This window comes from Melanaphis sacchari, unplaced genomic scaffold, assembly GCF_002803265.2.
Source record: "Melanaphis sacchari strain LSU unplaced genomic scaffold, SCAv2.0 Contig24_pilon_pilon, whole genome shotgun sequence".
NCBI lineage: Eukaryota > Metazoa > Arthropoda > Insecta > Hemiptera > Aphididae > Melanaphis > Melanaphis sacchari.
This window is the reverse complement of record NW_020271125.1, coordinates 2,497,404-2,641,582: the sequence shown is the minus strand read 5'-3', so window position 1 is coordinate 2,641,582 and position 144,179 is coordinate 2,497,404. Positions and strand designations below refer to the sequence as shown.

At 26.9% G+C, this 144,179-nt stretch overlaps 5 protein-coding genes across 8 annotated transcripts in view; 3 read left to right on the top strand and 2 right to left on the bottom strand.

Moving 5' to 3' along the window:
- LOC112595033 (protein ALP1-like) overlaps positions 1-241 on the top strand; it is a 3,509-nt gene extending 3,268 nt beyond the window's left edge. The window contains exon 3 of the mRNA XM_025340103.1: positions 1-241. This exon is cut by the window's left edge and continues 678 nt beyond it. Within this exon, the coding sequence (XP_025195888.1) occupies positions 1-214 (214 nt within the window). The 3' untranslated portion in view covers positions 215-241.
- A 34,016-nt stretch (positions 242-34,257) lies between these two features.
- On the bottom strand, positions 34,258-92,637 carry LOC112595074 (ABC transporter G family member 20). Of its 3 annotated transcripts, none has more exons than XM_025340167.1 (16): positions 92,582-92,637; positions 49,827-50,135; positions 47,399-47,558; positions 41,137-41,291; positions 40,953-41,060; positions 40,763-40,856; positions 40,498-40,668; positions 40,113-40,360; positions 39,631-39,838; positions 39,383-39,560; positions 39,166-39,281; positions 39,003-39,073; positions 38,849-38,937; positions 38,062-38,238; positions 37,915-38,001; positions 34,258-34,948 (listed from the first exon to the last, which is right to left on the bottom strand). In XM_025340167.1, exons 2-16 carry the CDS (start codon positions 50,096-50,098, stop codon positions 34,734-34,736), a joined length of 2,349 nt encoding a protein of 782 aa, XP_025195952.1. In that variant the 5' UTR covers positions 50,099-50,135; positions 92,582-92,637; the 3' UTR covers positions 34,258-34,733. The 3 variants fall into 3 exon arrangements, with proteins under 3 accessions (XP_025195952.1, XP_025195950.1, XP_025195951.1); XM_025340165.1 differs by lacking the exon at positions 92,582-92,637 and adding an exon at positions 77,574-77,941; XM_025340166.1 differs by lacking the exon at positions 92,582-92,637 and adding an exon at positions 57,581-57,924.
- Positions 92,638-129,930: 37,293 nt separating this feature from the next.
- On the bottom strand, positions 129,931-138,414 carry LOC112595018 (melanotransferrin). The gene is made up of 16 exons (XM_025340089.1): positions 138,256-138,414; positions 137,987-138,106; positions 137,412-137,572; positions 136,063-136,195; positions 135,839-135,981; positions 135,653-135,770; positions 134,995-135,174; positions 134,719-134,882; positions 134,330-134,506; positions 132,608-132,772; positions 132,454-132,542; positions 132,208-132,374; positions 131,871-132,137; positions 131,655-131,798; positions 130,517-130,688; positions 129,931-130,459 (listed from the first exon to the last, which is right to left on the bottom strand). The coding sequence occupies exons 2-16, from the start codon at positions 138,057-138,059 to the stop codon at positions 130,231-130,233; spliced, it is 2,382 nt and encodes a 793-aa protein (XP_025195874.1). The 5' UTR covers positions 138,060-138,106; positions 138,256-138,414; the 3' UTR covers positions 129,931-130,230.
- A 274-nt stretch (positions 138,415-138,688) lies between these two features.
- On the top strand, positions 138,689-143,105 carry LOC112594967 (28S ribosomal protein S18c, mitochondrial). 2 transcript variants are annotated; one of them, XM_025340015.1, is made up of 5 exons: positions 138,689-138,781; positions 138,884-138,942; positions 141,932-142,074; positions 142,225-142,435; positions 142,946-143,105. In XM_025340015.1, exons 2-5 carry the CDS (start codon positions 138,900-138,902, stop codon positions 143,035-143,037), a joined length of 489 nt encoding a protein of 162 aa, XP_025195800.1. In that variant the 5' UTR covers positions 138,689-138,781; positions 138,884-138,899; the 3' UTR covers positions 143,038-143,105. The 2 variants fall into 2 exon arrangements, with proteins under 2 accessions (XP_025195800.1, XP_025195801.1); XM_025340016.1 differs by having other exon boundaries at positions 138,695-138,781; positions 138,889-138,942.
- On the top strand, positions 138,748-140,219 carry LOC112594966 (mitochondrial GTPase 1). Its single transcript, XM_025340013.1, has 3 exons — positions 138,748-138,781; positions 138,884-138,942; positions 139,187-140,219. Exon 3 carries the CDS (start codon positions 139,240-139,242, stop codon positions 140,182-140,184), a length of 945 nt encoding a protein of 314 aa, XP_025195798.1. The 5' UTR covers positions 138,748-138,781; positions 138,884-138,942; positions 139,187-139,239; the 3' UTR covers positions 140,185-140,219.
- Positions 143,106-144,179: the final 1,074 nt, after the last annotated feature.

The window sequence follows — 144,179 nt, the reverse complement described above, 5'->3', positions numbered from 1 at the left end:
AGATATAGTTAAATGTTGTTGCGTCTTACATAACTTTGTACGCGATCGAGATGGCTTTATTTATGATGATACCCTAACGATCAATGGCCTAGAAGATTTCAGTGACATTGAAAACATAACTACAAACAGAAATCAAAATCGATATCGTGAGGCGTTGTCAAACTATTTTATGAGTAACGAAGGGCAGTTATCTTGGCAGATGGATAAAATATAGTTGATAGATACCTAACAAAAGTTTTTAATTTTGTATGAGTTATAAATCTAATAAGATAATGTATAAATTATAAATTATAAAAGTTATTGATAATAATACAAATATACACTCATATAATATCATAATAAATAACAGTATTCATCAAATCATATTATTTTTTTTTCAAATAGGTACATACTACATAGTTTTAATTTCATTACTATGCAATAAATTGTTAAATAATATTTAAGAAATTCATTTGAAATATTGTACTTTATATTATACTTCATTTTTAATTAGCCAACAGGAAATAAAATGTGAACAAAATTGAAAATACTTACAAATTAATTTTTGTTGCGCTTCATTTTCTTTATTAAAATTTGATAGTAATGACAAAGCAATTTCAAACCAGGCTGAATTTTTTTTGTTTTTGTCTTTGTAATCTTCATTTGAAGTATCCCATAATAACGGCCGTTTTTGGACTTCATTAATTAGAAGTTCACTATCAATATTAACCATATTGATTTTTTAGGATTTTTTTTATAGTTGAAACTTATTATAATTTTTGAATTTGAATTTTGAACAAATTTAACACAACACGCTTCAAAACCAACAAAATGTTATTATACGTCTGGATAATTGTGCGTCTATATGGCCATTCAAGTTCAAGACAATACATTTCTACAACGTGCGTATACATGTTTCGACGTGCGTTGTAGCATAATACGCAAAGGAAAAAATTGACGTCCATTCATTCGCACGTACGTTTTGACGCACGTTGTTAGTGTGGCCCTATCTATAAATATCAATATAATTCTACAACGGACGTCAAAATTAACGTGCGTTACGACGTACATTATGCGCTCGTGTGGCCCCAGCCTTATAAAACATACTACTTTTGACAAGTTTTGAACATTTAAGTCTATAGACACTGGGTTTGTTTATACACGATAAAAGTACTTCGACAAGAAAGTTATTAAGTTTGTGGTCTGTGATTGATGTTGTAAACATTATTGAAACTTGGTATCGACTTGTATGAGCATCTGTTTGATGTTTACAATTTTTTATTAGAGGAGTCAAGCATTTAGGTTACGAATGATACATTTCTAGTAGTCTTGTACTTCACTAAAATTTACGTCTAAAATACAAGATGATTTAATGACTAATAATTAATGATTTAGTGTTGAAGAGATTAAGATATATCAATATGCGTATTACATAATTGATAAGAAATACTTAACAAATATAACATTTTTGCCGTGAATATATTGTATATTATAATTTTAAGCGTTTTTTGAAGATACAACTCACACTATCAATACTAAACTCTCCTCATAATATACGGAAAAAAATAGACAACAAATATAACGTCACGTATATACGATTTCAGCTTAATACATGTTTAAAACCACAAAAGTAATAGGTAACTTGTTAATTTTGAATTTATGTCTTGTTCATTTTAACGCAATTATAGTTTGTTAATAACCTTATTATATTTTGAAGCATTAAAATAATATATAAAAACGTCATCAATTTTTTACTAAAAAAATAATAATAGTTTAAATTCTATTTAAAATCATAATTATAATTAAGTACTATACATATAGTTATAGAAATTCGGTATTAAAACAATAGTTTTATCATAACATAGTTATAAAAATAGTGTTTGCTGTTTACATAGTTATTATCGCAAATTAACAGCACAAGGTCAAACAAACAGGATGTTCAGGATATATCCTACAAAACACAACTAACATAGACATTGGGGTTTATTTCGGAAAATGACTCAGATTGCGTTTCGTAAATTGTCTCAAGGGTTCGTTCGGTCTTGGATTATGGGCTAACGATTTGGAATCTGTCCAGTTAAGTCTTATAGACAAAATTGACAAGGATGCTTTTTGCATTTTAAGCCAAAAAGGGATATTCTCGACGTTAAAGTAGTTAAGTTAAAACTAAATAATCAAAAAAAAACAAAATTACTGTGTATACGAACCATTACGGCGTTAAACTATTTCGTGGAAGACTGATATAATATATATTATATTTTTCTTTTGAAAACAAAATCTTAAAATAATTGAACAATTTAATAATAGTCTAACAATAATAACATTAGTCGATCAATATTTCAACAGATTTTTGATTAAATTATTTTTATAACTGTGCAATATTATATACATTAGTTATAAACTCATAATCCTATGTTTAAAATTTATGTATCGAAAAGTGATTACTTAAAATCAATTTTAATTCATTTAGACAAATTTAAACACTAGTGCTAACCTAGGGTTGCATGAATGGTTGATTAATTTAATGGTTTCAATAAAATTTAATGGACCAATCACGGGCAACTAAATCATATTTGATGGACCATTAGTTTACTGTTGGTTTATTAAATGCTTAGTGATTGTTCACGCAATCCGGCATAGGTAAAATCAATTCAAACGTATTAATTATTGAATATTTAAAGTGTTGATATTAGAAAGTGTATTTTCGTTTACTAATAAATTATTAATATGTGTAAGTATAATGTATGCACAAAAATATATTATCTAATATACAAAATAATGTAAATTTTAACAAAAATATATCATGCCGATTTGAAAAAATATGTGTTTTTTTCATATGACTTAATACTTGTAAATGTTAGTTTAATTAATATTATATCCTCCTTAAAATATTGTAACAATAATACAGTTCAATTAATAGAGCATGAAAAATTTCATGACAAACAATTGAGTGCAATACATATAATATAGGCATATATATACAAATAATTTTTAACCGAAATAAATTGACAAAAATCTTCTTAAATACATACCTATAACAAAACACCTACATTTGCATTTATTAAATATAAGATCTTAAAATTGTATAATCTGCACTTACGATGTGTTTATGCAATAAATAATATAACTTAGAAAAAATATGCGACTGTATACAAATCTATTTTTACTATAGAAATCAAGAATATTTATTTATTTATTTATTTATTTATTATTATTATTATTATTTTTTTTTTTTTTTGACAATTATAATTTTTGCTTCACGGCGAATATTATAGTGACAAACTGTAATTCAATTTACTTTGAGTTTACGTACCAACAGTCTTTATTTTTGCCGTTGATGTTATTAACCGCAGTAATCTATAATCTTAGTTTGGTATAACAATATCAAAAGTCTCTGGTTTTCACTAAAAACATAAACAAAATGTCGAGTTTCATTAATTCATGTCACATTTTGCTAGACTGCCAGACTCTATATATATATATATCGTTAATTTCTTGAACACCATAAATAAATTTATATATATATAATATTATGTCTATTATTTTACTTAAGATAATTTTTGTGATAGTTAGTTAGTAATAAAATACATATAAACATAATTTATCATACCAGTAAAAACCTTTCGTATGTTACAGTATTGATTGGGTTTCCAGCCTGTAGGTGCAAAAAATAGTCAATATTGTTTCTCTTGTCAAATTTCTGTTGACTTTCGTTTTGATTTTGTAAATAAAAAAATCACAAGCATATTGCAAAACTACGCAGTTTTTAGGATCCCAATGGAAGTTCATACGCATAACATTTGTCCAGTCGATCTTCTACTGATTTACATATTAATAATACTGTGCTGAGTTTCATCTGCGCTGTTTCTCAAGCACGATAACATTAACATTTCAACGAGATGATTTATTTTAGTCGTAGAATACGATATAGGTAATCGAGAAATAAACATTTCATTGCACAGTATAATAAGGAAGAAATAAAATATTACAAGGAACAGTGAATTAGTGTAGCCGTAATAGATTTCATTAGACTCTTGTAACGGTACATTAAATATATATATTAAAACTGTTTTTACTGAAAAGCAAATAAGTCGGATAATTCATTCAAAATTATTTTTTAACGTTAATTTTTAATTAAATTGTCCAATCTGTATGAATGTCGTCAGATAGATTTATCAGTACGACTTCTAAAAAAATTAAAAATTAAATAATTTACTTTTAAGAACTCTAAATTACGTTGTGGTACTCAAAAAGATAATTATATTTAATTGTACCTGGTTACATTTTCAGATAATAATGTTATATCACATAGGATAATAGTTCATGTCAATATAATATAATATAATAATATATTATGTTACACAAGACAATCAAATTGGCTTGGAGCCATTTCAAGGAACAATTTCAATTACAGAAACAGAAGTAATTTTACTGCCATTGCCATGTATATATAAATATATTATTTGCAAGCACATTTTGATATATTTAGTGTAATTTAGAACGTTTTGAAAGTCCAATTACACCAAGAAAACTATTCATTTAAATAGTTTTTATGCTAATATAAAATAATATAGCGAAATAATAGTTGATGGATTGAGTATTGAATTTAAGAACACGATGTATATCTAATAGGGTCTAGAACATGATATATTTTGCTGTCTCTATTAACGATTTAATAGATTTAATGCCAAATTAATTTTTATAAACATTTGGTTTGAGTTGTATAAAATCCAATAAAATAAGTTTAAATTTACTTTTTAATTTTCGTAGATATAATATCTAAAAGTTAAAAAAAAAAAACACTGACGCAACGTCAAATATGACGTAATTAATTTAGCTCAATTGAGCAATTGTTCAATGAATTTATATTTTTGTATTTTTGTATAAACCCACTTTGAAGTGTGTAGGTACCTATTTTTTTTCTTATTGCTATCACGTAATGACAATAGAAATGTAAAAAATATTCTCGGTATGATTCATTTTTTTTTTTTCGATAGGTAGTTATTTTATAGGTATTAGTTTATTTTTAGAATATGTTTTTGATGTTTTTTTAACAGTTTCTTATTTTGGTAAATTTTATTAAAATTATTAAAACAATTTTATTTTAAGTTTTTTAAATCCTTGTAAGTCATCAAGTTTGACAAGATTTAGGCTCTTTAAGTTAACTTTCAAGTGTCAACATAAAGTTTATATTCAACATTCCAATCTAGCAATAGAACTAAAATATTAAGTTAATTTTTCGAAGGCTAAAATATAAGTAACGTAATTCAAGATTGAGTTCTAAAAATATAAAATTTATTAGTAAAAGATCAATGAAAATAACGTATAATAATTGAATAAAGTACATTTCAATTTTTAAAAACACTGTTTTTGTGTATTATGCTAAAAATATTCGATTGCTAGATTTTGTAAATTTAGATTATAGATAAACTGCGTCTCAACCGCGACCGTCTTTAGCTAGTCTCTAATCAATTTTTAAGTTTTAATAAATAAAATTATTAAGGACAATATTTATGATATCTTAATACTGTTTAAACGTACATAAAGCAATATTTTAAATATTAAATTATTTTAAAATATCCTGTGACTATTGTGGTTTTTCAACTTAAATTTAATACTCAATTGAAATCTCTAATTTGAATGATATTCCTAAAACATTTCAATCCGGTAGATACTTGATGAACGGACACTAAATCTGTCGTCATGTACTGCGCATAATTCAAATAAATACGTCTGTCGTCCTTTCACGTGCAATTAATAATATGTTTTATCTGTCAGTAATATATTATTATAATCATTATAAAAATGTATAAATGACACGATGGTAAGACAATATCGTCTATAAATTCCCAAGAAGAGAAAGTAAAACGTCAATATCACATGTGCATTCTCAAACATGTGTCACCATCTTACTATAAACATATTATCGTAGAATTTTTTCTATGAAATAAACATAATGGTAAGTTTGCAGAAGGTCATTCTTAGATTTTGTAGAGGAAAATAAATATCATACTCTATAATGTATTATATCGTTTTGCAACTGGGTGTTTATATTTTGTAAGATGTATGAAAATCATATTCATATCCACAATAAATTATGTACCACAGGGATCTTTGTCGTGCTTGAAGGAGAGAGAGAGGAGAACTTGATAAGAAAAGTCAATAATACATTAAGTTTTTATAATTTTTGCATGTCTGTACAAAAAAAAAATTTTATTTTTATTTTTCATTAATTCCATAACTGATGTATTTTTTTTTTTTAATATGTGTTTAAGTCGGTTAGCAATAGTAACATCTCAAAACGGTTAAAAATCAATTGAAAAAAGTTGTCTTACTAGACATACACATTTTTCCATTAATAATATTTACATTGGATAATATGTTCCATGTAATTAAAAACAATTTTTCCCAAATACGATTTTAACGTAACTAATGGTACCATTTTTTAATTTTAATCAAACCTCAATATAGGTATAATATATCATTTTTTAATTTAAATTACCGAATTGTAAATTTTGATTGGTCGAGTAATCTATATTATTTGATGTGTTATTTTGTTAGTATATAATGCGTTTTTGCTCATTGCTTCATAACCCAAGATAATTCAGTATTTGTATTTATTAGTTAGTTTTGGAAAAATATCTTTTAGTAAGTGAACAGAAACTTTACTGCTAAATACTACAATACAGTATAGACACTGTATTCTGTTCACTTTTTGAAATATTTGAATTATATTACACATTTTCTTTGTATAATTAATAACTGTAAAAATAGTATTGTTTTTTAAATTAATAAGCGATTTAAAAATAGAACTAGATTGGAATTTTTTTTGTTGATGAAGTATTTTACTTGATCTTGTCAAGGCATAGCATATTAAATAAATTAGTTGTTTTTTTTTTTGTGTGTTTATTTTATTATCCAACATTAAAAACAATTTGTTGGAAATTTTTTAATTTTAAATCCATTTATAATTTAAGGAATATTCAACTAAGTGTCAACTAATAAATTCTGCTTTCAAAGTGTATATTACATATGACACGTTTAACTTCCATATCTTCTCTTTGATACAAAATTTATAATTTCTAACTCAACTATTTTATATACCTACGCAACAAAACCGGAATGATTAATTAGTATATATTTACCCTTTTAATAACACAGCCGTTACAAAATAATATATTACAAGCCGTTTTAAGGGGCTCTACTGAATATTATTATCTAATAACCATGGTAGATATGACTCTCTTGTGTTAAACATGTATTTAACTCTTTTTATACTAAGATAATTCACTCAGTAATCAATAAAAATATTTTCTATCCAAATTTCCAGAGTGGAGCAATACAATTATTAGACTTACGATAATAATAAATCATTTTTGTTGAAATTTGAACGTAGTTAAAATTATTTAATAACGTTGTACCTATGTGCTTTATTGCTCTCGATCATAAATTATTTAGATGATATTAAAATGAATAAATTGTTTTAATTTTTGCTAACAAGACATAAGAACTACTCATTATAGATTTTTTTTAAATTTTTATCTTAATTGATTTCAAACTAAATATAATAGGGAATATCATAAAATAATCTAAATTATTCCTAACTCCAATTAATAGTTAACAGTTATATTCAAAAATAAGAGTGTAAAATAGAATTTTTGTTTTGGAATTGTCAATTGACTTGTATTCTTTAAATATTGCATAGAGCATAATTATTACGAGTATAACACATCAATATCGTATAAGGTAGTACTTATATGTGTACGTTTAAATATTTTGTATGAACTAAACAGTTAGTTAAAATTGTATGTATGCCAACAACTTCTCAATAGCTTTTTTGAACATGACTACCACTAAATAATATGTACTTATATGCTCAACATTATCATTACTGTTCGACACGGACAATTAATCTTACTCTGACCATGAGTTTCCATGTTAGGTGTTTTTGTAAACAAAGTAAAGGTCATTTTTTTTGTAGATCGAAAACTATCTATCTAAAACTATTCGAATGACGATATTTTTTGGGTTTTTTTTTTATTATTATTATTTCCGTGTAATAGAAAATTGAACGTTCATATGTTCTATGATAATTCTAAATAACAACCAGACATTGCATTATTTTTTTATAGTTAATTCAACGCAAGAAAAAAATGTATGAATCATATACTCAATGGGTAGTAAAACATTGAATAATTCAAACCATGTACTATAATTTGCATTTTTACACAGTCATGGTTCATGGTGAAGATCAAATCTTCAATAAGTAAGTTGTATTTCAAGGCAAATTAAAAAGAGCAATATAATACTTAATGATTTGGATTGTAACTATATTATATTCCTATGGATAAAAAACAAATAAACAACATGTTTACATGTTAAAATATTGATGGTGAAGAATAATTAAAAGTCGTCATCATATTTTTGTTAATAACACAAATGCAATGGTTAATAAATAACTCTTTTATTATTTTATTCTTGGCCGTTTATGAAGTATTTAATAACGAGTTAACCAGACAAATATTGTGTATTCCTTAGCACAGATTATCGTAATGATAATAAATTATTGTATTTAAATTGCAATGATGATTTTAGTGTACATAATTTGGTTATTTATTCTTAATTACTGTCAACGTTTCATGTATAATAATTAAAACAATAATAACTATATTCATTAAAAAAAAAATAATAATAAAAAAAATATGCAATTGTACGATTATATTAGCAGATAGTAGACTATGATTACACAATATGCTAATATAATATAAAAATGATTACACACATTATAAAATTATTTTATTTTTTCGGAGGGCTAATATCAGTATTTATTTTCATTTTTATTAAAAGTAAAAATTGTATCAGTTTTTCAAAAATATGCTTAAAAATAATTGAATAATAATTATTCTATAAATAATTATTATTTATCATTTATTTTTTAAAAATAAATAATAGTATTGAAATACAATTGTAGAAGAAATGCATTTTTAATCAAGGTGATGGTAGAAAATATAAATCGTAGTATTTAGTGACTTTTTAGTCACAGGTAATCAACTATTTGATGCACAGAGATGTTTCATTGTTTCCGTGAAAAATGGACTTGATAAAATTAATTTTATATACTTTATATCAATGAATTTGGTCTTTAAATAAATTCAAGTGGGATTAGTTAACTATAGATCTAGGGATTTATGTCTTGACATTTTTAATATCTGTTAACTATTTCTTTCTACTACCAACACAATTAATGTGTTTAAATAACCAATGCTGTCTAAATTTGTACTTAATAGCCTATATGATATATATTTTTTTAATATTTTTAAATGCATTTATGACTAATTAAGTATGGATAGGATTGTGTATTACATTTTAAACATCTTAATAAAGTCTAGATATTTTTAATTACTTAAAAAAAAAATTAAAAATCCTATGCATAACTTAAAGATGTTCTAAATATTATGGAAATAACACTGTGTATAGAAAATGATAATTTGAGATGTAGTGATATATTTCAAGTTTTCATAGAGCAAGAAAAACATTTTTTCAAGCTATACTTGAAAATCTAAAATCAGTAAAATTTGATCTTCAATCGTTCGCAAATCAAATTTAAAAGTTTTCGCAAAACTTATTTTTTGATTAATTTTTAACAAAACTTGAAAGAAATCTATAATTCATTTTTAAATTTTAAGACATGAAATTTAAAACTAAATAAATTTTCATTTAAAAATAAATATAACGTAGTATAGATGTTATTTTTCATTCTCAACAAAAAATGAAATCAATATTTTTGAAAACTAATTTTTACAAAAACTTTCTGATTTTCCATAATTGTTCTTTGTTTTTCTTAACCATTTTGAAAATACTATAGAATTTTGAACCTTTCTTCTCCTCTCAAGTACTTCAAATTCATCCTAAAAGTTTGAAGTATCTACATTTTTCTAAAAAGCTAAAGATGACACAAATAATAAACATATGTCATCGTAAAGTAAATATATTTTTCTGCTATGTACTAAAGAATCATAATTTATGATGAAAATTATGAGCTTATAAGCCAATCAACGATTTGATAAGTTTTAAATGAAACATTTTTGATGTAATAGCAATTCGCATCATGAAAACTACATTAGCATATTATTATTATAAAGTTTTTTGAGATATTTTTTTAATTATATTATATTAATCAAAGATAATTATTATAGTATTTATCTGAATGAGATATTGGGTTTTCAATGTCAATTACATTTATCCTTATTTATTTGATAATTCATTTATCATTCCGTAGTTTTGAAATTATATTACCAAAGGTAACTAGATAAACGCAAATATGTTGAAAAAAATAAAACAAGTAACGCTGACAAAGGATGACAAATAATAAAATAATTCGTGTTAAGTGATTTCTCCGATACAACTAACACTGGTAATAATAGTTAAATTTATTTAAATGTCAAATGTTTAAAAAATATAGTTTTTTAACAGTCCTTAACAATAAAAACACAACATTAGGTAAATTATGTATTAGACCATAATAATTTGCTGGTGATAAATGTTGAGCTCTCCAACTCACATTTTAAATTTTAGTTAATGACAGGATACCCATCATACAACTTTCAAGTATTTGAAAACAGGGTTTTCATTATCTGTGTGCTATATTTTATTTGAATAAAGAATATAATAATTTTGGTATAATTAATTGATAAATAATAAATCATTATTTTGTTGAAAATTATATAAATAAATTATTCTATATAATATATTTTAAAGCTTACCTTATATTCCTTTAGGTTTTTAGCCACTATCCAATTCATTCCAAAAAAAAAATCAATAAATTAATATCGGCATTATTTTTTGAAAGTCTTATCGAAAAATGGATTTAAAAAAATTAATACAGTGGGAATATTTAAGAATAACGAATATAAAAATAAAATATTTTGAATTAGAATAGTCACAATAAATAATAATAATAATAAATACCATTAAACGAATAATTAAGATTTATTAAATTTGTTTGCTCAGTAGAAAAACATAATGTAAAATAAACATTATATACTTTTAGCACATCCAATTTTAATAAAACTTTTTATACTTATCTTATATTTATGAAATATCTTTTTTACAAGCACTAATTTTAAATTTTAAATACACTATAGTTATATAAATAAAATGGATATGTTAACTATAGTTCATTATTTTATAGGAAATTGTATACAACAGTATTACAATTGGCTCAAGGGATTACTATAGTTGATATTCTATCACCAACTCCCTAGTTGTAGAGATATTCTCATCAATAATATGCATATTAATAAGTAATTAACATAATTCAAGTAATATTTTAAATAATTATGATAAAAAGAATCATTATATTTATTATTTAAAAAGTTAATTAGCGCTCATTTTAAACATTTTAAACGATCACCGATTAAACAATAAACTGTATTTATTATTCATGTAAATGGTTTCTTTCTATATCTATTTTTGGGCATTTAGGTAGATTGTTATCTGGATAATTATTTGAGTATATAAAATGTGCATATTCCTACAATAACATGTATTAAAGTTAATTTTTAAATACAATTTGAATAATTTTAATTAACATATTATTATTTTTGAAAATCATTCGAATAATTATGTTCCTATGAGAATAACATACAAAAATTTAAAAAAAATTGCATTCAAAATAATTTTATTTTAATAATTTTTTAATTAACATTTGATTTTAATAAAGTGCATTACTCTGGTTATTGATAAAATATATTGTTCAAATAAAATAAAATATATAAAAATAATATATTGAAATACTAGTATGGTTATTGTACATACTTGAAACTATTTTAGTATTATCAAATTACAAATAAATATGAAGAATTATTAACATTGTTTTGAAATGTATGAAATGAGCAAATATATAAATATTTTTTTTTTCATTTTTATCGTAATATTATAAAAACAGGTCAAGAGGTTAATATAAAATCGAACAAAAACACTTTTCAAATAAAATTGCATATGCAATTCTCTAGAAAGAGTTGTATTTCGTCTATCCATTTCGGAATAAGAAATATTCAAATATGTATGGAAATGAATCGAACACAGAACAAACAGAAAATATTTTTTTTGTTTCAAAATGCACAAGAACATTTTTGACTGACAAAAATGCATACATTGAGGATATTTGAATCACAACATAAATGCTTTACATGACGTTCAAAGCAACGCAGTTGTACTTTACAAAGACATGCTTATTAAAAAAAAAGATATTTATTAAATATTGAAAGAACAGAATTTGAAATGTTGTATAACAATAGATAATAAGTTAAACCAGATTGAAAAGATTACGTACAAAATATTGTCGGTGATTTATTTCAACCTATTTTAAATCTAAATTAATTGTATTACAGAAATGAGTACAATATCATTAAAAAATATTAATTTATTTATATAAATGAGAAATTTAATGATAACAAATTTATAAAAAATGTAAATAATGTACTATGGAATTATTTCAGAGAAAGTGTTTTCAAAACCTTTTTTAGTTCTGTATTTCTATTTAATTAATTGTGTTTAGTCAATTTAATAAATTTACAGAGATTAAGCACTTTAACAACTTAAAAAAAAACAACGTAAATGGCATAAAATGAATCAAATATTAAGTTAACCTAAATATATAACATTATTATTAGAAACATTAAATGATAAAAAATAAATTTAATCTTTAAATTATTCATAATTTAATAAATACTCACTTTATAAGTAAGTACCATTTTTAGTTTCAAAGCTTGAACAGAATAGTTATTGTGTCAGACACTAATCGTAATTGTTAATACAATAATAAAAGTATTCACGTTTATGATAGCGAATAATGAAAATTTCGGACGGCCAAATATAATATTTAAAAATAATATGTGTAATGCCTTAAATGTTGACAAGTGGTGTGTAGAATTATATTTGTATAAGGAGCGCATTTTTGCTTTAAAATAGTTTAGCTTTTGACATTATTTATAAACTTGAAGCTAAAACCATTTAAATCTAATAAAAATTTCCATTTTTTTTTTTTTTTTTTTACTTAGGAGCTGGATAGCAATTAAGAAAATCGAATAAGGACATTTGAATAATTATCGTTATTTCACTGATTCTGTACAAACAGTCTATGTACCGGATGAAAAACTGTTATAAATGTTTAAAATAAAATTTTTCTTCTCTAAAACCAATTTTAACCTAACGCACAACATTTAATAACTATCCACCGCAGATATCTTGTCAGGTCACTTCAGCGACTTAACCCTGTACTAAAGCTTGCCTGAGAATGTGGCTTGTTCGATCAATACTGCTTATTTGCTACGGTCACCTGTCCGATTTCTGCATTTCTTGAAAGCCGTTTCTTGCTTATAGTTAATATTCAGCGTTCCAATCTTAAGTTCCATGCTTTAAAAAACAGGAAATTGTAAGCAGATGGTATTATTGTGATACGTCAAAATTGATAAATTACCATTGCTGTTCTCCGGATGTAAACAAATAAACTAAACCGTATACGAAATGGCAAAAGTCTTAAGAACACACGAATGAATCTAGAATTTAAATTTTTAAAGTGTGTATTTTGTTTCGAATTATGTTTCCTATACAGATTCATAAATTTGGTTTGTAGCATACTTTACAATACGGTTGATATTAATTTCGCTCAATTTTCAACGATCCGTTATTTCAATATTATACCGATATTATGTACCTTCATTTCCATACATTACCTTATATCATACATAATACATGTATACATACTAAAACAAGCAAACAAACAAACATAACATTATTATAATATATTAATAATTGGTTTTCCTGTATAACATTACGATATAGGTTTTCCGTGTCTCCTCTCGCATATTCTCTTAACGCCTTCGTTTACTTTATGATTAGCATTTCTCATTTCTCATTGCGTTGTCTCAGTATATTGCGTAATCAAGAAGTTGAACAGATTTAAATGTTCTCTATTGACATCTAATCTCCATTGCATTGTTCTATACACATAAAATATTAATTATTATATTGAATATACGATAAGATCTGACACCTACGATATTCTTATTGTATCAAGGGTTGACGAATTTACTATATTTATCACTATCATATTATAACGCATGTCGTTTTACATAACACTATTGTCAAACGTACATGAATAACATAATAATAAAATAAACAATATGTGTATACTCTGCATGCATCCCACTAAAAATTTATTATTATAGCAATTATAAAAATCGTCATCATTATGTATAGTAATAATAATAATTATGATAAAGTAACAAGTATTAAATGAAAAAAATTTAATTCGAATTATTAAATAAGTTAAATGAACCCGATAACATTGAGTTGTAATAGTTACTAAGCAATATATAAACTATAAAAGTCTTAATTTTGACATTAAAAAAAAAAATAATAATAATAATAATAATATGCCTAAATAACTTAATTTTGAAGCAAAAATTTTGCAAAAGAAACATGAGCTCTCACTACATAACTACACCAATATGGATTATTTAAGATATCTCGACCACTCTTTGTAATTAATAATGTACATTTAAATACTTCTTGTTTTATTTTACTTATGCTTACTTACTTGAAACATTTTTAATGTATTTTAACAGACTATAATATACTTACCATACAAGACCATACAAGATATTTAGAACATTGACAACACTATCATTTTTTTTTTAAATTACGTGTATAAAATATAATAGTTTACTGTAATAATTATTATTATAAGATACATTGAAAAAATGAATTCACAATAGAGATGTACTTAAACTGCCTATCCAAGACGCCGTTCATCATATATCGTATTATTATTATTATTATTATTGTTATTGCATTAATATAAAAAATATAATAAACATAGTACTTTATATCATGTTTAATATTTTTAAAACACGAGAATAATATCTTAGTTAAGTTTTTTTGAATAGTAATTTGTAGTAAATACTATAACAGTATTAATATTATTTAAATAGAATATTATTTTTTTAAAGGACCATTGTATTTCGATTGAGAATTGAGAACACATTATATTTTAAGCGTAATGTCTATAACATTACAAAAACAGATAATTTATCATTATTTGTTATACGTCAAAATAGATAATCGTTACCACATTTAATTTCATATTCACCCGGGCCATAAGCTACTAAAATCGTTCCACGGTTGTCGGGGGTCACGTGCGTACGGACTTTGTGCGATGGACGTTTTCGACCCTACGATAACCATCCTCCACAAATACGCCCCTGCTAATATTGTACACCTTAGTTGCATCCCACATCCATTCTGACCTGACTAAAAGATGACGTGTGTGTACAACACAAGTTTCATGAGATTGAGTGAAAAGGTGTGTGGTGGTGAAAATTTCGTCACTGTTCTCTGAAAAACTTTTGGCAACAAGTAATATAGAACACCACGTACATAAAACAACAAGCGTTCATCCCAGTGAACACAAAAAATCCTAATCTTTACAGATTTTAACAATAACTGTTATGATGTTCTATTTTAATAGATAATAATATTTTATCGTGTAGTTTTGTTTAATAATTCTTCTCACACTGCTAGCAATAACAACAAAACTATTTTAGTAATTAAATTTGATCGGGAGAAAATCACGCATTTAAATAATATTCTATACCTATCATATTTATGCTGTATTGCGCTTGTATTTAATGTATTTAAGTATGTCGTATGTATTTAGAGACAAAGAAGTTATCAGAATATAATCATGTAGATCATTTGGTGTTACGAATACGTATAGAACTAATTATTGTAATCAATTTGTTTGGTAAACAAATTAAATGAGTCATCTTAAATAAAAAGATAATAATTGTCTTTAATCATTTAAACGTCAAGTTTTTAAAATATTTAGTGAGTAATGAGTTTATTTTAAAATTATTAATAGTTACAACATTTTAAATGAGTGTGAAATGTCCATTACCCGCACAGTTCAACTGAAAAAAAATAGTTTTTAAAAAAGATAAATATTATATATTTAATAAAACAACAACTAATATTTTTTAAATATACATTTATTAAATGTTATTACCATGACTCGCATATTAAGACTTAAGTATATTTAATAAATACTATTTTATTTTACAAAATAAAGTATTTTATTAAAATAATAATAATAATAATAATAATTTAATTGTGTTATTTACGTTATATCTGAAGTTGCTCAAATAATTCAGAAGTAATTATTTTATTTATTTCAATTTAGCATATAAAATTTGAACTAGAAATTTATTAAATAAAAAAAAAAAAAAAAAGTTATATAGAATAGTTTTTGACAAACGAAATTTGGCTATAAATAGGTATCAGAGTTTTTCTTATCATCATTTTTTCCCATCACCATAAAGCTTAATAACTTATTAGCAGCGTTTAAACTTTAAAGAATATTCATACATTTTTTAGTATTTATTGAATTATTGAAAAACTAGATTAAATGTTAGTCGAATGGATAATGTTATACGCATAGTATCAATGCACTGATGTTGTAAAGCTATAGGTTTAAATTTAAAGTCTATATTATTGATACACCTACACTGTATATTTAATATATTATACATGCGTATATATCGCCTACCTTTATTTTGTTTATAACTTCGTGTAATGAATAGTTATGGCAAATAGAAAACAACATTGCATCATTACAAAGTCTCAAAACCCGAGGAAATTACAGACACATTTCTTTGTATGGTTATTTTCATCAAATTTACCGCCCTCGAGTAATTCAACTTAATTGAACCACACGTGTTTACTAAAACAGTATTTTCTTGTAATATTATATTATATAATATTGTTATTTTTATTGTGTTTGATGACCTTGGATACACAATAATGTTTGGGCTGATTTTGTACGCAGATGAATGAGCTTTATAACGTAGTATACGTGTATTAAAATTGATTTACCAAGCATTCCAATTTAAATGTTTTCTTTTAAGTTTAAATTTATTAATTTAGTTGTATTATAAGTATTATACGAGTTGATAACCTAATATAGTATGGATCGGAGAGCAAAGAAAAAAGATGAAAGAATGTATTTTATTCAAATTCTAAATTTTAAATATTTTAAATGTACTTATTTAAGGTTCATATTTTTAAGTATTTAAAGTTTTATATAATTTAAGAAGCATCTGGAAAATTTTATGGTGACTTTAACGGTTTAGAAATGTATAGTTTCTTTAAAAACACTTGATCATAACAAATATTAGTTTCAATAATATATCTCATTTTTATTTTGTTTTTTAATTTTTTTAAAGATTATTGTTTTTAGTATAGTTATACAATATATAAATCAGAAATTATTTGTTTAAATTTAAATTTGAATATATCAACATGTTCAGAATAATTATTTATATAACAATATTTTAAATAATTTATAATATTAAAGTTAGTTGTTGTTTTAAATAATGAAGTTTGTATAAATGTATAATCACAAGAGAATTCTCAAACTGTATAAAAAGTTTGACTGTTTAAAAATAAGTATTTAAAAATATCATAGATAAAAAGTGAGTAAAGTCAACGTTAAAGAAAAAAATAGTTATTATCATTTTTGGTGAATCAAATATATATATATATTTAAAACTTATATACCAGGTGAGACATTTTTTTTTCAATTTTTTAATTTATACCTGTATATTCAATGCTATATTATGACCTCCATTGAGACTCAGTAATGAGTATCAATTAAAATGTCACGATAGTTTTATATTTATAACAACTGTATAATATATATATATATATATATATATATATATATATATTACGTAGGGAATTCAATTTAACCTAACAAAATTTAATTTAGTTCACAGCTTAATCGATAACGAAATGTTTACTACTCACAGAAACAATAAAATCACCTAAAAATATTGTTCGTATAACAATTATTGATTCATACTTGTGTAATTACGTATTTAAATATTTAATACACACAATGCATATGTAGGTTATGTATAATATTATGCATAAAAAGTTGTTGTCTATAAAAAATTATATTTTTATGTTCAGTATAAATTATACTACTTTTTGATCAATTTAATAATAATTTAAAAACGCAACGTATTTTAAAAATTATATACGATATGTAAAATCCGTTAATATATAATTGGAGAATGTAGGTACTCGTAAAATGTTAATATATTTTATTTACTACAATTATATATTTTCTGTGATCTTCCATAGACGATGATGAATTTAATTTTTGACTGACACATAAACCATTTTACATGTCATTCAAGCGCCTATACATTTATGATATTGTTGTCACCACAAAATTGTATTGTATTGTATTATACCTATGTAACTATTGTTACAAGGAAAATATATTTTAACTAAATAATTAAAATTTATAAAATACAACATCATCTTTTGTTGAATAGTGTATGAAATTTAGAATCAATTGCGATTACATTGCCATATAATTATTTCTAATGTTAAATAACAATAGTAATAATGATAGCAATATTGTTTTATGTAAAACTTAATCAGGCTAATGAACTTTTCATAGAAAAACGTATAATATTTTATTTAAAATTACAACATCATGTAGTACATGTGTAGACAATATATAAAGGTATATTGTTTATAACTTTCTTGATTTATATAGGAAACATGTATTGGTGAACAATGCTTGAAGGTATAAAAGAAAAACTAATATAAAAATGTGGCCGTATTCAATTAATCTATTGTAGAAATAAATATTGTTATGAGATGTGTTGTATTTTTTTTATTTATTTTTTTTTTTTCAAAGTAATCCACCGACATTTTATCACATTTTTTGTTTTTTCTCAATTTTTTATATATTTTTCATTATTCAACAAATAATAGTTATGAAAAGTAAATTGTTATAAATTATAGATAAAAATGTCAACAATTTTACCTCGGCATATTTATATTATACTAGAATTTAAATACCCATGGTATTTAAAATATATAATTTAATTTATTTTAATCGATATTATTATTATTTTTTAATGTATCCAAGTGAATTATCAGAGAAAAATGGCTTTTATATTGATGGAAAAAAGAATTTTTTTTTTTTTATCTTGCTGATTCAATCAAATATTTTTTTTCTCTTTATTGCGCTCAAGTATTAAATACTATTTCATTGGGTTCTACTCAGAATATTATCTTTTGAATTTGAAGTGTCAACAAAAACTTAAACCCATCTGAAGCTAAACATTGAAAATCAATCACCCGTCCAAATTAAATGTTTCAACCAGCTAAATTTGTTTGAAATAAGACAAATACAGTATTCATAATTTAAATTATTGAATTGAGCAAAGTCCAGTAACAGTTTTTTAACTACAATCTATAAAGAAAAACCAAATAGCTTTTATACAGTATGAATAATTGTTATCGATTTTATTTTTGTACATAAATCAGATATTAAATAGAGATTTTTAAGCAACAAAATTGAGTACCTATATGCATTTTCTATCCAATTTGAGTATAGAATAGTTGCCTATTTATATTTTGAAAGCACTTCATGTGTGTTCATATAAGCTCTATTTAAAAAAATTATTTGAATTTTTTTATGCAAATTTAAGAAAATTTTATGTAGGATTTTGTATTAAATTTTCATGAATTTTAATCTAGCAAATAATTTTTTATCGATATTCATAGAAAAACAATTTTAAATAGATTTTAAAGAATCAAAATATTTTTAAAATTATACGATGTATAGAAAATGATACTATAAATATTTAGTAGGAATTTTAAGTACCTACTTGATAAGTTACCGTAGATACGATTATTCATTTTTATATTACAACGAAATATTAAGTATCGTTTGAAAAAAATAATATTTTACGGGTGAATACATAATTTCGTAAAAATATGAACTTCAAAATTTGTAAAAATCTTATTTAATTTTCCAGTATTCGATTTTTTCAATTTTATCAAAAACTGGTTTAGCATACAAATTCCTGTTAATTTATTTTTTTTTTTTTATGATTTTTTAAAATAAAAAAATGGTAATTTTTTCCTTTAATACTCCAAAAAACCAACTTCATCTAACTTTTTTTCAGACACCATCACTGAATTTTAAAATCAAATAAGTTATGACTCTTATGGGTTATAATAAACTAATATTAGATTAAAGTTCCCGTTAATTATACAGTCTTTTTTTAAGACCATAGTATACAAAAAATATCTATTTTCTTACTTTTGAAAACTTGATTATGTTATGAACTTGGTAAATAAATATCATTCTATACAAATAAATAAAGTTATCGTAGTATCTATAGACACAATATTTTGATATGATGTAGTCACAAATACATTATATTATGTTTTACACAACACATACATTTAGGTCAAATAATATGTTATTATAATGGATTAAATAAATCTAATCTGTAGTTATACCTACATGAAATAAAATGTATTCACTTCTCCTTGCCCTAACAACGGAGATTTCCCAAGTTAACCACGATGGCATGTTATTAGTTATTACTATTAAAGGTATTTTATAACAATAATTAGAATAATATTATTCACTTAATATGCTTACAGTGCAACCGATTAGTTAGCTGTTGTTACTTATATGGATGTCGTGCGTTGGAAAAAAACATTATATGTTAGTCATTAGGAACAAGATACTATATTTGACCGATATGGAACATGGGTGCAAAAAACGACCCGAAATGTAATACAGTAATCTCAAAATCTTAGATAAAGAAAATCAATACTATACGACGTGATAGAGTAAGTTGGCGAATTTAGATTAGAAAAAAAATGCTCTTATACATTTTAACTGTTGAGATTAAGATGAAAAGTAAAAAGAGAAACATAAATAACGTATCTAAAAAGTTACGTAATAAAATCAGAGAGTGAGAGTAAAAATAGTCTAAGAGTGTATTAAATAACGTGTAAAATAATTTTCTTGAAAAAAAAATTTTGAATGAAAAAACGTAATTGTTGATTTCCATTTAAACATTTTAAACATTTTCGGAGTTTCAAGTAAATTTGAAGTTATTACTTTCACACAGAGTAACTATTGAGTACATTTAAAAACAATTTCTTCAAAATACTATCTATTAACTTTATCATTGAAATAAATACAACATGATATTATGAAATATTTTTAAGAGCTCCTGTTTTTACCGCGAAGTTTCACAAAAAAAGCAAAATATTTATTTGTCGGTTATTTGTTAAGAAAATAAAATAAGTTATTGTGTTGAGAATTATGGTGTGACAAAGGTAGCCAATCAAAACGCTACTTTAGATTTTCAATATATTTTTGTTGGAAAACACATCCCACCAACTACTAAGTAATTTCTCAAGCTATTTTGATTTGTTTAAATTATTGTTTTGGGTTTCTATCTTTCATCATATTAATTGAAAATCATTGTTTTGTCTTTTGCGTTTATACAATATATTTTGTATAATTTTTACAGATGTATAGATAATAATGTAAATTTACTGTTAAATTTGTAAATTAAATTAAATAACTAAATACATACTAAAATTGGAAAAAATTTAACTGTTATATTTTTTTTTATTTTATTAGATAAATATAATCAATAACTATAAATTGATAGAATTAAAAATAACTATTCGTGTTATTGACAATGATATTATTACAAAACTAATGAAAAACAAATTACGCGTCTATTGACTTAGTGTTTTTTGACTAATACGCACGGATAATTGTATTAATAAAAAAATCTCAAATTTTAAATAAATAAATGCGTTATGTTCAATATATAAATATAAAATATATGCTTTTATTTATGTAAGTAGTATTTGTATTCTTTATTATAGTTAATTGAAATAAATTTTAATAAGTATAAGAAAAAAATAGAAAATGAGAAAATAAAATATGATCAAATTTATTATCTGGTATCATTAAATAAAAACTATATTTCTTTGTTTTTTATATCTAAATCATTATGTAATAGTACCATGGTAATATTTATTAAATTATAAGATAATATCATTTCCACGAATAGTCAAGTACTTCATCTTACCCTCTCCCTAATGGTTTCCTAAGTCAATAAGAATAATATTATTTAAACTTTATGTTGATCAGTAGTATACTGACAGTAGGGAAGTTTAGATATTTATCTCAATCTACCGAATAATATATTTGTGTTTAAAATGTTGATATAATAACGATTGTTTAATCAATTTTTTTTATCATAATTATTATTTACGGTAACCTTCCTTTCCTCCAAAAAAATAAATAAATAATAAACGAATTCTACATACACCACTTACGCTGATAAGTGATAAGTATTCGAATAATTCTCTTAAGAAGCTTAACTATCATACGGTATTGAAATACTCATATTTCAAGTCACAAAGTTCGTAACACCCGTCTAATATATGACGTAACTTTACATTATTTTAAATGTTTAATGATTTATGCTGTGTAATATATTATTATTTTGTTCTTGCAAATTGGAGCGTGTTCAGAACTTTGTATACTTGCCGAAAACTTTAAACATCCGAACAGTGAAATAACTTGAAATGTCCGAAACAAACATTCTGACCGTTATCAGTAATTGAAATGTGTTGATTGTCCCTATTATAATTTATACTTGAAGTCAGTATATAGGTATATCATCTACCCACATTATACATTTAGAATAATTTATTTAAAATGGGAAGTGGATTAATTTTACATATTTTTACGTTTTTTTTCTTGTATTACGACGCTGGTCCAAAACAGATTGGGAGAAAGCGACGAAAAACCCAAATTACGGTATTTCTGCACATTTTTCGGTTACTCGTAGTGGTTATTTAATGCACGATAAAATTCAAACATATTTTCAGCGTGTCATTAAAATGCAATTTAACCACCACGGGCACGCTCACTTAATGGTCTGTCGAGATGAAACCGTGTAATAAATTACGTTTTCCGTGATATATAAAGGTATACACAACCACACGTTGCATAAAAATCCTATGGTGGATTTAATGCGATATGACTGACAAAGGAACGTGGTATATAAGATGATCAAAGGTCTGAAGGCTTTTTACGAAACATAACATTATATTAGCGTTTCAAATAACACGTTAAAACAGTTATGGTTCTCTGTAAGTTTTTCAAAGTCAAAACTTTTCTTCGTTGTGTAAAATAAAATTAGTATCTGCAGAGATTAAAAAAAAAAAAATAAAAATAAAAGTAATTTTAAAGTACTTAACGTGAAATATACGACGTGCCGAGTTGAATACGTACATTTTAAACGGGATTGTTAGTAGAGGAAAGTGTAGGGTGCCGAGTAAGGGCAGTGAGTGTGTTTGTGTGGAGAGACAAGAAGGCCGGAAGTTTGCACATACCCGGAAAATACTTTCAGAGTTGAATAAATGGGTTCGTTATTTAGCACGCATGCGGTACACTCATCTCACGCGACGCGTTCCCAGTCATGGAAATCATATTTTATTTTTTAACATTTTTCATTTTTGTTCGTATTAGTACGTTTATTTTTACACGGAAAATTATTCGCTTTGGACTTCCATATAATTACATTTGCACGGCAATTTCGTATAGTTTTCACAGTAAGTAAGTATGTATAAGTTATAATAAAATTGTTTCAAATATCACCCTTTATCTCACTCTCGATGTTTGACAGCACGCGATTATGGTGAAAATTATTTTCGGCATTTTAACGTGACCGGGTGGTTGCATTTGTGATGTACATGAATCGTACAATACAACGATATTGTAATTTTTCAATACTAAAACAAAAACTATGGTACACATTACCCAACTGGTAGCGTAGACAATATTTCGTATATATAATGGCATAGTTTTAATATGATAATATACAGAGTTTTTCTTTTAACATTCATTAATTGAAAAACATTTTTGGAAAAAAAATTTAATATTTTCTTATCGGTGTTGTATTATGAGCATCTACTCACTTTTTAATTTCCTATCTCGAAGCTAAGTATGGGAGATTGAAATAATAATAATTGAGACGAGTAGAACATTGTAGGATTTTGTGAAGTACCACTGTGACATTCCACTTCTACTAATACCACAACTAATAAATTATAATATGTACTCATTAAATTACCAATTTATATATATATATATATATATATATATATATATAATAGCATTAAAATTCTTAGAAAATATTTTATTTTTAGTAATATTGAATTAAAAGATTAAAAAAAAAAAAAAAATAGAAACAAGAAATAAAATTTAAATTGTTTTTTTCTCGTTAATTAAAAAATTATAAATATTAAATTTAAATAATATCAATACTTTTTGAAAGAATAGATGCCTACTGTTAAGATAATCACCCAGTATAATTATGATAATAATTATTACCAATGCTTGCGTGTGATGCAAAATTGATTTGTTGTACTGGTATGTATTATATATAAAAGCGTCTAAACGATAACAATTTATCATCTTTTTTCGACACCTGTAGAGTGGTCTATTAGACTGAGCGCCAAGCGTATAGATACTTATTTATGTATATATATAATAACGTTACCTACCTGCCTCTAATATACGAAAATATGATTTCATCGGGTTTCGAGGCCGTTCGTTTTCACCTCAGTTTTCTTTCTCTTTGCTTTTCATTAATCTTCGTTATTGTCGACGGATCGTGCAAAATATCCGATATTTTGTAATATCTCATTTGCGCCGCACGCCATTGATGTGCTTGTCATCATTTAGTTAACGTATAAAATTGTTGTCATGATTTCATACAAAAATATACAGATTATTATAGTATCCATTACACAAAGTTTTACGCTGGGTCTATTTTGGTAAAGGTGAGAGGATATTAACTAAATATAAATGTCATTTTTCTTAGCTTAATTATTTTTTTTCTCGCTTTAACCATTGTCAGTGGGGAAATATGTCATACGTGTAAACATTACTAACTCACTGTTTATATTGTTTATATACAGACATTAATAATACTGAATTGGTCTGAGAATGTACACCAAGTCTACCACTTCAATCCCTTAGACAAATATAAGATTAAAAATAAATACTCAAATAATATTTGCGTCGGGAGTTTTCCAGGCTTAATTCACAAAATCAGCAAGCCTAGAGACTCATTTGATAGTCTTTTTCACGATAAAATGACACACACACACCCACATCTACTGGCCTAAAGACTCATTCTGCTTAAACATATATGTGAAAAGGAAGAGCTCAGTTGGCCAAAGTGAATTTCCGTCAAATGGCTCTTGTTTCGTTAACTGTCCTCTCTCGTCTTACTTCTTGCTACCTACGTCACGTGTCCTATACCGTGACATAGATAGACGTGCATTGCGATGATAAGTGGCAGAGAGTTGATTATGTCTACAACGGTCGTTTTCACAAAAAGGTAACTTAAGCATTTTTAACTAATATTTATTTGTTTATTCAATGTACCTTTATACAATTATCTTAAATCATAAAAATAATATTCCTCAGTTTAATAATTTAGTTCACACTTATTTTGTTAATTTCTTTTAATTTACCCAACCACTAAAGGTATAGTTTGCAAGATAAGAATAAAAAATAAAATACTGGATATAATATGTAAACTATAGAACATAAGTAATAAGAATGGCTTAAACAAAGTCCTCGGGTGCCCGAAGGTACAATCATATTTCACAATTTGATGAGGAACCGATTGAGATGAGAAAAATACTGTCGAGTAAATAACACAGAAATAGCTGGTAACGCACTAACGAAAAATAAACTCTTCAAATTAGGTACCTATTGTATTGTGATTTGTGACAATAATATTCGGGAAATTGGTATTGAATACCGATGTACAACTAAGTTAATGGAAACATATTTTATACTGTTTGGTTTAGTGTCACGATTGATCTTAAAATGTATTACAAAGAGACAAGGTTAACACTTCTTTTGTATTTTCACGTTATAACATTGGATAAAATCGATGTATTGGACTTAACACAGCCGTTCACAAGTTACATAATATGTTTCCATTATCATTTAAATATATTTGTAATTATTCACATAATTTCGTTAGATCGCAACGTAGCACAACATTATTTATTTAGTTTTGCTTTCCGTTTGTCCTCGTCTGGCTATATTTATATTTTTCTTGTCCTCTTATTGCTTATTTAATAAAAATTAAAATTGAATTTTTAAACATGATCAAAAAAAAAATAATGCTTGAATTATTATAATGGAACAATTATATAAAAACAAGAACTTGAAAAAAAAATGTTGACAAACACTCTTATAGTAATATATAATTTATAGTATTTACTTTAATGCAGTAATATAGTGTACGCACATTATGAAATATAAATAAAACGTCTACGAAAAAGATAATCTATTCGATCAGTGGAGTATTAAATAATTGACTGTTGATCATAATGCGCGTTTAATCACTGAAACCTGGAACCAAATCATTTCATTTAATTCGCATCGATATGAATATTTTCGTAAACACATATTTCATCAGATCGTTTTAATTTTAATATTGTTATATAGAATACCGATGTCATCCCAAAACCAGCATGATCGGATTTTAAAAGAGAATTTAATTTATTTTAAACAAATAGTGATAGGGAAAGAGAGTATAATATTGTCATAAACGTGAACTCGTTTTGATTATAAAATACTATTACGTATCATCTAAGATATACAAATAGATTCATGCATACAATTAATAAAATTTAGACAATTTTAAAATATCGTTTTTTCTTTTTATTTCTTCGAGAAGAAGTTATTGTATTATTATTCTTATACACCAATCTATTTTAGACACTTGTTTTAGTAATTAAATCGTGCACCATAATTATTATAGCTAAATTTTGTCAACGCTTTAAATAAAAATATTAAGTTTACTTTGTGATTTCTTAGATTCTAAGCGAAGCGACTTTTTCTTTTTTTTATGGATAAATTCAAGTCGAGTTGTCGATAAAATGCATTGATTTACAAAAATGTGAATAATTTTAAATATAAAATATCAAAAGTCAAACTTCAAAACTCCTAGTATCTATTTTCATAATAAACAAACAAAATTTTGTGGAAAAACATACATTTTTACGCAAATCTAATTTTCAACAAAATCAATTTTGGTTTTTGATGTAACTCGAAACAAAAAAAAAAAAAAATCATAGGTGCCTTATTTTTTTTATAAGCCTTTAAAGTTAGAATTTTAACAGAATTCATAAATAATCGTGAAAATAAATACATTTTTTTTTTTTTATGTTAGTAGTTAAGAATAAAATTTAAAAAAATTAATAGTACAAGGTTCTTTATAAATGTTCAACCTATTAACTATAGTAAAAAAAAAATTATCAGAGAAGCTAATAAACTATTTATGATCATTTTAATTTTGAATGATTACAACATTCGAAATTCCCTTGTAAAATAATTATATCTATTCAAACAATTTTTGATATTTGAAATTTTCACCAAATGTTTAGACAAAGTTACTTATTTACAGGATAAATAACATATACTAATTATTTTACTATACGCAATTACATTTTTTAAAGATGTTATTAAACGTTGTGCAGTGTAAGTTGATATAATATAATATATGTACATATTTTTAAATTAATTAAATATTTATGATATAATAAATGCCATATTTTCGAGAAAAATTATATTGTTTTACTAAAATACTAAAAGTAAAATAAATTATTTTAAGAGTTATATCGCACAAACATACACTTTTGGTTGTACATATAGGCTGATAGATTGTTTCCATTTAGAATCATCTTTTGTAAAGGTACAATGATAATAATACTCGTTTCATAAAATTCAAATTTATCATCCTTATAATAGTGAACCATTCGACTAGACATCAAAGCATAAATTATACAGCAGAGCGGTATCTACAAACTTACCTAGTTTTATTGAAAAAAAAAATCAATATGCTGATAATATAAACTTGACTCCTAAAATTCAGGAATTAAATTATGAGTCATTCTACACATTAAAAATATTGTTTATAAAATTATTAAAAAGTTATACCAACAAGTAAAAATAATTGATACATAGATATGTATAATATTTTTTATTAGTTCACTTTATAGGTATAATACCTTCGAAACTCCGAGGAAAAAAATTAAACACAATAACTGTTCTACGAGTATTTGCTTATTATGAATTTATATATGGCTAAACATTAAACCATAAATACATGATTAATGTTTATAGTTAAAGTTTATAGTCATAAACTTTGATACTTTTCGCTAGTCATAATCAAATTGCAATACTGAGAAAACTGAACATGTATACAATATAAACATAAAACGTATTTTTTTGATAAAAACCAATGTTAAATAAATTATATATATTTATACAATAATTATTATAATATATATATATATATACCTTTTATACCACAAGATTGTGTAATCATACGGAAACATAAATACATAAATTACACATATAAAAAAAAAAATGTTTTTTCCAAACCGCGTATTTATGTTAATTTGTTCGTAGGTCAAATCATGTACGATTACCCCATAAAGCCACAGACTTTATAATATTTATGATGTATATGCGAATAATATTGAATCTATGTAATAATAACGATAAAATATGACCTGTGTGAATGATCAACGAACGAATCAATACGAAGAGCAAAATGTCATCGTTTTATTTTTGTACTAATAACTCGCATTTGACCACCACGTACTATATGATATATACGTATATATTATGTGTATCAGTAAAGCAGTGATAGAAATATCACGTTTTTCGTTTGTACTATATTATAGTATGGCTCCGGCTTAAAAAGTGATGGAGAAATATATTGTGTACACTTTATGTATATAATAATATACCACAGTTCAATACTAATATATAATATAAATGTCTTCAAACTTTTTAGGCGGTGGACCACCATTTAATTATTAAAAGTCGCAATGAGTAATAACTTATAATAAATGATTAAAAATGTTTTAAAAAATACAATATGCTGCGTTCAAAATATTATATTCGTGGGCCTCAAATAAGAACAAAACGGACCGCGGGACGCTGAAGACCATCGCGCTATATTATAGAATATAGTGATCAAATTTGTAAATCACGATATTATATTATTATGTTTTGTACATGTACAATAAATTAAACAATATATATATTAAAATGAAACAACTGTAATTCATCATAAACATTACAAATAATATTATACGATAGGTGTCGTCTATTGATCAACATTTAGCAATTAATGCTGTCTTAATTGTACAACTAACACGCTCTAAAATATTTTAGATTTTATCCCACACACATAGATTTTGACATTTAGTACTGATTTTTCTTTGATTTGTTTTATACGGGAAAAATTTCGTCTTAAAGTGTTTGTGTCTATTAACTATTAATTTACTAATGTTGACTTTTTTATGTTTATTTGAATAACAAAAATATATAGGTAACTATTATTTTATTTTATTAAATAAATTTGTAAAATTAAAGACTTTATATATATATATATATATAATCACCCGACTTGGCCCGTTTAAATTGTTTTAATTGTATTTTAATGGACTGATGGTTACAACTATGAATTTCTAATTTTGTATTTTATCCGTTTTAACATAGTCATAGTTACATTAGGTTATGCGTCAATCTACTAACACAATACTTTTCAAGTCATTTATCTGTTTTTCCTCTTCTATTAATTATACAGAAAGAGTTATTGCTACGACAAAAAAGTGCTTCCATATTAATGTATAGATTTTAATCTTTTTTTTTTTTTTATAAAAAATTGTTTCATAAATAAACGTCGCACAACGAAACAGTGATTTCCGGTTTGTTGTCAAAGGCGTTCATTGTAGTGGGATAGCATGAAGGGTGATCGGAGACCTATCTCTTAGCAACGCTTTGCAGGTCCACGTTGTCGTGCTTCTCACTGTCAGTTTTTTCGTCTAGCGGCAGTAAAATATCAGAAGACCAATAATAAAATATAATGTTAAGATCGTAGATATTTTTCTTGCTAATGTCAATTTTTAGATCAGCGTGGTGGCCCCAGGGAGGTAGTTGTGTGGGTAACGAGATTATTATAATAGATAAGTAAAACCACCCTCAGACTAACAATTGATCAGGGTTTGTCGTTATGTAGGGGAAAGATTGTTAATTATATCGAGATGACTGGAGTACCACATGTAAAATATATAACATGTTAATTATTTTATTTATGTTTATTATTAATTGTTCTAATAGCTAAATGTCACCAAAAATTTGACTCCTTAATTAAGTAATCCAATATTATTTCTATCCTCTATCTTTCATATACTTATTATACTTAATTTTACAGATTGTATATTTCGTATAAAAATAAAAAATTGGCAATTTTTATAGATTTAATTGAAATACATTTCAACTCGCTTTTACTGTTTTTTTAACAATTTAAATCATTAGGTATGTTCATATTTTTAGAAACATGTACATCAGCAGAGACAGCAGTAGATAATATTATAGAAAATAACATTTGTAATCAATTAAGTATTAAATCTGATCAAACATATAAAGGAAAATAATAGCAGTGAATACAACAAAACGTACATGTCATAATGATTAGTTATTATTAGATAAAAAAATAAAAATAGTAACAAAATAAAAAAGCGTAGGTGTTCTCAGAAGTCTGACGTAGGTGTATAGCGTGTAATATAATTGTATTATTTTATTGACTTACATCACTTTTAAGACTGCTTGATACTATCAATGTTATACAATATACGTGATACATGTAATGTGATCTATTTATATGTCTACACTCATTGTGTAAAAGATTCTTAACTTTTTTTAAAAACATTACTTTTTACGAAATTTGATTTTATTGTAAAATAATATTTTACAATTTGATATTGTATTTAATCAAAACAGTGAAAAATTGAAACAATAACAACAATAATGAAAATTATAATTTAAAAAAAAAAACAACTTTCATTAAACATTGCTGTTTTGTAATGACAACAAATTTAAAGGTTTCTGAAATGTTTGTAGAAACTTAAATAGATCACCTTGTATACGTACATAAAATATGGAATAAATATAGGTGTGACATTTACAATTTCTATTCAGAAAGTTTTTTTTACAAAGATATTTTTATTGAAAAGATAATATAATAATAATTTCGTACTGAACACATCAAAATAATAAGAATGACTTTATCAGTTCTCGTAAACATATTTTTATTCGTCAACTGTAATGTAATATTATTATATGGTACCTATACTGTTCACTTATAGGCCATAAATTGTTTTTGAGTAACGATGCCATCTCATTTTTTCGTCCATTATTTGTGTACGTCATATTTTAACGATACGCAAAATCTTAAATTGCTTACTATACACTTATACGCTCAGAGAATTGTGGCTGGGAAGTTTTCTCGTAATGTAAATAAAATAATAAACAATATTGATTATGACCACGTTTGCAGTACATTTGCATAAACGTCACATACTCTCTTGGGATGTAATATGTATTCGGAAATAACTTATCGAATAAAAACTGCTTTAGGCAACAGAAATAAAAATGCACTTGTGAATAAAACTAAAACGAACGTGACTTTGCATTTATATTCCCCTTACAGATCAAGTTTTGAAAAAAATCACATTTTTATTAATAAAACTTAGATTTGAAAATTACAAACCTATTATATTGTATTATCTACATAAATACATAATATGATAATTGAAATTTTTATGTACTTAAATTGGCGTGTTTTTTATTTCCCATTTTTTAACTATTCATGTCTTATTTTAAAAATAAACAAATCGTCTGTTTTCTAGGAAAGAAATCCAGAAATCAATTTGTTTTATAAGTACTCTTAACGCTCAATTCGACCGTCAATAATAATATTGAATTTATTATCTTTGTGAAACGGATTGTTATTTTTGTATTCAATAATATTATTTGATCAAACAATAATATATATTATATGTCTGCGTAATTTTAATTTTTAATATATATTACATTGAGTATCGATGAAATAGTTATTCGTATTATACCTCTAAGTAAAAATTCAAAGTTACGGATTGGTTTGTAAATATTTATACTTAATTAATTATATGCATTAATGGTCGATATAATTTTTGAAATTATTTTAGTCATATAATGTTTTTCAAATTATGAGGTACGCTAACAAAATATTATATGAAATATAAATATTTGTACATAACTCTATAGTTTTTGATTGGACAAATTTTTCATCCATTTATAATATTTAGTTTTATAATTATTTTACTTAACAAAAAAATTCAATAACAATAATAATATTATAATAATAAGAAGACAAATTACATTTACTTCACTTACAGAATTAAGTAGTGCCTGTTGACGTTTATTTTAATATTGTATTTGAGCAAAATGATATTGATTAAAACATCAATAGTTATAATAACAATATTGCTTAGCTTAGTTATTATAATAGCATTAATAACTACGTTTATCAATAAAATTAAAAAAAAAAAAAAAAAAAAATTGTAAAATAATTACTAAGTAATGAAACCGTTTGCGCTTGGTGGTCTCAAATTGATACCTCGCTCTTGTAGTGATTTCGCTCTGTCGGAAAAGTGTCGGGAGGTTGAATATTTTGAACCGCAGTACGATTTCTATTCGTCCATATAAATTAGAAATATTATAATATTTAAGCCGTACACTAAGCAGGGGCAATGATAATAGCGATTACTATGACGACGATAACATCCGACGAAAATAATAAATATAAACGGAAGTTTAGCGTTGACACGGTAGTGGCAGCGGCGAATAATATTATAACGTCTCTGCTGTCAACCGCAGCCGGCCACCGAGCGTTGCCATAATACACAGTCATCGACAATAATACAGCCCTCGGAATTTCGTCTATACATATTCAGCACGACAATATTAAGTATTATCGCGTACAGGCTTGGTAAAATCAGATCGTCACTAGGCTGTGAGTCTGGGGCACAAATAATCGAGTCATTTATGCACTCGCTGACAGCCCAGTGCGGATAAATAAATGTCAAGGCCGTAAGCCAATAATGACGATATTATTTTAATATTGTGTGGTTCCGCACTCGTCGATCGTCTTCCGGCTATGATAATATTATTACACGAGTAGACGTCGTTATTTGGATTCTACCAAACCCGACGAGTGTAAACAAACGTCAGTGTTTGTAATAATAATTTTACCGCGACATTTCGATCAGTACGAAAACGTATTATAAATCTCTAATAATAATAAATAAATAACACTACGGCGCCCACTTTGCAGCAGTAATAGTATTACACTTGCGGACATACTCGTCGTGTACCACGCGGTGACCAAACTAATAATGCTTATCACTACATATTTAAACGATGTTCATGACGTGGTTTTCTATACTAGGGTTCGCCTGTGAAAGATCAGTAGTCGTCGTCCGTCAGCTATAGAAATAAAAATAATGACAAAAAAAATTAAAATTAAAATCGTCCTGTATACTGCATTATCATTATGTTATGATAAAAAGTGTAAAATCGGCTTCGGTTCGCGACCGAGTTTTTCGACAATAAGCACTCGAAGTGTGTTATTATAATAATAACATACCGCACACTGAACAGTTATTATTATTCTGCAGTACAATGAAATTATGTGTATTGATTGAAGTCTGTGCGTTATGCAAATAAAAACGAAATAATGGTACGTATATATCTGATTTCAACTGCAGCGCGCCCGGACACGCCTAAACTCACACAAAGAAAAAAAAATCTAGTTTTTTGTTTACTATTTTTTATTAATTTATTTTTTGTATCATTTTTATTTATTTATTTTTTTGTTTTTAACTGGCGCCAGATTATAAATCGGCACCGAATAACGTTAATTTTCCACGACCTTAATATTAATAATTATAATAATAATAATAATAATAATATATATTACACGATACATAATAAGACTTGACAAAGAAGTTCGGAAACGGCGAATCGATCAGTATTCACCTTATTAATAACAACTACAGTATTTTACCAATCACAAAATGTATTTTAAAATAATAAAATATACCGAAGGGCTGTAGACGTTAATGCAACAGTCGCGCGTTGATTTGTTCTTACACGCGTAGATAGTACAACGACAATAACACTACAGTACATATTATACACAATATATTATAATTATTATGCGCCAATAATGCCATTTAAATTTAAATCTATTGAAAACGATCCGCAGCCCTTCGATCTCACAAATGTTAACTATTTTGAAATAATTATGCGCATGGGTGATGTCGATTACATAAAAAAATATTCACACACATATAAATATATTTATAAATGTCTAAAAATAATAATAATAATAATAATAATAATAATAATATATATATTTATATATTATGTAAATACTATATTGTATCCTAATTAAGTAATAAAAAGTCACTGGGTAAAAAAAAATATATATATGTGTGTGTATACCTATGCGTGCACGTTATTCATGTTTACGGTCGTGAATTCGTCACATGTATAGACGCATTACACACACGCGCACACACATACGCACACGTACATTGTACATAATATAAATTTTGGACGGTAAATTTGATTAATTTATGTCACAAAAGAATGCTGAGCAAATATTATCATTTTAATCTAAGAAATCATTATACACGTCACGATGCTTCGAGTTGGACGGGGGAGGAGGGGAGGTGTGCGCGTTTCCGGACGGATCCGCACAACGACAACAACAAAAAAAAAAAAACGTTAAGCCTAAAACTTGCATAAACGTCCGGGCGAGGCGACCAGATCGGTTTGCCGAACGACGGTGCAGGGGTTGACGGTTGACGGAGCGGACGTGACAGGGGACTTGGCGCGGAGCTCAGCCGCGCTTGAACTTGAGCACGGCCATGCTGATAGACAGGAACAACACTATCCACGAGATGGTGGACACGAAGCCCAAGTACACGTCGGGTTCCAGCAGGTTCCAGCCGCGGGTCAGTATGCTCCGCAGCGACGTCGTGGCCATGGTCAGCGGCAGGCAGTAGCTGACGTACCGCAACAACACGGGCATGCCCTCCACCGGCCAGATGACGCCTGGAAAATAATAAATAAATAATAATTATTCACGTTATTACGATGTCTCATATTATAAACCGCGACGACGACATGATTTGTTATTAATTAAATCTCAATAGTTTTTATGATTTATAAGTTCTAGTGACTAGAGCTATAATATGATAATTGCTAAAATCTCAACACGTCAAAATGAATAAACCGTTACAATGTAATGGTTAAGAGTGGCAAAATTGATTGAATTTTACGCTAATAGATTCTTTCAGTAGGTTTCCTTGAAACATATTTTTTTTTTAAGTCCACTTGACCATCACCATTTGCATTCTCGCGCTACGCCAAAGTGGAGAAGTAAACTGCTCCTAAATTTGACCTATTAGACGTTAAAGTGACATCAACTTTTTAGAATTGTGGTAATTGTACGATATACGGCCACATAAGTATATGCTGTACGTATTTTATCGGCTCTAAATAACAATAATTGCAATGAAAAAACTCGTTGACAAATATTTACGATTCAGCCACATTCGACTGGTCTTACGAAGGTAATATTAAGGTTGGTCGGTTCTGTAAAATATTGTGTATGACTGTGCGAAAATACAATCAATAATTAATATAGCTTTTGTTATGTTTCAACAATATTAATATTATACTGTAAACTTTAACACATATTTAATAAAAACAACTATTGTTCTTATAAACAATGATTTTATGACGAAATAATATTATAATATTATAAAAAAAAAAATTTAAATAATATTTAAATTAGTCTTGTGTAATACGTCGCAAAATTTAAAATTCGTTATAATATTTTATCATTATAATGTTGTGTAAATAAAAAAAAAAAAAAAACATAAAATTGTAGTGTTGTTTTCAAGTGGGTGATGTGTCATAAAATGGTATTTATCACTAAATAGAGCCCTAAAATTGAATTTAAAATAAAAATGTTTGTAAAAAAATTATGATTAAGAATTTTATACTTAAGACACTGAATTATAGCGAACAACAGAATTACATTAATCGTATGTGTCTAGAACGGTATGCTCCGAGCAAATCACATATTATAATGTGTAGGCTAAGAGAAAAAAAAATGATTTATTGTTTGAGTATTTTAATAATACAACTAAACTATACGTAACTACAAAGTGGGACGGAAATAAAAAAAATAAAATTATAAACATTTTCATCAAAGGTGGGCTGGTTATCTAATAATTGGGACGTTTTTCTCATTTACACCTTGTGAAACAGATACTATACGTACACTCAACTATAAAAGACTATGTTCGGTGTGCTGTTGTTGCTAATTAGTGCAATATAAGGGCGTTATTTTAATTGAACGGAACTATTGAATCGTCAATAACTCGATCTGGGTGGATTTGGAGTGTTAACATGACAACTCAGATATAATATACTTCAAATTCGACTGCTCTACATGACTAGAATTACTATATTAGAGTCTAGTACTCATTTTTTAACGATGGTAGTTATGTAAGGACAGTAGAAAATATTATTGTTTATTTTGACCCTCGTTACGTAAAGTTGACTCGCTTTTTATGCGTTGGTGTATTTATTATTGTTGATATTTCTATTTTACCTTTTAGGTAATGTTGTCTCAACCACTGATTGTTTACATTTGTTTTAAGTACTTTACACTTTTACTTTTAATCGAACAACGTTTTATTATAAATATATATATATATATATAAGTATTAAACAAATAAATAATTTTTATGATTCAAAGCTGGTATAAAAAAAATATTTAAACATAAAAAATCTGGCTAAATAACATGAATTGTATGATATTAATAACGTAATATATTTTCACACCGAATTTATTATATACGTGCAATGTGTTATGTACTGGTGATCATTAATGACAATAACTTTAATCCTATTTTCTGCTAAACAAATGTTTAAAAAATATTAATCTGATTATTATTGCCAACGTTTTTAAACTCAACCTTTTTCTCTTTTAAATTTCCTTTTGGTAAATAGAACAAATTTAATACCACATGCTATATCAAATAAAAATCTAGTTTAAAATACAAATAATTTATCATAAAGTATTTCATTTTTTTTTTTTTTTTTGTTACTAACAAAGTTACAAATAAAAAAAAATCTTACTGTATAGGAAACCACTTTAAAAAATGCATATTATTGTTGTATGAAATAGTAATATAAAACTAGACTTCTTGACCCTGATTTCAAAGTATTTTTCAAGTGTTATATCTATATTGAAAAAAAACGGCAACTGTATATGGTTTACTACTATGTCAACTATGTCAAATAAAGTAAAACTATTGATACATATAACTAAAATGTGAACGATATTTGCTTTTGATAAACAATTTGTAAAAAAAAATAATAATAAAGTAACCTACTTTCGAATTAAATAATTTAAATATATTATGAAAAAATGTATTTATGCAAAATGTACTTTTACTAGATCATGAAAAAAAAATTATATTATATTTTAAAAGTCTAAAATTAACATTTAATATTTTTTGTATACAGTATTACAGTTATACAGTGCACATTTGTATAATGTACGTATTACGTTTATTTTAGTCACTTTAGTTATGTAAATGTTCACATAGTTTTAACGTAATACATAAGTATATAATATAAGCATATATACTTTATATTTTAATAAAACGCACGACCTCAAATGTTTGTCGAATGTTTAAAATGATAAATATCACAAATATATTTTTTAATACCACACGTCGAGAGCTTAGCATTAATTCTAGTACCTAATTAAAATTTAATTAGTTAACATTTACAACAGTGTGTAATCGAAGGTTACCGTGACATTGATAGTTAATGTTTACTGACGATCTTTTGAAGGTAATTGAAGATAGCTAACAAATATTAAATAAATAATCATAATTTATAATTTTTGATGGATATGCTACGTACTAACTATGTTAATTAAAATTTGTTTTGTTTAAATTATTGTTATACCATATGATTCAAACTTATGCACATACCACTTAACAGAAGTGTCGGGTAAAAGCTTCCCAAAGCCAACTGGATAGCGTTTCTTTCTAGTTCACATATGGCCGATATTACAAAACCTGAAATAAGTAATGTTAAAGTTTAAGTCCGGGGACATTTTTTATTTATATTTCACTTACCGAAGCACATGCCGCAAAGACCCTGCAATATCGTGAGGATTATCACTAAAGTAATGTCACCTTTGCATTCCACACCGAATACAAGAATCATGAATATGAGAACAAGTGCTGTTTGTCCACACATGACTACGAATTGCGTAATTACATGGGAGAACAATATTTCTAACGGCGTTACACCTACGGGAATAGATACAAACAAAAAAAAAAAATAAAATATTAGTTTTGTGTAAACAAACCGTTTAGTCGCTGATTTTCACGTAGTTTAAAACGTTGGAATTGAAATTTTATGGAGGTTCCGTTATCATAATATAGTACCTCCAAGTTATGATCAAAAAGTACATTATGGAAGTTGTAAAAAATAACCAATGACGATCGAACATATTTTCTAACGGACAAAAATACATCTTTTTTTCCATTTCAGTCGTAACATTTTTCAATTTAAAATACTGACACTACTACAGTTGAACTCGTTATAATATATAAGATCTACAAGCGAGTGTAAATTATGTAAATGAAAGAAAAAAAACGGTTCGCATTCCCTATGTAAATACTGGTACCCGCAACAATTTTATTACCGCCACAAGAACCCACACCAAGATTAAAAGTTGTAAAACATATCTGATCTTTTTATCGGGTGGTGTGTAGAATGGTGGCTAAATATTCATACGCTTACGCCAAAATGGAACTTTGTATACATAATATACGGCGAACAAAGCATACTTTGAAACGAAAACTCCACAAACTGTAATAACGTTTTATTTTAGCTGAAAATTATGATCTTATTTACCGGCGACCCAACTCCTGTCCAACAGACCCTCGGTTCGCTCGATGATCAGTGCCGACGACGTGAGTGCGACAGCCAAAAAGAAGACGATTCTGGGTATAATAAAATAACATTAATGGCTTGGATAGACGAGGAAACGCAGTTCTAGAATACTCACGTTAAAATAACTCCCGGCGCTACGAAATCCGTAAAACTGGGATCACTGCTGCCGTATATTGGTTCTTTAAACTACAAAATATAAAACAATAATAATTATAACGGTTATTACAAATTACATATTATTCTTGTTATTAGAATATTGTTATAAGACTGCAATTCACCTGAATTGGAATGTCCGCGAGTTTGGGATTTTGGTCACAACTTTGCAGTAAACCTTGCCCAAAGTCTCTGTAAGACAATTGCAAGTCTCTGTTCAACATTAAGCCAATCTGTTGATCTGAAAACGTAAAACGATTGCATTTCATTAACAAACCGTTATTTATATCACGTGCACGGTGATTTTTAAAATATACAAAATTAGTTTAGTTCAATATTTACTCGACATGTCAAGCCACACTCGCACTTCACTCTGATCCAATGTTTCTTCGTCAGATTCTCTGCCCAACGCCATTCGTGCAACGAGTGCGTCAGTAAAGTTTTCAGTGAAGTATAGTGCTCCCCACGCATCGCCCACTTTAACGGCGTCTATAGCTTTCTCGGGGGTCTCATAATAATCCTGAGAAACAGTATTTTATAATCCGATATTCATACAACGCATAATAATATACTAATAAAACAATACTCACTAATATTACGGTGTCTTTTGGTAAAGCGTTTAAGTATCTACATGAAAACATGTTCAAAGTACAATTATCATAAACTGGGCAATCCCTTGATTTCCAATCCATTTCCTTGTTGACTACAGCCAAATGTAAGCCTGTTGGATCTCTACCAATTGCCAAACAGAAAAGTATGACTTGCATTACTGGCAATGCAAATATGAACAACATCACTCTGTAAGTATAATAAAATATTTTTATAATTTATTCATGAATTTTTTTTTTGAGGATATAAGCCAACAAAATCAAGTAAAAACAATTGTAAAATACATGATTAACCGTTGCTTAAGATTAAATATTATACAATTATATACTATATAGGTATTAAGTCGACAAGGTACGTCGAATGCGTTTTTAAGTGCAATGATTTTGCATCACACTAAATAAAAAATTTTAATTAATAGTATGTATCAATTAATTGATTTAACAGAGTTTTTAATTAAATTTACCCAACGTTTCTCCACATTCTCAAAAAGTTCTTTTGCAATAACGCCTTTGTTTTTCCTCGTGTAGTGATTTCACAACAACTGGAGTCATATTGTGGCTCCATCATTTGCATTTCTGACAATTTACCATTTATGCCATTAGACTGATCTTGCGCAAGCACCTCCTTTGATTGATGGAAGTTCAAGCCTACTACACCGCTCTCTTCAGTTACGTAAACAGGTTCATCCTTTTTACCCCAGTTCAACGTAGCCTGAAAAAGTAAAACCAATACCATTAGTGAGTCTGATAACTAAACAAAATGTGTATTGTTTGCCTACTCAAAACGCCGTATTTTAAAATGACATATTTGTTATCCCAATACAATACAAATAATAAATAACTACTTACGAGTGAAATGTTATTCGATATATTGACAGGCGCTTCCTGCGGTTGTCCGTCCGTCCCTTGCTTTCTACTCAATTTTAAAAATACTTCCTCTAATGACTGACAATGATACATAGACAGTAATACACGTGGAGATTCTTCGGCCAATAACCTTCCACTTCTCATTAAACCGATCTAGACAAACCAATCGATTAGTATTTTTTTATTATTTTTTTAAGTAATGATTACGTATTACTATATAATATCGTATGCTAATAAGTATACTTACAGTGTGCGCTTGCCGAGCCTCCTCAATGTAATGTGTAGTGATAATAACTGTTTTGTGTCCATCTTTTGTGATCTGAACCAAATGATTCCAAATACTAATTAACCAAACAACAATATTTAAATGTAATCAAAAAAAGAAAAATGATAAAATAATTATTTAACGAATAATACTATCCCCTCAATAGTTATACCTTTGACGGAGTAACGGATCTACACCGACCGTAGGTTCATCTAAAATTAAGAGCTCTGGATCGTGCATAAGAGCCACAGCGAATGAAACTCTTCTTTGTTGACCACCACTAAGACATAATTTCATTTTTATTATAATAAGCTAATATTCCTCAAGTACGCGTTGAACTTTCAATAGTTAATTACCTAAGATTTTTCACCAATCTAGACTGACTTGGCAAATCTAAGAAGTTCAAAAGAAATTGAAGTCGATCGTTAATTTCCGACGTTTCCATACCGAATATCCAACCAAAATACATCATTGTCTCTTTAATGGAAAACTCTCCGTATAAAGCTATTTCCTAGAACACATCACATTAAATATTATTTTTATGCATAAATCATAAAATACCGTAACTTTATAAATAGATAAAATATATTTGAAACACAACAACAACAAAACTCTATCAAAATAGCTCTTATATTCATTATATATTTTCTGAATGTATATAAATATTACAATTGACTATCCCACCTTGGAATATAACTACTGGTTTTGATAAAATAATCTTATACATTTCAGAAGTTGTGTCGGTATTTACAAAAAATACTTCATTCATTCTTACATAATTATTATATCCAATGGCTACGACAATAAAAAATGTAGGTACATAAACGATTTATATAAATTGATAAACTTCAAATTGAAAAAATGAACTTTAACAACCATATTATTATATTATTTACGTTTGAATTAAACCTATTTTAATTTTTATAACTTTTAAATTATGGGTTATTCGTGATTATAATTTGTATTATTGTACAATAATATTGATTGACGTAAGTACACAAAAAATGATATAAATAAATACAGTTTTAATATTGCTGTTATAAAACTAGTGGTTTTTTTATATTTATTTATACATTTTTTTTTTTTATCAATATCTATGTTTAAAAAATATGCATATATATATATATGGTCTATGTATTCGCTTTTAACCGTTACAGTCAATGATTCTAGAAGGAAAAAAAATATTGTGCAGCGCTGGAGAAATCGTGTTTCCACGTACTCGATTTGAATATGAGAGTTTAAAATATATGTGTATCTTATCCTTTCATAATATTTATTATAATCGCTAGAATCGTAAAAACTAAATATTCATCGATACGATACATGTGTTAAAACTAAAAACCTAACCTAACCTAATAGTGTATTATATAATCATATCCGACTACGTGATAGTTCGAAATCATTTAGAAAAGAACGTTAATGGTTTGAACAAAACAATACATTTAACTTTTTACATAAAAAATAATTGCTTAAATTGATATAAATGTACAGATACGATCAAAATTAAGTATACAATTTTAAAACTAACTTTTAAAACCTTTTTAATGATTTGTTCAAAATATCGACTATCTAAGAAAATATCGAGTTATAATTATATAATTAAGGATTTTTACCACATAAAAAATAAGGCTTTGTGGTTATTCCTTTTTTTTTTTTTTTTTTAGAAGAATGTCATTAGGAATATAGATTTTTTTCTATTTTCATAGCCTTCGAAAGCATTAAAGTTGTTTTCTAAATATTTAAATATCTTAGCGATTAAGACATAAATTATTCATCAAAACGTCTATATCATAATTGCTCTCCCCTTCTTTTTGTTATCAATCATTGTAAAATCCAGCACAAGCTCTAAAATACCAATTATGATGTCGTTACGAGGTCAGTAAAACGTTATGGATAATGACCAATGTTAGTATTAAAATATTAAATAGACATAATTAAATGATTTAATCTGTAAATATTTAGCAAAAAAAATTATTTAAAAATGAGTCCAAAAAAAATATTTGCGTGATTAATCAATATTTAGTTATACATTAATGTTTGGAGAGTGAAGACAATTTTTTTTTTGTCCTATAGAAATCAAAATTGTCATTACAAATTACTAATGCTATGTGGCGCCGAAAAATAGTTTCTAAACAATCGAAACGATCGTCGACTAACGTCATTCGATTAATTGTTTAAAAAACGATTGAATACAAATTAAAAATATAAAAGTGTCAAATATTATACCAGTAATTTGAAACCATTGATCAATTGTCAAAACTATAACTTATTAGATAAATAAAATTAACAAATAAAAATTAAATTTATTTAAACTTTTACTTTTAAAAACAATTCTATAAATATTTATGAAATAAAATATAATTGAGATGAATCAAAATGCATTCTTACTTTAACTTACTTAACATTTGACAAAAAGTAACAGTTATTATTATCATTTTTTTTTTTTTTTTTTTTTTTTGTATAATACCTACCAATTATTAATTAAAAATAGTTTTACACAATATAAATAGATTATTAAAAATAATAAAATGAAAATATAGTATTTTGTTTTTCACAAAGATTAAGAAAGTTTATCAACATAATACAATAACCAAATATTTTTTGTCTCAAATTATATTATTTAAATAAATTAAAACTATATGTATAAAAATCAATAAACTATTATTTACTGTTTTTTAGGAATAATTTTATAAATTCCCTTGAAACTTTAGATTATTATTATTATTATTATTTTTTTTTTTTTAATATGTTAGAAGAATAAGGCATAATATAATAATGACAAAACGTAAAATTATGTCATTGAAACTATAGATTTTTTTTTGTCTCACTATTATTTATTGTACTTAGGGTATTAAAATAAAAATAATAATAAAACTAAAACTAAAAAATATTTATAACATATCATAAAAAGAATATCATCTTAAAAATTATAAGCCAATCATAAAATATCACACTGATAAATCATATTAATTTATTAAAACCTTCAATTGAAAAAGGTAAATATTAATTGTTCCTTTATGTTATGCTGTGAATGTGTTGCAGACACGGACGTTTTTATAAGTATGCACGTGTGTGAAAAAAATAACTTGAAATACGTGCTCTACAATTTCAAAACATTATGGAACAAATATGGGTTTAAACATGTTCTCTGAAGAGTTGTCTTGTCATTGTTAATATAAGTTGACAATGTATTTGTTTGTTTAAAAAAAAAAAATAAATAAAACAAAAAAGTTGTTACCGGAAAAATTAAAATTATTGTAAAAATGTATCATGAATTCCACTAACTATGTAACAAATTCACAATGTGAAAAAAAAAAATTCTAATATTAGACATATTACCGTTAATAATATTAAACAATATAGTATTATAAATACCAACCTAAACAATAAATTTATCTCCTTGGATTATATTTTTAGATTACTTATTTTTATAAGTTTACAATTCAAACTTTAAAAAGAAGTTAAAAAAAAAAAAAAAAAAAAATACCAACCTATTTAAACAAAATAAAAATGTCTAGCGAACATATTTTGAAACTTAAATAAAGAAAATTCCATAGCCATTAATAATTGAAATATCCGATCCGTTGGTATTATTTTAGATTAAAAACTTGGACTGATATAGGTATAGTTTTTATAAAATGTCAGTTGGAACTATAATATTTTATTCTCAACCCTGGCTAACTTATTCGGCACATCGATACAAGTTCACATGAAATTGTATGAGGTTGTAAGATATTTTTTCACCAAAGGGATTTCGAATAAAACCGCATCTTATCACTATTTTATTACCGATGAATATAATATAATACCAAGAATTCGTATATTATACATACAAGTAAAATATTTCAAATATTTGTAAATTTATAACTTAAAATATTGAAATCATGAAAAATAAACCTTTATAGTAAACAAAAAATTATATAATGTGAGCATAAATTATTGCTGCTATTATAAAATTATCGATTTAAATAAAGACTTATAGTAGATATGTGTATAATAAACTCTGCTTATAATAGATAAAATATGTAGTTTTTGACTGGATAAAGTGACAAAATATCGCCTTGCAAAAAAAAAAAAACAATTCATTATTGGCAATTCATTATTATAAAAAATAATAATTGCTATTACTTATATATTTTGTTAAAAAAAAAAAAAGTTTACTAAAACTTATAATTAGACTTTAAAATTTAAATACAAGGATAAATAATAGTTAGATAACAGTTGTTGTTTTCTTAAATATAATCATATCACCAAAAAAAATCTAGTAATATTTATCATAAAAATTATAGCCCAATTTAAAATATCAACTGATCATGTTAACGAAAGGTTTTTATTGTTTTACATGATTATTGACTATTAGATTTTAAAACATATTCTAAAAAATTATTTTCGCAGAAAAGGAATATCTTATGTGGCATACTTTTCAAATTAATATTATTATTTATTATAAACTTATATTTCTTTTTATAACTTTTAAAAATGTATAAACACTAATGGAAGTTTATGCTATCTACCAGAAGAGAAGAGCAGATATGTACTTACTGGTTACCATCCCCATTTTATGAAATATTTTCTTTGAAATAGTCTTATAAACACTTTAAAATTAAAATTTCGTTTAACCCAGCGTAGGAATAAAAGGTACTTATCAAAACTTCTAATTGAATTACAACTGCAAATTATATAGATACTTATTCAAAAACTTTTTTCTCGTTTAGTTTATTATTATTATTATTTTTATGAAATATTAAACGTTAAGAAATCGCCATTTAAAGTGAACAGAATGCTAACCAGATATAGTTAGTTGAGTTGTGCACAAGTCGCATTGTTTAATTTTTGACGTATTATTATTACCGTGTTATGTTGACTTCCGTGCAATGGGATTATATTATATTATTATGAAGGAATGTGCGAATGTTGCACACGACTCGGATCGATGGGTCCCGCGGTTTTAGCAGTCATTGCAAATAATATAATATTATATACTATATTTTTTAGTGTAATAATATGTACACAACACGTCGGTATTAACTGCAGTTATTTTTATCGTGGATAGGTTAGGTAAATTAGGTTAAACAACTGATAGATTGCGGCGAAAATCAAAGGGAGAAAACCACTTGGCAGCTTTATGTCATAGGTACGAGATACTAAATATGATTTAATATTGATATGATATGTCAAATGAAGAGTAACGCTCAGCCTTGGTGACGTCCTCAGAAAAAAAAAAAAACAATAATAATAATAAATTAAATTAAACTAAACGAGCAAAAAAAAAAAAAAAAAATGCAGTTAGCGCGTATTTGTGTGAACGCGTCTTTACGCCTTGAAAAGCTTCGGTCGACCGATCGACGATTTATCTGCGTCGGCTAGCCTTGCTCTCCCGATGACAACAACGGTGATGATACGAATGATACGGACATGTATGAATGACGTTTCGACAGACTTTTTCCGAAACCCAAGGACCGTTTGGCGTGAATACGACGTTTACGTTTACTAGTCCAAATGGACCTGAGTTAGTCGATCGTACAATAACATATACTATTCAGCCACCACCGCTCTTGCTAGAGGTCAAATACAAACAAAGGCCAAATACTCATGAATTATATCATTATCGCTGATAATAATATTGTATACAGTATGTCCTATCTCATATAATAATACTAAATATCTTAGCCCGTTGATATTGGAAAACTGTTAAAATACGATTTAACTCTTCCATTGTGTACGCGAATTGCATAGATTAAATATTTAAATAGTAGCTAATATTTTACTAATCATATTTGGATAAATTTATTTCTTTAAGTAATTTTAATTTTTAAAAATTTTAAAAATTAAACGGCTTTTTAAGTGTCTAGAATCGTAAATGAAATTTTTACAGATTATGAACTTTAATACTTAGTTATTATAATAAACCATAGTTCAGTCTAACGTCATAGGACTGAGATAATAAGTGCAACATAAATTACGGGTCATACCGTCTAAATACAAGATATCATATATTATACTACATTAAGGATCACCTGCACGAGTCTTTTAATAGCAATAATAATAATAACGGATTTGCATTTTTCTAACCGGGAATATTTTCAACTGTGCGTAGAAATATAGACTCAACCGCTTGTTTTGCATTTAATATAATAACATATTATAATATTATGTGACCCGATGCTCATTAGTCATTTCCCGTTTACTATTAGCTTCCACTCCTAATCTGACTTTTAAACAATTAATTGCAGCGCATCACGTTTTTCCGGTTTTATGGCGACTGGTTTCAAACATAATGTTTAAGTGCAGTGAGAATTATACATATTTTAAGCCTAAAAATATTAAAAATATACAAGTTTCTTTTTAGGCCTAGAGTACCAGTATTAACCGTTATAACGATAAATCTGTATTTAACTTCCACCAAAAATGGCTACTAAATATCGAGTTATTTAAAATATGAAAAATCTTAGGAATGCATATCTTTTTTGAAATCGTTTAAAAAATTTGATTGTAACATCTATATAGAGCTCTTACCGTTACACGTGATTCTATATTTTTTTTTTTTTGTCGTTGTTGCGAGATTTTATTCGGCATTTTATTCGTAAAAAGAATACAATTTTAATAAACATTATTTACCTGAGGCATGTATCCAACACGTTTTCCGGGAACTCCACTTCCTTTAGTTCCGGGCTTTCCTCCAAGTACAAAGATTTGTCCTGTGTTTAGTCGTCGTCGGCCAACAATACAGCTGAGCAATGTGGTCTTTCCGCAACCACTAGCTCCCAGCAGTCCATATCTATAATTCGAAATGGGATTTATTAGAAATATAACACAATTCCCAAACCACATAAAACGTAATTCAAAAATCAGAAACGTTCTTCTCAGGAATGAAAATACGATACCAATTCATAGTAAAGATAAATATTTTTAAGATAAATTTACAAAAGATTATAAATTTGCTACAAAAAATATATTTTTTCATCAATTATAATTATTTAAAAAAATTGAAAATTCGTTACAATAATAGGTTAAGTTTGATAAAGAGTGCCAATTTCAGGATTTATCGAATTAAAAGTTTAAAAAGTTTGGAGCTTTGTTTTTTTTTTTATTAACTTATTATTATAAATTTTGATTTGTATAATTTATTAAAATGTTTTGAAATGTTGTAAATAATATTCATTGTGAAAAATAATAATTATTCAATGTTTTTGTTGGAAATGTAATCACGATAAGTTGTTTATTAAAAAAACTTTGTCTACAGAAAGGAAGCGATTTCGTGAATTCTATAGAATCGATAAGTCTGCATTCATGAACACTTAACAAGAATCGTGACGGTTGATCGAAAAAATTAAATGAACCATCACCGGGGGGCCCACACGAAGATAGAACGTCTAGACATATAAACTATGTAGACTATTGAAAATAATAACGATGCGTAATCATTGATCGTCGAAATATTTTATCACGTACAACCAAATAATATAAAAGTCGCATCGTGAGATAACCGTAACGTGATTTCTTATACCCTTGGAAGTTGGGACATCAAAAATATAATTGTGAAATTCAGTTTTCGGTTGACTTACGCCGGTCATCGAACATCGAAAATATGATTTTCAAACGTCAAATACCGTCATAGTCGCCGCCGCCGCCGCGGTACGCCTCGTTATCACCGTAGTCCAGTACACGATATTATTATTATTATTATTATTATTATTATTATTATTATTATGCCTATAACGTATGCGTTTAACCTACGGAAGATTGCCGGGTCGGTGGAACCCACACAAACCGGTTACGTCCGGAGGTCGTACCAAGGATAATCGTCTCTACATAATATTCATGTATTAAAAGCGCATGCTAGTGTGAAAAAAAGTATATGCGCTTTAACGTCGACGGTTCATAACTTCCTTTAATGTAATATAATTTATATAATTATTGTTTGTCTGTCGTTCGCAAACACTACTCTATAGTTGAGTTGTTTAAGGAACCGACGTTAACGAACTTGCGTTGTTGACAACCATGCGAGGTGTGCACTTATTTTACCAACATACAATTATTATGTACATAACTGGTTATTATATTTTATTTGCAGTTTCATCCTGGAAAAACCAGAAGTTAAAATTGTTTGACCCGATCGACTGACGATAGAAGAAGAAAGAAAAATACTAATGTACAGTATACGCGTATGTTGGTTCGACAGCCTAGAATGACGTTGTTGGAAACTACATAGCTTCTACACGCGCGAGTAAATCACTCGAAAAGATATTATAACGGCGAATTCAAGTGGTGTCGTAGTCAGAATATATTATCATACTCGAAACCGGTGCGAATCACTGAACTAGTGTATACTATGCCTACCAGAAATTTTTTTGGAACGACATCACACAGTTCTTCCGGGTTTTGACATATATTTTTTTGGCGAAACACGTTTAAAGGAAAACATAATTCTGTGACGCGTTGGTGTCGGATAACAACCGATACGTATGATGATAATAGAAAAAACTAATGTTTATTACTCCTTAATAATATTATGAAGTTACGCTAATTCATAAACTCTTCGACACGATGTGCATATGGATAGTTCCAATAGGACATCGTTCTTGGTGATCTTTAAAAAAGTGTAATGAAAATCGTCTAAAAAGTTATCGTCCCCGTGCCATCGAATAACTTAGCATAATGTTATTAAGAGGAAACGGAAAATCAACCAACTTATTATCTTAATGGCGTGTACTGGTATATTATAATGAAAACTCCGAACATAAATAGAATAGTTACGGAGCCCGTCGTCGATTCGTGTGATAATAATAATAATAATAATAATAATAATAATGTTATAATACAGTGAACAATTGGAAAAACCCATCAAAACCTTGAACTTTTAGTGTTTCGGATACTATCGGAGTTTCCGGATGATTTCCGATTTCGTGGGCACTATAACTGAGAAAGAGAAAGAGAGAGAAAAAAAGTTTGTCTCGTTATTCTAATAAACGGCTAGCATATATGCAAAATATTAGGTAGGTACGCATAATCATCAAATTTACTATATCGTTCATTTTATACTAACATTGTGCCTTTAGCGACCGTCATGTTAAGGTTGCTGAGCACGTGATTTGGCTTGCTCGCAGAACCGTAGTGCTTGAACGCGTGTCGAACGCAAACGGCCTGCTGGCGGCGCGTCCAGACGGTACTCTGTTGGCTGAGCAATGAGGGTGGCTGAAACGCGGGGTTGACGATTCCGCCGCCGCCGTTGTCCATAATTCCCACACTGACGCTTCCGTTGCTGTTCCGGGGCTCCATGGCCACCACGTCCGGAGAATTGCCCACGCCGGACGTCATCGCCGCTTTAACACCGCCGGATTCTTCGTTACCTTCTCTGTTGGTGAAAAATAAAAATAAAAATTAGACTTACATTATCGTTTTCGTCCTCCCAAGAGAGTTCAGTACAATATAGGCAGAAAATGTAGTGATGGGACCATAAGGGCGCATTGCATAATGCGGAGTGTGACGACGGCGTTTGTCCGACGTCTAAGTACGTGTAGCCATTCGGCACTACCGCCAGGCTTACAAAAAATTATACATGGTCACTTTTTTTTATTTTTATCACTCGATCGTACCCGAGTGAACGTCGTGATAACGTTATATTACTTCGATCGTCGACAACACGCGAAAAACGTCTTCATCCTTGCACATTAATATTATATACGTATTATACACGCACGTAATAAGACGTTTACGACAATTTTCGGCTTATAATTTTTACGAGTAGATGTGATCACTGATTGAGAGTATACTGACTAGGTAATGATTATGTTAAATTAATATACTGTAATCGTACAATAACAAATGTTTGAGTTTCCTACAATATGCACCGAATATATTAATTAATTATCGATATATACGTATACAACTCCGCCTCGACTCATTTACAAGATTACACCGTGATAACTTATTAATATAATACTACAATAATAACGATTGTATTTTAATTAAGAAAAAAAAATCAGTTTTCTCGTCACGAATGAGTGTTATACTGTGTAGCGTTATTGTCGATCTGTAGCGAGCCCGTTACTTACGCAATGTATAAACGCGTAGAAGTGGCGCCACTGTCATGGTTTCGCTTGAATCTGACGTGCCTTTTGTAGATGTAAGTTAATAATTAAAATATTCTATTGAATCTTACACTTTATTTTAACATTTTAAGTTAAACTCTGAGTTGATTTAATAATGATGGGGTAAAAAGTTTTTGCTTGCGAATTAAACCCATATAAAACGGGTAAATATTATTTAAAAGTGAGTGGCGAAGTTACATCAATGCTGAGACTTACTCTATAGAAGTTACTCTCTATATTTATACTTTAATTGATGCTTTAATTTAAGAAATAAAATTTACACAGGGTGTCTAAGAATAAAAAAATCTTATGACGTGTTCAAATAAGAACAATAAATGTACGTTGATCTAAATGTATTAAATATTATACCAAAAAAAGATAATCAAACTTTATTATACTTGAAAATCCCTGCATAGTTGGTTTACTACAGATAGCATATAACTCGTTCAATGTTGACCTATACACAAAGGGTTCAGAAATCGGCGTTAGTTTTGTACACCGTTATATCATTATTATTCGCGACTGTATAATATAATAAAAAAACATTTATTCGCTACCTACCTATTGTGTTGTATTATTATTTTTATTTTTGTCTAGTATACACGACGTTTTCCGAATGTATTTAACGAGTATTAATCGATATAATATATTTTATGCGCGTCTTATTAATGTTCAAGGAGATTCCACTTATAATGCAAGGTATGAAATAAATAACAACATATGATAGGTACACGTACACAATAATTATTGTGGGATTTTTGCTGATATCGCTGTTTGCCACTAAACGTATTAAAATAATAATTATTTGAGACTTACATTTACGTGTATTGGAAAATCAAAACATAAATGGATCCATTGATCTGTGTATACGATTAGTATGACTAAAACTGCTAAAATATTGATCGGTTGGTCACTCGATTTAAAAAATCACCCTAAGTATTGTATTGATATTAAAAACGCACAGTCTAACATCTAACCACACACTTATGTTGAAATGTCTAGGTTATCGTTTCCGCACATCTGTTGACAAATCTATTACCTAGTGACAAACGTTGTACGACGTTTTAATATTCATCGTGAGTGTACCTACATATTATTATATTATGTAAATACTAATTCAGCAATTTTCACGACCTATCACGTTTGAGACTGTTTTTTCTCTCTTGATAATATGGTAATTAACGTGGCCCGGTGAACAAATACATGATTTCCTATAATATACGACTATATTAAGTCGTATGTTTTTTGGAATGTCATGCGACATGTTTTTTATAAATTTGGTCAGTGTATTTCGACATAATAGTACTTATATATTATTACGTCAACGACCGATCCGCGAAGCGCAAATAGTAGGTACATAAAACAGCAGTTGTACACCTTGAAAACTATGATTGCGTTGACCTTACATTTTGAGAATTCGCGGTCGGAATGCGAATATATTTTTCAGCCCTGAACATGCGTCTGATTGAGTTATTATAAATAATATTGCATGTTCTTAAAATATAATAAATGATTTATCAAATTAAATATTTGTACTAATATCATATAATAATATATTAAAGGTACAGATTTTTTTCCATAAAACATCAGTCAAATGAGAACAAAGTAACATCGACTCAAATCCAGGAAATACGTAGGTGTGACCAGACCTCATCCGCAGAGAAGAATATTATTTAATGTCCAGTATTAAAATACTTTCAGCAGCTCAATATTTTTCATCATTGGAATTATTAGGATTGGGAGGGGGTAATTTTATAATACATATGTCAAATTTGTATGATAGGAGACGTACATGCATACATTATAGAAATTTATCATTTTTAAATAGAATTATTTATAATTAAAAGTCAGTGACGATAACCATAAAACACACAGACGTTTGTTATTATTATTATTACGCAATCTCGTCAAAACATGAATAGTCTATTCGTATATAATATTTATAATCAAAGCTATGTTATTCAGCCTTTTCTTAATACTAAAATTACACCTTTTAACCACTGGTTTATTTATGAAATTTGCCATACAGACTACAAACAGAAGAGGAAAATAGAAGTGTGACGCTTGAGAAAAATATTAAAACGATGTTTCGTCAGCATAAAATGAATTATTAATGTAAAATACAAAAAATAAAAAATTAAATATCAACTCATAGGTAATTATGTGAAACGAAAATATTCGTTAAGATTTTTTTTTCTTTTCAATGTAGTGTTATACGAATAATTTGTTGTTGTTTTTTTTATTTTACGGCGCTTTTTAAACTTACAGGAATAGCCTCTGATGCCACCATATTCACTATAGTCACTCCTATATCCGCACATATTTTACACATCGATATGGTATGGCCTACGTGTATAATATTATCATTCAGTTGTAGATTGTGGGCCACACTGATTACGCGGGTTACCTAATCCAAAGTGAATGTAAACGACCGATCCGGAAACGACGAGCAAGCGTCTCGCAACGGCTATATTATTATGCCCTGCGGTTTTGCGTGCGTGCGTCAGCGCCCGTTCGTAGCGAAATCGTTCGCGTCGGCTTTGCGCCGTTCTCTCACCCACTCATCGCTCTACAACTCTCCTCCTGGCTCCTGCTGTATACAATCCCATGGTATTATAAAGTCGTTCAGACTTACCGACTTAAACTATCTGAAACCCATAAAATCCCGCAATAAAAAAAGAGGAAAAATAGGATTATAATGTACATATATATGTGTGTGTGTTTATTTTTTTTTCTCGTACAAATACTCGTAAGGACAATATAATAATATAATATTATTGTCATATGGCCGTTATGCGTAAGCGAGTTTTCGCCGCGTCAAGCGATACGTGTCGGGACGTTCCGGGAACGACCTCAACGTCATTTCGCAATAATACATAATAATATTATGATTGTTGTAGAACGGTTTATATTGGTATGCGTTTCCTTGACCTCGTCAGACTCCAGCAGCCCGAAAATAACAATTCCGGCGATGTGCTCCGGTCATTTTACACTGAACTGAAATTTAGGTTTTCTAACATCGCACGTGATAATAACAATAATGGGTATACATGAAAACTACCCCTTCAAATTTTGTTATTTTAATTTTTTTTTTTTTTACAATTAATCAGTTAACAGGATAGTTTGAGTTATGATAATATGTTTGACAAATACCATCTAGTACCTAGATTGGATAGCTGATTGAATATGGCTGAATACGATACACGTTTTTCTCTATCAATTCCGTCGTTGAAATAAAAATTATATTTAACAGTTAAAAATAATGATGAAACATAACTCATAAGCAGGCATATTAAATATTAAAACTTAATGTGTATATTATTATTAAGACAATGGATAATAGAGTTCCTCACACGTCCTTCTTATATCTTTATTAACGATTCTGAAACCAAGCGTGGAATTTCAATATTAGTAATATTACACATTTTATGTGCGTAAATTATGTGAGAATCTTGTGCAATAGTTTCTACAAATATTTCAACAAAGTAAAACATATCTACAAATAATTAGGGCGCTAATAACCAAAGTATGCAGTGGATACACATCGTTATATGAGCGATCGATTGTAATAATTAGCTTACAATAACCGATCATTGGAATACGAGTATTACTCGCACGACAGTAACCTATATCCAATAATAGTGTTTGTGCCATTTTTCATTGTTAACATGCGCGAAAAACGTTGTCTTCATTCATGTGACATGCCCTTTATAGAGCCATTCAACCTTGACAATATGTACAGTTTACGAAACATATTTTGTTATTAAAACTTGTTTGTATTCATTGAACCCCCGCCAACAGCCACAGTTTTAATTAGTCACCGAAACGCATAAACATGTATTCGCTTTTTCCAAATTATTCCACGCGAGATTACGTCGGAGAAAATGTACGAATAACACATTGACGGCCTGATACAATGCTTTATTTAATGAAAGACGACGATAAGAGGAGTTATATTTTTTTCTTGTCGAAACCAAACTTTTTCGTTTTCGAAATTTATGAAATGTACGTATAGAGGCTTACAATATTGATATATTACATCTCCAAACAAATTTTGTGCGGAAACGGTAAATTTTACGTAAACTTTAGCAAAAAACTTTAAATGTGTGTATTATAAAAATGTCAATATCGAATAGCGAAACATATTTATTGCATGAATCAATTTACAGGTTAATAAATTATAATGTACCGACGCGAACAAGACAAGCAATAAAAATACTCTCATTAACAAAAATGAAAAATTGCCATAAATCGATTGTAATAATGCAACGGCATACAATATATTACAATAATAATGGAAACATGAATCTAGACTGTAGTCTGCTGTAGGTTATAGGTTAGGTAGAAGAATAAATTCAATAGCAACCACAACGGCGCGCAAACTTTCAAAAATAGGTATTTTGCAAAATACGCGTTTCCTAAGTAAATCTATACATAAAAAAAAAAAAAAATTGTGATCGAACGTCACATGCAAGTTGTGTTACGATTAAAAATTTATGTATATAACAATTATTACGAATGGCCGGTTATCTAATGTCACACAAAATCAGGTTATTGAAACAGGTATCCGAAAAATTCCATAAATGTACCAATTATTATTCTACGCGCAGTGAAACACGTGTAACACACTCAAGTAGGTACCTACAAGACTATATAGGTACTTTACATTTCGTTGTCATCGCCAGCCGGAACGATCAAAAACCGTGCATAATACGTAGGAAGATTCGTGACAAAATTATGAATTTTAATGTTCGCATTGCGTTTGCGATATTTTTCAATCCAATTTTCCATTCGTGCAATTATTTGTATCCTACTAGTTAGCCAGCTTGTCACAAGAAACAGTATATTATAGTCGCTGCTTATTGAACTTGGGGTTAATTCACTGATTCACCAATCGCGGACTCTGCAAACAGGCTGGTCTCAATTTACACGTCATATTCGCCGACTTATGGGAAAAAGTTCGTATATACACTCCCTACTCTGATTAAAAAGGCCCAAATGTATTTTTGAAGGAATATTTTCACATAATATTTAGTACACGGGCATTCTCGATTGTATTGCATGTTTATCAAGATAAGATCAAGACCACATATTTCTGAAAATTATTTGAAAATATTTTTTTTTAAATAAATTACAGGGTAACAGCATTTTTCCTAGAACATTCAGCAACTTGCACGCGCATTGTGGGGGGTTTAGACTCATTAAACGTTGTTCTCGCACGCTCAAAACACCGCATACACAATAAAGCAAACAAAATATTAAACTGTACACGAAAATGAACTCTTGCGGCTTAATACTTGACTGTTGGTTATAAAAATTTCGTACATTATTACATCGACATAGCGGCCGGCCGTTTCGCCGCCGTCTCTCGGTCTAGTCCCGTGGGTATACCTACTACCATAATCTCGGGTCCGCGTCGGCCAATCAAAAATTATCCGTGCAAATATAATACAATAATCGTATAATAAACGGCAAAATACGTATATACCTGTAATATATATATATATATTTATAAATTATACATATATACATACATAAATATATAGGTATACACACACGCGCTCGCGCATATTTATCCGACGACGGTTTTGTAACTTTACGATAATATTTCGTACACAACACAACCTGACTCGACTGACGACGACCTTGTTTAAGAATGGCCTGCGATTACTATGCGGAACGGCAGCGGCGCGCTGCGTAGTGAGCGTATAAATTTATTTTTTTCCATTCGGTTTGGGAAAAGAAAAATTGCCAAGACGGATCCGATCGGAAACACATGACGTAGGACATTATAAATTTACCGACAGCGTTGTGTGTAATGGCAGGTACACCTCTACACCTCCCCTCGCCGCCACGAGCATACGCCGGTCGAATGCCGTGTAAAAACGATACGCATACATTACGTTATTAATATTATTATTATTATTATTATTATTATTTCAATATTTCTTTAATAACAAATTATAATAATACACTATCGTGTGTAGCAGGTACCTATACAATACATACTGCGATATTATTATGATTATGATGACTATGGTCGTCGGATTGAGGAGAATACGCGCGTTTAATCTCGGAATCACGCGCACACCCGCGAACGATGGCGTAACCGGTTTATCGGTTTTAACCCGCCCTACGATGACGTCTTCGGCGGAGAAAAACCCTGGAACACGTCATCGTCTGTACAACCGCATTTTTCGCCCGCCGACGAGTAGGTAATAATTTTGCACTAAAGTTGTACATAAATATAATTATTTACGTCCTCCACGCCATAAATAATGATACGTATGGTGTCATCGGATTGGCGAGCTAGGCTTAGGTTTTAACGAGTACCATGCCCCGCGTAATAATAACAATAATAATATTTGGCGTACTAGCTCGCGCCACAGAGTCGGGTGTTGACAGTTGTCGTTCGACTAGAAAAATAATTAAAACCCATATACGAACCGCCGTTTGCAACACCGCAGACCAACGATGGCGACTAATTATTGTCATTATGAATTTATGACGTTACATTACATTACATTATATTATGATCATCAACTCGGTCGGCGATTACGAAATTACGTCAATTTATAAGACTCTACTGTACAGATCGATATCGCGCACAGAAACACTTTTTATGCAAAACAAGACTCGATCGACATTAAACTACGGATATTATGTGTGGTTTTTTACGAGACTGGACTGGCAGAAATGAAATACAAACTTTGACAACGATGGTGCACGGCCGAGTCACCGCAGGAAACGTTCGCGGTGTGGAGTATGCAGTACGTATGATGATATGATTCGGAGACACTAATTACTCGGCAAACATGGAACGCACATTTTTTATTTAAAACGCACGTACGTGATTTTATCGGGAAATATTTTATTGTGTTGCACGGACAATAATAATTATTTTAGACGGCGAAAAAAAATAAAAACTGAATGGCCGAAAACGATCAACGAGAAAAAATATTCGTATAAACTAAACGAATTCAGTATAAATAAAATTTAAAAATAACGAAAAGTGAACGTACCGGGGACGGACCGCGGCCGACGACAATAGGTAACTACTATGGTGGTTAGGAAAGAACGACAGTGCCATCGACCACAATGCCTTCCTCGATGGACCCCACCATTTTTTTTTCCTTTCTTCGTCCGAGCGACGAATAGTATAACACAGTTGACTATGTGTTTTTCCACTATCGTGTGTGACCCCCCGTCTGTATTTTATCGTGTGTGTACGTACACGTTAACAACACGAAGAAGCGCCCAAGTCCACATAATAACACGGTGTCTATCTACCTACCTGCATTATACACGACCCGTAATGTAATTTATTAATATTGCATGTCTTTGAGTCTTCGATTCATCATGATGATGATGTACTACACCTACAAGTCCACTATACGTATATAAACAGCTGTATGGTTTATCGATTTCGATTAAAATACCTGGGTAATTATTGATTGGGATGATCAATAATACGGTATTGTTCATGCCGGTATTATATTTTGTACCACGTACATGACCGATTTACGATAACTCCGAAAAGCTATTTAGAAAAAAAAAATTGTTATTCGACGTAAATGTTATCTAGAATTTAAATTATAAATTAATTTTAACTAAATTGAACTTATCTTTTCGTTGCAATTTAAAATTAGTATTTTTGTGATATTGAATTAATGAATCATTTTAAATTAAAAGCGAATTAGTCATAAATAAGTAATTTTCAGAATTTAAAAAGTAACCTCTTTCCGTGTATACATTGACTGTACTATTTTTTTCATTTTTATTAGATAGTTTAAAATCAAAAAAAAATACTAGTATCAAAAATTATAATAGTGGAAATCGCGTAGAACTTTTATTTTACAAAATAGTGTAATCATTAACACGTTTTTATTTACCGACCGTTCAATTACATAAAACTTACGAATGTAAGGAAGGTTTTGATTATTTCAACTAGGAATTGTAATTTGATCTTCTGAAATTTGGTAGGTAATGATAAAAATCTAAGTAAAATAACAAATTCTAGGGCAGTATTATATTACTATTACTCATCATTAAAGACATAAAATATTATTAAACTAATGTTGTTATTTATATTTACGTATATTATGTTTCAAAATAATAATTATTATAGGTAAATATTTTTTATTATTATTAACAAACAGCGTGAAGTGATTATAAAATAATTATTCCGACGTTTTTATTCTGGAATATATTATTATAATTATAGTATAATTAAATTTGTATTTATAGTAAATCCATTTGACATATGATTTGAATACATGTATAAGGTAAACGAATAAGTTGTTTTTTATATTGTATAATATTAATTATAAAATAATGTACTTCCGCATTGCATCATATAATTTTATGAAAAAAAGAATTTTTCCAAAAAATTGTTGGATTTTGTTAGTATAAAGTTTTTATATAATTTCATTGTACAAAGATTAAAACTTGCCGATAAAAAATATATATCAACCTTGCAAAATTATGTTTTGGTTGCTGACAAATGAGCTTATGATATGATCAATTCATTTGTTCATCAAATAGTGACATTTTTTTTATAATATGTAATTTAATATTTCTAGCTGAAATGTTTCAATAGGTTGTAGGTACCTATAAATATAAGTTTATAGTAAAATTCAAATGAAAACCACAAAACATTTTTAAAAATAAGTAATTAATTCAATAATTTTCTATTTGTTACCTATGTATATAAATACCTATTTTATAACTTAACTATTTTAACAAGCAATATTTATAGTTTTACCGTCCTATAATGGAGGTTAAATTTTAAATTTTTAGGTGTTTAGTTTTTGACTTTTTACTTGACATAAAAAATTTATGCGGTGAAAAATTCATATCAAAATCATAAGTTGTCATTTAAGTCGGTTAATGATTAAATCAAATTTAATAAACCAATAAACTATTGGTTTATTCGGTGAATTAACTTGCTCGCGTATAGATAAATTTATTTTGTGTATCTATTTTTAAAATTTTAAAAATGAAAACACTATTTAAAGAAGACACGGTAATGTATATAAGTATATAACACTTGATAATTCTGCCGTGTAAAAGCGATTGATCTGTACGAAATGCTTTGTACAACTACTCGATTTGCTCGTCAAATACTCAACACGAAGATTTATTTGAGAAATAGCGTAATTAAGTAAAATGCATGTTATGTGTTTAGTCGAATTATTAACATGTAACAATATAATATTATGAATTATAATGAGCATTAAACGAGTGAACTACTCTAGTGTTTATGTAATACGAGAAGAAATACTATACCTATGTATAATAGTTTAAACCGTCAAGGAAACGTAAATAACTATACTGACATTGTTTTATTTTGAGACGAACAATTTCTATTGGTACGCACACACAAATAATTTAAGAACAAAATGTTTTTAATAAAACTTCATAGTTTTCACTAAAAAAGTCGTTGTTACTTAATAATACATTAGTACTTAACCTACTGATGTTATTCACTGATACTTTAACATTACAGGCTTCAACAATAGAATAATAAAATAATCTCACATTATAAATAAATTATATTTCATGAATTTGTGTGAATATAATGACGTTATCATGTACAGCGTGCGGATACACGTGTGACATGACGAAATTATATTATTATTTAGTGTGCAAGCGGGCGGATGCGTTTGGAATTTCGTTTCCTCGCCTCTAAATCGATTGAAACGGCGTTAAAGTTCGATGTAAAGATATTGGCGACGCGAAGTGAGTTTACGGCACAGTCATTTGATAATGCATAATATTATTTTAAAACTTAATGGAAATTCGAAACGCATAAAAAAGACGCAAGCCCGCGGCGATCTGCGATTATCCGAGTTTTCTATTATCGTTTCCGTTGCGGGCTTGGCAATATTTTATCGTTCATCTATTTCAACAAACGTTGAGTGAAATAAATTCCATACCTACAGCAGTGCATACGTCTTGAAGTACTCAGTGTAGGTCGGGCTGTATGCACCGCGACGACAGTGTACGTTGCCGAAGCGTTACATAAAACGTAATATAATTAATTATTACAAAAATAAATATTATTGGGTTGCGCAATATTTGTTTCGTCTAAATACCATTCAATAGTTTTCACTTTTGAACATTTGTAGTGGACAACACTACAACCAGAATTATTGTTGTATAAGACTTAAGCACATGCGCGCGCACACACGCGCCCGCGCGCAAGCTTGTACACGCTTACGCGTACATACGTGTGCACCACTGTCGATACTGTGTAATAATTTACTGCGATGACATTACGTTTAAATAAATATAATATTATGTGCGTACACGATCGTAAATTATAATGTACTATCGACTGTTGTAGGATTTTAAAGTGTTGTTAATATTTGGAGAACACGAGTAGACCGGATCCTTATAAATACCATGTCAAACGGATGTTTAAGCCATCTGGTTTGAACTCGATACGTTATAGGCAGGTAACTTTATTTTATTATACTCGATAATAATTAATCAGTTTTCGTACATCCCCATACGCGATTACTGGTCCGTGAACGGCTAATAGCGATTCATTTAACAGCCTTTCATGGTAAGCCGACATTTTCAACATTGTCGCTGTATAGGTACGCTGAATTATCATCGTGAAACCCAATAATACTTCGCTGCTTTAGTGGGGTTGACGACTTTTACGAATATCGTGTGTAAGTTCGTTTAACGCCATAAATAATTCAACGAGAACCGTTGTAGTATTTATCATTAACAGTAATGGTATCAGCTCGACGATGTAAATCAATTTGTTAGTATATTTCTTGTTCAAATATAAATAGGTACTATTTATTATTACTATAGGTACCTAGATTAACTATAAAAATAACTTAAAAAATCATGACGTCAAGCACGTAAGTAATTTACAACGACAATAACGAACGAATCCGGTTAGTTATATTCGAAACTGCAGTTCTTGATCAGAGATCCAGAGAACAGAAAAGCGGTAACAGTAATAATATTTAAGCGATACGTACGTTGGCGTGTGTATCAGTAGTATCAGTAGTAGGTATACACCTACAGTTGTAATATTATTTTAGTATTACGTGATTATTTAGAGTTTATCCAGAGTCATACCGGGTCATATTCGACGGTCCGATAAAATGTCGTGTTTTGCCGACAATAATGTTTATATTTCAAATCGAGTCGCTTGTACTCCGATGGAAAAATTGAGGTGTAGCTGGTGTTGAAACGAGTTGTTACAGTCCGTGCGACAGTCACGGGTAGTGACACGTAGAATAATAGCATTTTTCCGACGAGAACGATACAACTAAATGTAATATGATTTTAATAATTTTTCACTCCGTCCATTTTTAATTAACAATTATAAATATATAGCCACCGTCGTAACTATTTATCGCGACACTATATTATGTATAGCGCTATCATCATAATGCCGCTATGTTTACGATGACGTCAACGACGACCGAGACCAATACTATACCGCGACTACCGCGTTCTCCCACTGCAACGTTATGCTACTATAATATTTTAATTCACGATATCGCCAGTCAGCTTATTGATATCAGTAATATTGCCATCGATTTTTCCACAGTTTACAACCGCCACTTTGTAATCCTGCATATACGTGATTGCCGACACGAGTGTGCGTGTGTAGCATTTCAAATTATTCTACGACGACGATAACGATGATGATGATGATGATAATATATATATACTTATATTTATATTTATAGTTTTCGTAGCCCGGAGACCGATCGACACGAGACGACGACGACGACCGTGTCCGTTCGTAAAACGACATTCTTCGGCACGCAAGTTGCATAATATGATGGTCACGTCGACGACAAGGGTGCTCAAAATACGTAATTTTCGTCACCCGGATTAGGCGAGATCATCGCGTGTATAGGAAAACGTCCATTCGTCGATGGGCCAACAAAAATGAAAGAAAATATAATAAAACCGTCTACGATTTTTCTCGTGAACTCGCACAAATTATGACGTTTTGACCACTGTATTATAATATAGCTGGTACCTGGCCACGGGTGAAAGCGTCACGTGAAGGTCTCCACGGCTAATATTACGGTATGAATTTTACAGCAGACAATTTTATACAAATAGTTGTCTGAGTAGTTCCCCACCCCCTGTTTTCACATTACTCTTTGATAAACATATTATTTATTTCACGTGTCTATATTTTATCGCACAATATGATAGGTACATGTATAAACATGTCTCATGTTGACTTGTAGCCTGCAGCGTATGTGTTTGAACGATTTTATGTATATTTCCCTCCCAACGGAAAACTATACGTTAGACGTGGCTGTCGGGGTCGTTGCTGTACAGGGAAATCGGACAATACAAATAATATCCACTTGACCCACTTTCAGTGTTTTCCCGGCACACGCCGTGAATGGAAATCATACTAGGTAGGTACGCCCGTTATTTGGACATACGTCGGCTATCGGACTTCGGCGTTAAGCGGCCGAGGAACATATACGAACCTATTTATAATACAACCGCGGTCGTCACGATAATAATATTGTGATTGAAATCGCAATGATCCAATGTCGTGGTGTCGCAGAGGTCAGCATTCAATATTATAATAATTTAATGTTGCACGTCGATCGTAAATCGAATGACGACAACGAACGTCTTGGCGTGAGACATAGGCAGGAACGGCGTGAAACGTTTTCCAGTCCAGCGATGCGATTTCGATCGGGGTAATCCTTAAACAGTTACCACATGCGTCTAATTTTGTTAGCTTCAGTTTGAGCGTTTTTGACGTATGCCTGCCTTTGAAATAAATTCATATTTTTGTATGCCGAAAGCCAAAAACGAAATATCAGGCAGCGAATTGTTGGACTGTGGATATACAGCTGATGGGGTTGACTTGGCCGTCGTAATGCTGTCGACGAAGTTTTCCCTCGTGTGTTTGAGTCGATCGTTTATCACTTCACGTATGTCATACATACTACACATATCGTATAAAATACTGTACATCTATACCCATATCACATTATTATTTACGTCGTTCTATAAATATTATTATCCGTCCGGGATCGCTACTTTTGTTCGTACATCGACATTTTACATTCAGGTCGAATTTATCCGGATCACGTGAAACAATGAGTGTGTTGGATCCAAAATGGAGCAAACAATTAAACGTTTTATAAATCAATTTCTTGAGGGCTTACACGACCATTATATACGCGTTCATACATTATTCGGTATCTGCTGTCGTAAACGAATTATACACATTACACATATTAAGTTCGGTAAAATTCGAATATGCGTGTTTTTTATTGTTTCTTAATCATAAATGAATAACTTTTAGAGTTACCTACTTCAATAATATATAGTTTAGTTGTACAGGCGATTTGTTTTTATAGATAATTGCTCAATTAAGTACAACTATAATAAATATTGAAATACCAACGTTTAAACAGTATGGAATAATTTATTATATATTACTATACAATATTTTATATTTTTGTTATTTTGTTACCATTTAAGTCGTTTTGTAAAATGCAATAAACTCACAAAGTTTAGTTGCTCCAAACATATATTTATTTCTATTTAAAAATAGGAAGCGTAATTATTTATATTGTCAAAGTGTTAGATGACGTATCTATATAAAAACTAAAAAACTTACTTTAACCAACAGTGTTATTATTTAAAGTTTGTATCAAACAAAACGTTTTACTTTAGTTTGTAGAACTGGAAATATATATAAATCAATAATCCTTTTGAAAACCAACGTAAAATGAGGTCGGACCCTACACAAAGGAAAGCACATTTGTCATTATTTCAAGTGTATATGTACTCGTACGATTGATGAAAATCTTCTCTTTAGCCATTGTATAACTCGATTATATTTAAGAACAGTGAAAATTGTTACTTTTGCAATAAGCGAGTGTATTTGTTCAACAGTTTGAAAATAGATTTTTAAATTCATCAAATATTTTTATTTCTTTTTTTTTTCATCTAACCGATTGAAATTGAAACATTTGAAATTAAATTTATTTATAAGGTGTAAATATTACTTAATATAGTTTAAAATTACCATCTAATATTCACTACCATTATGTATTAACCGTGATAGTTGTATGCTAAATTTTAGCAGGTATTTGAATTTTTATAAAATTTCTTCCTTGGATGATTACGAAACGCGCAAACCCGATAAATAGTTTTTTCTCATTAATTAGACACGTGTGAATCCAGGTGATATTCATGCAAAACCATATAACATTTTAAATTGGGCGGTACTGGCGAAACGCACGTTACATTAAAGTATGTTGCTGTTCGATGAAATAACTAACATAACTCAATGTTATATACGTTCAAATATCACGGTTTAATATACTTTTATCGGTAGTTTTTATTAAACATAAATCGAAAGCTTATAATCTGTGATGTATACGTAGTATGTACATAATATGTAATATTATGTTTGTATAGTTTGTAATTCGTTGAAAACTAACCACGGGAACTCGACAAATGGAAACGGTATTCAAACCAATGCCGACACATTCATTTCATTTTAACACTTATCGCGTATATAAATGATTAATATCGCATCGCTTGTATTGACACGCGGCACAATGGTCTGTGTGTTTTATTCCAAATGACTTACGACGAGGTGTTAAATAACCATCGTGTGTATCGTCATTGTCGTTATATACTAATAACACTAATAGTTTACAAGGCGAAACCCTTTTTGGCGGCAACTGTTGCGCAAAACTCTTTATTCTCGCGAATATGGCAAATGACAAAAACGTTTTTATAATGCTCGCACGTGACGTATAATATTATAATTGTTGTACACTGAACGTTATCCGAGTACAGCTAGAAATAGTGCAAGACATTGTGCCGGAACATCGACCGTCAATAAAAAGCAAAGACCACGGGAAAAACAAAGCGAGGAAACTATATAAGAATCACTGGAGTGCTACCACGGCAACAAATGTAATAATATAACATAATAAGACGGAGAAAAAACCAATGACGACACAAGAGAGGAAAAAGAGCTTTCGCCATAGATATGTGCGCCGTTGCCTCGAAACCGAATTATTATCGAATTACCTTCACGGTCACTACGTCTGATAGTACTTTCACTTTTTGCCACCGCCGCCTTCGGAAACCTATATATATTTATAATATAGTCGTCCCGGTCATGTGTGTGTGTGCGTGTGTGTGAATTTAATATACATATATTATATTATGTTATAGTTGTTGCGTCTTCTTGTGCATTCGTCTGGGAAAATATGTATGTGGCCGGCACGTGTCTACGTCACTACTTATATTCATTATATTAAATATTATACGACCGATCGCAATCCATATTCAATGGGTTCGAAGCTTTAATATTATTATTGTGTTGTAATATTTTGTTCCAGGGCCGTGAAAGTCCACGTTCGTCCCATTTCTTATAAAAGCTATACACGCGTTACCTGACTACACGATCGTCCAGTAGAAATAATACGAGAAAAATTCAATAACATGCCGCTGTCCGACTGAATGACGTAATAATAATAATAATAATTAATAACATGTATCATATTTTTAAGATCGTAGTCTGTCTTTCATCACGTATGTATACACCCATGTTAAATATAAATATATATATAAATGTATATCATGACGTGTTTACTGAAAGCCCTCAACAGCACGGTTGAAGTGTCGGCGACCCGTGTTGACGACGCCGCAGAAGGTTATACGGCGCTGAAAACAATATTGTGACCGGATATCATTATAATAACAATAATAGTATCACATCAGCAGCAGCTGTTTGTGTATACAGCTTGTTCAAAAAGACCAGATACAGTTTTACTCGGGAGCTTTTTTAACGCTACGGTCCGGCGACCAATTTTCATAACACACTACTTGGCCCGCAGAAAAAAAGATAGTTTATGAATAATCCGCAGTGTATTTAATTATTTTTTTTAATGTTTCATTGAATTTACTTACATATTTCATCAGTCAGGTATTTACATACCGTTTGATGAAATCATCATAACTGCCCTCTGGCTACTTTGGTACAGCACAAGCCCCCGAATATAAAATGAGAGGTTGAGGTCCTCTCAGAGCGAGTCTCTTTTCGTTAACACGCTCAAACGCGCTCATCTCAACTTTATGAATTGTAATATTACATTGTGTCAAAAAAAAATACGGTCATCGTATAATTATTATGCCTGACGTAATTTTTTAAACAAAATAAAATGACGTGTAATTGGCTTGGGCTAAAATATGAAAAGAGAATTGTTTAAACTGAAGAAACAGCCGAGTGCTGCTTGTACAAATATCATCTGTTCTTCGTGGATTACATTATTTTTATCATAATCTCGTCGTCATGACATTGTGGCAAGGCACACGAATGCTTTCGAACGGTTTGCAGTATATTTTGATTGCGCAAAGAACGCGCGATGTTGTTAACTCCAAAAATATACTGATGGTTTGTAGGGGTTATGCATTATTCGCTGATAGAAAATACACTATGAAACAAAATGAATACAGCCGAACATCAAAACTGTAGAAACGCTGTACGCGATAATAACGTTCTGTCCGAGTATTTACGAGCGCACATTACGATATTATTATATTATTGTCGTTCGCGATATTACACTGCAATCATCGAGCTGTAAACAAAAGCTATTAAAAAAAATAAAAGAAGTTCAAAAAATATAGAATACATCATGTACGTATTAGTACTAAACACGGTTTTCATGTCAAAAAATAATGATATAACTTCTATGATCGACGTTCGCACGTGGCACAACTCAATAAATTTCCTCGAACCACGGATTATGCATCAATAATATTATTACTATATCGAATTCCTTAAGTACGTAAGTATAAGTATAAATACACAAACCGGTAGAAAGCCCGTACGGATGCTGTTTACGACGATATTTCCCAACGAATTATTTCTTGTTATTATCGAAAACAAATTGTCTAGCATTACGAATTTCGGGTCATCAACCAGTAAGCTCCGTTTCGTATTATGACTTATAATTTGTCCGAGTAAACATGTTTTGAAATAACATACCTCTGATCATCACGACCGACCATTTACTAGTTACTACCGTCTTGTGTGAACGAGTTTGTAATTTTTTTAATTTTGTATGATGAATATATTCTAAGTTTATTTTAAGTCTATTAAAATTCAAATATTACAATACAATTAACAGACTTATATATGTTAATAACCAAAAATATAAATACAAAATAGCAATTTATTTTGCTGTAAACAAAATATAAATAAAATAAAATTATAAAACACCGAGATATTTAGAAACAAACAAATTATAATTACTTTTTTAACAAGTATAATTATGTTTTAGAACGACACATGAATATTGTATAAAATAAATTTGTGTATATTACAAACTACGTGAGTTAAAATTTAGTTCAAATACCGACGTAGAACTTAATTCATTGCATTTTTCGCCTAAAAATAATTCGTCATGCACGGTTTTAAATTTTTTTCAATTGTTAAATAGTATAAAGAAAACGAAATTGTGAATGAATAGAAGTAATATTTTCTGAAATAACTTTTCCAATTTCATTGTATGTATTTTGATATTAAAAAAAATTAAAATTAACATATTATCAAGTTAATATTAACTTATTGATTTGTTTTCACCAAATATTAGAAGATAGCAGTTATATGTAGTATTGAAAAAAGAAACAGTTATTTTTTATTTTAAACTTTTTTTAAATGTTTTTTTTTTTTTTTGTAATTCTTTAAACCTATTAAAATTTTTAATTTATTACAATGCTTTATTTCAAATGTGATATATAAGTACGTATATAATAAAGTAACATCATTTTTATATAATTTACACCATGGTTATATAGAACACAAATTTTCAATCTTTTTGTTAACTTTGATTGGGGACCGGTCACCGTTTCCGCCAAAATTTACCTATCCGTTTACCACCAGTAAATTAACATATATTTTCGTTTTTCGCAACCAAAAGTATAGGTTTTTAGATTTTAGTAACTTCTTATTGTAAAAATTTAAATATATAATATATTCAAAACCATGCTTTTTCTTTATTAATAGAAGAGAGGAAAGATTTAATTCGCAATATATACGAAGACAACTAATAATAATTATTAAAAAAAATAAAATTTCATGATTTTATGTATTATCAATTTTACAACATCTATTCCATTTTAGTTTTTGTTGAAGTTTGTTGAAGTGGAATCAGCATAATCGAAAATATAATTATTGAAAGTAATTGTGGTAAAAGCAGTTGATTTTAAATTTGGAATTGGTTAGTGTAATAAAAGACTTATAAGTCAGTTAGTGGTATCAAACTAAAAACTGTTAATCACAAGTTTACACAAATAGAATCATCACAATAAATGTCAATACAAATACACCACAGCACAATCATGAAGAATATTTCAGTTAAGCGTTAAAAAAGCAAGTGATAAACACATCATACAAATGTAAAGCTTTTGAATATAGAAGTTCACGACCAAAGAAAATTATTCTAGCTGAAATCAAACAAAATAGTAATAATATCCGTTACTAATAGAATCAGTAAAAAAAAATATATACATGGAAAATGATAAAAAATTATATTTCATATTCTTACTAATATAAAAGATTCCCATAACGTACTTAAACTTAACTGCCATGAAAACTAAACAAAATGAAATATTTTTATTGATAAATGACGTAAAAAGAAATAAAAAAATATTTTCATGTGAATCAAATTTTAGGATTTTGTTGTCAACAGTTGATAGCGTTTTTACGGATAGAACTTTCAATAACTGCGCAATTTTTTTTTTTTACACATTTTTTATATAATAGTCAAAAAGCGCAGACTTGAGATTATTTTTTCTTTCCTGGTACATTTTTAGCACGATTTTCAGAACGTAAAATACAAGAATAATTGACTTATCAAGTGTATATGGAGATAAGTCATCTAAAATTAGTAAATAGTTATATAATATATTTGACTTATTATTTTTGAATCCGGAAGACGTGAATAATTATTTCGTCAAAGACTTTATAGACAAGTGTCCGATTGATGAAAGATTATAAAAATTTGATGATTTCTTTGTAAAAACATATAGTTCTGATGATTTTATTTATTCTCCAAAACTTTGGGAACTTGCATCTTTAGAAAATTTACACACACAACAAATGCCCGTGAGTCATTGCATGCACATTGTACTTGCATCAAGAGTTTTAAATTTTGATTCTCTTAGAAAACATGAACTGATAAGATCATACAACTTTCCGGTCGTAAACGAAGGCATGGTAAGCCTCCGCCGACAAATGCTGCAACTGTGGAACGCACAGTCGCGTGTTCATGAAAATGATAACATGGAATAAAATGAAATGATACAATCCATAATAAACTTAACATCAACAGATTCAATTAAACACAACTAATACAACTTATAGAAGTAATTTTAACTTTTTTACTCCGATGTGTTATTTTAAAATTATATTTAATTATAATAATCGATCAACTAGCTATTTTTGTTTAATTTTGAATTATTTTGAAAATTATTACAATTTTTAATAACTTAAGATATGTTTACTAAGTAATAGTAACACTGAAAGTTATGATACTTGAAAACAGAAATATATATTATTAAATACTCTCGATAAACAGACTGCGATTAACGGGAAGGTCGATTTTCGTAGAAAAGTAGATCATCTCTACATTGTGAACTTTATAAAATTCTTTAAGTATCCCTTATGATTTATAGTACCGATATAATCTTTAATATTATTATTAGTTATTTGTATACTGTATACTATGAAGTAAAACAATACATGTTTTTATAACAGAAAATATCTACATAAATTAATTTAAAACAGACTTGATCAACATGAAGCACTTCAATCCAAGGGTAAAACAGTATTATCCGTGATAATTTATACACGGGTACATTTGAAATTAACCTAAATTACTGTGGTACCGTACACGCAATTGTGTAAATACAATACCATTTTATCTAATAATTCGGTCATTCACTATTTTAGGTGAATTATTATATTGTGGTAATTACTTATAAATCGTGTTGAAAACACCTACTGCAGTGAAATCATATACAATTTTCAAAACAAGGAGTTAAAGATAAAATTATCCGTAATATAATTGGCCCTAACCCTGTCGTGTATTACGGTAGGTACACTTTTATATATTTATTGTACTGATATAGATGACATATTATAACGTGTTTGTCTTCAGTTGTTTATTGAGGAGTCATTCGAAACGTATACTTCAATAAACAATAAATAAATAATAAATCGTTGTAGTTGAAGAAAATTATCGTTTAATTAATTTATTTTTTAACATATACAATAGAAATTAGTTTTTGAAACATAAATTTTTTCTAGAATGTTATGTTTAAAGTATGCAATAGTCATAAAAACGTTCTTAAAAGTCAAATTTACCATGTACGCAAAAATTGTTTATTGTATGTAATTATTTTATATGTAATATATTAGACATAGTATAGCCCCACACTTATTTTTTATACATGTTCAAATTAATTAAAAATCTTAAACGTCCATTTATCATTAATAATGTGTTTAATATTATTGAAAAATCGACTAAAAACTAATACTTCAACGTGGTTCAATTAAATTATATATGTTTTCCACGAGGAAATGCTTATTTAGTCAAACATAAATCAAAAGTAATTATTGTACTTGACTATAGTTGTTAATTAAATTTGATGACATTTGCAAATTATCGTGTATAATGTCCATTACGTTTAACTCTTAGATATATAAAAATAATAAATCATAAAACCATATATTATGACATATATTGTAATAGATGTCCTCATCTGTATTTATTTTTATATTTAGTATAGTTCTGTACGAAGGTTATTTATTATCTCTTTGGATTAAAACATTCCTTTGGTTTATTTAATTAAACGTTGTTCAGTTGCTTTCCAACAATTACAAAATTCATCAGTTACATACTGAGTTTCTTAATGTAAAACAAATATAACAATATTAGTTGTTATAATACGATAAATATTGTGTAGATACTTAAAGGATTTTAAACACAGTATTTACTTATAAATTTAAGTGTATTCGCACAACCTTTATTTATATTCTTTTTACTGAAGTAAAACATATTAAATATTGTAGCCTGTAGGCCATTTACTCGTTTAATTATCAAACATAAGTGATATTTTTAGTTACCAGGTATGGGAATAAAATATGAATATAATATCGACGTTATTATGTATTACCACAATCGTTTATTAAAATAATACTTCTAACCTTCAAGTTATATTATTATTTTAAATCATGTTATCGTAAAATAACCTTACAATATGCTTGCAAATAACTCGTTAAATTTTTTCGCACATTCAATGTTCATATTGATTTTTACGTGATGGCTATTTTTCATTTCAATTAATAAAGTCAATAAATATATACATTTTTAATATATTAAATTAAACACTAAAACTATATTGTTAACTTAATTATAATTTGAGTAATTTTAAAATAAAATTAAAAACACAGAAACTGATTTAACTTTAACATAAATTACGTCTTTAACAATGTAACTTGACGGTTGAATTTCTTTTACACAATGAAATAATAACCATGTAAAAATACTTAACATTCTTATACACATCTTGAATACAACTAATATAATCTAAAGTACATCTTCATGTTAAAAAAAAAAAATAAATCAAAATCAGAAGTAATTTCATTTACTTCCTATTTCAAAAAATAATGTTTGTTTATTTTACAAGATAATCATAATGGTTATATATATAACTAAACTTTTAAGTGAAATAAATTGATGACTTTAGTAGTTATATCATATTGTATTAAGCTAAGAAAAGTATAAAAAAAGAAACCACTAAAATAAATGAAGGTTTTACCTAATATAGATTTATAATCAATAAAAACGTGTTTTATAATTTAGGGCAATCAGCAAATGGTTAAGGCAATTATATAATAGAATAATATGTATGTATTACTTAGAGAGTATTATAATTAAATCAAAACAAGCAAGGACGCTCTAAGTAATTATTAATGTGTTTTTTTTTTCAAATAAAATTTAATGTCTGAATTATAATTTAAAAATATGGTTATAATTACTTATATTTCTTATCTTATATGAACACAAAAAGCATACATACTAACGTACACAAGTAGAAAATGAAATGGGTAGAAGAAATTGTAAAAAGAAGTTTTGTCTATTGACCTACATTATCATTGTTCTGTTTTGTATTAATTTTAACCATACACATTTTAGTGAATAGTGATTTCTCGGAAAATATTACCGTGAAGTTGTCATTTAAACGAGATGCATTTAACTAAGCATAATTTAATATTGTAAACTTATATTCAAAATCATTAATGTCTAATTAGTATATTGATGGCTATGAAAAATTAATTTAATAAAACATAGATTCTGAAATATAGAATAAAATGTTAGTTTTTGTATATTTTAATACATAATATTATCTTGATAGCATTAAAATATATAAAATTCACGTATAAATATCATAAACATAACATTTAGAGTAACACAAGTTAAATTCTAGTCAGTAACCACAAAAATATACAGAAATAGAAAAATCTAGCATTTTTGTTGACATTTTTTAGATAAGACGATATTTTCATATGCTGATTGATAATGTATTCGATTACATTTATGAATGATTACGTCAGTTCTGAATAGCCTACGAAGGTCAATTTATAGTGATTTAGGACTATTACAACTACTTAACGATACTTTTTTTTTTATAAGCATGTAGGACATGTAGGTATATTAATATTATACATAACATCGTATTATAAACATTGTACAATCATTAATAGTTACGGTACGTGTATTATATTTATTTTAAACACTAGAAATATATACATATATGTACATAACATAATATAATCTACTATAATATATTTGTTTGAGAAAGTTAGCATAAAACACTGACAAATATTATATTAAGATAAAAATCATTTTTAAATAAATTTGTTATATCTTTCATGATTTCTACATGATTAACTTCACGATATACACATTCATAGAACTAATGAGTCAATTTCCGTTACTATTTTACCTACTAGAACCTTATATAATAGACTTAAATGAATAATATAAATGATCATATCATAGTTGTGATAGTACTATTTCTAACAATTTTTGACGAATACAGTTTGAACTCGAGATAAAGCTATTTTAAATTTTTTTTACTATAATTAAACCTTTATAATTGTTATCACAAAAAGTCTATCTAAACCTTGTACATAGAAAACTTAAGAAAAAACAAATTTCCACTCATAATGATTCTGCATAGAACGCGCTTAGATCCTGTCGTACCTACATATTATATTGACGAGAATTTATAAAAATAAATTAAACGTGTAATTTAAAATATTATATCCTTTATTGGTAGAGTATAATATTATTTATGATGGATCGTCGATGTCCAATTCAATATAAATATATTAGATTGTAATCATATTATCATACGAATAGCCATATAATGAAACTAACAAAAACATTTTCTTAACACAAATCATAGAGGTAAACGATTAGATAAAAAATGAAATCTAATATTTTATCCCTTTTAAAATAAGAAGAAAAAAATTGACAGTAAAAATGATAAAATATACGGTTTTTCTGCATGGGTTTTTGCGAAATAATACACTCAAATCTGATAAATACGATAAATATTACATAATCTTTAAAATGTGCTTTTATATATAAATACATTTTTTTTCTATGTGAACTCCATGTTAACAAATCGCCCACATTTTTCACCGATAAAAGCTGCATATACTCAGTTAATTTATTATATATTATGTAAAAGTATACAATCCGGACTTGGGTGGTGACAGATTTTTATTAAATTTAATAAAGATAAACGTTTTAACATTAGTCAACTTTCTAGTAGTGCAATTTTTGTTGACATTATTTCGAAGATGAATTGGATCTTAAAAATAAAATATAATATACAAAATGTACTAAATCAATATATCATGAAATAACTTATAAAAATAAAAATAACCGACTAAATATTTGGGAGAAAATAAATGGCGAAGTTTATCACATAAAACTTCATAATAGATTAATATGTAATATACAATAATATCATGTTATTTACTTAATTTCATTATCCTCCTTCCTAAAAAACTAAATTGTTAAGGTTTCAGTTTCGTTATCTTTTTTACCCTTTCACTTACGTTCACTTTTTTTCAGCCGTTTAGTCTTATATCATCTTCCGTTATCGAATGATGTGTAGGTATAATATAATAGTTCAGTAAAATTAACGAATACTATTATCCATGACTAGGGTATTTACTTTAAACCTCAAAATTTGGTCAAATTATTGATTTTATAAAATTAATTGATCGAATTATACAAGTATTTTTCAATTATACTATTGTACAAATAGAAATATATTTGACAAATAATTTTCTTTGGTGTTTCTAATGTTAACTTAAAATACACAATATTTTAAAGAAAAAATGTACAATGATAAGTGATAAGAATAAAATAAATATTCAAGTCACAATTTATAGGTCACAACAGTTTTTACGAGATCTGACCTTCAGAAGTGTGGTAACTAGTAACTATCAAAACAAAGACCTATTTTTAAGATTAACCTATTGTTCATATATAACTATTAATTTTTTTCTCAAAAGCCTACACAGATCTAATAATACTTTTACAATAAGCAAACAATTGAATTATTTATTGGAAGATTCTAAGTTTAGTTTATTTTATTGTTTACTTATATGCATTATACGTATATGATAAAGATACTAATAATTAATTGTGCTATTGAATACCGAAGTAAATCAAAGCGTTATTAATTATATTATATAGTACTATACGTATTTTAAGTATAATTTAATCGAGATCTATTATTCGATGGTTGTGTATAAAATAAAAATCTAAAATAATAAATGCCGAAACTGATAAGAAAAGTCTAAAATTTGTATTTTTGTTTAATTATTATATTTCATGATGACAGAAAATTCCATATATGAATTATGTAGGATTTTATTATTGTTGACGAATGTTTATATATTACGAATGACCTTGACACGGATTAGCTGTCAATCAGCTTCCGGTGATGGCTATAATAAATAGTAATAAATAGTTGGATTTATTTTGTGTTTTAACGATATTTTGATGGTCCAATTAACATTAAGCCTATTGGTATGTTTTAGACGCATCACGTTTCACTGTATGCATAATAGGCTCATTATATTACGTCGCTATGGTTTGCCAAAATAATAAATTAATGGAATGATATTACTATGTATGCGAATGAAAGTCGTAGATGACTGAATAGTTTCGTGTGACGGCGAACGTCAAGAGTTGATAGAATATTAATATTATGTTGTATAAATAAAACATTGGATTATTTATGTTATGGAATAATATTATGTACCTATAGTATACACGAGTATTATTAATAATTATAGAAGGAGAGAAAAAAAAAAATTGAAAAAACAACATTGAGCCGTAGAATTTCTAGTGTAGGCAAATTTATATGACGACATGTATTGCTAATTATCTAGATGCGTAGTGTATTTTTTTTCCGTTTCCGGAACTCCGATCATCGCGTTCGTTCGGCGCTCATAAAACGCAAACGGTAAAAAAAACTGACGTCAAAAAACAAAATCGTTAACAATTTTTTTGCCATACATTATACACGCAATTGCCGCGAGTGTGTGAGCTAGTGACGTATTTCATACGTACGTAAGAATCGCACGACGCATTATTATTATTATTATTATTATTAATGTAAATCGCCGTGTTCGGCACACGGTAAAAAAACACACAGTATTAATAAAAAGTGATCAGATCTCACGGCCGACACCCCGAAACCAGCTTTCCCGATGGTCGGCGCGCATGCAGGCAACGGCGACGGCATCAGTGGCGGTGGGAGCGCTCGTCGTCCGTGGCGTAACAAACCGGTATTCGCGATGGTTGTCCCCCTTTGACAGCCACTGGCTATACTCGCACGGCCGCCGCCGCCGCTACCGTCGATTTCTTCTTCGGTTGCGTAACCAAATGGTTAGGTTATGGACGCTGTACGGTTGTAACTTGTAACATAACGTGTGAAACGGAAAGAAATAAAAAACGATTTTCACGTAAAAAACCACGACTGCTGCTGGTAGACCAGCAACTATATCACACGGTTAGCAAAGCCGTACTGCTGGACAGATTGAATAATAATAATAATAATAATAATAATAATATCGTGATGTTTGTGTAAGCGCTGCGATGTCGCGAAGATCCCGAGCCCTGTGGCCGTTGTAGTGCGACGTTAATAATAATTGGCTAAGGAATACACGTCGTTTAGGCTGTCGGACGCTGGAGACCGACTGCCGAGCTCGCACAAAAAACGAACTCGAGCTGCGCCTCCCTACACACAATAATATGATATCGTGGGTGTAGTGCCGAATCGGACAGAACGTCACTTCCTACTCGGCCAGTCGCAGCGCTAACAGCGCGTAGACTTGAACGATCGCGGCGCGTACGGTTTCGACGCGAAAAGCGATGTTGCGCTGCAAAGGCGCCTTTACGACGCGCTATCCGAACGGTACGCCTAAGACGAGTAGACCCGTCGCTTTCGTACTATTTGTGACCGGACGCACTACAACGCTGGGGACCTCTGTCGCAGAGGATCGACGGGTCGCAGACGGAGTGGTGACGATGTCTCGCGTGTAAGTAAATACTCACGTGAGGCTCGAGCTCCAGCTGAACATCTTCCGTATCTTATCCTTGTCGTCCATGTCGTCGTCGTCGTATTCGTCGTGTGGTGAACCTTGGCGACTCGCGCGTCAAACACAAATTATTATCTTACGCGGACGGTAAAGAGACGCGAAGAGAGTGAAATAAAAAATATGAAAAAAAAAAATATTAAAAAAAAAAAAAAAGGAGAAAAACCGATTGTCGCGATTGCTTTCAAACGTGTCGCGTGCAGACGCGTTTCCGACGTTTCTGATTTCTTATACGTCTTATTATTGTTTCACGTATCGACGCGAACGCACACTGAATTCATGCTCACACTGCACGAGTCAACGACGCGACGGTAGTGAAACGTTTGTGTGCAGACTTGGTCACCACCACCACCACCACCACCGCCGCCGCCGCCGCCGCCGATGACCACAGGTGGCAGCGGGTTGGTGCCGGAAGAATAATATATTTTCAACAGCTATATAGCAATAAGAGGCGCTACGAGTTTGGCGAACGTATTATTCGCGCGCGTAATAATATCTAACCACACGCTCGCGATCGTACGTGTGTGTGTGTGTGTGTGTGTGTGTGTGTGTGTGTGTGTGTGCGCGTGTGTGTGCGTATCGGTTACGGTGGGTCGCGAGCGCGCTCGTTTTCACTCTTCGTGGTGGGACCGTCCGTCCGTCGTCGGGTACGTGTGCGCGCGCGCGTTCGCCCGAGAAGGTCGACCGGGCGTACACCGGTTCGTGTGCGCGACATTCCTGCTACGACGCTCGGCGATGGTCCTACATAATAATAATAATAATAATAATAATAATAATAATAATGGTAATGGTAATAAATAATAATAATGTAACGCGCGTTCGCTTTTTTTTTATTATTCTTATTTTGATTTATTTATATATATATATATATTTTTTTTTTCATTTCGTTCTTTCTCTTTTATCGCGAACGACTTAATCGCCGAAGTCGTAACATCCGATATCCGGAGCTGTACGCGCGCGTTAGAATGTCCTAACGCGCCGCCGCGTACATCTACCGACACCGGTTGTCTAATACGTCGTCGTGTCGTATTATGGAATATGTGGTTCCGTCTCGACGCGGTCTCCGGACGGTTACCACGCGGGTTGGGTTAACGATGTCACGACAAATAGACACGAGTTTGATATTATAGTAATGATTACAGTACACTCTCCTCGTTGCTGTTGTCACATTGCACGTTAAAAACAACAAAAATGTCGTTACAGCTGGTCCCGAGGTCCGGTAATAAAATATTAGGTACAGAGAATCGAAAAACGCGAAGGTGCTCACAATACACTGCAGGTAGGTGTGTTCTACTTAAACGCTACGGTACGTTTTTACAGCGGTGGGCTTTTGTGTTGGCGCGTAGTCGTACTGCTGTGATACAAATCACGCAGATTATTAGCAATGTTTTGCACAATTTTACGATACGTGAATATTTCATCGTAAAACAGATAAAATTCATAACCTTACAAAATATATTCACCTTGTTTATCAAAACGTTAATATTTTAATACACATTATTATCTACACGACTTCGAGATTTTTAGAGTTGTCTACACACTGGGCATGCGAGTATGCGACAAGACAGACCTTCAACAGTATACCTTTAAACTTCATTTCGACAGTAGTACCTAAGTTAACGTCAGATTATTGCAGAAAATATCGCGAACCTTCCACCGATCAAAAATCATAAATATTAGGTACATACTACTCTGATACGACGATGAGTTTCTGCTGTGCGACATTTACTTATTTGGTACCTAACGGCTAATATAACGGCTAATACGTGCTGAACTCGCCAATTACATTTCACTTGAGGAAAAATAAAATTATATCGACCGGCGACAATAATCATTCTACTAAACCCTCAACGTTAAAGGTTTTAATAATAAGTTCCTATAACTACACTCGTATTCACATCGATCAATAATATTTATCACTATACTTAAATTTCCAAGACATTATCATTCAGAATAAATCGTTTCATATTATCGATCATAACCAAATCAAATCTATACATACGCAAATAGGTATAAAAAAAAGTTTTAAAAAATGTGATAAGTAGTTTGTTTATAGCTTCACTTTACATCGGAACAGGATGACGGTGAATTAAAAATTTGATCTTGACGATTTAATCATATTCATGACCGTCGAAAAACCTACTTTAAGCGGAACTCTTTGAATGTCAAGTAACTGGTAAAAATATGTGGTACGTACATTTTTAATATATCTGATTTTACAAATATGCGTTTAAAGATATTAATAAAATATAATAATGAGATGTATAAATTTGAAACAAAAGTGTATGCAGTACATTTAACTATTTAAGTAACTGAAAATGTTTATTACATCTTTCTTTTTAAAACACTTTCTTCCGTTACTTAGAATTCATTAGAGAACTAAACGCTTTTAATAATACATTTAAAATATTAATATTGTAGTTTTATTGAATTTTTCACACAATAAATAAATCGAAATTATACATCAGGTAATACTGTGTAAAGGTTTAATTGTAATAATTACTTTTTACAAAATATACAGATAATAATTTAAGTTGTATTTATATTATTATATAAAAATAAAATATCATGATGCCAGTGATTGTACACATGTAAATTTTACTATGATATTTTTATCTACGTAGTCAATTATTTTTAAATCAATTGGATTTCATTAAAAATTATTTGAGATAAACAAAAAAATGTAAAATGACTCAATTAACTTATTGTATTTCATTACAATTTAAATTTATTCAAATATAATTGTCAAATTGTTCTTAATATTTGCATCAGTGCAGTCATGAATCATAAGAATAATATTATTGTAACCGGTGCATTAAACTTGTATTGAAACATTTGTATAACATTAAACATTATTTATTTATTTTTTTAGTTTAAGGGTATAATATAGTACTGAATTATTTTTCAGTGCTTCAAACTTTTCTTGCAGTAATATTATATATCAAAGCAAATGTGGGATTAAAAATATTACAGATATATAATATGCCTGCAATTCACTTATTTTGATATTGTTGAATTAAATGCATGATATGTACTTACTATGCGTATTAAAAACTGCTGTGCTCACACTATACTTAATTTATATAAGAAAAATACAGAATAAACGAAAAACTTGTATTACTTCATGTTTGAAACATTTTACGAATAAACAATATTTAAATTGTAACATAAATAAAATCACAATCCACTATAATATAGTAAAATAAATATTATATTTGGCTAGTAAGAATTTTTTAATGCATGACAGTGTGCCGACTTAACTAATTTTATACATTAATTTGTTCACGTGTAATAAGTTAATTCTTATCGTAATATTTATAGTAATAATAATAATAATGATAATAATAAGAATGATAATAATAATAATCATAATAATAATAATAATAATAATAATAATAATAATAATGATAATGATAGGTTGATAATTATTATTAATGTAGCAATAGTGAACACTGTATTCTGTCTTTTCAATGATTGTTTTTAGATAAACTCCCAAAGGCTATAATTGACCTATTGGTTGGATCTATTTACATAAAATGTATACGATTTAATTTGGTAATTTGTTTAAACTCAAAGAAATTATTTGTTATATAAGCACATTATAGTTTGATAAAGTCTACAGAATCAAGTCACTGAATGATAATTAATGATCGAGCTTGCGTGACGATTTAACAGTTTCATAATTTGCTCACGAAAAATATGTTTGTTATTTTTATATGAACTCTTCCGATTTAACAAATCATACGTCAAGGACAGTGTGGGATTTTAACCATTAAATTATTTTTTCTTACGTGTTCGTTATCAATTACGATAATGATTATCAAAGTATGCACGTATGAGTAGTACTAATCACTAGAGCTATTAAAGTCGAGAAAGCCTGATATTCTACAGCTCACAATAGTTAGTGTTGCAGTGATTGGATTTAAGTATCAGTGCTCTGAGGTAACTTCCGTAACAACTCTTCTAAATTTATTGCTAATAAAAATAAACTGTAAATTTAACTTTTCATTATTATAATATAACATTATTAATATATTAAATATAATTTCGGTTACTAACACACAATATGAGAATACAAATTAAATGTACGCTTGTATTTTCTTGAAAATTGTTCAACATAATCATTTTTTATTATAATATTACTAATAAACCACTGTGTCAATTTAAGGTTATTTAGTAATTAAAGATTTAAGTTTATATTCGTATTATTTATCAGATTTATTGTAAGGTAGATATTTCATTCATTCAATTTTCAATTTTACAACATTTATATCTTTGTCTTATTGTGTGGTTTTTTACATTTCTATTATTTCGAGAGTAGGTAAAATAATAATTTACAGTACATAATCTCTTAACGAATTGGTTTAAAAAAAATCTAACAATTACTGATAGTTTTATACTTAAAGAAAATAAAATATGACGTAGAGCAGATGTATATTTATAAATAAACGACACCGTCATACACAGGTATTTCATTTAGTTATAACTTGTAACACAGAGAAGTAAAACAACTAAAATAGTTTTACTCGAATTTAAGTCAATACATATTTTACAGGTTATAAATGTACAATACCTACATTGAAATAAAAAAAAAAAAAAAAAAAAAATGTTTTCAATACTCATACTGATGTTTACTATGACACTACCACGAAGATATTACAAAAATTACTAGTGGACTTAAATATTAGTGGTTGAATAAGCCTTGATTATTACGGTTCAACTTTTTCTTCTATTGTCCCTATACAGATATAATATAGGCCAATAATATTATCATTAATTAACTGCTGAAGTGCCTCTATGGGTTTATGAAAGTTTTTTCTTTAACATTAAAATAGGTTAATTACGCATTTACTCTTCTTTCAGACTAATAACTCAGCCACTGATTAGCGACGGTCATATTATATACATATTTCACATAGTGTCTATGGATAATGCGTTAAATGCGTTTTGTTATTTCACACTTTTGTATAAAATTATCATATTCTGAAAAACAACAGTTTTATACAAACAAATGCGCAATGTTCGATGCACCTACTTATTAAGAAAATTCAATGTCACTTGATATACAGCTAAGTAAAACAATTATTGTACTCGTAGATATATTATTATATTAGTTTATATAGACCACAATATTATGAATATAAGTTTTATAATTTAAATTAAATTTTTAAAATGTTAATAAGATATCATCTAAAAAGTCATATTTGAATAATTGACAAGGTGTCATACATAAACTTTCTTTGGTTGCTTTCAAAAAGCTTCTGTAATCTTTGCATGTTCTCTAGTTGTTTGATTCTTCTTCTTAGGCTATAACTTATGTTCCTCTTATAAGCATCCGCTTTCGACTGACAAAAGTTTTTACTGTAATCCATAACGATTTCCTAACCTTGATTATTCAATGTAACCATTCCTTATTATTTTATCACTGAATGTGGTTCCATTGTACTCTAATTCCAGTAAATTCATAGTTAATATAATTTTTATTTTATGATGGCTTAATATTTAAAACACAAATAATTATAAAACTAAAGTCTCGGGATACTTATAATCTAACTCTATTCAATAGAACCATCATTTAAACTTAATATTTATTTAAAAATTATCAATTTATTTTAAAAGTAATTTTATTAAAGAAGCAAACACAAGAAAATAAAATTTAAATAACATAACAATGATTTACGTAAGTTTGCGTTTTGTCAGATTTTATGTTGATTGAGATTTGATACTGCGGTATTATATACTATTTATGATATAATTTAAAGAATATATAGCTAACAATTTCAACTTGATTAACCTGCCTCCGGCCAATCAGAGAAATATAATGACGGTTTTGTTGTAGTTCAAAAATGAAGAATGATTTAAGTTAAATAATGCTCAATGCAGCCAGAGAAAATTTAATATGTATATATATATATATAATTATAAAACCAGACTAATAATGTTACTTAATCAGGTCTTATTGGTCTTAAAGACATTTTGAAAAAAACTTAAGCTTTCTTTAAAGTTTTTAATGAAAACCAAGTATTACAACATGAACTACAATCCAATTGGAAATAAATCACAGTTAGCTAAAAATGATTTATGTATTTTTTTAAATGACAATAACTATGCAAGTAACATATATTGTTAATTTTCTAATAAAAAAAAAAAAAAATGGTAATAACTATTGTACCTAAAAAGGGAAACTAATTGCAAAAAAAAGAGATATAATTGATTTTTTTAATTTATCTTTATTGTATTTATCTATTATACATAATATAATATAATGACTTTTATATTTGAAAGAATTATTTTTACATTAAAATTAGCTACCATTGTTTCCTGCGTGTAAACATTAAATTATTGTTTTAAATAAGTATTTTTTAAAACAAGTAGAGCTCTCAAATTTTAATCACTTCAATATATTTTTCTACTTGAATTGTAATATTTATGAGATCGTAGGTAAACGTTGTATTTTTATTGCATTTTTAATATTAAATTAAATAATTTTTTTTTAATTTTAAATGACCATAAGATCTGTTACATAAGCAAATACAGTTTTTATTGCGATTAAAGTTGTTATTGGTGAAATAAACCCAATTTAAATTGTATGATTAAAGAATACAAATTAAAATTAGGTAATTTAATGACAAAAGTGCAATCATACTCTACAAATTACAGTATTAAAATAAAATAATCAATTTAAATTCGATGAAAATTGATAAATATAGTAAACGTGACTGTTTCGAAGACTGACTAAAGTCTTAAAAAAAAATAATTGTTTCAATGATGATTATTTATTTTTATGACAGCAAAAATAGAAAAACATTTTGTATTCTGACAAAGTGTAAATATATGATATATTATATACATCATATTTTTAATTTTTAAACAAGACAATTTAAATTTAAAAGTTAACACTATAATAATGTTGTGTAAAATATGAGTAAACATTAAAAACAAACAATATTTTATTCTTAAAATAATTACTTAAATCCAATTTTTCTTGCAAATTAACTACTGCAATAAAATAAATAAATATAAAAAGGTACTACAATATCTTAATCCCGAATTTATTGCAATAAGAAGCTTAAATGGCGAAGTTCAACTATAAGATTATACATGAACAACCTAATCATTATACAAGATGTTTAATAAAAAATAGATAAATAAATAAAACTTTATATTATTTGTAATCATATTGTATTTTTTAGTTAATTAGACTCGTTATATTATTATTAATACACAAAACTAAAATTAATTTATGTCAGCTATTTAAATTTCTGATAATTGGATAATATTTTTATGAGCAAATGCTTAAGTATTGAAATTTCATATAACCGTATTATGGGTAATATTGTATTTATTTATATTTTATAACTATAAAATAAAAATTCTGGAAAAATTACTCTACTTTATAGTAGGTTTTAAGTGTACCTATATCATTGAGTAGGTCACTATTTGTTGTTATTATTTAAAAATAAAGTTTTTAGAACGTATTGAACTATTTTTATCATCCCAAAAAGAGATGATACACTCAAGAATTTATTGTTTTCAAAAAAATGCTCATCATTTAAAATACTTATTTAAAATTTTAAAAAGCTGCTGGTAAATGTAATTATTTATGATATGACTTATTTTTATTAATATTTTTACATTAGAAGAAATATTAAATATGCACAGAGATAATTAATAATAATTAAATAACAAAAATGATTCTCATAAAATTGTAACAATTATATTATTGCATATTGATTTATCATAAATTATTATCAATGTTTCGATAATATAATATGTAAATATAAATCTATAAGAATTAAGCGAATAATATGCGTATAAATGAAAGTATATACGGAAGGTGCGTATATGATGGTGAAAGTATGCTCGACGAATTTTTTTTTTTTCAAGATATATTTATTTGAAACACAAGTCATAAAATAAAATAGCATCTCTATTATTTTATAATATCAATATTTTTATGTGAAATAAACAGAAAAAATATAATATGCATTTAGAGTAATTAATTTTAGTTTTTCTATTCAATGGTATATACGTATAACTATGTATAGTGTTAATATGAATTACAAAATTATTACTCAAATGTTCTGATGAAACAGTAATTCAATACAACTATAATAGGTATTCTACTTTTTTTTAACCCTTATCATATAAATATACCTACATAATTAACTACTTCAAATATCAAATTATACTCAAGTCTAAAATTTTAATAATTAGTCTAACACATTTAATAATATTTAACAAAAATGAAATTATTTTTCGCCGACCATTATTATATCTATATCAAAATAGAACAGTCACAAAATAAATAATACATTTAATTATATCAATTGGTCGAAAAGACAATTATTTTAATATTTGAAATTATTAGTATATAACTCAACATCTAAAAGCTTATATATATATATATATTATATTACTATAGATTACTTAATAAATTTATTTATCTAGACGTACAAATGCTCATAAGTCATGATAAATAAGTGCAAACTAAGATGGCATCAAAAATGGACAACCCACTTCACTAAAATTAAATCAAATAAAACATAATATTGACAAATGGATATTTCCTATCGAAATCCCTTGAAAATTTGAAGTAATCCTAACCAGACTCAGAATTGACTACACTATAATTTCCCACAGTTACTTAATGGCGAAGGAAGATCCTCCAATATGCTCAGCCTGAGGAGCTCAAGTCGCCGTAAAATATATACTCCAAAAATACAAAAATATATCTTAGAACTATCTCCAATTTCTCTGAATCAATAGTTGAAATATTACACAATAATCCTCAATCAATCGCCAACATCATCAAATTCATCATCGGCGCTTAACTATAAACCAAAATATAAAAATACTGTTTATAAAACGTATAATCGAATTATCTTAATGTAAACTTATGTATAACTCTTATGCACTCAATGGTCCAATGCTACCGAGAATTTTCTTTTAATGAAAAAAAATTATTTATCATAACGCGTGAGTTTAAATTTAATAAACCATATTATATCATTATAACTTAAAATACTGTTATAGGTACTAAGTAGGTGTAATAGGTATTTATAATTATAAACAGTAATTGTATTGTTTTATTATAAAAAATAAATTATTTCTTTATTATATTTAGTCTATGTAATTTTCTTCATCAATGCCAATCTCGATTTTTCTTTGATTACTTTTATCCTTATGACTAAGGTATCTTAAATAAAATGAAACATATCACTTTTATCAAGTGTTCAGTTTTTTTTTTTTTTTTTATTATTTGGTAAATAAAAATTTAATTTAATATAGACAAAATATTAATTTTCTCACTATATATTTACACGATTAAAAATACTTCTAATTAATATAAACTAAATTTAAATAAATTGAAAATTGAAAATTCTACGAATAAGATACAACAGTTTTGAATAAGATTTGATTTTATTCTTTTAAAATATTTGACGAATCATCAATTTGGAAAAATAAAATATATCAGCGCCAGATAGTGAATTGATATGATTTTTAAAACATTAAATCAATGTTTAAAATATGCTGAAAATAAATTATATACATCTTCTCTGAATTATATAGTTTGTAGGTTATTTTTTAATAACCATGATTATTAAATACGCGCATGGAAATAACAATCATAATATTTAGAAGATTGAGGTAAGTGATGATATAATAAGAATTAATAATAATATGAAATAATAAAAATTAATTTTGTTTGACGTTTTGGTTATACTATCAAAATAATTTATAAGAAACATTAATTAAGAATAATATTTACGAGTAGACAATTCCTATTTTAGAAAATATTAAAAACATAATATTTTTTTTGCCAAATAAAATATGACTATAAAATATTTGTTAAATATTATGGTTCATTAATTATTATGGTTTATTTATAATTGTGTAAAGGTAAGCTATTTAACATTCAATTCGACAGTGATTAAATAATCACAATTCGCAGACTGAGCGGTATTTTTAATATCATAAATTGTCTACCTATCTAAAATTTGTAATTTTTAAATTCTTACCATAATATTTATAGTTTTGTTCTACGTAATATAGCTTATGGTATAGTCTATCTCATTATTGTTATTTTAACATTTCTTAGATATTAGTTTTGATTTAATACACTATATAAATTATATTATGTTATATGATTTTATTTGAGTTGTTGACTTATTAAGTACCTATATAAGTTAAATCAAGTTTAATTTTTAAATCAATTATCATGCCACACACATGTATTAGTTATTCAATTGATATAACATAAATTCCATAATACTATAGATATATAGACGATAATAAGCTAGAGTAACCATTCGTCCAGGATATGAGTCCAATCATGTCAAATGTGACACGTGATATGTGATATGTGAATGTACATTCAAGTAAATCGTGTTTCGAAGACGTTCTTTTGAAATGGTGTTGTTACATATTTTGAATAGTATTATAAAAATTACTGAAATTCAACTCGAGTAAAACAGATTTTATTATTTTTAATCAATAGTAAAGTAATTATTACTAATTGTACACGAATCTAAATTATGTTATAAAGTACAATTATTACGCAATAAATGGTTAAGATAAAGTAAACAATGGTCAAGTTGAACTTTGTTGTCTCAGATTCTATAAAATGTTATCTGATAACTTTATAGACCATAGTTAACATTTTTATAAGAAAAATAAACAAATGATAATGTAAGCATGTAAAATTATTAATTTGATAGTATGTATATAATATATATATATATATATATAGATGCAGCATAGGTGATAAAATACATCGCTTAATGTAGTATAGATTATAGCATTTGTCAAACAAAAGTTTAACCAATATATCACGGAATTCATTATGATTTTATTGGTTTAAACACTTTTATTCAAACTTCTATGGTAATATTTTATAATTTCTAAAAATCGCGCTTGTATAATATTATATAGGTAATTTTTATAAGTTAACCATAAATTAATACAACAATCAATGAATATCGTTAAAGGTTTAAAATATCGTTATTAAGAATTAACAATGATAAAAAATTAAAATTAAAAGTGTACATGAATTCCGTTTATGTTTATTGCATTTCTTAGTCCATGCAAGACAGCAGATAAAAATATAAATGAATAAACATATATTAATGAAAAATAAAAGTCAAAATATTAATATAACATATCTATTGTCGTCAATATCTGAGTCAGTTGTACATTGTGTACACTATTAAATATTATCCCAATGATGATATAAACAGTCTTCTTTGCATTCAAATAATCAATATAATAATATCTGACGATTTAAAAATACTGAAGTGATTATAAAAGTATTTAGAATTGCTCATAGTAAAAGTAGAAAAAATCTCCGATTAGATCCAATAAAAAGTTTTTGTCAATTATAAATTATATTTCATTTATATGCCTAATCGAAACACGTCAAGAAATACATTTTTTTTAAATTGATTCGTAAAAATAGCAAAGTTGAAAATTATAGAAACCTAGAAATTAAAAAATTAGTGATTTGAAGATTCTAGATATTTCACTAATTTTAGGTAGTACATAATATTTGTAAACTTTACTTTATCAATAATTGTTTTTCTAATTTTTTATCATCTAAGCTATGATTTAATATCAAGAGTATCATAATATAATAATAATAATAATATACTTTTACAATTTTTTATACTGAAATACTATGTTCTTCATAATAATAAAAGTTACATATTACATTTTATATATTATAAAACAGTAGTTAAATATATCACTGATCTTTAGTCTAAATAACTATAATGTAAAAATTATTGAGATTCACATTTAGGTTCAAGAATTAAATTCTGTGCATATGCCACTATATTTACACAATATCAATAATATATTTATCATCATATAATCTGTGCATTAATATTCTTCAATCAAATAAACAATATATTCATTGAATATTGTGATTATTTATTGTTCGTGGATTCAATTTATTGTATTATAATAATGAAAGCTAAAAAAAAAAAAAAAGCCATTAAATTTAAGGTCTAATCAAAGTAGTCTTTGATGCAAACTGAATATGATATATTATGACGTGTCCGTGACACTTTCTATTGCACTTTTTGCACCAAGGTATTATTATTACCTATTACTATTTTTAATCTAATCGATATGTAATTGCTTTATAATAAAAGTGGTGATATTTTTTATTTTCGATAATGAAAATATTTATTTCTTTAAATTATACAATCATAAATTTAATTCTCTTGTAGGTATATATTTTTTTTGTGCACTTTAGTCAATATAAAATTCACGTATTAAAACGAAATCTGATTTTCCTAAATAAATTATAATGAGAAAAACTCGATTCAGAAAATTAATTCACGAACATTTGTTGATATCCTTAAAAATATGTTTTGTAAGTAGTTTAAATAGCTGTGTATTAGTTCCAGAAAAATTTCTAATATGATATTAATAAACACAATGAGTGTAATTTGTATTATACCACGTAGTAAAAAAAATTGCACAACAACATATCATTAATATTCTCTTAACGTTATTATCACTCTGCAGTTGAGGTTTCCGGGATATAATAGTAGGTAATACATTATAATATGGGATATGCCGACAATAATGTTGACGCATTTTCATCATTATTGTGTCATCTAAAATTATTTGTAAATATTTAATTTGCAAATGATATGACTATAAATTAATTTAAACTTCTAAATAAACTCTGAGTTAAAAAATTTTGATGATTGAAAAAGAATATACTCAAATAAAATTAAAAGGTTTTAAAAATATGTATTTTAAATAATTTATTATTTTTAAGTATTTAATTTTATTGACATATTACATTATAATCACCAAAGATAATTGTAAAAACACTATCACAATTAAATTGTGTTTAAAATTCGATTAAATTTATTTTATATGTTCATTGCAATTATATCTTAGTACCAAACTTATTTTAATACTATAAAATATTAACAGTTTTAATAATAATTTTATTGTGCTATAAAATGACGTTGAACTATCATCAATTTTAAAAACAATGACCAGCATATTTTGTATGACAATTGAAAATTACTCAAAATTATTAATTTACTGTTTTTTATTTTATATATTTCCTTAAGATTAAACTGTAGATACTTTAATTATATATATATATATATATATTCATCAAAAGGAACATGCAATATTGTATTTTACGATGTATTTTTTGAAATAAAATATTCGTTGAAAAATAATTATTATGGTAAACACCTTTACAAACAAATAGTTATGTTTATATAAATAATCAACTGCTTAAAAAGCATAATTTAATTTATAGATATTCAATACTTCTCTTGAATTCTTGACTAGCTGACTATGACATAATATCTTTATTATATAGGTACATAAATACATAAGCAATTTCTCAACATATTTGTCACCATCAGTAACTCTATTTTCTTATTAAGGTTTTTAATAATTTGTTATTTTTAAAAATGTATTAAGTATTATAAAAGCCACAATTGTTATAATTTTTTAACTAATATTTTTATTTTCAGGTTTAAGAATTAAAATTGTATATTATTGTTTTATAAAAATCTAAGATTCAGTAGTTGTAGATAGTATTTTTAAATATTAAAAAAACTTTAAACAAGAACTTTAATTTTATATTCAAATAGTGATATACATTTTTAAGTTCAGGCAGGGTGTTGATTAAGTCGTATATAATATGATTTAAATTAATTATATTATTAAAAAAAAAATGTAAAACATAAGAATTAAAATGGCTGTGTATTAATAAGTTATAAAGTTAAAGTTAGTTAAACAGTAAGTTAGGCATTGGTAGAAACGTGAAGGTACGTCGTTCTACAATTATCAATAGAAGACCGGTTTGTTAAAAGATTATATAACTAAATGTCCTTACTTTTTCATTTTATTTGTCAATTAAATTATTATATAGATATAAATAAAACGAAATGTTTTTCTCTTTGTTGGTAAATAGTATATATATATATATGAAAATTGAAACTCCTAATAGCTGTCATTTACTTCAAACTGAACTTTATATCTTAATTTATGTAGTTTAAAAACTTGGTGTTCAACTTAATATTAACAATCGCCGTGTTATATCTTTTTCTAGATGATACGTTAGCATCTCTTACTCTTCCTCGTTCAATGACATTCCTTTAAAAAGTATTTTTCAATCTAAAAATCTGGGAATTCACTTAACTCAAACATTAGCTCCGATAAATATATAATATATAAACATTGCAGTTATTATAGCTCTTAAAGTTCTTGACTTCATTGCACGTATTTTGAAGACATTCAGTTACTCAGTTTATTTTTGTACCTTTTATTTCGTGTTAATTCGCTCAATCCTAGAGTGCAATGTGATATTTTGGGATTCTAACCTTACCAAAGTTCAATTATAACTTAATTTGTAATTGCAGGTATATTCTAAAAACTAAGCACATACATATACAAGGCATGTTGAATACTCCCCTCACTTTCTTTACATCATCATAAATCGAACAACCAATTTATGACTTGTCTTATAAATATGGCTTCCTTGTACAAACCTAATCTTCTAGCTACAATTAACTACATATGTGCATCACCTACTTCATTACTATCTTTTAGTAATTATATGTTCCTTTTACCTTATTTTTTTTTCTCATTGTACTTCCTATGGTAATAACTTATAAACAATCATAATCATTCTATTCATTAAATGCTTCATTCAATAGATAATTCATGAATAATATAATGTTAATTTACTTTATATTTTAATAAAAATGTCTATACAATTATATGATTTATCATTTGTAATTGAATTAAGGCGATAATATTTAAATAAATAAACAAATAAAAGTTTCTAAAGTTGTCTTATAACTAGTCCTAAATGACGTGTCAATTTTTCAATACTTAAAATAATTAATAAAACACAAAAGGACACAAAAATAATGATATTATATGCAACTAAATTATTGTAAATAAAAATACAAATTTAACCTGGAATTTTGAAGTCCTGATAACCGCTCTAAAAGCAAACGATGAAATAAAGACACTGTGAATAGAAATTATCTTAACTATTAACACTTATCGCTAACACTGCAGTATATCAACTAATTAATAACTAATTTAATATTACATGTGTTGGCCGTTTTTATGTTCCCACCCTACTCGTTTTACTAGGTACTTAATTATCATGATAAAAAATGTCTCATCGGCAAAGACATTGACGTAGCTGTCAACCAACATATTTTTTATATCATTAAATCATGATTCATGATAAACACATAACCTATATACTACATGATACGTTAGGCATTATACATTAAGTCTAAATTTCGGAAATTATTAAAGATAAGGTTATGGTGGCAATTTTATGAAATAAAAATGAAATGATTAGAAAACAATTTTATTTAAAGCAATAAAAAAGTGATATTTACAACTAATAGTGTTATTGTTTATTGTTAACTTTAATCTTTACAATTGCTATCAAAATAATATGAAATCTACATTATAATGTTTCAATGTCAACAGTTTTTAATTCCATTGCATAGTACTAAGACATATAATTTGTAGTAATTACTGTTTCTGTAGATTTTAAATATTTAGAAATTATATAATATTGTGTTGATTAAATTGCATATATTTTTGGCAATATAATATTATAATTTATATTTTCAAGAAGTAAATATTATGTTGAATAGAAAGTTTATCTTATTATGAGTTCAATGTAATTAGTTTATAAAAAAAAATATGAATTAGACATTTAGACATTTCATCACCAATTGCAATCGTGTAAAACTGTAAACACTTTAAATACTTTCGTATATGAAACGAAAAACAACTATAAATTATAATAGCATGCTTATAAAATTATAAATATGGATGTAAATTTAATACATTTTGCATACCTATTGATTAACTTAGAACAGTAATCATAATTACCAAGATTAAAATCCAGTTCAAATCAAAAGCATTCTAAATATTATACAAAATTTTATTCTGCCTATTTCATATAAAATCATTATAATAATATATTTAGATTTTATTATATTTTCATATTAACTCTGTAGAGCTTGCATTAATAATTAGTTTCAAATATATAAGAACAATACATCACAAAACTATACAGAGGATAGACAAGTGACTATTGTAGTAATGAATCACCTCTGAATTTGCTCTTGATTTTTTCTATTTTATACACTTTAATATATAAATAAATTTACTTTAGAGTCTGAGTGAAACGATTCTTGTATTAACTTTACAATAATTTAAATGTATGTGTAAATGATAATTAATCGATAAAATGCTTCGATTTTTAACTTTGAGGATGGTTATGGATAGCAAACTTCATCTAGTTTGTACCTTAAAGAGATAAAAGTTATATTAACCTACCACAACAATAAAAGTAAAATAAATTACTTTAATAGAAAAACCTAAAAACAAACTATGAAATATACTCAGTGATATAAACTGACAGAATGTCAACACTCAGAATCATCTTTTATGTACAACGATGTATTGAATTTAAATTGTACACACCCATGCAATGTTCTTTTCGACATCTTGTGCACAACAGAGCGCTACCACTTGCCTTCCTTTTTTAATATAAATTTTATTTCATGTATCATTGCATTATGTATGCTTACAATTTAATTACAGTTAAAAGTATATTTTTGTTAATCAATGATATACATTCAATGTAATATAAATATTTATTTAAGTTCATTATCATACTAATTAAATAGTCTAAGTACCTAAACAATACCAATACATTAACATTATAGACCTATATAAAGTAAAGTTAATATTAAGTAAAGCTGTTGAACCTTATTTTTTTTAATATGTACTTGCATATTAACATATTGTCAAAATAGATCTTATATTGGATATGAGTAAATATTTTTCTAATTTAATTAGTATTTATCTATTTACTATGGAACTAAAATTTCTATTAGGTAAATAATACATTTTATCAACATTTGTAGGGCTCTAAATTCAATTCACGGTTTTGCTTATATTTTTTTATATTATTATGAATATATTATATTTTATAAATGTAAGTTTATTATTTGTTAAACATTTAACAAATGATAATATATAATTATATATAAATATAGAATTATAGATGTTGCTTTAAAAAGGATATCTATGTAATAATTATTAATTTACAATGTATTTCAAATTTGAATACATTTTTACGTATAAAAATAAAATACTGTTCGTTGGTAAACGCACAATTTGAAAACAAGTGGACCTATTGAGCTTAGTTTTTTTTTTTTTTAATGTTAATAATAGTTTAATTAATGAAATATAGAAAAACAATTTACGAAAATATGAAAAATTCAAAAAAAAAAACAAATTTTTTTTTTTTATATATGACCATATTTATGTATTTCCCGAAACTTAGCGTATATTAAAAATTCAAAAATGTTACAACAATACTTATAAGTTATAACCCACTCTCAAAACATGGCTTACTGGGTCAGCTAGTATGTTTATAAATATAATAATCAAATAAATTAAACACGTTATATAATTTAATTTTTAATTAAATAAAATTTTTATAAATAACATCAGTAAAATACAACGGATTTTTTAAATTAATTAACTATTGATTTAATAACGCAATTAATGTGTAACGTTTGATATGTCATTGAAAATGTTTGGAAACTTCATTACAGAATTTAAATATGTGACTATAATAGATATATATATTTATAGGTATGTATTTTTTTTAAATGTTACATAAATAAATTATTAATAATTACTTATTATGACTAATATTCGATATAATCATAGTTTATCAATATCAATAATAAAAAAAAAAACATACACATTTTTTTTTAAAATTAAAATTATCAAACATTAAATCTATAAAATGGTTTTTGCAATAAGTATGTAGATTGTATGTTGAAATTGAATACAATATATACATATAGCTTAATAAAAATTCGCAATTATTATTGTACCTGACATATATATATAGCAAATAAGTAAATCCTAGTTTAGTAAATTTTTAAAATTGTATAGTAATAAATAAATACTATAGCCTGTATATTACTAGTGTATTATAATAATAAAATATTTTTATATGAATGGTCATGATTTATATTTATTATTTGTGTCACTTGAGTTGTATGTACAAGAATAAAACAAAAATATTACTTAAATACTAATTAAATTCAGTAGAACAAACTACTCGTAAAATTTTTAACTTATAAAAATATATTTATATATTTAATTTTTCGTTTATTTAAATAAACACTCATGAAAGCTCAATTATGCGCATTATTAAGACAACACAAATAAGGTTATATAATAATAACAAATTAAGTTTAGAAAATTTAATGCAATATAATGATAAACCTAGATACTTAATAACCTAATTATACAATAAAATATAAATGAACAAAAAAAAAAAAAATAAAAAACAAGAGTTTGATGAATATAAATCTTTAATATTAAAAAAAATCAAAATTAAGTATAACATTACATTCTCTGACTATTCTATCAAAGGGATAGTTATAATTATAGGATGTATGATGAAATGTAATTTTAAACGTAGAACAAAAACGTGATTAATATTGAGGAACATGGAAGCTAAATGATTGTAATAGTTCAGGACAAGATATTAACCCATTTACTATTTTCCAAAAAACAAATATCAGCATATTTGCGTTTATTAACAAGATAATCTAAATTGAAATGAAGAAAAAAATACTAACTCAGGTATATTAATGTTGAAATGTACATTATGATTATAAACAATGATACGTAAAAATTTGGACTCGCTCGATTGCTTTGATTAGACCTGTTTGAGATAGATTCCAAATAGTTAAACAGTAATTTAATATAGGTCTGATAAGGGAAGTAAATATCATTTTTAGACACAGTTAATTTTTTTAGATCCTCGGTGTTTCTAATTATAAACTAGAGGCGTCTCTGAAATTTCGCTCAAACAGACTCAACACGAGAAGGAAATAGTAAATCTGTTTGAAATATAACTCCTAAATATCTAATAGTACTAATTTTCTTAATGTGATCGTTATAAAAGTGATATATATATATATATATATATTATTATTATTTATTTATTTTTATTTTTTTTTTTTTAAAGCAGTAAAAAGAAATTTTAAAACACTGACAGGTTCAGCCCATTTGATCGAAACCACTCTTCAAATCTGATAAGGTCATCTTGAATTTTACTGTAGTCATTTACTGATAGTATATTATCATAGATTTTAAGATCGTCAGCAAATAGTCAGTAACTACAATAAATAAAGCAATCACTTTAATCCAATATAAAGATGGCAAACAACAAAGGAGACAAATGACCTCCTTGGGGAACACTAGATGGCACAGGCTAAGTGTCTGAGAGAAAGCCATTAACTTTTACTTGTTAAAATCTATCAATTAAATAAGAATATAGCTAAGATAACAACAGGTCCGTTGTACCATATAATCTTAATTTTATAATCAACACTGAATAATTTACTGAATCGAACGCCTTACTGAAGTCTGTACGTATAACATCAATTTGTTTACCAGATTCCATAAATGTTATGAGGAAATTATAAAAGCAGAAAAGTATAGTTTTTACAGATCTCCCTTCCTAAAACCATACTGGTTGTTATCTAATGTATTTTTAAGTATACATTATAACGTTGATACAATTAGTTTTCCTAATAACTTAGACGAAGCAGATTGTTTAGATATCGGTCTTTCTAACTTTTATTATCGGACCTGTAAACAGGCATGACAAAACTATTTCCGTTGAGATGAAAATTAACAAAACTTAAAGACTTGCTTAAATAGTGTATAAAGAAAAACTGGTAGGGAATATTCACAAGAGCGTGACAGTAAATTAGGTATCCTATCAAGTCCTGAGTACGGATTAGAATCGAAAACATTAGTCATAGGGTAACTTGTTTTACCTACGTCCTGTTTTATACAGGATTGTTCTTTATTTCAACTTTATGTCTTGTTGTCCTGACAATCTTCTTTCAGGACACTTTTTGTCCCGTATTTTTAAGTCTGTCCCGTATTAATCCCGTTTTTTGCCTTACTGTTATAATTTACAACTTTTGAAATTTATTTTAGAATAGCCGTTTTTTTTTTTACGGTATTTTTGTATGACATTATTGAATAGAATAATATAAGAATCTATACTTTTTAGTAGTATTTTTGGATTCTTGTTTTTACCACAATTATTGCTAATCACATAAACCGTACCTACGTATAATAGTATTATATTTACCGACCAGCGCGACCGGCCGCAACCTGTTAGTTATTATAATATTATTATCTTATTATTTATAATTAAATGTTTTATTACTCTAAGTAAAGCCCAATTATAATAGCTCCATGTTGAGCACAAGCGTCGTCACACATATTTTAAAATTAGAAAAATCTCGGTATGCTATAATCTGATTTCAGACTGATAGGAAAAACAGTATGAGTAAAGTAATGTCATATTTTGATCATTGTAAAATCAAAAACTTGAAGGTTTATTTAAATTCTGAAGTATTACCCTACGAAGATCTTCAAAGCGACTTTACTAAGAACAAGATGGCTACATTATACCACGCATAAATCAAGTTCCAGAAATCTTACTATAGTCGTGATAATGTTACTCCTCTATTGACCCGATCAGATTTCAAAAAACTATCGCCGATTATAGTTGTGGATATGACTATATGAGCCGACAGGACGGTAATGTAAAAAACGTCAACTGTTGATCAAAGGATTGAGATTGAGACCGAAGAAGCGTTTCAGCCCCGCTTCGGCATATTGCTAAATATTACATGACCAAATTATAACTTATAATCTATTTAACGACGAAGTAAGAATAACAATGTAAATATTTATCGTAAAACTTAATATTATTTTAATGAATAAAAAATAATTTTTTTATACCTATATCATGTCTTTTATTCACATAAGTTATTAATACAACTGTACTTATAAGGGTGGATACAACATGATATGACGGGTGGGAAGGGGGGCACAGTCGAGCACGTAAGTGATAGACATGGATGCGAGGGGAGGGGCTGGGCCGTGATAGCATAGAGATATTGGTTGGGCAGGGTAGCCGGATTCACTGGTTTTGCGGGGGGATCCAGAAATACTATAACATACTATGACGGGAATTGGCGGTGCTTGTTAGGTTCAGAAGATCCACCGGCAACTCATCGGACGACGTGATTCATGAGCAGCAGTTATTATGGATTTGTTTTTTTAAGATTCATCGTATTATTTCCATAATTTTATTATTAATGTTGTTTATATAAGTTATATTAACATTTTTTGTATACCTGACCCATTAAAATTTTTCTTAAAATTAGAATTTTCTTTGTATTTCGGAATATTTTATCCATCGGCATGATTTAATTTTAGAATTTGGGAACACTCTTCAATAAGGGCTAAAAAAATGCTGGCATATTTTTTACAATCGATTTCTATGGGGTTGTTTTTCTAACTTATTAATTTTTACCTTTAGCTCATCTATTTAGCTTTTAATATTGCTTTGTTATTTTCTATAGTCGTTTTATTCTTGGGTACGTTAAAAAAAAAAAAAAATTTTTAATTATAATAATTTTTATACATTCTAAACTTTAGTACTTACTAATTTCGCAATTGAATATATATTACCAACCAAACTAAAACATAATAATAAAACTAATATGATATTTTTCATGTTCATTTTTTTGTTTTAATATCCACAGTATCATTATCATCAATCTAAAAAAAAAAAAAATACGTAACAAATTACTGGAAAAACATTATAATATTATATACTTACATCAATTATACAAGAATTCATTACTTCGAACAAAATACCATTTCGAAGAATGAATTACACAATGGTAATGTTTTTAAATATTTGTTTAGCCTTAAACGTAACCAAGTGTGGTTATTAGCTTTTATTTGTTATTAGTCAGGTTACATATACAAAAAAATATTATAATAATACACAATATTTATTTATAAGTATAACCGATATTCGAGATGGCCGTGTTGCCTATACGAGAATTGCGATTGGCACTTGTAATGATCATCGACTAATGGTTCACAGGTAGTGACTATAAGATTATATTATGCTACTCTATCGTTATCGAAAATATAATATCCGATAATGAATTCAATTACGTACATAACACACCGCCCGCCTTGAAATACCATTTCAAATCTACAGCTGAAATTAATTAATAACATATAATAATAATGAGTTCAATGACTTAGTATCGTTTCTACAATTTACATTTTTTTTTTTTTTTTTTTTTTTAAGTAAAATACTAAAATACGTGATTAAAAGAAGTTTTAAAAAATATATATTGAATTTAACCATGTTATTTTTTGTTTTTCAAAATAATGTTTTTGTGTCTAAATTTTGATTTTTAATAATTTAAAAACTATATGTTTTCACAATTAAAAATCAATAAATAAAATATAATAAATATTAATTTAAAAATATTATGATTATTATTTTAGTCTTGTTTTTTATTTTTTTAAATATGGTCATCCTACATTAAGAGCTTTAAAATATCTCAATGCCAGTAATTTTAATATTAGATTATTGATTTATACTAGTATAATTTATTTAATCAACAAAATATTTTCACTTATAATTAAACTATTCGTAAAATAAACAGAGCCAATCAATTCTTTAAATAGTTCAGTCACTCCAGACGTTCCAGTCGAGGATTTAACATTAAATGCTATAGTATTTGGTATATTAGACTTTTAAAATAATTTCAAAATGATTAAAAACTAGAAGTGAGATCGTATAAAACTTAAACAGCTTAATTTATAGATATTTTTTTGGATAAGAGGCGTATGCGATAACATGTAATATATATATATATATATTACGATCTTTGGTAATCTTAAACTTTTTATGTAGTCATTTTTTAATGAATAACAAAGATCACTATTATACCACTGGGGATAGTGAGTTTTACGTTTCGTAACTTTTTGGGTAAAAATATTTATGGCATTCTGAATAACAGAATAAAAATTCAAAATACAGTTAAGACGCTCTCAAAGGGGAAATCGTAAAACTACGTATTATGCGGAATGGCGTAATGGGCGGAATATTAGATAGAATAAATTAGAAAAATAGTTACATTATTATTTATTACATAAATAAACATAAATATCAAAACACTATTCATTATTTTTAATAATTAATAATATTAAATAGATAATCGGTTTACAAGTGCGCTGTGCCAGAATACATAATAGTATATTATATAGGATAAACGTTATTATAATCAAATTTTTATCAACGCATTAAAAGATTTTTTTTCTATATATATTAGGTACGAGCTTTCAGAAAAGAGAGCGGATTATACTGGACTACGTATTAAACAGGAGCTAATTAAGCAAGTCTTTTTTAATGTTAAAAGACCTACAGGTACTAGGAACCGAAAAATTCACGTATTAAGCGGAATTGCGGAATGGCGTACTAAGAGGGAGCGTCATAATGAGGTCTTACTGTAGTAACTGAAAAATCTAACGTTTCATAATAATCCCAAGCAATAGAATTTAAATGAACATTTACAGACTCGTAATTAGCTCGACGAAAGTTAAATTTGAAGAGAATGGTGAGAAACATGCATTCAAAATAAATATTGGGCCGTTCATTTGAAGTGGGGGATGAACTATATCGGTTGAAATTAATAAAATAAGTACACTTTGTTACTTCTGAGTTATCATTATTCAAAATTATTAAAACCAATATAATTTTAAATAAAATTGTGTTGAAACAAATATTCAAAGGTGATAGTTTCAGCTAGTACTTTAGAGTTATTAGATTATGGATCAGATGATATAGTATGATTAGCTTTCGACCACTTAACACCAGATATAAATCACTAGCTGTTATAAAAGTAAAGTCCGGAAAAGTTAACTTAAAATACTTAATCTCAAGTGTGCCTTTAAAGATATTAATTAGCTTATTCAAAACAATATAAATTGATAAAAAATAATTTTTTAGCTAAAATGTTTAAACCATACAGCTTAGACTTTCAAGTGACAGGTTAGATAGAGTAAATAAATTTGAGTAAAAATGATTATGTAGGTATGAAGACACTACCTCTATCAGGATAAACACTATTTAAAATGTTATGATCATTATGAAATACTGTAAAATAAGACATACCTACTTTATTATTGTTATTAATATTATTTACTTACCAAATCTCAATTAAAATAAAATAATAATAAAGATTTAAGGAAATTAAATTAAGAATAATTTGGAGTATTACATGATGAATGAATTTAGGTTGTACTTGATCCACGAATCAGTTTTTTGAACCAGTTTAGAACCATAAAACTATTTATTGAGTCAATTACCATCATCCGTACCATTTCTACTGCTACGTTTTTTTCTTCTTAATAATTGTCCTTTGGTGAAAAATGAAATCTTTTTATTTGTTATAATCTACACATTCTTCCAACGTAAAATGTTCAATAGTACTTTTTTTGAATTTAATACCACAAATGCTGATGATTGAGGAGAATCAAATACAATTCTAAAAAGCCTGGGCTTATCTGGACGTTTGCCAAGATGAGCAAATTACGAGATAGAAACGTCAATACCAATACGTATCGTCTCAATAAGATCAGTAGCAAACCTCGCTTAAACTTTATAAGATTCATCAGTATTAAAAAATAATATATTACGAGACTTATTTTCTTTATCTTGAAATTTTTTGAATATATTTAAATCAGAGATGTCATTAATAGCATATGGTGAATTAATTCGATCGACAAAGTTATTCTTTAGAATATCAATTTCTTTGTTTAATTCCTCGTTCGTTTTTTATAACAAAATTAATTCTTACGAGAAAAAATTCATTCTGATTAAGATTGCTGATAAAGTACTTTTTTGGGTGAATAATTTAGAGTTAATAAATAGGATTTTACTATGCATAATTTTAAGAGTACCAATCATACTATAAGATAATAACTAATCTTTTTTAATTACGGGCGAAAGTATCTTGGTACCGGAAGACTTACACTCATATCTACAGAATATAATAGATATTATAGATAACCTAAAATAAAGAACTTGAATAAAACTGTGGTCTACACCAATTACTAAAAATCTATTGAACGTATAACGTATTATCTGTATGACATTGACTACTATTACTAATACTTATTACTTCATAACTATGATAAGAAGTAAAGATCACAATTTGTGGCCATAGAATATACATGTATTAAAATAATATTTCATAGATAAACAATATATATTAAATATTTTAAAATATAAATATATTCAATAGTTATAATATGATACTTTTGATTTTTTTTTTTTTTGTTATTTATATTTTGTATTAAAATTAGTTTAGACAATTAAGTACTAGAGAGAAATATAAAGAGAACAATATTAAATAGAAGTTTTTTAAACAAAGAAAGATGAGAATATAAAACTAAATTTTATTAAAACCTGTATGGTTAAAAAAAAAGAAAATATACTATGAACTTTTAATTAAAATTGTTATTTATAATTTAATATGACTTATAATTAATAATTATTATATTATAAGTTATCAATAGAGCCCAGAAATTAATATAAACATTTTAATGTGTTTAAAACTAACTTATAGAAATAAAATATTCAATTTCACTGCAGATATTTTTGCAGATTTTATTATTATTTTTTTTTTAAATTTCATATCTTATATATATATAATAATTTATAAGTTATAACCATTCCTAATCTTACTATTAACTGAATCAATGATTGCAGAAACGACATGAGTCAATTTTTTAAAACTTTTGAATAATTGATAAAAAATGTATAATTTAAATAATTCTGAAAAAAATTCTTATTTAAAAATGAATACTTGTAGAAATATATTATGCACTGATTATACATAATTTGTGTATATAAATAATATGATGTTTTTTATTATTGACTTTCAAAGTTTTCTGACTCATGACGTTTCACAAAAAATGTGACTCGTGTCGTTTTTGTGATCATTGATTCAATTAATATTTGGCAATTATTTTAGCATCTATTTATTATATAAGATATATAATATATTAATTATAACATATTTTTTTTTTTTTTAAATATTCTATATACCTATATTTACCTACTTATGGATTCTAATGATTTTAGATTATTTTTTAAATGTATGCTTACCAAGTTTATTTAGTCAACGTAGGTATTATATGTAATTTTTTCGAATAACACTAGATATCACCATAAATTAAAAATTTTATTTCACATTCAAACATTTTTAATTAGCTATTGTTTTTATTCTCTAATTACATTTTTAAAACACTTATACACAAGAAAATAATATTAGAATTTTAAAAGAATATTACTGTATACTGGATTAAAATAGACAAAATTATTTAATAACTTTATTTTCGTTGTAGAAAAGAAGACTAAAAATTCGAGACAAGAATTAATATTCGTTTTGAAATAGGTACATACAATAAGTTATATTTTTTTTTTAAACAATGTTTACTAAATTTTTTGTTTTTATTTGACTTTTATTTTGTAAAAACAAATTAATATAATAAAAAAATCAAAACATTGTAATTTAAATTTTTTATGATCATTTTTTTAGTTTTTACGATAAGATTATAACGTTATTGATATAACTATACCTGTATTATATTAATATTCTGTTAAAATTAATTGGTTTATTTTAAAAAATATTATAAATTATAGTTTAAAATTAATACTGTTTAAGACTGATTTTATATAAGGAAACAAGTATTTAAAAACTTTCATTGGATTATGCAAGCAAACTTTTAAAATTATTATGATTTGTGGATTCAATTTATCTAACTGTTTATGCTTGAAGATATATGCCTGATAATTATTCTACGTTAAGCTACTGATTATTTCGAAATAATTAACGTTACATAATCACTAATAATAAAAAGCCAAAAATGTTCGGAAAAAATTATTTTTTACTAAGGTTTTTACTTTAATATACGATAAAATACATTTATTTTTATTTTTATATTTTACAGCAGAAAATTATTTAGAATATTTCGATATGTGTAAATCAAATTTCAGACGAGTTGCTTATGAGTTATAGATATTTAATTTAAAGTTTAGATGAACGGAATAGAGCAGCACAAGGGTACCCACAAAATTAAAGTTCACTTCTCCGCTTAAATATATTGAATGATTTATTATAAAAAAAATGTTCTCAATGATATTAGAACACATTGCTGCATATAGAATATGTGAATATACTTAAATGAAGTTTTAGTTATTACTAAAATAAATAATTTTGTTTACGTTATACCTACAACATTTTTTTACAGATCTCAATTAAATTTTATCATAATTTATTTTAGAAAATTATACCTAATTTTAATAATAAAAACGAATTCCTAATAATAAGTATAAATAAATAAATATTGAATATTTTTAATAATATTTTCATTGTTTTTTCGAAAATTTTGAATGTTTTATAACTAATAAATATCATCTAAGTAAAATACATAAATCAGCCTCTACTCTGCAGAATATATTAATATATACTCCACTCGTATGTCACGTTGTTGAAACTGTTATTTTTCTTTTTTCATAATATTATTTAGTTTAATTTATATTTTAAAATCTTCAAATACTTTTAAGTTTTAACATGCTTTTATTTAAGGGCTATTTTTCACTTGTTTATGACCTTCGCATATGTTAGAACCGGCTTTAATAATGAACGACTACCTACATACACTTCCCGCTCTGGACTTGTTTTGTTGTTCACATTCACCACCAGAAGTAATATTTTTATATATGTTGGTAATAATTACACTTACGTATGAAGTTCTATGTTATGACTGTGTATCACCAATAAGACTACAATTATTATATTTTTTTCTGCTGGCTTGAATTTCCATATTATATGTTATATCATTTAGTTTACAAAAACTTTGATTAAAAATTAACAAAACAATAATTTTAAACGATTCAATTTGATGGATGTTTTATATTTACAGTATACATTGAATATAAAATAAATAGTGTCATCCATATAATTCCGATCAGTGAATACAAACAAAATACAATGTATTATTAATAAAATCAAATCAATTTGAAAAATAATAACAATGATTTTGGAGCTATATCTGGGTGAAAGAATTTAAATTTCTTAAAAAATTGTTAATTTAATTAAAATTGTTTTAAGTACAAAGACATTTTCAAAATATTGATAATCAGTCCTGTGTTCAAGGATAATATTCATCGTTAAGTTATTTAAAGCGTATAAACAATATTTAAAATAAAAACATTTAAATATCGCTTGATGGAAATTATTTTTACTTATACGCAGAATTTTTGTATCTCATACTTTATACACTGTATTATAATATTATTAAAGTAAATAAATAAAATATTAATGTATTTATTGAATTAGGTGCGACTAATACAATAATATGTATTTTGTTTAAACTGTATAGTCATTACCTACTACTTAACAAATTTGTGCTGCATTTTAGTAATACCTCAAGATATTTTGTTACCTGTAAATCATAATTTACCTTTTCTTATTTTATTTACCAAATAAAAAAACAGAAATTACATTGAATAACATTTTAAACAATTTGTTGTGTACAAATTGTACTGTAATTAAATTTACCTAAACAGTTTAAATTCTGTAATTCATCTATTTAATTTAAAATTGAAAATAACAGCAATGATTTGATTATTAATTGATTCATATCGGAAATATTATATTTCGATTAATTATCCTTGAATTAAAGTTTTCAAACATATTCAGTATTCATTTTATTCTATTCAGGATATTATGAAAAAATCAAGATACCAGTTTTGAAGGTTGATATATTTATTATATTCATACGATTTTTTCCTCTCGTAATCTCGTTTTCTAAAATAAGGATTCATCAGAATACTCTATTAAATGGCCTTGCTTATACAACAATAATACTTGACACAATTAGTTTTACATTATTATTTTTCTGAACAATTATTTAAATTTAATATAAAGTGTTTAAATAAAAACGATCAACAATATTTAATTTAAAGATTGGTTTCATTAAAAAATTTTGAATTCCTCCCTCTCAAAATATAACAATCATTTACCCTACAACTGTACCTGCACATAATCGTGTTTTTGTAAAATTTGTTATTGAAATACTGTCTTCGTAGAATACAATAATAAGTCAATTATAAATACATTTAAAATCAAAAATATTGCGAGTAAATAAATCGTCAAGATACAGTGATACGCCGTGTAAAATAAAATTCCTGATAGGTACGATTACTAATGAAACAATAGTTTTACGTCTTTCAAATTACGTGTTTCGAGATACATAAGTAATTTATGGTTGAAGGCGTTTAAATATTCGAAGTAATAAAACAATACATCTGGAAAACGTGTGAGGATACGTACATTAAACGTTAGTAAAGTCATGATTTATGATAATAAACAACCATTATTGAATACAAATATATTTTACTTTAACTAATTTATTTTAATATCATATAAACGTCAACAAAAATAATAATACATGAAAGTAATGATGTCAAAGCAAGACTTTAAAATAAAGAAACTCAAATTTTGATTAACATCGCGTACAAAAAATGTACTTAAACATTTAATACTGAGTAAAGTATATTATGGTATAAGTTATAGTGTCTAAAGATAAACACTATGAATGTGATTCAATTTTTTTTTAAATATACAATGTTTAGGTGTATCCTTTTTAAAACTTTATAAATTTAGTATAGTAAAAATGATAGTTAAGCCAACTTTAAGTTTTCAACATTTCAATTTTCGTTCTCTAAATAATCTTAAACAAAAAATAAAAAAAAAAAAACTTCAAAAGCGTATAAAGTCAGTATTATATTTTTATGGTCTACACTTTACAGAAAGTTGTCTGACAAACGTTCAGTAAAAGTTTCAAATCTTTAAATACACTTTATAAAATTGGAAATAGATAAAACATTAAAAAAAAAAAAAATTGTATCATAAAAAACGTATAATAATTTATAATGACTTAAACGTTTCATGTACGTTTTTGTTTTTTTATAATAAACTAATGATATTTTTGTTTTTTTTTTTTTTTTTTTTGACATAATTATTTTTTTATATAAATAGGTACCAAGGATACGTGAAGTAAATATTACTATATTATACGCAGTATAATGTATTGAAACAATAATTTTATTATTGATATTCTACATGATAACCAATAAAAAATAAGTAATATTATGTTTTTGTAATAAGATCTGTTAAATTGCACTTTTAAAATAAAATAAATTTTTATTACTCTGTGGATATTTTATATTATGTATAGTATATATATATATATATATATTACAAACATAATCATTTTAATAAATAATGACCTTTCTTTGACACTACTTAAAATATAATTTTTTTTTAAATTTATTTAACAAAACTAAATAATGCCAATTAATTGTACTTCTTAATATTTTTTTATCATTAATTTTTAGTTATTTAAAAAAATACATCAGCATTATAATGCAAAGTATAATTTAAAAATAAAATTTGATTATCGTATTGTATGTAGGTATGCACTGTTTGATATTAATGTTTTTTTAAATAATAATGATTGAGTTGCAACATTTAAAAGAAAATTATATTATTTTAATAATTAACGAAATTTTAAACATAGTTTCGTATTTTTTTAATCAAAATATTATAACTTTTATACATTTTATAAAAATCTTCTATCTGCTAAATTGTATCATAATATTATTTATGACAGCGTCTCATTTATAAATAACAGTTTATAATTTCTTTATTAACATTCATTATTAAAACTGTTAAAGTTAGCATTTTTTTTTTCCAATTGCTTACTCAAATCAGTTTGTACTAAATTTAATTGCTACTATGTATAATGTATGTATATATTTTGTTAATATTATATTAACTTATTTTTGTATAAAAGAAAACACAGAAATCTGTATTACTAAAAAAATTTAAAATTATCATAATTCAGTTTTAGGTAATACATCATGTATTCTTGGTATCTAATCGATAATTTGTCCACTGTAAAAATACGTATCGTTAATAGACGAGCGTTTTGACAAGGATTTTAAACCTAATTCAAAAGTCTAAGAATATCAACAATTATTAAAGAACTTTCTAATAGATTGTAAGGTGTTTCTCCGTAATTATTCAACTGCATTTTTTATACTCGTGTGCAATGTAAATTACATTACTGAATTACTATAATATACACTAGCAGGTATTGTGAATAGTAAATTATTCCACTAGGAATAGTCAGTTTATGTACCTATATATTCAAACTATAAATATATTTTGAAATAACTCTTGCGATCATCGTTGTAAGAATTACAATTCTATTTTAACAGTTGAAAATTATATTTATTTTATGAAAAACACCAAACTGAGTGTACAGATGATAAAACAAATAAAAAATAATGTTATGCAATATTATATTATATAATATATTATGCGCTTATATTCCATACGCATGTTAATACATTATTAAAAAGCCGAATACAAGATTGTAACATTGTATTTTTTGTTCAACGTGATAAATTAATATAAATGTGACGGTTTTTAAATATTAGATACATACCTACACAATATAGAAGATTGTATCGTGTAACAAAACTTAAATATTCACTACGTTCGCATGATGTTTCATCGTTTTAAGTACCTACATACTAAGAAAAACATAATACAGTCAATGAGACATCACTGTTCACTGTTTAGATTGATAAATTCATTTTTAATTACCATGCGGTTAGTTCGGGTAGTTTAACAAAACAAAACAAAAAGAAACGAAATATAAAATAGAATATGTTACACTCTATGATCGAATGGAATATCCGTCTACAGTGCACGGGGTATAAACTATAAATAAAATAACATCAATCATGAATATTTATCAAAAATCTTTTTAAATAAATAGTTTGGTCGACCTTATCACGTTTTATTGTATTATTAAAGTATTGTATAGAGCAGTGGTTCCCAACCTGGGGGGCGCGCCCCCCTTGGGAGGCGTATACACATCGCTGGGGAGGCGCAAGCAATTATCACAAAGTAAAATTTTTATTTATCAAATTTTATTATATTTAAAAATTCCACTATAATACTATATTATTTACAATTATTTATATTTTATAATTATTATCATCAATAAAAAAGTAGTATTTCCGAATATTATATAGTTTATTTGTAAAATGTAAAGTAAACAAAAAAATTATAATTTTTTTAATTTATAGGTGGGGGGGGCGTGAGATTTTTGAAAATCTACAAAGGGGGCGTAGAATAAATAAGGTTGGGAACCACTGGTATAGAGTATCGACTCAACTTACTCTTTTTTTTTATTGATGAAATGTAGAACGCTTTAATAATTACATAATCTGCGTTTTAAGCTGCAACATTTGATTTAACACGAAACGCTTAGCTTAGCTTCCATCGTGTTTTGACGTTTTGTCGGTATTAAAACCTATGCGTTTTTCCTCACAATTCGTACCCATCACGCGACATCGTCAATCATCGGTTAACTAGCGAATACTGTTTTACTCGTTTCGGACATCACTGCGCTCCAATTTGGGTTTCCAAGACTTTGCTATCATATGAATTTCCTTGTGACATATTTGTTGCCGAGCACAAAACATACGTCGTACTTATTCATTTGATGAAACCTTTTTATCAATCATTGTCGTTATCATTATTGTTATTTTTTTTAAATTTATATACCCAAGATATATACATACTACCTATATGACATGACTTAAAAATATATATATAAAATACAGCGTTTTATAAGTATAATGAGGTATATCATCTTGGTGTGAGGGAAGGGGCTTAACTAAAAATGCATTACAACCAATATCATTGGTTGAAAATGCATTACAGCAAAGACCAAACATAAGGATTTGTCTAAATAAACAAAATGTATAAGCAACCAACCACTAGCAACTTTAAATTATTAAGTTTTTTGTCTGGCTAAAATTCTGAATAAAAAAAAAATAATTATATGTTAGAATGAAAAATTATAAATTATGAAGGAATGTAAAAATCGTACTATGTAATGAAAAGAAAATATCAGAGTATAATACACCACACAATCAAACTCCATTAAAAAAACCATTTAGTCAATAATTTCAATAATTCGTAAGGTATTTTATTGAACTTATATTTTTTTTTTTTTTTAATTCGAAGCCATTCAATATTGAAATAAAAAATGTATTCTATATTTATTTTCTACAATACCTGGAGTTTTAAAAATTTTAATAAAAATATCATCAGTTGGTTATATACACCATTAGACTATTTGTTTGTATGCATATATTAATGTAATATAATTATTTTACTAGTAAAATGTTGTTTATGTAAATTGATTCATAATATTATTATTTTCAAACTTTCTATCGCCATTACCACCACTATCATGACAAACTTGCTTGAAGGTGGTTGATATTATTACAAATCACTTCTATTGTATAATTTTATGGAAAATTAAAAATAATAAATATCGGTTTTAATGTATATACTATAATTAGTGTACTATGTACACCAAACATTAACCATGAAAAAAATCAGCGTTACTGTTCCTCGCTTCCTCGCATTATGAACTAATTCGACTAACATAGTCTACAAGGATTTGATTTAATACTTGGTGTATTTTCGAACGTGGTTCAAACTATTCTCTAAATGTTTCTGATATCTCTAAAGAATAATTTGAAATTTTCGTTGAAATTTATTGAACATTTTTTAGTTCATTATAAGTTACAAATAAACATACATTTTTTTATGTATCAACAGATAATTTAAAAGTCGTTTATTTGTAACCAATGACAAATATTTATAATAAATCAACAAAAAAATAAAAATAATAATAATAATATGAATTTCATTAACCAAAATGAAATTCATTTGTGATCAATAATTCTAAAGAGGTATACTAAATTATATTTTTTTGAAAATGGGATAGAAAATCAATAAATGTTTAACAAATTAACATTATATATTATTTTTAATTACGCCACGCGTCATATGTCACACACCCACACACTGTATGTCGACAATAGCCCAATAACAGAACCAGTTTTGTCTTCCTATAAGTCACTACAACACTATATTATTACCCATATTATAATATTATGTTACATTTAAAAGTTTTCACTAACACTAACTGTGCCTACATTATATAGATAGCAAAGATTTCTATTAGTACTCTCCGTGAGTTTTCGTTCTTTATTCGCGAACATAATATGGCAATCCTACTATATAAATAAGACGTGGCGTGCAAACATCGTCGGCGCGCGGTGATTGTGACAAACAAACATTATACCTCTTACTCGTATATATACTTACCATTACGGAAGCTATCACAACAGCTATATTGCTCACAAAAATGTATCAACTGTGCAGTGCGACAAGTATTACAAACAGAAGATGGATAACGAAAAAATATATTTAATTTAACGTTGACGAGTCGTCATTCCGTCTCTCTTGTCCTTTTATAAAATAAGCAACGTGCACGGTTTCCATCACGGGCGCACACATCACATTGTGAGAGCTTAACTTCGATTGAAATAAATCGAGTTTCGGGGTTTTAAAACCAACGACATGTTTTGATTAATTCCGACGTGGAGGCTCGAATGCGCATTATGAATTCAACTGCATGAGTTGTTATTTATCGGGTTGTTCGGGTAAATACCCCAAAGCGCCGTAATTTCATATGGTATTTATTAAATAATTTTTAAATGAAAACAGAATTATTATTTTTGTGTAAGTAGTAGATAAGTGCATTACCGTGAATAACAGAGCATGCAAGCAAACGCTGCATATAAATTGGTACGATATGTATTTTTTAGATTTTTTGATAAATAATGATTACTGCACCTAAGGCATAATAATATCAAATACCTATAGAACGTAATAACTTATAGTAGTAACCGAAAGCTATTTTTGGTATAGTAATGATTAATGAATAATAATTGATATCTTTGGGCTTAATAATCTGCATCGTCAGTATTATAAAAATATTTTTTTTACAATAGCATACAGTATACATATTTAATGTTTAAGTATTTATTGGTTACTTTTTATTATTATATAAATTAATGAGCAAGCATAAATACTCATTTATATGTTTACTCAAATCCTTGAAAATTGCAACGTTTATAATTGAACGAGTATAATTAGATAGCGCGAATAAATCGTAGCCAAACTTCAAAATTTCAGGTTTTTCTTGAAATTATTTTAATTTAAATTTTGCTATTTTGTTACCATAATTTTATTTATATTTGAATATTTTTTATTTAAGTGCATATTATTTTATTAATATATAATTTATTTATTTAATGCTTCTTTTTTCACGCAAACCTTGAAAATTTGAGTTGAAAATTTTTCAAGAATATTGTTTAATAAAAACACAACCAATATGAGTACTAACTATAAAAAACCTGAATCCGTTCAATCTTTTTTTTTAAAGGTGGTACAAATATGCAATGTGCTTATATTATGTACCTATATTGTATATAGTATTCTCTATGATAAAAAATAAAATACTATTAATAGCTATAAATTAGATATTGAATGTCAACAGAAATGTAGTAAATACAATTAAAATATTTTAGAATGAAAATAAAGTATTCATACATAGTTTCTTGCGTTTAATTTTTTATTAATCTTTAACTATATTTTAAAACAAGTATTACATGTTCATTGTTTAGTATTACAATTTTAATAATACTGTATAGTAAATATATTTGTAGTTTGTTTAAGTATCCGATAATTATAATATATTTAAATAGAATCGTTATTATATGTATGTAATATATATATATTTTTTTTTAATATCAGAAAAGGTTATTGGGCCTCATTGTGTGGACCGGAAGCGTACAGCTCTAATACACTCGACCGGACACCAACTAAAAAAAAAACTTACCCACTAACACCTAAGTCTTAAAAATATGAAGAACTGACCGAGTGTATAGTGGTGTAAATAGCTCGAACAGCAGTGGTTGGGATCACCGGGCAAATACTGTCGAGCTAATTATATAATATATATATATATATATGTATAAATGTGCATGAGTGTGTATGATTGTTGGTGTGTTTACTATTAAAACCAATAAAAGATAACTCATAGAACGATAATACAAACTATTGGTTTCTATATTAAATGGTACACAATACAAATTATAAAATTAATCTACAACCCTTTTGGTCCAACATGTAAAAATGTATAAAAATTAACTATTGGAGCCACAACATATATAAAATAATATACTATATATACTATGCTATATAAGAATTTTATAGGCTCTTCTGGCTCAATAATACAGATATAAAAAGAGAGGTTATGTAGGTATGCACGGCCCTTATGGCCAAGCAGAACAAAATAATAATATAGATATAAAAATAATATAAACAGCTATTAGAGCTACAATATAAATAATAATATAGAAAATAAATGGAAAAGGGTAGCCCTTTTGGCTCAATTAATATAAAGGCAGCTATTAGAGCTACAATGTAATATAATAATAATATTTAGCCCTTTTGGCCCAGCCGTATAAAATTGTAAACATACTATAAATAAATAATAATAATAAATTAAAAGAAAAAACTCACAATATGTGGAGCGCAGACTGGCCAGCTGGTCCTTTAGCTATATGTATATGTAATAAATAATATAAATAATAATAATACACGAAACATGTAACAGCAATAATAAGTGACGGCGATTCGCGCACACAATATAACACGATATAAGTAATAATACCTAATAATAATAATAATAGCGATTAGCGCTAACGTGATATTATAAAAAAATAGATTCAACCATAGCAAATTTTGGCGATTAGCGCCCACGCAGTGCACATAAAAAATATAAATAACTAAATAATTTTAAAAAGACAGCGATTCGCTCATAGGTATATCGTATATGGTATAATAAAAAAGTCACATAAACGCTCGGTCCTTGCGCAACAATATACGGCAAAAGAGAAAAATCAAGGCGGCCGTGCTAATTAATATTCGCGCAGCCAAAGCGGCGGCATGCAATAACGCGCTGATACGTTATTGTGTGATTATATGATTCACAACACAATTAAGTACAATAATAATAGAAATAACAATAATAATGTTTATGTGTGTGTGACGTGTGTCCAGCTAATCCTCCACCACCGATTTTGTCGTTGGCTATTTGTGGCGGCTGCAACACTCACTGAGTTAGAACTCGTTTTGCTTGGGGTCACGATTCATGTTTCACGAAAAAGAGAAGATGTATTAAATAATGTATTTAATGCGCTACATTTTGTAAGTCATTTTTGTTTTTCACTAATACCTAATCACTTAAACTATACATCAAGCGAATATGGTATATACAATATATCATATATTATATAACATACAGTTGATACAAGTTAATACAAACTTGTTCCCAATTAATGTGCGTACTATTATAGTACAGTATAAAAATAAAAATATAATTAATACAGAAGTACAAAATAACAATTTTAAATAGTAAATACGGTAAAAAGGTTAAAGAAGAAGGACAAATATACATCTAGCTCTATATAATAATGTCTCATCAGGAAGCAGGTTTGTGGAGTAAAAGCGAAATAAAAAGGATCAACATTTTGCGTACGATATGTAGATATATATGTTTCTTGAGTAAGAAACATACTCAAGAATAGGAATCAATTTTACCGTCAAGGAGTTTAAGAAGGAAGGATATGGTGCTAAGGAAACACATTTTAATAAGAATATAGAACTATATGAGATGTGTGCGTATACAACATACAACTAAAAGAATACGTGAAAAAACAATACACTCAAGTTTAAAAATACAAAACAATATATTAAGGTTTATATTACCTACCTACGTAAAAGCTGAACTTCATATTTACATTTTGAAATCATTTTTTTCTATCAACGTTTTTACAATATTCGTAGCAAATCTCCACGAAACGAAATTTTTTATCACTTTGTACAGTGTTGGCTGAAATCGAGAGAGGAGTGGCAAAAGGGATGGAAACTAATACTAATCTAGAGGATTAATTTTGAAAATACAAGTAGTTGACCTACTGAAATATTACCGTACTTGGAAATAGTATATAAAAAAAAAGGTCATTATGTAGGATCTAACAATTTCCCGTTATAGAAAGGGTTACATACTATGGTACCTAACATTATATGATGTGAACATTAATTTTATTTTATTTAACTTTTTTTTAGATCATCATAAAATCACGACAATAAAATACATTACGTTATTCGTAATCTTATGACATGAATTATTATATCTAAACTACGACCATTTTTTTAAATATATATGTTGTGCCTTATTGTATCCTGTAAAATTACAATTATTCTATTTTTTTTTTTTTTTTTTTTTATTCTATAATGAAAATGTATTCACAAACATTTTAATGAACGTTTTCAAAATATTTAGTCATATAAAACCTGTTATATTTCTAGTATTGATTGTGAATTTTTATACACCAGGTCGTATGTCTATTTAGTCTACAGTTTTTGATAATTTCGAATCTAATTTAAATACTTACTTAGTATCTACTCGTATTAAGAATATAACAAAAAAATTTAAATAATTACTATAATACTAATAAGGTTTGTAGCCAATGACAATTATAAAAATATGTGGTGGTCATGTAGGGTAATAATGCCCGATCCGTAACTTAAGGATTATTTGATAAAAACCTCGGAGGTATTAAATATAAACAAAATTAAGTCTAAACAAAATATAGATTTTTAAAAATAGTACAAAAATTATAATCATTTTAGTATGAAAATCTCGTTAAATAATTCTTAATGCACCTACTTCAAGTATAGCGTTAACAAATTTTAGTAATTTAGGCGTCTTTTTGACCACAATATCATACGCCCGTGAGATATTATATTATTATGCGTCATATGGTTAAGGGTTAACTTAAGTTGATAAGACAATTTTTTTTTTTAAGCTTATTCCCATGGTTAGTTTATTTATTCATAACTATGTATTATTATAATTATAATTGTTACACGTCTTGATGAAGTTCTATGGTGACATAATATTTCAGACAAGTTATTATAGTTTATTTTAAAAACGAATTCATGATCTAACGCCTTCTAAACTAGAGGAAGGTTGTGACTTTGTAGACTTTTTTGACATGTCTATATACCTAAATAAAATTTAACTACACATAATATACATATAACACAACATTAACTACAACTAAATTATGATCTAAACAATTTTGCCATAAACCCCGTGGTAGATTTAACGTGGGCATCATTGTAGAGGTTGTTAATAATAATTGATTTTTATCATATTATATATTGGAATTGAAGGCAGTTACACCGGCGAAATGTGGGTCGTAGATTTCTGAAATATTGTGATAAAGATGCGCCGTTAATCGAGTAGTCGTTTATGAAATCTAAGTAAAAACTATTTCGTGAAACACGAAAACCGAAAACACGACCGAGAGAATAAAAACAATAGCTTTTGCCGATGGCACATTATAATCGTTAAAGCTTGACGCTCAGTACCAAATCGGCTTATCGTGAGCCTCCGTCTCGCTTTGTTATTGTAAATATACAATCATATCATTAATAATAATAATAATATTTAGTAATAATTTTGTGATTTTACTAAAAGCTCCGTCGATGTATCGTATGAAATTTACTAAAAACTGTACTCGGTGAGCCCACCTCGCCGGTGCGGCATTTCGAATTACATATCAGACACCGCCATTACTGATACGCACTCATAGATGATGACGTAAAAACAGTTTGATCCATAGATTCAAGGCAATAACTAATTAAAAAGTTAAATTTTTTTCCAACTCAACTAATTTATTTATAGATTAACTTCTTAGTTAAAATAGGTAAAACTTAGTTTTTTTGTCTAATTATATTACAATTTTAATACGTTTAGATAAAATCATATTTACACATTTCTTCAACACTTGTATAATTAAAACTAATTAATTATTTTTTTTTTTTTTTGCATGTAACAACTTAAATACATTATACGTATACGCATAATTACTTATAATTTACAAATAACAACAGAACTCACCTCATAAAAGTTAATAGGTACATTCAAATAAAATATTATTACTACATAATAATATGATATATTATTTTAGACCTGAAATTAAACAATATTAACTATTAAAAATATACAATGTTTTATACGTTCGCAAGTCTAACAATGTTTCAAATTTCTATAGTCTAAAAACAGTTTGAAATCTTCCAAGTCTATTAAAATAATACTTTCAATAAGTGAGTAAAACTCCATTTAACGAGTTAGTGTCGAGTAGGCCAAAAATTATAATAAAGCACATAAAAAAAACTGTGCAACATAGGTACTTGGATGAACATTTTTTTTTTTTTTTTTTAGTTATTAGCAGAAAACCCAGTAAATATAAAATTTATTGATTAGTTTAAATTTATTTGGATACCTTCTACGGTTTTCTAAAAGACAATCTAAACAGGTTTGTGAAATTAAAATTTAAGCTCACGTCAATGAAAGTAAAATAGAAAGTATATTATAATATTAAACGCATTGAGTATAGTTTGTAATGTCGATGTCACAAATATTTTATAATATTACAATATTTAGAAATTTTTTCTGTAAATATTGTACGAGTATACTATTATATTGTTATTACCTTTTTTTACGCGAACATTATTATACTTAAAATGTGATAGTACTATAGTAGAGAACACAAAACGCGTAAATACATTGTAATATATTTATATATACCTTTTAGTTAAAGCCTAAAACATGAGTTAAAAAAATAAGAATTAGTACACATATTATTACGGTTATATACCTTACAATTATACTTAACATTTATTGTAATGTTTTACCATTGCTTATCGTGTGTTAATATTGTGAGATTACTTATTATATCATTTATATCTACCTCAACAATTCAGTTTATAACATAATACACGCCTATAATAAAAATACCTATTATACCTGTTTATCCCTACTCACACACCCTCTACCTAATGCTAACGTTAATGACGTGTTAATAATTTAATCATAATACTTCAGTCGTGTTTTTCTTAATCAGGCGGAAGTGATTACTTGAATTTACTTGTTATTATTATTATTATTATTATAGACCAATAATAATAATTTCATGAATTTATATTTTGAATATAATATAGTACTTGACTAATGAGCGAGAATGGATAACAAATTATTTTTGGCTTTATAGACCTAAAGGCTTAATGAATCTGTTTAGCTGTTCTAGTCATTTTTATGGTCCAAATTGCAAATACCAATTTAAAACCATTATTACACACTAATAGTTTGGCTACCGAAAATAGAGATTTGTATTACAGTTGTGACAAAAACTGATTTCATCAACCCTAAAATTACTGAAATTGCACTTATTTTTATTAAGAAGCTTATCAGATCATAATTGAAATACATTTTTTTATTATAATATTGTACAATACATTTTTCCAAATTTAATGTGTACACCTATTAAATTTAATGTTATTGTTGTTACCTAATGTGTCATTTTATACCTTGGCTTATATTAAATTTTTATACAACTTACGAGACAATTTAAAGGTCATGGAGATTATAATATCAGATTGTAATAACTGTGATTGTGGTATTACCATCAATCAACCATTTTTACTTAATAGTTAATAGTATTACTCAATAATAATACCTACACCTTGTATCTAAATAATCGATTTGCATATCGTATAAGTATATTTGAATATACTATAAGTTATTAATGGCGTAACTAGAGATTGATCACAATAAACAGTGATATTGGACCATAATTTTTTTTTTTTTTATTTTACGTAGGTTAGATACGCGTAGGTACCTAAAGAAAAAAATGTATTCGATTCCAATAGGCCACGCTAATTTTTTAATAGAATTTGTAATTAATTAAATTACGTATAGTATTACATATTTTACAAGAAAATATATTTTTCTAAATCCATTTCCAATGAGTAATAAATAGTATTACTAATGATAGTAATATGTATACGTCACAGACCACAGTAATCTCTCTGAATGTCTGTACAGTGCCTATCTTGTATTGACACAGCGCAATGATTTGTGTCTCTGTTTTTCTAGAATATAACTACGGGCGACAGCGATGTATAAAATGCCTAACCATCTCAGATTAAACATTTTACCAATTCTCCTTAGCATACGATCTACTGATAAAAATAATATGTAGATTTAAATTTTTAACGCCCTTTATCGCAGTAATATTTTTACCATAATTTTTCCTAACGACATTTTTTTTTATCCCATCGTCGCCTATTTTTTGTTACTCGATATAGCTGCTTATGATAAATTATTTCCACGGTCTATAAGTCCATCTCCACTGCAACAATATTTTATAAAACGCTTATTACAATAAAAAACTATTGTTATTTTTTGTACCTATTGTTTAACTTAACTATATAAAAGTAGATAAGTAGTAGGTACAATCACATTTCTAAAAGAATTGATAAATCGAAGCAAACATTATTAACATATTTTTATCTATAATTTACTATCCACGCACTGCAGGATTGATGAAAAACGTGATTCTTTTTTCACACTGTTTAATAGCTAAAAATAAATTACATGGTCGTATTCGTCTCGTATGCATCCTATTGTAACCATGCAATATTAATGCTATATGCTGTAACGTCTAAAACTCAAAAAAAAAAAAAAAAAAACCTTTCAGTAGAGTAAATTATTTTTCAAGTTTACAACTAAGCAACAATCTATATTAATTATTTTTATCATTAAATAAATGATCAGCCAAACAATATAATAATACGAGTTACGACCATCAAATTCACTAGGCATAGGACACTGTGACGACTAGTAACTATAAGTACATTATTTTATATTTACGAACAAACTCAACAGATGCACACTTCCAAATAGGTAATACATATTTTTCCCAGAAGTTTACCTAGCTTTTTTTTCCGTTATAAATATATACATTTTCCATAAAATTAAATTTTGACCGATTCCTATGATCGATTTTTAAACCGTTATCAAATAGGTACTTGTACATATTAGAATTTCAAAATAATGTTTATTTTAGATTTTAAGAACATTTTCTCTGAAATAAAAATTATTTTTAAAGTTGTTATATAGTAAGTTTACGTACTGCCGTACCGGTGACGAAGTAGTGAGTCAAGTACGGTACAATTAAAACAATAAAAAATAATTCAAAATGTTAATACATTTTTTTTAAATATAACATAATGAAAATTTACAACGTCAGAATTGTTTTTATTTTCCATTATAATTTTTTCAGAATTTAAAATAAACGTTGTTGTAAAATGAATGAAAAATTATAATACATATGACACATTAATGTTATTTAAATTGTTTTTGTGAAAACATAAAAACCGTCAGTACCTTATTTCACGGAAAAAAACAAACTACAATTTGACAGAAATGGGTAATCATTAAATCATGAAAAACGTTAAAAGTTTTATCAAAATTAAGAAAAATATATAAATTACTACACAATTATTCGATAAAAATGAATACTTAGTGAGTGATAAAATAATTAAAAAAAAAAGAAAATTATTATTAAATAAACTTTTAATTAATTGGTAGGTAGCATAAATAACAGATTTTGGTTGGTAATATTTTACAGACATAGCACTCATGTCACATGATGAGTAGTTTCCCTTTGGCATTTATACTGCATTAAAGATAACACGCGTTGAAAGACTGCAGCAGTGACTCAAGGCCCGTGGGGATATTATGACAATGCTTATTAAAATATATATGCTCTACTGTGCATTTTAATTTTTGAATTCTACAAAAATGGAAACCGAAATTCCGTATGCAAATTCAGAACACAAGCCGTGTTGTTTTTTTACACGTAATCATTCAATATAAAACGTTTTAAAATAGAACCGAACTAAAAATATTATATAATCCATGGTTTATCATAATTTATTGTGTATAACGAAGGATGTGTATTTTGTGATGACCGAACTGATGACGTAACGTAGTTATTTTCATTTATTTATTTAAAATTGCCACTGAAGAATATACACTAAACTTTTAGTATAATAATAATTATATAATGTGATTTCTTGTTTTTTTCTACGATAAATAATTACATTTTCAAATTCATAGAGGTAATTTTAAAATAAATTAACTCATGGAGAAAAAATCTTCAATTAACCACTGCATTTTGTATCTTCTTCTAATAATTTTTTTTGATACAGGATAAATTTTCTTTAATGTTGACCATAAATAGGCTTATTAAGAATACATTTAAAATATATTTAAATAATGGATGTTATTTTCTTTTGAAATACTTATTTTATTATAATCATTATTATTTTTTAACAATATTTAAGTATAAATATAAGCCACTTTTTAAAAGTATTTAAATACATACTTTACTAATACTTATTTTTTAGTCCAATAAATTTGATATTGATAATTTATAAATATTAAAATTAAATTTCTGTTTAGTACACAAATATTTAGCTATTCTGTCATCTGCTCGTTTGATAAAATGTTATAAACTTTTAGCATTATTATCAAATATTATTTTAACAACAAAATTTAAAATATTATAATACAAAAATATTGATCATTGAAAAATAACGGTAAAACAATAATATTATAGTATTATAATATTTTGGAATAAAAATATTTGAAATATAAAAAAAGTATTTATTTACAAGTATTTGATAACACAACAAGACTGACTATAAATGGTATTAGATACCTAACTGTGTGTTGGATAAGAATAACACATACGGATACAAGTACGACTCCTTCTTAAAGTCTTAATAATAATAAATATAATATATTATTGTCTATGATATCTGGATAAGATGGTCTTTCGCCTGTGTAACTCGTTATAGAGACAGTATGACCCTCCAAATATTTCTATATTCTTATATTATCTACCAATATAAAATCACAATTTTTCTTGAACTCAAATCGATAAAATTATAAATTATCATTCTTTATTTTATTTATGCATATTTTGATTCTTGTAGTTATTGAGTTCGTAGGTACAATCAGAATTCATAAGCGACTATTGAATTTCGAATTTCTCATCATGGAATAGTTGTTTATTTTACAAGATCAAATATATTATATTTTTAAGTTTTTTAAAAAAAAAAGGAAAAATAAAGCAGAATTATCAAATAAAACAATGTAGATTTAACTTATTTTTGCCTTTATATCCGATTTAAAAAACGTATTTAAATAATTAATTAGCTAGGTAAAGACGAATAATCGTCAAATAATTTGTATACCAACACATAGGTATGTACAGACGAGTAATAGCTTTTAAAATTAAATTAAAATTATTGTACGACCATGTACTAATGAACCGTGTTTGAACCGTTTGAAACGTTGTGTAATTGTAATCGAATCATCGGAATTAATTTCATGCTCGAAAAAAATAAATAATTATTATTCAAATGTAATAATTGAAAAGACTTACAAAGTGAATTTTCAACAAGATTTTGCGACTCCTGATGAATATCAAATTGAACGGTAACGGGAGCGCTATCTAGGTCATAATAATTTGCACTGGCGCGCGACAACAGTAAAGTCTGGGACTGTCGCCGCGTGCTTTCGTCGCTACTCCCTACACGACAATGGTAAATATTATGATTTTTTTTTTCTCCGGATATCCGACAAATCTACTAAACTATAGCAATTCCCAAACTTTTTTGGTCCGCACATCTGTAAAAATAAAACAATCTAATCGCGTCACATTTGAATAAGTGAAATAACGTTTTTGTTATTATCGTGTAATATCAGTACCTAGGTACTTATAGTGTATAGTTAGGTACAACGCGCCTCACAGTTTGGGAACCGCTGTGTTAATCGATGGAGTTTACGAATGATATCGTATACTCAAAGCTGAAATATCATTTAATTGCTCTTCCGTAAAGAATGAGCAGAGTTATAACTGTTACAAGGCAGTGCTTATTAAGTTTATAATTCTAAACAAATTTGTAAAGCTCTCGAGTAAGCGTACTGTTATCGACAGATGTGCCTATATCATATAGGGAAGTTAATCCGGAGTAGTAGATACCTAGGTATAATTAGAGGCGCCAGCCACTCATCCTGCTGGCTCATCCCTATACCGGTTTGCTCATCCCGACCATACCGGGTGCTCATACCGCCACCGCCGCCGATCGCGCGACATACATTTAATCAGTTAATTATTATTATTATTATATCCGTCTAGTGGAGACAGAGGTCAATGCGTTTAAGCACTTGTACTTCGATAACATGACAATGTATTGGAAAACTGAATGATCGCCACGGAATGGACTTTAAACATTTTCATAGATAATGAATGTGTTATAACTTATAATAATGGTGTATAAATATACACCTTTATAGAATGAGACTTAGTTTAATGATGTGATATACACACACGATAGTTTTCAAATTTGTATTATTACTTTCTTACCCGGTCACCATTAAATAATCATCAGTTAGTCACAGTAGCGCGATGAAGAAGTTTTGAGAGGCCATGGCCTCTGAATTTTTTCAGTGAGTGGATGGTGGGTAGTTTGGGTAGTTGGTGGCTCATGATTTATATAAGGATAAAATAATCTGTAAGACTGTAACATATCAATTCAGTTGTACCTATATATATATAATCTATAATAATAATCAATCTATTTTTTTCAGTATCAATTCTATAATTCATAAAAATGTTTACAAATACCTATATATAAACTATATTTACTATTACGTATAAACACAAATCTTTATTAAACTTATTATAAATAAATATTTTCATAAAGTTAAAATAAATCAAAGTAATCGAAAAATATAATAGGTATAAACGTCTTATTAAAATAAAAATATTTTGAATAATGTAATAGAACAACATTATACATGTCTATTGTCTATATTATGTATTTTTATACGAGCTATAATTATTGTTTATTCTTATTTTTCTGTGAATCACAAATATGCAAGCATGTATAACAACTAACACGTAACAACAATAATAATATTATTATAAGCCCATCTCATACAATTTTATAATTTATTACTTTAAGGAAATGAATTGTTTATTTACTATGTTATGTATTGAAGTATTAAAACGAATAAAGCTACTTCAAAAGCCTTCATAATATTACGATAGATATTTTTATTCCTTCGATTCAGGCATTTTTCACGTTCTACGCATTTTATGTTTTATTCAAAGTTTAGACTAGATAGTTTTATCTGAAGCCGTGATCTATATAATGAAATGACATAATTGTTTTGTTTCGATTTTCGAACCATTCATTAAATTATATACTTTAGTGTATGACATTTTAACTATCTTATGACACCGAGTTGTAAATGTTGTAATGATTTATATAATCGATACAATACGATAGTGAATAAAACTCTTTTCGTGAACAATTTTTAATTTTATTAATTTTTTTTATCAAACATTTTTTGAAAAAGTTCAAATAATGAATACACATTTTACAATGAAAAAGAAATGTAGCATTTTTAAAGTTTGGCTGGACGTGTGACAAAATTTAAACAAAGCAAAATAACGTGTCAATAAGAATAAAAGACAAATTGACTTAAGAAAAAGGAGAAAAAAAACATTGAACAATATCAAAAACAAAAAGAGGGGAAGGGGGAGGGAAATACATCGGAAGGACGACACAATAAACCGGGATGGGGGATACGAGATGGTGAAATGGGTGTAAAGAGCGTAAACAGGGAGTAAAGTATAGGCCACTGCAGGTCACCCTCAGCAACGTTTTCACGGCCTGTCCCGCAGGCGGACGAGTGTCGCTGGCGCGTTTGCTCGGCAGCGCGACGCGACGACCATGTCGATGTCGCCAGACGAAATCCGACGGCTTCGGCCGCGGGTGCAACGCTCGAGGGGCGAGGGGGTGAGAGTTAGGGGACTGCAGACGTTAGTTACATTGGATGCAACACTAACCTAACCTAATTTTGTTCCCCCGGTTTCTTAGTAGAAGTCTCGATCGACTGCGCAATAACTCCCGATGACGGGACTTACTAGCCAGCAACCAATGTGTTTATTGTACTAATCGGCTTTCGGACCCGTTTAGCTGTTCATCTTTCCAAAGACCATTATTGTTAATTATGTAAAAATATTTTAACGAAAAATTCGATTTCTGTACTGTACCCGTTTTATAATTTAAGGTAATTCTTTTTTGAAATATAATATTGTATCTCTTTCGATTTAATTCCATCGAATTTCCATAAACAGTCATATTTTTCCAATAGACACAGTTTTTATTCATTTACTTTATATTTAAATATTTAATACAATGACCATTAATCACATATATTATTATCGTTACCATATTGTTTTGTAATGTTAGGTATATAATCAAAATATTAAGCTGCTGTGCATAATACATATAATATTATAATACGACCAATACGGTCCTGGTAAAAACCATTTTTTTCTTTACGTATTAAAATGAGAGAATTATTTTTTTAAATTTATTACATGATGACTGACAATAACTGCATTCTATAACCATTGCACACGAAAAAGGATAAATAATTGGTATACCTATTACATTTGTAAGCTACACCTTAATATCTTAATTTTGTAGGTGGTCGGGTAAAAATATATATTATCACGATTAGTAAACATTTACTAATATTTAAATTAATAAATATGCTAATATTTCTAATACACAAAAATAAATAAATACCGCAGGGTCTCGTTGTCTCGGCTCGTCACTGCTAGGTTATAGGTACTTAGTTTAGGTAGGCACTAGTTACCCGTTAAGCCTCAATCATATACCTAAGTATAACAAATATAAAAATATATTGTACCTATACCTACAGCTGTTAGATTTTTGAGATTTTCACACATTATATTTGCATACGTTTAGACTGTTTAGAGATACATTATAATATTGATTGATTCAAGTTAAAATTAGTATAATAAATTCTGAATATCAGTATGCTCTGTGACTTATATGTTATTTATTCAGGCAGCACACGGCATGTCTGTATAGATTATATTATTAGTCTTATTAAATATTAGTTATTATAGTTATCACTTATTACTATTTAATAAAGATGAAGTAACATATTCTAAAAACTACGGATATGAAGTTTATACCGCGTTAGTTAAATGTAAAATAATCAATAATTATATAGTTTATAATTATTAATACAGTGGCTACAATAACAAAAATAGTAGGTGTGGTTTATACATGAACATTTTAATGTTTTATTTTATTAATATATATTTATGAATTTAAGTATATTTAAAGTCTTATTTTGAATCCCATTTCCTCAAAACGTTAAATTAACTACAGATTTTTTGAATAAAAATGATTTTATTTTTACTAGTTTTTATTTTTATTATTATTGTTTTATTTTTTCTTACTTTTGAGAAAATTGCAAGCGGAATAGTCATCGATAAAATCTTTTTTCTATACATTTTTCGTTGATATATTTTTACGATTACGATATAATATCACCTTTTTACGTGTAGTAATGTAATTATTACTTTGTGCCTATTATACAAAAAAAAAAAAAAAAATGCAAAATTTATTAACATAGAAAAATAATATGATATAATAGTTTTAATTAATTTTTTTCACTATTTAGTGAGATATTTTTTGTAAATGTTTGATAAGCGGGCCGCAAAACTTTTTAAGGCGGGCCGCAGGTTGACCATTCTTAATCTAAAAGCAGAGGCTAGAACCATTTCGAAATAGACCGAAATCTTATATATATATATATATTTTAAGAACCGATACCAAGACCAAAACCCATATTCTGTCAATTCTTACAGTTCTTTTGGATTCCAAAATCCAACATAGATTCTATCTATTTATAACGATAGTGAATAATAGCAATAAAACTAATAACTGTAAGATCATAAATCTGTAAAAGTATATCAATTATAGAAATATTATTATTCATCATGTACAATTTTTATTTATCATTACATAGTAGGTATCGTATAAGTATAAGTCCTGCGCTTGGTTTAAGATATATAGGTCACAGTTATCGTATATTATTTAAATTGCACAGGTAGCTGCGATCAGAAAGCGTTGCGGTTTTACCGAGCTTTTTCACCACATCTATACAGCGCTTTGTATAGTAGGTAGGTATAGTATAAAAGTATAATATGGCGAAGGATTAACTTTTCATCGAATTTTATACTAAAGAAACGGTTGCCGCCAGTGTTTTTTTTTTTTTTTTTTTGCCGGTGTTGGAGGGTATTACACGGAAAAATGTAATAAGACTTACTACGCCAACCAACAATAAAATAAAATAAATATTAACATAGAGAGGTTATAGCGGTTGTATGTATTGGCCATTACTCATCAGCCATTAATTAAGGCCACTTCTTATGTGCGAACAAAAACTACAAAAATAATTGTGTACGAAATTTAGATTTATTTTTACTTCCCTCCGTTATTTGTTATTGTACCACAATAAAAATTTGCAAAACTCCCTCGGGATAGAAGGTCTGGAATAAAACACTGGTTGCAGCCTTGCCGGTAGGCATTAAACTGAACTGTAGATTTGCATTTATAAATATATAATGTTATTCGAAATTTGAAATTTTTTAATTTAAAATATGTTATATGACTCCAAATAAATCTATGATTTATGGTACCTAATATTTGATTACAGGTCTGTTTCGTCCAAATTTTAATTTGAAATGTCGATGAAAAAAAAAAAATTACTTGAACGTAAATTTTTAGATTTTAAATTCGGAGCGGACGAGTGTATTGATTTTATCGTGATGTTTTTTTTTCACGGGTTCCTACATTATAATTTGTCAACAAAATGCTTTGATTTTCAAAAATGAAGTTGATGGTTTATGCCGTTTATGGAATATTAAATTGTACCTATCTAGTTTGTATTTTAGAGGGGTCGAACTTAAAATTCCCCAATATTTATTTTTGTAGTCGGATAAAACAAACACAATTTTAATGAAAAACGGAATAATTGATTTTGTTTTTTGATAAATTTGAAAACAAATAACCGTGAATACTTGAAATTATTACAAAATGTTTATATTCGTATTATTATCGTTTTTTATTTACGATAAGATTAACAAAATATATTGACTATTTTTCAGCTATTTAAAGACTAATTACTTGCTGTTAGAATTAATACTTAAAATTTAGTACAAAGCTCCTCATAACTCATAAATCGTTAATTTCTCAATTCATAAATAGGTATCTGAATCTATCGTAACAAATAACAATACTTTTTATATGCGTTAAAAATTTTTAAATTTTGACAGAATTCAAGAAAAATTGTAAAAATAAGTAAATTTTTTTTGTAGCTAGAAATTTATAAATTATTTTGTTTATCTAAGATATTTATGAAAAAAAAAATTGTACTAAAAAGTTAAATCAACTTTTTATGAGCATTTATTGTAATTTTTATTGTACCATAACATTGTCAAATTGTTTTAACTTTTTAAGTTATTTATCGAAATGAGAAATTTTCTATAAACGTAGGTAAAAAATTTTTTATGATAATATTTATTACATACTTACCTTTATGTTATAGGTTTAAGGATGCTTAATATAAACAGAAATATTTTGCTTATTTGATGCACTTATTTAACCTTGAATTAAAAATAATGTATTGTAAAATTTGCACTATGCCATCAATGTTCAGATTGTAATAAAATAAAATTTTTACATTTTAAGATAATGTATAAGCATATAATATTATATTTATTTTAATTGTAATAGGTGTACATTACACTATTATAAATAGTATCAGATTTATAACATAGAAATAGTGTATACAATATTACCATAACAAAACGTGTCTACAACTCAAACTAAACATGTTGATTAACTTTTTGAGCCGTAATAACGTAACTAAGTTCTAAAAGTATACATTTTAACCATTAACTCTACCGTTATGTAGTATAATAAAATTATTAGCATGAAAAATTCAAAAATTACATACAAAAATAAAATAACTTGAACAATGATATGATATGATATATAAAAATATTTATTTAATCTTCTATAATTTTAAAGTAACACAAATGGACGGATTATTTAACAGAATTACCCTATAAATAAATTATTACAAGAAAAAATGATTATAAAATTCAATAAAATAAAAAAAACTGTACAAAAAAAGTTCATATATAAAATATACTTAATTAGCACATAGTTAAATTGATCTAAATTTGTAAAAATAAACATGGAGTATCAAGGTTAAGTATTTTATTATTGATATCTTGTGTTAAATTATCAGTAAAACCTTAAAATTAAAAATAATAAATGGACGGTTGATTTTAATTTTAAAATTATCAAGTATTGATCATAAATAATTCACAACATTAAAAACATTATTTTTTAAATAAAAAAATAAAACAAATAAAAGTCATATATAAAATATACTTTTTTAGACATATTGTCAAATTGATCTAAAATTGTGGAAATACACTTACAGTATTATGGTAATGCATTTTATCATTGGTGTCTTATGTATTATCAGTAAAATCTTAAAACTAAAACTATTAAATGGACGGCTAATTTTAAAAATATCAAGTGCAAGTAATCAATAATGCACATTTTATGATTGAGATTCTGTCAATGATCACAATATGATAATTAATGGGCAATCAAAACAATAAATGATGCCCATAAGATTCTTACACAATTTTTATAAATTAATTGAACACAATAAGTCTATAACCACGCGTGAGTAAAAATTATGGATAATAACATAGTTATTATTCCCAATGGTAATGATTTAGTACCAGATGCACGGCAGTCAACAAGACGACGTGCTCGCATGAAATTTGGTCCTAACCACTCGGAGTAATGTCTTAATGAACTATCAATAGGCATAAGCTGCTGGGTAGCATCCTGGAAAATTAGATCACTGTATGGTTCTGGTGATGTAAACATGCTAAAACTGAAACAAATTTATCATTTTACAGTAAGCCAAATATGAAGATTATCAACAACTTACGTAAACTCATCTATAGTTTTTCTGCCATATAATTGCTGGGCAGCCATAAACAAGTTGGTGAATGCCATTATTTCGGTATGATTGTACGCATTACCTCCACGAGTTATAACAGCATTAGCTTTAACTTTACCCATGCTACACCTCTTGTAATCATCAATCGATGTTCTAGTACCTATTTAAAACAAAATAAATATTATATTGTAATTAAATACTTATTGATATATGGTAGTACATTTTTTAATTTACAGCGTAGTTATATTATTCTATTTAAACATTTTATTTGATATTGGTAATATCTAGTTATTCCTGAATTCTTGATAAATATTAATTGGGATCGACATCAAGAAGTTGAAACAATTATGTTCTATTGATGAGACATTATGTCACAGCAAAATGTAATTACATACAAGGTTAAATTAGAGAAGGTAGGTATCTCTTATGCTAATGCTTAAATAATTGAGGTTTATTAAAATAATGTTCTTTTTGAATATTTAAATTAAATTGTTTTTAACATATTTAGTTAAATCTTCAAGCAGAAAATGTAAGTATTCAATAAATATTGAACTTTTAACTATGGTTTTATAATAGTTCAAGACCGTTGTAATACATTTATAATAACATGTTTAATTTGTTATTTTTGGAGTAATTTAAATTATACTAGAATTGATATAGTAATAAATCATAAAACAATTGTTGGATTTATGTGGCTGTCTAAAACATAAATATTTCTAATTATAAAAAAAACTACAAAAGAAATGTTTATTTGTATAAAATGAAATATAAAAGATAACAATTTAATTTTTATAATAAATATATTTAAGAGTACAATTGCATAGAAATATAAAGTATTATAATAAAAATAAATAAAATTATAACTTAAAAAAAAATTGTAAAATGTTTTTAGTCAATGGTTTTATTTTATTAGTGGATTTTTTTTCACGGGTTCACTATAAATATTTTATTTACCCAAAATTTAAAAAAAATATTCTACATGAATTCCTTAAACATTGACAAACAATTGAAACTAGAAAATGTTTTATAAATTAAAAACAAATTTAGATAACACATTAAATAAAAACCAATAATCTATTAGATTGTCTTAAATTCTCTACCTTTATTTTAGTACATAGAGACTTACCATCAGGACACAGAAGTTCAAAATCATAACTTAAAGTATTCCTTGCCCACCATTGTTTGCGTTTTCCATCTACATTCTCAAACACAGTAGTATGTTTGACAAAAGCTACATTTCCACCACCTTCAACCAAACACCTTAAAGCTCCTGTTTAGAAATAAAATATGATCAAAATATTAATTAATTAAACAATATTAGTAATTCTTTAAGAAACTTTACCTGTGTAGCCATAAAAGTCTTCAGTAGCATCGCGTTTGCAGTATCGATAACTACCACCTCTACATAGATGACAAAGGTTATCATAAGGTAAACCTGGATTATATTCATTACTTAATGCACCAGGTACACAAGATTTACTAAAGTATTCAGAAGCAGCTTGTATTGAGTCACATCCATAACTTCGTATCCATCCATTACTTAACAAAAATGCCATTGGTATTATCCATCCACCACCAGAATATAAACCTGGGTGACATGTCATTTTTCCTAAATTTGTTGACAGAATACAATCATATAATATTTGTTTAAATTTAATTTTAGTATATTTGAAATAAACCTTTTAAATATGTTAGCTCAGTACTAGGATCCTCTTCTTTTGCTACAGCCACAACATAATATTCTGGTTCAGGTAGATCATACATTTCAGTAATAAACGGTATTTCATCATAATGCAATCCAGCAGTATAAATATCACCAGCATCCATCACTGCGACATCTGCATTTCTGTTTACATAACATATTATTAATGTAATTCATATTTTTGTACAATGTATAGAGTGAATACAATTTAATTTTAACTTACCCGTTTCTAATAGCTTGCATACAATGCACTTGACTATAACCCCGGAAACAATGCAATTCAGGAACCAAAAGTTGAACTTTTAATGCTAACTATTGCGAAAAAAATTTTTTAACAAACTTGTAAAAATTAGCATTTATACATTAAATATATTTACCTTCATTTTAATACATTTATCCATTTCAGGTTCAGATGTAACACAAAGTACCATTTTGGCAACAGGGCAATAACGTACTCCAAGTATAACATCCATAGCATTTCCTAAATAACTTGTATATGTTTGTTGGACTTCATCTAAGGGTCTTAAGCCTCTTATTGAGTCCTATAACAACAACATAGTGTATTCATAAATAGATATAAAAAAACATAAAAGCAATATAATCATTAATTAGTGCAAAAATTAACTATTTATTGATATATTAATTGATAACGTTTCAACAGCAGAAATTTTTAGCAATGTGGATTTTTTTTTTCAAAGCAGTAGACATGAGGAATTCTAATAGTATGTCACAATTGTTTTGTCAAATTTACTAATGACCAGTGATGTTCTCATAATTTTTAATGAGAGTATACTATGCTGAAGAATGCCAAAATATAGGTATTTCATTTTTTTTACGATAAAAGTGGTGGAGAGGTTTAATTAATAACCAAAAAAATTACTATTACATTTTTAATAAATCAAAACAAAATTATAAAAATAAATTATTTAAATTAATTGATAAAAAGTTATTTTATAAATTAATAAAGATTTGTAATTGGTGTTATTTTTTATTATTATCGTTGTATACTGACAACGACGACAACGATTACGGGAAATACCACCGATAACGATTATTTGTCGACGTATTAATCAACTAGATGCCCGTGACTATTGTTACTGTCGTAGTGTTGTTATTGAGCATCGCACGACGGATTAGAAAAATATTATACTATACTTTTAAGTTTTTCTTTTTTCTTTTTGTATGGTTTGTTTGAGAGTATACGTAGTATAACCATGATATTTTAGAAAAAGCTTGAGAGTATACGGCGTATATGTAATATACCTTATAGGAACACTACTGCTAATGACAATTGTATAAGAAAAAAGTATAATACATTCATTTTTTTTCCATTTTATAAAATATAAAATACATTTTAGCATAAAATTTAAATCTAAAGCATACTTTTATCAATATATAATTAAATTAAAAAATTAAAAAATAGTACTTCATGAAGTATAAATATTATAATTTAGAATAATTAACTAACTTTAATCTGTTATATTCCTGTTAGCTACTGATAATAAGGAGAGTGATTTTTTTTTTTTTTATAAACTGATTATTTCAAAATCAGTTTATGGTTTGGAAAATATATTTTTTTTTTTTACATAACTTCTAATCAAAATAAAATAATGTCATAAATATCTATATTTTTAAATATTTTTAGTTTCTTAATTTTTTGAATGACAACATAAATTTTTAATTTCATATTCTAAAGCAGATTATTTATCTGAGTATTTCAAATATATAAAAATTTAAATTTGAACAAGTAGTTGATGAATGATAAGTTATAACTTATAAGTATTTAAAGTAAAGGTGAGCGGTACAGGGATACTATACAAAATGTTGGTGTATCACTTTGTTTACCTGAACTTTAAATGCTATAGCTCAAAAACTACTTGTTCGAATTTCAATTTTTATTTACTAAAATACTTTATAAAATATTTAAAGAATACAGATATTAATAACATTTTAAATTTTTTTTTTTTTTTTTTAACTAAAAACTATGTAAAAAAATGTTTCCAAAAACTTTAATTGATTTGAAAATAATGACTTTTGTTTAACAACAAAATACATTTAATTTTTTATTTTTGGTGGTTTTTAAAATAATTTTAAATTACCTGTAACAAAAGATTGTGGTGATTGTCATAAGCTGAAGAATCAAATAAATAAAAGCTTCTGTTTAAATTGTTGTTAATTTGAGATTGAGGTTGATTGAATCCTCCTATCCAGTTGGTGTCTGAAGTAGTTGTGAATGGTTGTGTGGATTTAGGTTTTCCATATAATTCAACTACTCTCTAATGAAATAAAATAAAAATAAAGTTATAAGTCATAAATAATATTTCATGTTTGTATTATTTAAATAAGTATACTACTATAGTTAATCAAAACTGACAAAAGACAAATGGAAATTATAGTATTTATAGGTTTTTATTAAAGTAATGCAATAATATTTTTGTTTTTAATCTTTTTTAAAGTTTGTCAATCATTTATTTGTTAGTAAAAATACCTGAAGCCATTTTTGATATGAACTGCGAGCAGAAGAAGATTTTGCAGATGTAGTCATAATAGCATCAGTAGGTACTGGCCCCCAATTACAGTTAATAAATTCATTAATTGGACGTCTTGAACCATCTACGCACAAGAGTTCTAAATCATCTTCATTGGTTTTACCTAAATTTTTAATCAGTAAAAATTGTTTAACTTATTTAATAATAAAAAAAAAATATTCTGTTTACACAACATTAATCATATATAAAATGATCAATTATATTTTATATCTTACTGAATAATGATGGATCCTTTATCATTTCCAATACAGTTGTGTGTCGTAAAAATGCAATGTCACCTGCTTCAATTAAACATCTGAATGCCCCTTCATCACCAGCATATGGATCATTTGATGTACATTTTTGGCCAGAAACTTTGCTGGCGCAAAGAACACATAAACGGTCAGAATTATCACCTAAAAGAAATTAATTAAAAGTTAGCAAACAAGTATATTTTATAATTGTAAATGAAGAAGAACGAATAATAGTGTATATTATGTTCAGTATGTTATTTACTAAACATTTTAATATGGCCTTCAATTTATCAAACCTCATTCAATAACACATCATATTTTTCAGTTACTTATATTATGATTTATGATTTTTATCAATTACACACACATACACACAGATATACATATATATATATGTTACATACAAAGTCCGGAATTGTACATTTCGCAATTTGTACAGTAATTTTTGTACACATTGTGAAGTGTACAATGTTGCTGTATAAAGTAACTAGATTGTAAAAGCTGCGTTATACAATTTGTGATGTGTACAATAATCACTGTACAAATTCCGAAGTGTACAATTCCAGACTTTGTATGTAACATATATATATTATATTTTAAATCATAACTTGTAATAGGATTAAATATAAAAATTAATTACCCATTGGGTTGTACTTATCAAGTAGTGAATTTACAGCACAACTGTGACCAAAGAATTCTATAGTAGTTTTCACATGGTTATTACAATCAAAAATGTTCATATAACCTTTAGAAATAAGCTGGAAAAATAAAATAAAATAATATTAGAATATTATACATCAAACAATTTTTGATGAGTTTGTCTTACAGTATTTATAGGTACATTCCATCCAGCTTGAGTACCAACTCCAGCAAAACAAGCCTTTTTACCCTTTAAATGTCCAAGGTTATACACATCATTTAGAGTATTTTTTTTTATTAAAGCCACTGAGTAATATTGAGTAGATCCACCTGAAAACAAAACATAACAATATTTAATAGGTAAATAATTACCTAAACATTGTAAGAAGTTTAAACCAATATAATTAATACCTTCAAGTAATTGTTGCATTAATGGTATCAAACTATTATATCGACCACCAACAAATATTTCTCCAGCATCTAAACTCAAAATATCTGCTGCATTGTTATCTAACTTCATCATACAGTCATCTTTATTGAGCCCCTATAAATTTTCAATTAAATAGATAAATATATGTAATATAAAAATTGTATTTTACCAACCAAATACTACTTCAAATAAATTAAGGTTACAATATAATTAAAATATTGAAAAATATATTTAACTTAAAAATAAAAAATTTTTAGCTCAATAATATTATTGAACATGATTATTTCTAATGAAAACTATTAAAAAAAATATTGTCGATAGTGATTTTAAAATAAATTTACTACCTATGCGTATATATAATCATTATAAATTAGTTTGTCATTGAATATTATTTTAGGCACTTTCAAAACATAGACATTACAATTATAATTGTTTTTATGATATACATATGAATATTGGTACCACAGTATTTTAGACTTTTTGATTTTACTTTACGCATTTTTTCAATAGATAAAATAATTATAAGAAATTAGGTGAAAACCCAGCGCATAAATTATGGCCAATATAGTCTACTATAAAGAATTTAGTTTAAGGTAATTTTATAGGATTTTTTTTAATATCCAACTTGATCAAAAAAATATTATTATTATCATTATTATTTATTACATAACATTAGGCCTTTTAGAGTTCAATGAATACTAAGAAAGCTACAATATTGACTAATGAAGTTTAGAATTCAGATGCAAGTAATGTAAATAAAAAAAATATCCAAATACTCTTGAAAAATTGTAAAAGAATACAGATACTTAAGAAATTGCGAAAACATTTTTTTTATCAAGAATATTTAACTCTGTTTAATATAATTTAATTAAAAATAGTTAATATAACATTTAAAAAATAATAGGTATTTAATTTTAAATATGATTACTCAGAACAGTGTTTCTCAGACTTTTTTAACACACTATTAAAATACTTCATAATTTGCGACAAAAAAAATAAAATAAAATTAATTGGTAACATTTATTATTTAATTTTAATCAACAGTACCTATTAATTTTTGTAAATTGTGAAAAATTATTGTATATTTTAGGTTATTTAACATATTTATTGACGCATTTGGACTTATTAGGAGACATATGGGTGAATCCCAATACACTGGTTGAGAAACAATTATCAAGAGAAACTATTTTTCAGTAGGTAGGTACCTACTTTTTCAAAAAAAACATTTAACATAGATATGTGTTGGGCAACTTGAAGTGTTTTAATTAGAACTTTTACTTGAATAGTTAACTGATAGATACTTATAATTTGTCCATAATTAAATATTTACCTGTTTGCAGATAAGTTCCATAAAATCCATAGGGGGGTTAAATCTTAGTCTGTCTCTATTAACTGCTGCAGATAAATTTAAACATTTCGATTGTTCTTGGACATTTAGTGTACACCAAGTGATACGATTGGTTTTATCATTTTGTAAATCTGATATATAACCTATAAGTGATTTATAACAAAAACATAAAATATTATTGATAGATTCATATTTAATATTGATGTCATTATATTATAATATTGACTTATAAACAGTGATTTGCCAAGCATACTAAAACACATATTTTACATTTGTTAATTTATTAAAATTCTAATTTTTGGAATTTGAAATTTTCTATTGTATCGTTCTAAAAAAATTAAGTTTATTTTGTCACTTTATAAATGGTATGACAAAAATCTAAGAAATTGAAGATAGTTACTGTTAAGTATATTATAATTTCAAAAATTAGTAATTTAATGATTTCAAGGGAAATAAAATATAAAAAATTATTAATTTATAAGAAGAAAAAATGGGGTTGTTCATGCTTGGTGAAACACAAATCACAATGTACCTACATTATAAATGTTATTACTTACCAAACACGAATGCGACGTTCGCCAAAACTAGACAAACGGTCAAAAAAGAAATTAAATTGTTGGATGTCTTCATGGTGTGTTCTGGTGGCGGTTGGGAAACGTCTACTTAATACATGACAACTGAAAAAAAAATGTATAAATCAACGACTGAATTGAATACTGATTTACGACAATTCAAGAATTTCAGGCTAGTTCAAGTGGAGAACATAATTTTTAAATCAAGTTCACGTCAGTTGATTAAGTTACAGTGGTCACTACTCGGTACTCACTGGCCACTGCCCACTAGATTATGGTCGCACACTGGTACACTTGTAGAAAAAACAATAAACGTAAATAAGGATAGGTATAATTTTATTATTGTACTACCTATTGAGTATTAGTCATGAGTAATAGAGTATAGAAAAATGAGCAATTTATTATTGTTGTAAACAAATACCTAACAGAATGATAACCGCCACAAGTGGGCGCAGCAAGTTAGCCCTGCCCGTAATTGCTGTCATGGACGAAAAAATTAAACACAGTGATTGATAACGTTTGCCGACAATGCGGTACGGATTGCGATATTGATAATGTTCATTTCGTAATTCGTTGATATATTTTGATAGTTAATAATATTAATTATTATTTAATATTTTAATATCTTAATTTTTTAATGCTTAAGGTTTACTGTCCGTCGTCCGATACCAACGATTATTATTTAATATAAAACAAAATATTGTATATTAAGAAGTGAGAACAAATCTAAGTTTCACATTATTTGTAGACATTGCGCTCGAAAAGGAGTATTACGTATTTGTAAGTATTTTCATTTACATCAATTCCAAAAAAAATATATACTTTTATAACACGTCTATCTGAACAATCATAATTAGATCTCACGTGTTTTGTTTGTCACAGAACAGTTGTTGCCCTAATGTCAGTCACAATGTTTGGAACTTGCCATAAGTTACTGAAAGGTAAATATGTATAGTATTTTATTCGTTGATCGCGTATCTATAAAGAATAGGCACCAAAATTGGTGTCTTTGTTATTTGTTATGGTTATTAAACTATTGTGCACAGATTAAATTTAGTTCATTGTAATATGTGTGTAAATTTTTTTTTTATATTCATGTACTCATTCATATTTGTTATAATTATTGCCTCTTTCCTCTGTGGTCTGGGACTGGTGATAAGTTAAGTTCAATTATTTTTTTTCCAGCTTAAAATATTCTCAACATTTTTGTCTAAAAAGAATCAGATTCACTTTTAAAAATGACTACCAAGTTCAGACAGAGTTTCAAAGTTGTCGACAAAGCTCTTTTACGCTGGTTTCCAGGCCACATGGGGAAAGGCATGAAACAAATGCAGCAAAAACTGAAATCAGTTGATTGTATCATTGAAGTCCATGACGCCCGAATACCACTTTCTGGCCGCAATCCAGATTTTAAATACTCTATTTCAGGACTAAAACCTCACATTTTAGTGTTGAACAAAATGGATTTAGCTGATTTAAATTATAAAGAAAAGGTCGAAGAAAAAATTATGCGGGAACAGAATATATCAAAAATTATATATACAAACTGTAAAAATTCTTTATGTCCAGGTGTAAAAAAAATTATGCCCACTGCATTAAGTTTAATAAAAAAATCAAATAGATTTAACCGTTCAGAAAATATTGATTCTCGAATAATGGTTATTGGTGTGCCTAATGTAGGAAAGTCATCTTTAATTAATTCTGTTAGAAATAATATTCTTGGAAAAAAAAGTGCTGCTCCTGTTGGAGCAGTAGCAGGTATTACTAGAGCAGTTCAAAATCAAATTAAAGTGAGCCATGACCCATTAGTTTATGTTCTTGATACTCCTGGAGTGGTTTCTCCAACAATTAAGAATGTTGAAACTGGATTAAAACTTGCATTGTGTGCGACTTTACAAGATCATCTTGTCGGTGAAGAGATAATTGCAGATTATTTATTATATTGGTTTAATAAGAATAATAATTTTGATTATGTTTCATACTTAAATTGTGATGAACCTTCTGATGATATACGAATAGTGCTAGCAAAAGCTGCAATTCATCGCAAGTCTAGTATCAAGTATTTAAACTATGATGGATCATATATTTATCGACCTGATTTGCAAGGAATGGCTAGAAATTTTCTAAATGCATTTCGTACAGGAATATTTGGAAAAGTACTTTTAGATAATGATTTATTGTAAAATAAAAATAAAAATAAAAATAATTGAACTGTTTATATTTATATGTACATTTTTTTTTTGTATTTAGAAAAAAATGTATATTTATAACTAAAAATATATAACTTCTTTGTTCATAGGTTTTAATAGTTTTGTCAATTATATTTGAATATTTTTTTATTTTAAAATGCTTACTTAAGTTAAATGTAGTATAGAATATGTTAAATATATTAAAATCTTAAAGAGTTGATTTTAAATTTTAGTAAGTTGATCATGTGATCATTTTTAATCTGGTAATTCTTTTTATTTCCTTATTGAAATTATGTTTAAAGATTCGACAAGGAACATTGTTTGGCTGCTTTCTTGAGTTTTGAAATAAATTGAACCTTTCAATGTAAATACAAATTTTTATGATATTATTTCTTAAAATTAGCTTAAATAAATAATGACTAACATTTTTTTGTTTATCTTAATATATATTTTAATTCTCTTTTGTTTATACAAAAATATCATCTAAATTCTAAATCATAATACCTAGTCTAAATTTAACGAAGAAAATTAAGTAGTATTGATTGTTTTACTTTATACGTTTATGAAATATCCATTATCATATTGATAATACACTCGAAATTCCTCCTATTTTTATGAACAATATTATGTTTCTAAAAATAATTTATCAGTAATTTATAATCATAAGTTATGAAAAAACATGTTTTTTTTTTTTGTATTACAAAAACGACAGGAATTAAAACATTGTTGGAGTGGTCTCTTAATATTATGCTAATAATATTTAAACTTTAATAAAGTGTAGAGAATTAAAATATTTTTTAAAAGAAAAATATAAAATTCTGTAGAAATAAAATTTTAGATTTTTCAAATTACAAATCGGTCTATAAGTGGTAGTTTAAAATTATTAATAAATTGTTTGTTATATTTTTCTATACCTACTAGGTAATAATGAATATTGAATTTAGTATCTATCTATTTATTTATAAAATTTCTACAAATTGGTTAAAATTCTGAAATATGTAGGTACCTATATACTTTATAATATTATTAGATATAACACTTAGTTACGTGTACAAGCCATACTATCTACCTAAGTAATAAGGTTATTCGTGCCATGCTTATTATATTAAAGATACACTTAAGTATTAATAATAATTTTATTAATAGTGTTACAAAAAATGTTTTACAATAACTACCTAGGTATAGTAATGGTTTAATATATCTAATTTGCATATTCTTATGTACTTATATATTTTAAAATACATTATTGTTCAAGACGCATTTTGATTTATTTTTCAAAACTATTGTTCTAATTCTTTTAAAATAACATAAATATTATAATATAATCATTTTTGCGTTTTAATTGCATTCTGTTGGAAACTTATTTCTGAAATGAACATATCGTAAATTAGTAGTCTAATAAATCTTAACTCTTGACATAATATTTTATCTAGATTTAAAATAAAAAATCTTTTTATAAAATAGAGTTATTTATAATACCTGCAAATTATGATATTGTTATGTGTTGTTAATAAGTTAGTATTATTACCATATAGTTTAAAGTATACATTTTTTAAAAAATAATTAAAAAAATGCATGCAAAGGTATTTTTATGTCATGATAGATTTTATGTTAAATAATATAATATAGTATGATTGAACAATGATTATTTTATCCTTATTTTAAACATCTCTTGTCTCGTGATTTTATTGGTATTAATTAGTATATAATATACGCATTATACTTACGTTTATTTATTCAGGGATTAGTATTGGAGTAAGCATGAGGTATATGGGTAGGTTCCGAACAAACAGATTTAACCCATGGACCAACTTGCAAAAACACATCGATCAAAAAAAAACAAAAGTTGTAGAGGAGGAGGACGTGCAGGCGTTTAAAAGCAAGGTACTGATATAGACCATATTTGTTAAGATGCTTACATAGGTGTATAGTATAGTTTTACGCGAGTTGATTTTTTTATTTTCATTACATATTTAAATATTGTTTCATTTTACTCGCTGTATTACTAATTTCATTAAATTTTGTGTTGTCAAGCATTTGGTTAACATACCTAACCCGTACGAAAAAGAAAAACGGTTGTGCATTCTCTGCAAAATGAATATTGTTCCCGACTACAAGAACACCAGAATGTTATCGCAGTTTATATCCCGTTTTACTGGTCGTATTTACGGTAGACATATTACAGGGCTTTGTCGACACAAACAAGAGCACGTTGAAAAAGAAATTAAAAAATCTAGAGAAGCAGGTTAGTATTTACTACTTACTTTATGAATCTTGCATCCCCCCAGTGTTATTCTGTATTTGTTTCATTGTAAGTAATTATACGTATGTTAGGTATTTATTTTAATTTAATTTTCCTCGTATTTTAATATTATGTAACTACATTTTCGGTTGACGGTCATAAGTGCAAATGTTGAAAGAGGTGCGTGTATTTATTTTTGTACCTAGTTTGATGTAGGCCTCTTATTTTTTCCAATTTTTAACCGATATGAAGACGAATACTGATGTATCATAAATTCATAAGCTAGCTACTATATCGACTAAATCTTCTTATAATATAAAACGAAAACTAGTTTCTCTTTTTTCCGCCAGAGTATGACCCTGTTTAGCGTTCCGGCTAGGTAGTAGGTTAGTATTTGATAAATAATTAATTTAATAAATTAAATAATTTATACACAATGTTCAGTTTGAACATAGACATCGACTGAACCTACCTGTTTAACGTAATTTTGATATTTTATTATTTTGATTTCAGGTTTGATGCCGTTTTATTTCAGAAATCCAGAATTTAGCCATGATCCTAAACTGTTCGACCCTGACAATCCTTTTAGACCTCATGGTTATTAGATTTATCAAATAATTTTAAAATTAATGTTGTATATTAAAAATAAATTGTTCAGTTCATAATAATAAAATGTAGATGTGTGTTTGTATGAAAATATGAAATGTGGTTTAGTTTATAAATATTATATTTTTTTTTCTCATAAAACGTGTAAGCTACATATCTGTACAGTTACAAGTTATAAATAAAACTAAATAGCTAAATATTGATTTATCCTAAAACTACATACAATTAGGAGGTAGGTACGTTATAGTATAAATAGTTTACGGTAAAACTACAAATACATAATTTGAAATCTTACTTTGCTCGTTATTTTGTAAAATGTTCAGAAGGTTATCGTGAAGGTCTGTAGTATGTTTGAACTGGAACTATTAGTCTAAATTTTATTTTTATTAACATAAAAACGTTATTTATAGCTCAACAATTCAATGGTAAATTATAGATAGTTATGTAAACATATTTATATATATGTATAATAATATTAAACATAATTTAGCGTACTAAATTATAATTAAAAATGTACGATCTTGAATAAATATTACATCGAAGGTCAGTTATATTATAAACTAGTGCAGTAATAATCTAATCTAACGAGATTAAGGTTATAATAATTAAACATAACTGAAATAAAATATTTGAACTTTGATTAGCATTAATGTTTATGCAATAGAGTGAATAGATTATATAAGTAGTGATGAGAAACAAATCCGGATCAATTCATATCTGGATTGAAACAGACGTTACAATCCGTTAAATCCGATCAAGATAGGTAGGTAGTTAAAATTTAAAAATTTTATTTCTAACTTTTATTTTTCTAATATCTAATCAATAATTGTATAAATTACCCCCACAAGTATTTGTAAAATCTATCAAACCAGTGATTATTTTTTAAACTATTGTATAATATGCGATGTTTATAATATTTGTTTTGTTATTGTTCAGTTGTGCTATAAATATTGTGTCGCATTCTACATTACGTTATCAATTAACAAAAAACAGTATTGTGCTACATACTAGTTATTTAATACATAGTAGGTACATACACACATAACTGTATAGCATTCCTCTCTATTAACATAGAGTTACCTAAAAATTATAAAGAATAATAATAGGCACCTAGCTGATCTAGCTATTGATTTGACGCATT

Bases quoted from the DNA above. Each gene is read 5' to 3' on its own strand.
- LOC112595074 (XM_025340165.1), bottom strand. From the start codon at position 77,626: ATGGACGACAAGGATAAGATACGGAAGATGTTCAGCTGGAGCTCGAGC. The intron at 39,561-39,630 runs GTGAGTATTGTT...ACTGTTTCTCAG, and splicing joins CAAAAGACACCGTAATATTA to GATTATTATGAGACCCCCGA. The intron at 38,239-38,848 runs GTAAATAAGATC...CTATTCCCGTAG, and splicing joins GGACAGGAGTTGGGTCGCCG to GTGTAACGCCGTTAGAAATA.
- LOC112595018 (XM_025340089.1), bottom strand. From the start codon at position 138,059: ATGAAGACATCCAACAATTTAATTTCTTTTTTGACCGTTTGTCTAGTT. The intron at 132,773-134,329 runs GTAATTTAAAAT...TTGTTGTTATAG, and splicing joins ACCACAATCTTTTGTTACAG to GACTCAATAAGAGGCTTAAG. The intron at 132,543-132,607 runs GTAAATATATTT...TTTTCGCAATAG, and splicing joins ATAAATGTATTAAAATGAAG to TTAGCATTAAAAGTTCAACT.
- LOC112594967 (XM_025340015.1), top strand. From the start codon at position 138,900: ATGTCAGTCACAATGTTTGGAACTTGCCATAAGTTACTGAAAG. The intron at 142,075-142,224 runs GTACTGATATAG...TGTGTTGTCAAG, and splicing joins TGCAGGCGTTTAAAAGCAAG to CATTTGGTTAACATACCTAA. The intron at 142,436-142,945 runs GTTAGTATTTAC...TTTTGATTTCAG, and splicing joins TAAAAAATCTAGAGAAGCAG to GTTTGATGCCGTTTTATTTC.
- LOC112594966 (XM_025340013.1), top strand. From the start codon at position 139,240: ATGACTACCAAGTTCAGACAGAGTTTCAAAGTTGTCGACAAAGCTCTT.